Here is a 125,387-nt window from a genome sequence, read left to right on the forward strand (position 1 = left end):
AGATACTGAGATGGCCCGAGATTCACTCGATACCACTATCAGCACACTTCATTCCAGGTAAAAGGAATGTGCTCACCGACAACCTGAGCAGAGCATCTCAGATAGTGAATACCGAGTGGTCTTTGGATCATCTAGTAGCCAACAAAGTCGTGACTTTGTGGGGTTTTCCGACAGTGGATCTTTTTGCAACAGCCCTGAACTTCAGGCTTCCATTGTACTGCTGCCCAGTCCCAGACCCCAATGCTCTCTAGCAAGATGCATTCCAACAATGGTGAAACAACATTGAGGTTTACACCTTTCCCCCGTTCTGTCTGATGAGGAGGGTACTCAACAAGGCCAGAACATTGGTCAACCTTTCAATGACTCTCATAGCTTTGCTATGGCATCATGCGGAAGGGTTTCCAGACCTTCTGCAACTCCTGACGTAGTCTCCAAGCGAATTCCCTCCATGACAACCACATGCCAACATATTCCACAAAGCCATAGTTTCGCTATAACTTCCCGCCTGGAGACTATCCACCATCTCACTCAGAGAGGGATTTTGCAACAAGTTGCGAGCAGGATGTCTGAATACCTCCGGAAATCATCAGTAGCAGTCTACCAGGCAAAGTGGAAAGTCTTCTGTGGTTGGTGTCATGGAAGGGGTATCTCTCCTCTCGACGCCACTATCCAGCAACACAAGAGTTCCTTGTGTATTTGCTGGAATAAATGCACCTTTTAGTCTCGGCAGTAAAAGCCTATTACTCAGCCTTAAGCCTCGCCCTTAGGCTGAATGGAATGGACATTTCCTCATCGCTAGAACTTTCTTCACTCATACATAGTTGCTAACTTACCTGTCCTTAGTCTGAAATGAGACCTCCCCCGTGGAATGTGGTTCCAGTTCTCAGCTCTAAAGAGACCTCCCTATGAACCATTATGCCAGGCAACAGAACGCCACCTGACTTGGAAGACGGTGTTCCTACTAGCTTTGGCTTGGGCCAAGTGAGTCAGTGAACTTCATGGTCTCTTATATGACATCGCCCAGTCAAGGGAAGGGGGAGAGGTAACGTTCAGCTTCGTCCCTGAGTTTGTTGCCAAGACTCAGAATCCAGGAGTAGCAGATCCCCGATTGGACTCTTTCCGGATTTTGAGTCTCCTCTCCGTAACAGATGACTCTGATCATCTCTTACTCTGCCCATTGAGGAGTTTGAGGCTGTATCTCAAGAGAACAGCCGCAGCCCGTCCCCGTGTTCCTGCACGTTTCGTCAGCACAGGGAGGACCAAGAGGAGGGTCACTAAGAACACCATCTCTGCTTGGATTGGCAAGGTCATACACCATGCCCTGAATCCTAACCCTCCTCCTTCATGTTGCCCCAGAGCTCACAATGTCAGGGATGCAGCTACATCTTTGGCCTTCTAGAGAAATTTCTCAGTGACAGAGGTTCTACAGGCTGGGGTGTGGAAACATCAAGAGGTAGTAGGTTGGCCAGGGCACCAGCCACCCGTTGAGATACTACCGCTAGAGAGTTATGGGGTCTTTTGACTGGCCAGACAGTACTACATTGGATCCTTCTTTCTGGTATCGGTTCTCTTTCCCTTTGCCTACACTCACACTGAATAGTCTGGCCTATTCTTTACATATTCTCCTCTGTCCTACTACATGTGACATCACAGGTTACTAAACAATTTTTTTTTCACTCATGGGGTTACTGCACTGTAATTGTTCAGTGGCCACATTCCTCTTGGTAAGAGTAGAAGAGACTCTTTAGCTATGGTGAGCAGCTGTTCTAGGAGAAGGACACTCCTAAATCAAACCATTGTTTTCTAGTCTTCCACTGTCTTGGGTTAGAGTTCTCTTGCTTGAGGGTACACTCGAGCACACTCTTCTATCTTAATTCTCTTCCTCTTTTTTTAAAAGTTTTTTTTTTATAGTTTATGTAGGAGGTATTTATTTTAATGTTGTTACTCTTCCTAAAATATTTCATTTTCCTTTTTTTCCTTTCCTCACTGGGCTATTTTCCCTGTTGGAGCCCTTGGGCTTATAGCGTCCAGCTTTTCCAACTAGTGTTGTAGCTTAGCAAGTAATAACAATAATAATAATAATTCGTTCAGAGCCCATTACTTGCAAGATGTGACCCGCAGGAATCTTGATATACAGTATTCTCTATTGGCCCTGTGGTGGCTGCACAACAGCTGTTATAATACCTCAAGCTTCTTATTGGACAAGTAGCAGAAGGCAGAGGGCACTGTTACCTGGTTTTAGTCAGCGTGAATGAAAGGGTTTGACTGGCTCTTATGTTTTTCTTCATCCTTCCCTTTCTTGGGGAAAGCATCATTCTGGGTTCTCTGCACAAACTGACCTCAAACTACTGCAGGTAAACCATGCTTCCTTGTATACCTAGTATTAAGCTAATACTGTTGCATCCCCATACCCTGGAGAGCTGTTATGGGGAAAGTCTTGGGTACAACGGTTTCTCCTACAAAGATTGGAATAACTTTCACCTGGACAGTCCCATTACCAAATATCTCAACACAGTTTGCGTAGGCCACGGACCTTGCGTAGCAATGTTTAGTGAGGTGCCAGGACTCATTATTTTTGGTTCAAACTTATTGAAAATATGGAGCCCCCGGGTAGCCAAAAAGCCAGATTGGCAAGGATGTCCACCCTCCTAATGGGTGAGTCACCCCTAATAAATAGAGTAGGTTTGTATTCCAGTTACGGGAAAAATTACAGTATGACTTGTTGTGCTAGAAGGCTGAGTTGAAATGTGTACCATACATAATAATAGCTTAATCTGGAAAAGCAATTACTGTACTGTAATGTAGAGTACAATTCAAGAATTAAAAGAAAAATAGCCGAGATCCTATAAGTAGGCTAAGAGGATTGGATATTGACTTATGATTTGGTTTTCTGAACCTAACCATGTTGTAGATTATGACTAATTGTAATGGATTATAAAATGATTTTTTTTTAAATTATTTCCAAAGCCTTTGAATCAACTCTGTTTATTATAGGAAATTTGCAGTTTTATAAGTATCTTATATAAAAATTTGTATAAGTTAGTAAATTTATTTTCTACCATTCCTATTTTTCAGGTTCTTGCAGCTTACATTATGCTCATCGATTCTTTAGATGTTCGTCTGAAACTGGCAGTGAATTGTAAATCCTACCAAGCAGTTATTGATGTAAGCCAACTATCATTTGACCTATTGAACTATTTTCTGTGTTCTCACCCAAATACTAATTGTCTTATTAAACTGAAGATGAGTAGTATTAGTAATACTTATGAGTAAGATATCCTTATAGGAGTTCATCATTTATCATCATCCTAGTGATTATGGGCATTATAACTGAAATGCTCAGTTAGGAGAGGCATCCACTTAAACCTGGGAGATCATATTTCCTGTCTTGGTAAACATTGTTGTTGGGAGACATGGTGATCATAATTAAAAATATTCGTCTGGTATTTCATAATTTCCATATAAAGAAATTATTGATAAACTATTTTCAGGATGGTCTATTATGTAATCAGTGGCATTAGTACTGTACTTTGTCGTGATACAGTGTACGCTAGTATTTTGATGATGTTAGCCCTTTGAGACCCATTGGACATTTTCTACATCCCTATATTTCTTACCCCATCTATTATTTAAAAGTAAGAACATTTTACAAAATATGAAAATTATATATCAAGGGAAAGTAAATTTATTCAGTTATATGGTACTCAAGCACAACACTTCATATTTTACCTTTGATATTCTTCCTTAAAAAGTGGGTTATGAGACTAGGGTAAAATCATTTGAAGATGTGAGTCTTTTCTCTGGTATCCCTCATTAGAAAGTACTTGTAATATACTCCAACTCTCATGAGTTGAGTCACAATGTCACGTTTATTATAAGCTGTCTAAGTAAGGCGAAAGCTTTGTGATGAAAAAAAATAATTTGCTACTGTTACTAGTTAGGCGGCTTCATGCTACAAGCTCAAAGGTCCCAACAGGCAATAGTATTCAGTATTGAAAAAAATGAACAGAGCTGAATTATTTTTATGAATATCCCATGAGATTTGTATTCTTTTGCTCAAAGCTGTGTCAATGTCTGCCCCAAAATAAAATTGTTCCAACATCTAATACAAACCTTGCGCTCTTTATTGTGGATATATATTTTGGCAAAAGCTGTAAACTAGCCATAAAACCTTTTAGCAAGGTATAATTGCCCACCGCTGGTGGGTGGGGAGTAGACCAGCCACCGCTCACACATACTGATGAAATGTCGTGATTTTTATTTTGGCTTGGTAGAGAGCTGTCGTGCCATCACTCTATTTAACCCTCATTCCTTATGAATAAACCAGCTGTATTTCTATATTTTCTTTCTCTTTTCAAGTTTACCTGCGTATCGTGAGGTTTCCATATGATGTGGATTTGTCTCAGTGTTGAAGGGTGCCATTGCAGCACCTTCATGTCCCCCGGAGACAGATTCTTATGCCCTTCATCCATCATGCAGTGGTCATCTTTGTTTGCCGGAGTCTCCTTATGATGATTGTCAAAAGTGGCCATCCTTCCTGTGGGTGTGGTTCAGTAGGAAACGAAAAAAGAAATCTAAAAGGGTTTCTTCTCCTTCAGGGTCTTCCTCAAAGGTGAAGAAGTTCCAACTGCTTACTCCAGTGTCTCGTTTCCTCTCCATTGACTGCTTGATCAGTCTCCTCTGGAGGACAATCGAGTAAGAGTGGTGGCCGTTTGACCCCTGGACAACCCTTAGGTTTGGAGGACTTCGCCACTACTCCTAGCTAAGTGGCAGCACCCTTGGCTTTAGGGGAGTCTCTTGCTGCTGATGCTGTGCACCAGCTTTGGCCTTCCTTGCCGATCTTGGGTTCCATCTCTAAGAAATGGCTTTTGGACGCTCTACAGCAAGGGACATAGCGGGAGCACATACCTTCCTCCCCAGGAGTTGGCTACAGTCTTCTTCTTTAAGACATTATTTTTTTCAATAGGTGTTGGATTATATGCCCCACATACCCTTTCGGGTAGGAAAGGTGTGATACGTCAGAGCTGTAAAGTTGTATGGTATCAAGACTGATATGTTGAGAGAAAAAGTTCTTAATTGGTTTATGATTTTAGACTTTCAAAGGTTATATTTCCTGAAATGGCATTTTGTTTCTAGTTGAGGTTTCAGTAACAAGGTCACATAGCAAGTTAGAATCAAGTTAGAGGAAGGAATTAAAGGAACAACAGATTCATGAAAGGGTAGTTCAGCTACTTCTATTTGTATAGAAAATTTGGAAAGGGTTGTTGGCAGTGACTCAGTGGTTAGAATAATAGATTTTTGCAAGGCTTTATTTAAAAGAAATCTGTTTATATTAAAAATTTATGGGGCATTTAGTACATTGATAACTGTGAGAGATATAAAAATAACAATTTGCTGTTAATTTACATAGTAAGCATTATGAACAAATTCAATCATTCCTCAGCATAATTTAACAAACCAGAAGGTTATATATTGCTTCAGAATACACTCAGGCACTCTTTTCTTGGTTTTCTCTTTCTCTTGTTTTTTAAAAGCTTTGTTGTACATACTTAATAGAATGGCGGCTTATCAAGAAGTTGACTTATCCCTATCTGTTCCTATATCTTCCTCTTTGGTATTTATTTTGAAAACCCTCATTGCTGTCTTCCCTTCAGTTGAAGTGGTTATCCTGGAGGGTACTAAGCCTAGCATGATGAGTTGGTTCTGCCATACTGATCAATTTATCCAACATTTTTTGTATAGTCTTTGAGTTTAATGAGTTGTTTTTTATATAGTATACATATTCTTTTTGTTATCATTATTGTAAAGTCTGTTTCCAAGTGTGATAAGACCTTTTTAATTCTTTTAATTCTTACTCTGTCTAGAGATATTGAGCAAAATCCAAGACTAGTACATCCTAGATTTTGCCAGTGTCATCTTATCTATTACAATATTTGTGGACTGCATGGCAATATTAGACATTACAGTTGATCCTAGACTGTATGCTATTCTATTATGCTCAGCAACTTGGGTTTCTCAAATGAGGCACTCATCTAAGCTGCATATTTCAGATTTTAAGAAACCAATAATTTTGAAACTGGGTTTCATTCCTAGGGTAAGGAGAATGGCAGTGTATATTAGGACTGAGTACCCTTCTGCTCATGAGTCCTGCTAGGAGTGTGGATGTCATGAGATTCAGGTTATAAAAGTCTGTGGTAGGCATAACCACTTTTATTTGTGTTCCATCTATCAGAATCCAGATTTGTTCTATTTTTCCTACTAATCACCATGGCTAAAGCTTTAGTCTTTACCTCTGAATCATGCTGTGAGCTAATCATAAGTGAAGCTGCTCACAGGTTTGGTAACTGCTTGGACTTAGTATAAACTGACTACCCTGGTGTTATAGCTTGTATGGTTGGTTTTCTAGTCGGTACAGCCGATCATATCTTCGTTTCGTTATTAATTAAGACTGAGCAGCCTGTCCCTGATGTGTCATACTTATGGAAGATGTTTATAAAATCTCAAGCAAACTAGAATGGCATTTTGAGTGATGTTTTGCATTTGCAATTATATAAAAATTTTGAGCCCGTTGATCTTGTGAATGATAATCTGGTGAACATTATTGATGGGCGTATCTCTTCTCGTGAGTTGAAATACTGAGTGAAAGACAAACCTTGTTTCAGTGATGATTGTAGACATGCTTATTTGGAGAAACAGGTGTATAATCTTTGGAAGGTAACAAATCAGATTTAATGTGGAATAACTACTGAGCTAAGAGTTGTAGCTCAGAGAGTTGAGGCTTCAACTGAAAAGGAATTAAATTTAACCATAAAAGAAACCCTTTCTGGTACAGCTGAGGAACATTGATGGTGGGTTACCCTTAAATGGCTCTATCACTCACTGTCCAAAGGAAAAGGCAACTCTTTTGGGTGATGTGTTTGATAGTGAACTGAATAATGAAGAGCTCGATCTTCTTCATTCCTGTTTTCTGGAGGCTAAAATAACTAGTTTAGATATTTGGTCCTGTGATATTAACACTAATGATGGATCTTGAAGCTTATGGAGGTGTTGAACCAAATGGTATTTTCCCTTTGTTTTTTGTAAAGACCCCTAATTTCTTAGCTCCTTAGTTGCCTGCTATTATTAATTTTTCTTTTTGCACTTAGAGAATTGGTAATGTTACTTCATTAGGTAAATTTTTCTTTGGTAGCTCTAGCCCTGCTGATTACTGCCCAATTCCCATAGCTCCCGTATTATCTAAAGTTTGTGAACGTCTTTTGCCAAAACATCTAAATAAGTGTGCTGAAAATAATTATCTGTTCCCTAGATTGCAGTTTGGCTTACGTAAACGACGTTGAGCATATTATGCCCTTCTTACAATTTCCAATGCTGTACAAAAATCTTTTGACTGTGGTCAGGAAGTTCGTATGATTGGTCTTGATATTAATTCTTCCTTTGACTGCTAATCACGAGGCCCTTGTTTTCAAACTCAAACATTTAGGAGTAGGTGGGTATTTTCCTAATATCATTATTGAGTTTTTAAATTATACTGTAGATGGCAAAAAGTAGTTGTTGATGGGCACCATAATGACTATAGGAATGTATTATCTGGTTTCCCTCAGGGTAGTGTTTTCAGTCTATTATTTTTCATACTATATATGAATGATGTGTTGTTGGCCCTATAAAATAAGCTTTTTACATACGCAGATAATGCTACTCTCTTTGTATCAGTTCCATCTCCTGAATGTAGACCTAATGTTGCCGAATCCCTTATGGAAGATGTAAAATAATAGTGCATGGTGCTAGTTATGGTGCAGGAAGCTGAACCATAACAGAATTCAAAGTATGATTGTAAGTACTGTAGTTCTAATACAGTGGCTCCTCAACATCTAGATCTTTGAATTGATGATGTTTGTTTAACTATATACAATTAGAATTTTAGATGTGGTTCTTGATTGTAAATTTACTTTTGAGAAACACATTCAATTTGTTTATTCTTCAATTTTGCATAAAAAACAGGCTTATTAAGAATGTCTTTCAAGATTTTTGGGGATCAATCTATTCTGAAGAGATGTTTAATTCTTTCATTCTACCTTTTTTCAAGTATTTTTCTCATGTCTGTTCTTCTGCTGCTGACTCTCATCTTAATTTCTTGGATATAAACTTGCAGTCTTTTAAATTCCTTATTCCTGATCAGGATATTAATCTCTGGCACAGTCATTCAGATAATATGCATAAGATTTTTCATGATTGTGACCATCATTTGCATTGGGATCTTCCCAGATTGTAACATCCTTTATGTATTTCATACTTCTGACCATCCTGTGCATTCAGGTCTTCCCAGAAGGTACCATACTGTACATACAGTATTTCATAAATTCTGACCCTCCTTTGCTTTCGAATCTTCCCAGATTGTACCATCCTGTATGTATTTCATAATTTGAACCATCCTTTGCATTTGGATCTTCCCAGATTGTACCATCCTGTACCTAGTACTAGGTATGCAGTTAAATCCAACAGTCTTGCATTCTCGATTATAAGACTCAACACTACACAAAATTCTAGAAGTTTATTCCAGCTGTGACCAGATTGTGGAAATTATCTTAATCTTGCATTTGAATCAGTGGAACTTCAGAAGTTCAAACTTGTAGCAAATATTTTTATGTTAAACAGGATGACATATGTCTTATTCTATAGTTTATATATGAATTATCGATTTTAACATTGTCATTGAACTTAGAATATTTTATAGTTTTTATCCATTACTTATACTGTACTGCATATAGTTTATTTCCTATTCTCTTATTTCCTTTCCTGAATGGTCTATTTTCCCTGTTGGAGCCCTTGAACTTTTAGCATTCTGCTTTTCTGATCAGGTTGTATATTGGTTATTGATAATGATAATAGTTTGGACATACAGAAGCGCACTAAAAAAACCTCTCCTTCAGAAGTGATGTACCTCATAGCATAAGTGCACCCTCCAAAATCACAAGAGGGTTAAAAAAGTAGTTATAAAAGATGTAATGAATCTCAAAGTCAACACCTGTAGATCTGCATCTTAGGTAGGCAAGAAACTTAATAACTGCAGCATCAGAAGAGAGACCAGAGAAGACTGAAGACCTAAGTCGTCAATTGTTACTCTAATTCCATTATATCTATGAATCAACTCTGTTGTTCATAGCGCTATGTCACTGAAGCTGACTCAATATCAACATTGCCCCAAAACCTTAAAAATTCATGCTTTCTTCCTTTCAACCTTTTGCTCACCAAAGTTATATCTGGTGGTTAAAGTCAACCTAAATCAGTCTCGATGTCAAAACTAACATCCTCTCCGCTGACTAATGAGTTGGCATGTATATGAACATAAATATAAAGATTTTTATTATTGAAATTAAATTTATTTGTATAGACCTCCCCTGATGTTCATATTGTAGACTCACACAGACTAATAGAAGTGGCTCATTAAGGAAATTTGTAAAAGAAAACTCATTTATACACCAGACTTATCTCTTAGTGTAGTGTCTTGTTACTAAACTGTTAAGATTAAGTTTATTCTAAATACAGTACCTGTAAGACTGCTTAAATTCATTCATTAATAGAATAAAAGAAAATAAGATTTTATTAAAATATATTCCCAGTTGTTACTATGGTAACTAAAGCCTAGTAATCTTGATAAGCAAATTAGGGTTCTTTTAGGCAAGTTTAGCGAATACAAATTTAGTAAGCCCTGATCTGTAGCCAAAACTTTCTAAGACATATTCCTACAAAAAAGCAGCTATGTACCTACACTTGTAATATAATGCCCCTAAACTTACATATTTTCCTTCTAACTTGGTAGCAACTCCTTGTGAATGTTTGTAACCAGTCTTTTAACCATAAAAGATAAGTATTTGGACAAAGGGTGATTTGACAACCGAACCTGCAAAACAAATTAGTAGTAACGTGACTCTTAATGTCTGCAGTTTTGGCCAAATAATACTTTATCAACCCTCACTGGCAAATAGATCTATTGTGTGCTGTAGTCATAACTTCCTTATCCAACATTTTGTCTTCAAATTATTCTTAACTCTTATAGCAGGCAAAAGTAGTAAGATCTTATGTTATTTTGATGAAAGAAGTTTCTTTTTGCAGTTTCTTTGGGGGTAACGTCCATATTGCATCAGCTTTGAGAACAAAGTAATATGAACATCAGATGAGTAGAAAAATAAAAAATTTTGGTACTTAAATTAAAATCATTGCGTTACTTCGGGGACGAAGCAATATGAACATCAGATGAGCAAAGAAATTAAAATTTTGTTATTGAAATCAAATATTTTGCCATCACTGCTCCAGAACAAGCAGCATATTCCTGTACTAAAAATAGAATCTGAATTTATAGGTTATACTGTAGTAATACCTCTTTTCTAACTACAGTGGAACCTCTACATCCGAACGTATCTACATCCGAATTTTCCAACATCCGAAATAAAATTTGAGCAAATTTTTGACTCTACACCCGAATTTTATTTCGACACACGAAGTAAACATTACGCCATTGAGCGTCGAGTGCTCAGTTCTCTGTTCTTGTGTGTATCGTGTGGTTGTCCTCTGTTTGGTCTGTTATTAACAGTGCTTATTTTCTTCCTTTTCTCACATTTCCTTTTTGATTTTACCTATAATCATGGTGCCTAAGAAGCTAAGTTTCAGTACAGGAAGAAGGCAATTCTTTCATTAGAATTGAAGCAAGAAATTATAGAAAAACATGAGAGCAGTGTGCATGTGAGTGATACTGTATGGCTAAACAATATGGCCGGAATAGGCCTATGATCTCAAGGATCATCAAGCTGAAGGCAGCCATTAAAGCAAATAACCATCAAAGGGGATCACCATTATTACAAGACATCGTAGCAATACCCTGGAAGAGATAGAACGCCTTTTGTTGATAGGGATAAAGGACAAAGAGATTGTTGGCAACGATCATTTGTGAGAAGGGCCAGCGTGATGAACAGAAAGAAAGGAAAAAGTGAAGCAAAGAAAACCAAGATAGCATTAACAAGCTCTTTTAAATAAGACTTCTCTCTTTTTCTGTTTCTCTCTAAACATAGCATTAACATGTTCTTTAAATAAAATCTCTCTCTCTCTCTCTCTCTCTCTCTCTCTCTCTCTCTCTCTCTCTCTCTCTCTCTCTTTCTTCTTCGCTGTTATAGTGTTAGATACATCTACGTCTATTATTTTTTTTTCCGAGAGAGAGAGATTAAACAAAAATGTGTTTAGAGTACATATGATTTTTAACAGCGTCAACGAGTTGAAAAAAAATCAAATGAAACTAAGAAAGCAATAACAGCTAATCTGAATTCCTTTATTAACTAAAACAAATATTGATACAAACACACACGTGTGCGTATGCACAAACACACACACACAGGTGCAAGAATTGCTACGCAATAAGAGAGACGGTCGGAGGTAGAGATGGTGACTGCGATAACATACCATAACTCGTCACTGAAAGTGATGAAAATAAAAAAATAAAAAGAAAAAAAATGTAAAAAATATGAAATATAAAAATAAAAATAAAAATAGATAAGCTAAGTTAGATTAAAATTTCCGTAGTTACGGTATGTTATCACAGTGACCATCTCTACCTCCTCGCCGATCGTGTCTCCTCATGCGTGTGTGTGTTTGCGCATACGCACACGAGTGTGTTTGTATCAATATTTGTTTTAGTTAATAAAGAAATTCAGATTCGCTGATATTGTTTTTTTAGTTACATTTAACTGTCTTTCAACTCGTTAACGCTGTTAAAAATCATTTGTACACAACACATTTTTGTTTAATCTCTCATTTTTGTTTAATCTCTCTCTCTCTCTCTCTCTCTCTCTCAGAAAAAAAATAATAGACGTCTCTAACACTAACAGTGAAGAAGAACAAGAGAGAGAGAGAGAGAGAGTATTTATTTAAAGAACACGTTAACACCATGTCTACCTTCTCGCCGATCGTCCGTCTCCTGGCGTAGCAAATCCTACACCTGTCTCTAAGGTAAAGTGGCAATAAAACACATTTTTTATTCATTATTACTTTAAAATTATCTTTTTTACATGCTTCTTCCATATTATGCAGTTATGTTATTGTTATGTGTAATTATGTGTAGCCATTTATTAAGGATTTATTATGGGTTTTTAGGCTGAGGAATGAATTAAATGAATTACCATGTATTCTTATGGGAAAATTCGTTTCTACATCCGAACATTTTCTACATCCGAAGTAGGTTGTGGAACGAATTAAATTCGTATGTAGAGGTACCACTGTACTTATTTTGCAATTAAATTCTTAGGTAAATACTGCACAAACTAAGAACAAGAATTCTCAATATGCCTTTAGGGTATACTGTACAATATTTCCATTTTATAATACTCAGGCTTACATGACAGGACTATGAAGCTTGAAGTAGGAGATTATGAAAGGAGAAGTATTAATTTAAAAGTTCAAGATAGAGACGACTGGCGAAATCTAACCGAGGCCCTTTGTGTCAATAGGCGTAGGAGATGATGATGATGATAATAATAATAATAATAATAATAATAATAATAATAATAATGATAATAATAATAATAATACTCAACATTCATAGTGGCATGTATCATTTTCAACAGAAATTGCTATTTCGTTTTTGTTTCACATTCATTACCATTTTCAGGTATATATTGCTCAAAAAGATCCTGATTCTCTTGAAAAGTACATGAAGGAGATCCCTGCAGGTTCACCAGAATACATCAAAGCAGAAAATGCATTAAAGGTAAGTAGATATACTTTTATGTATGTGTAAGTATTACATATATGGACTGTTGAAAGAAAGTTAGATTGAAAGTCCTATTTAGTGCATAAAAAATACTTTGGTTAAAAATTAGGAGTAGACACTTATCATGTCACGTGTTCCACAATATTTTATTAGTTCGATGGTAATAACGCTTTTGAAAATATTGATTTATGTTTGAATTCAATAATCAAAAGAGCCTAGAGAGTGAGCATAAGTACTTGTGTACAGTGAACTCGAGGATATTTTTTTCTTGAGTTAATCTATTTTTTATTATTGTACAGTACTTCATACTATCAGTAACCTATTAAAAATGCTTCCTTCTTGTTTATTGTAAAACTTAATATAATAATTTGCATGTCAATTATAAGAAAATCTCTCTCTCTCTCTCTCTCTCTCTCTCTCTCTCTCTCTCTCTCTCTCTCTCTCTCTCTCTCTCTCTCTCTCTCTCTCTCTCTCTCTCTCTCTCTCTCTCTCTCTCTCTCTCATGGAAATATTGAAAATTTTGATTGTTCATAATCTATTATCATATGCTTGAATAATTTCCATTTAGATAAGTTAGAAAGTAAAGAAATAGTTTTTATAAGATTTCTGATTATATTTTTATTTACCAAAAAATTAGCATTTTTTTCTCAAAGAAACCTCTAAAATATCATAACATGATGATATGGCATAAATTCAACTCTACTCAAGAATCATTTTTCATGTTTTTAGTAAACACCATGATCCAAGAAATAGGAAATTTCCTCTTTCAATACCTACCCGGTTTTCTGACCAGTGTTCTGACCGTAATGTTATACCACAGATCAGAAAAAAAGGATGTCAAGTAGAATTAAACATATTTCATGTTATCGCATGATGATATATTCAAAGAGCTTCCTTTAGAAAAGTGCAAACTTTTTTTTAACAAATAAGAAAGTGACTGAAAATAATTTTTTTCTCAAACATCCAGTGTAACGCATAAAGTTCTGTTGGTGGGAGGAGTATGTTAGTATGCTGTGGTGATGAATGTTGTAGGGAGAACCAAGGATGGTTAAAATGATCAACAGTTGTAGGTGTACTAAGAGAACAAACAGATTTGGTTTTGGTAGGTTGCCCAGGGCACCAGCCACCTGTTGAGATACTACTGCTAAAGAGTTATTGGGTCCTTTGACTTGCCAGACATTACTGCATTGGATCCCTCTCTCTGGTTACGGTTTGTCTTTGCTTACGCATACACCGAATAGTCTGGTCTATTCTTTTTACATTCTTCTCTGTCCTCATACACCTGACAACACTGAGATTACCAAATATTTCTTCCTTGCTCAAAGGGTTAACTACTGCACTGTAATTGTTCAGTGGCTACTTTTCTCTTGGTAAGGGTAGAAGAGATTCTTTAGCTATAGTAAACAGCTCTTCTTGGAGGTCACTTCAAAATCATACCTTTGTTCTTTAGTCTTGGGTAATGCCATAGCCTCTGTACTATGGCCTTCCACTGTCTTGGATTAGATTTCTTTTGCTTAAGGGTGCACTCGGGCTTGCTGTTCTATCTTATTTCTCTTCTTCTTGGTTTTTGAAGTTTTTATAATTTATATATGAAAGATCTAATTGGATATTGTTACTGTTCTTAAATTATTTTATTTTGATTGTTTATTACTTCACATGTAGTTTATTTCCTTGTCCTTTCCTCACTGGGCTATTTTTCCCCGTTGGAGGCCTTGGGCATATAGCATCTTGTTTTCCAATTAGGGTTGTAGCTTAACAAGTAATAATAATAATCATAATCATAATGATGATGATGATGATGAATAATTTTTACCTGTACCTAGATATTTTCATGTGCATTGGTCGGCCAAAGGTGGAAAATTCCCTATTTATAAATATCAACCATCAGTGATTTTGATGATGAGTAACATGGCTAATATCTTCGAAGAGTAAGCTTCTCAACCTCATTATACAAAGCCCAGATTTTTCTCTCAACCCCTATATTCCTGCTCACTTGGGAACCAACTAGCTAGGTATCGTACACAATTTCATATCATCAGCTGGGGCTAGATTGAGTGTAACCTAACCCATAATTTGGGGATTCATTAGTATATTTATTGTTTGGAAATAAAAAAAAAAAAATTGTAACTAAATTGACCTAGTTTGTGCTGAAGCTGTAGATTCCTTCCACTACAGTGCTTGATTTTATCAACTTTCTTTGTGACTGTCAAGTTTATATCTGTAACTTCAGCTTAATTCTTTTTCACTCACAGTTAGCTTGAAAGGCCATGAAGATATATATTCTTTATGTACTACCTTTACTGTATTCAAAATACTGTAAAGTACACATTCATTTTTTCTCAAACCCATCAATCTTCCAGAGCCCTCATTCATCGTTTGCATATCCCCAGACATATATTCTTTTGTTTAGTATACCAGACAAGCTGTTTTACTCATCAGTGGAGTCAGTGTGACAGTCTATCAGGAAAGAGGACTTCCTGGCATCTCTGTACTTCCAGGATTCACACTTCGATGCACTGATACTTCCAGAATTTAGGAAGTACCTTCGCCATATATAGCAAAGGAATTATTTCAATTCTGTTCTCTGTGTTTGAGTTTGGTAATATCTCTACTAATTGATTTACACCAGCTGCCTATTAAACCATGAATTGGGTTTAAAGTATGTACAATAACCCATTAAGTTGTCAGAACCAGATGTCCAAAATATTTAAGAGAACTGTTACATATTGTGCTGCCAACAAATCATGATAACACCAAGAATAGGCTGTAGAGCCTTTAAATATGCAGCCCCGAGACTATACAAGAGGCTCCCACTAGACATCCGAAAGAGTGAAGATATTAAGATTTTAAAGAGGAAACTGAAGACTTTCTTTTTTTCTAAGTGCTTCAGTAGTGTAGATTTAACAATAAACAAGCAATATGCAGTGTGAAAGGCGGAATGTCTAGGAATGAACATGATGAAACGACTGAAATGACTGTGAAGTTCCTGTAGAGAGTAGGTTTCCCCTGCTGTAAATGATCAGAAAAGCAGCCTTTAAGGGGACCATCCACTATGTCATGCATATTTTTTTCCAATGATTTAAAATACATGATTTCTATATGTTTTAGACATATGTAATGCCTTCATCATATAAAAATTTCAAGTCATTTAATCAAAAACTTTGATTTATAAGCTAAAAACATGATTTAAAAAAAATTTTAGGTATATTTTTCTCCACTAGTATGACACCAATATTGAAAATCATACCATCAAAACTTCTTTATAAATCGAATAATTCTGTTTGAGAGATTTTTTATTTTCCCTTTTTTTTCCTTTCATGAATTTTTTCTTAATTTTCTTTGTCTAGATGTAAAATAATCATGAAAAAAAGAGAAAAAGGGAAATCAAAACTATGTTACACAAAGTTGTGGGATTTCTATTCCTCTTTTCAATGATATCTTTCCCTCTAAAATCGAACAATAAATAAGTGTGAAAAATGTACTTAAGTTTGAATAAGTATGTTTTTGAGTTATGAGCTCCCAAAGATTTGCTATGAATTTTTGCTTTTTTCTTTAAAAAATCAAGATAACATTATTATGATAACCTTACTTTGTACTTTTATGGTTTATTCCTACATGAAGGCTCCCAAAATGAGGTCTTTAAATCCTAAGTTTACTGATATACTTAGTGTAAGGGTGTCATGAGTTGCCACCGGCCTTGTTGCCAGAGTTTTAATTAGAATGTTCCAGCTTTGTACTCTTTTTCATGTTTCCCTCTCATTTTGGTTGTTTTTTGTTGCTCTCTGCTTACTTTTTGTTCTTTCTTTAGGTAACATTGACCTTGCCATAAAGTTCATGAGGACATTGTGAAAACACAATGTACATACGAACTGCAAGTAAACAAACACACGTGCAATGTAACTTCTATACATCTTTGGAAACTCTGGCTTTTCTTCTCATAGATTGTAGTTTGCACTCGCCTACCCTCTACTAATGCCTTCCATCTCTGCCAGAGTATGAGATTTCAAAATATAAGTGGAAAAAATCGCTATATAAATGCAAAATTAAACGTGCAAAGACGATTCTGTCAAGCTCAGTCAAGCAGACGACGCAGTAAAGATGACGTCATTATTTAAAGACCACTTTTATCTTCATTATTTGTAAAAATAATTGGCTGAAACTGCTAGAGAGCATGTACGATATGTTTCTGCATACAGTACATTGCAACAATAAAACAATTTTCGATTTTTTAATGTTATGTCAAACACCATTGCGGACAGTCCCCTTAAAGTAAAAGTAAGTTAAGTGTTCTCATGGATTTTGTATTTAGTAGCAGCCCAGGCAAACCAGAATGACAAAATGCTTGAAAAATACCTTGAGAAATAGTCGATTTCAGCCTAAACAACAACAGTCCTGTGAAAAAACCTAGATTGTCGTTGCTGTTTACATTGATAACTGCAACTGCACATCAACTGAAAGTCAGACCTAGTGCAATATACAAAGGCACAGTATCTGAAAGTAGAGGTCAGCACTTTAACTACTCTAATTCATTAGCAGACAGAATAAGAAGATTGCTATCAGTATTGCAAGAGTTCCAACACCAACCAAAACCTTTGGCTGAAAGGTGTCAAACTTGTATAGTACAGCTTTTATCCTTAGAGAACCTTGTTTCACACAACTGCTGTATGGCGAGGTCCATACAAATGTAGTTTTTAAAGTGTTGGTCAGCTGTTGCTTGTTTATCATAGCCTCACGTAAGGCTTTGTTGCACCAGTATTTGTGGCAAATCCCTGTAATCTTTCTTATTCCTCAGCTGAGGACAACAAACAATAGAAGCCTTGTTAGAGGCATTCATAAAGCTCCACATCAACTTTTTGCAGCAGAAAGCCATGCTCTTAGCTCCTCAAGACTTTGCAGCATCAACCCAAGTGTTTGCTGCATCAGTGGAAAATGAAATCAACGGGTTAATGACATACACATCTGGCAATCAAAATAGAATGAGATCTGAACCTCTGCACCACACTCTAGGCTGTAGATTTCTGTATGTTGGCAGAGGCCAACAGTATGAAAATCATCCAGAGGTTTGTATTAGAAATGCTAAACATGATTACAGTCAACTTTAGCTTAAGGAGTGAGGTGCTACCATTGGAATAGATTTTGTGTCCTGAACTCACCCTAACAAAAGTTGAGCATGCCTGTGATGAACCTTTTCACTCGCATAAGCTCCCAATTCTTTGCTAAAATATAACTAGACCCAACAGCCTAGAAACAAAATACCATGCTTCTAACTTGGATATTTTTTCCTTTCCTCTATTTTACCTATCAAGGAATTATTAGCCAAGGTTAGGGCCTCCAGACACATCAAAATGATGTTTACAACACCTAAGTTGCAATGGGACAGGTTAGCAAATCCTCTGCCATTAATGTTTGACCAACTGAGGCTTTTTTTCTTTTTCAAATGGCGAAATAGACAGGCCTGATAATGTAGAAAGGTCAAGGATGTGTAATGGTTTATAAAAAAATCCTTTTCCTTATCTTTTTATTTATCTCTTTTTTTTCAAAACTGTTGTTACTGGTCTTTCTTTAGTTGAAGTGGATAGTGTGGAGGCTTCTTTGCCTTGTATTGTGTGTCAGCTTTGCCGTGTTGACCAGTTTTATCTACCATTTTTACTTTTATTGTATGGTTTATCACTTATCTTTTGTCACTACTATAAATAATCATGATTATATTGATATTATTATTATTGTTGAGTTTTCTTCCAATTATTATGTAATATTTTATTGGTTTTAATATTTATGCAGTACTCTTTAGAGATATTAAGTGAAATCCATGACCAATACATCTAAGACTGTGCCAGTAATATATAATGTATTGTAACATTTGTGGACTTGCCATATGGCAATATTAGAGAACAAAGTAATACCATTCATAGGGCAAGAGCGATAGCAGTGAATATAAGGAGTGAGTATCTTACTATTAATTAGTGATGTGATGGATATGGATGTTATGAGATGCAAGACATCGAGATTTGTGGCAGGCATAACTACTATAATTTTTGTTCCATGTGTTGTGGTCCAGACATGGATGAGATTATTTTTTAATGTTTTCATACCATCATGGCTAAAATTAAAAAAGATAATAAAAAAGCCTCTCGTGTGTGCCAGAGATTTCAATGCTTATCATATCAGTGGATTGAGTTCTAGTTCTCATATTGATAATCATGGCTCAAGAACTTTGCTTTGGAATTTTGTTGTGAGCAAATCATGAATGAGACTACACACAAGTGTGGCAATTGTTTGGACTTAGCATGCAGTGATCCTACCAATGTTGATAAACAAGGTTGGTCTTCCAGTTGAGTTGTTTGACCTTGTTTTAATTTTGTCTATAATTAAGACAGCCGACTGTCCGTCTTGTAGAAAATTTGTATAAAACTTCAAGCACATTAGAATTGCATTTGGAGTGATATTTTGAATTTAAGATTGTCACAATTGTGTATAAAATATGAGCCTGTAGTTCTTTTTAAATGAAAATCTTGTCAATATTACTACAGTATTACAGTAGCCTCATTCCTTTGTGTTGAAATAACATATCATGGATAAATTTTGGTTCAGTGAACATTTTAGACTTTCTTGTTAGGAGAAACGGGAGACTTTATCACTTTTGGAAAAGGAATATGTCTGATTGTCTTGGACTGTTGCTGAGAATTTATGATTTAGTCAAACATTAATGCAACTTGATCAATCATAAAAGGAACCCTTTCTGGTACAACTCAAGAATATAAATGTTGGGATTCCCTAAAACTGGACTCTATGTAGATTTAGAAATTCTTTCTTTGCTTATACCAGATTGTTAACAATCACTGTCTAAAGGAAAAGGCAACCCTTTCACTTAATTCTTGATTTCTTGAAGCTAGAGTGATCAGTTTGGATTTTGTGTCCCAGAAAAGTAAGGTTCTTTTATTTAACATTTATACATATGGAAGTTTAGAGCCAGGTTATATATATACATTATATATATATATGTATATCTATATATATGTATATATATATATATATATATATATATATATATATATATATACATATATATATATATATATATATGATATATATAGATAGATAGATAAATATATAGATAGACAGATATACAGTATATATATATATATATATATATATATATATATATATATATATATATATATATATATATATATATATATATATATACAGTATATATCTGTCTATCTATCTATATATATATATATATATATATATATACATACACATACATACATACATACACACATACATACATATATATATATATATATATATATATATATATATATATATATACAGTATATATATATACATACATACATACATACACACACATACATATATATATATATATATATATATATATATATATATATATATATATATATATATATATATATATATATATTGTGTATAGATAGCAGATTTGTTTTCTCTTAAGTTTTCTTTTATTTTTCATAAGTTAACAAGAAGAGGTTTTTTTATTTGTTGCAGAAGGGAAATGTTACTCCATTAGGTAAATGGGGTTGTGGTAGCTTTACTCCTGCTGCATTTCTCTATCTCCCATGTTATACATTAAAAATAAATTGCATCTCTTGACAAAACCTCTAAATACATAAGGTGAAAGTTACAGTATCATATTTCCTTGTTTACAATATAGCATTTAAAGTGGCCTTGAATTTTGTGATACTCTTCTTTCAATTTTCAGTTTTGTACTGAAGTCTCTTTATTCTGATAATGAAGTTTGTACCATGGTCATTAGTTTATTGCTACTTTTGACCATATTAATCATGAGGGCTGTGTTTTCAAATTCAAATAGATGGGAGTTGGTGGAAATTTTCTAAGTTTGCATTCTCCCCAACTTAAATTTTGGGACATGGCTTGTGGTATACCGATCCCACCGTGGGGTACATGGCAGTGAGAAGGAATTATTTTATTTTATTTTATTCATAGGTAAATGCAGTATGGAAATAATAATTTTAGCTTAATAATCAATCATTCTTTATTGTACTTCTCTGTATCTGTTCTACATGAGAATGTTTTCCATGTTGGGGCTCTTAGGATTGCAGTAATTTTTTTTTTTTTAAACCAGGGTTGTAGCTTGTCTAAGAATACGTGAATATAATTAGTTAATTGAGGATACTTAGTATGTTTCAGACATACCTTTTTCTATTTACAGTAGGAAGAATTAAGTCCTAGCAATTGTTATATAGTTACGGTACTTTTTATCGTAAAGGATGTTCTCTTGCATTTGAGGCTTCTGAAGGACATTATATCTCTTAGCCATCATTTCTTCTAGTGGACAAGTTATTCCATATTTATCAGATTTCTTTGGGTTTAAATCAATTTTTGCATGCTTATAAATGAAAACCTAGTCAATTTCATCTTTTTTTATTCCCTTTTCTTCATTAAAAGGAGTAAGCTCATTTTTTTATTGTTTTAAAGAGTAATGCTCAAACAGGCTTCATTGGGTGTTTTTTTCATCCCAAAATTTATTGCCAAGATATCTTTTCAAGGTCAGTGTATTGATGTCCCAAATCCTTTTACTTGGCATGGATTAGATTAATACTGTAATGTTGCCTTTCTGTGACATAAAGGTTTAGAGGCTTCTCATGCATGGCAGAGGCAAGGGACAGTGACATTGCTCTATCAAGCAGGACAATGCCCTAGAGACTGACCATATATGCATATGATCAGCAGCCAAGCCCCCTCCCCACCCAAGCTAGGACCAAGGAGGGCCAGGCAATGGCTGCTGACAGCTCAGCAGATACACCTATTGGTTCCCCTAAAGCCCCCATCCGTAGCTCATAAGGATGGTGAGATTGCAGCAACCAAATAAACTAATGAGTTTGAGCGGGACTCGAACCCCAGTCTGGCATTCACCAGTCAGGGACGTTACCATATCGGCCACCACAAGCTCTCAGTTTGTACTAAAAGAAAAAAAAAAGGACATTGCTGTCCTCCTTGCTTATTTCCAACCTCTCTTGAGTCTTAAGAAGACTAATCTAAGCACACAATAGGTTTGAGAGGCTGTTCAAAAAGTTGACTCTTCAATAAACATTGAACATTGCACATTAACCTGACAATTATTAGTAATGTAACAGCTCAAGCAATATGGCACAGGTTACTTAAAGGCATTGTTTTAATGCTTGCAATTTTTCATAGAAGACTGGACTGAGCCACATATCATCCATCTTGCATGTCAAACTTAGATTTATAAGAAAATTCCCAATGCTTATTATGCTGCTTCATCAATAACATCTGTACTATCAAATGAGCTACTTTATCAACCACATGCAACTGGTATTTACTACCAAGACATTTAGGAAATATTAATATTACCATTTTATTATTTTTCTAAAAAAAATCTTATATTTCGTAGTATTTAATGCATTACTATACACTGGAAAGCCAATTTGTTTCATTGAACTTGTCTTTTCCCATTCAGCTAGTAATAAATTATGTAGTTTTCTTTATTTGCTCACTCAGGCAATTAAAACCACTAGCTAGAAGCAAATTGTAATTTTTTAGTTATCTAGGTTCATTTTCAATGTAAGATAAAAATTAATATGCATATAAATACTGCATGTGGTTTTTTTGTTATGAGAGACTATATTTTCTGTAAAGGTTTCAGAGCTTTACATTTTAGGAACAGTATTCACTTTGCAAATTTATTTGCTTTTATCACATTAAAGTATTATCTTTGCAATAGGTATACTGACAATATCTTTCTTCCTTTGGCAGAGTCTGCGAGGAAGAAGCTGAATCTCACTTCTGGCCTTGTACTATATATTGTTGATAATGTTGATATGTTTATATACTGTAACAAGTTTCTTTCATTCCTATGTAGAATTATTACTTTTGTATAAAGATGATGTAATATGGAGTCATAATTTTTTTTTACTTCATAATATGTGAATAAAAAATTATGAATGTTTAAAGAACCTAAAATTTTGCTTGACTGGAAAGCTTCAACCAAAGTTATTGATAAGTATTATAGTTACTTATAAGCACATTATATTCAGGGAACAAAGACAGTTTATGATTAAAAATAGAAGACATTGCTCTTACTCAAATTGTTGGATTAACTCAATAGTGTTCTCAAATTTTCTTTTGGGAAGCCTGTATTCATGTACGCATTTTTTTCAATATTTAACTTAGCCGGTGATTATAATAGCTGCAACTCTGTTGCTCGACAGAAAAACTCTACGGAAAAATTCGCCAGCGATCGCTACACAGGTAGGGGGTGTACTCAACAGCGCCATCTGTCGTTCAGATACCCAGTACTCATTGTAAACAAAGAACTCAATTTTCTCTCTGTCGAGCTATCGACAAGATGCTCTTATTCGCCGTTGCTAAACTGGAGTTTTTTCACAACTAATTGGTGAAGTACTTTATTCTAGTTTTGAGCTTTCGCTATGCAGGTGTTTTATCTTCATCTTAAATCTTGAACTCGTTTTGGATAGATTTAATTATGGTGACAAAGAGAGTATGGACTTTCTTTCACTTTTAAATGGCCGACCCTTCCCTTAGACGGAAGTGTGTTTAGGCCTTTAGTAATTCTTATCACGTTTTAGATTTTCCTCTATATATTTTATATCTCTCCGCCTTTATTAGGCCTCTTCGATTAACTTTCCATTTATTATAAACATATAAAAATAAATTTTAATGTTTTGTTTATATAGACCTTTCCTGAGAGTAGGCGGTCCTAACTTGGAAACCGAAGTTAATCAACGTTGAGCCCTTTATATCGTAATTAGCTTTTAAAGAGCTAAGGATTTAAAACTTTTTAAATGTAATATTTTATGAAAGAATTTCTTTGATAGTCTTCGTACTGTTTTCAAAGATGAACTAACGTTTAGTTTTTTTATGCTACGCAGTTGTTGACGTTCAGGACGTTCAACATGCGCTCTATCGTTACGATAGAGAGAGAGTGTATCACGGTTTCACTTTGCAGTAAGAGTAAATCGATTCTGACGTTTTGTTCATTCTTTCTTAGCTTAAATGTTTTAAATTCTAATTTAAAGGAACTTTTTATTGAAAAACCTTTCAGTTTTTTCCTTTAGTCAAATAACATGTTTTTTTTTGACGAAATATAATTGGGCTCTTCTCTTAGGTGCGAAATCAAGAGAGAAAGAGAGAGAGAGATAGAGACGGAGGGAGAGAGAGGAGAGAAAACGTTCCGTTCAAGCGGGTAACGTTGTTCTCGTGTTACTCGCGTCCCTAGTCGCTGTACGGGGAGGAAGGATAAAACGTTTTTAGGTTTTTATTCTCGTCCCCAGGCTATGTGTGGTGAGAGATTGAAAACGTAGTTATATGAACTAGTGTTTAGTCTCTTTCCCAACCACTGATTTTTTTATCTTAATATATGTTTTCTGTTTTTTGCTGGTATTAATGAGCTTGCATTATACGACTGATTTCGCAATTACTACCTTTTAATGTAGGGTAGAATTGCGTGTTTCAGGTAGAAATAAGTGCAAAACAGAAAATCGAAGTGATAAAGTGATATGCGCAAAGTGTTACAGTGTTGCGTCTGAGGCGCAAAGTGTTACAGTGTTGCGTCCGAGGGTTCGTCTGTTCGTGCCTGTCGTTCACCTAGTCCGGGACCTCTTACATGCTCCCAAGCCCAGGGGAGAAGTAATGTCAAACGACTTATGGGTTCGAGAGGCCTTGACCAACGAACAGACGTTTTCCCTCTATGGTATCGGGTGTATATTACCAAGATCTCCCCTACCATAAGACGAGAGAGACGTTGTTTCTCCTCGTCATCCGTAGGCTTTTCGCATAAGAAACCTGTCACAAGGTTTCGAAGCCCTTAAGCGAAAGTCAGTCCTTTCAGGACAGGTCCAGCGTCCTGGTTGCAACCATTAGGACAGCTCTGACCCTATGCAGTCATCGGATAACTGCTCGCCGCCTAACAAAAGCGTAACACAGACTCCGAGAGTCTTTTTTTGTAGGCAAAGTGTTGCGGTCACAGACGTTACCCTCGTCTCTTACCACAACCATTTCCGTTGATCCTTAATGGGTTGTATGGCAAGACATGCAGTATATGCTTGCCTCCCTTATAGAAGACTATTCTACCGATTAGTCCGTTGAGTCTAGCCGTTTATCTCATCGATATCCTGGCTTTCAGCCAACCTAACGTTCCTTTGTGCTTACTGTTGACGTTGGCGTAGCTTAGTCACGTCAGTCAGGTTGTTTAGAACCACACTCGATGCGGTCTCGTGTGGTTTTTCAGCCGCATTTGGACGTTAGGCCACTTGCTGATGCTCCTGTTGACGTTCAAGACGTTCACTAACAATCGGAGTTGACTTGTTTTGACGCTGTGCGTCAACCTCCGCATTCTAGAGTCGTTTTGACTGCTCAGTCTAGGCAGTCAAAGCAGTCTCGAGTGGACGCTGTGCGTCCTCACGCACCTGTTGTGGTTGACAGTTCAGTTGTTGACAGTTCACAGACTGTCAAGCAGTTACATGACGTTGCGTTCTGGTCCGCTACTAATGCACCAGTAAGAGACTCAGCTTTTATTGGACAAGGTTCCTGTAGATGAGGAAGTTGCTGTTCTCCCTCCTACTGATATTCCCTTGAGGACTCTGTCAAATGGAGAGGAGCCTAAAGCTGCTTAGCCTCCTATGGACTTTAATTAAATCATGATGATTTTTTTAAGGATCTTCGTCCGGATCTTTTTGTAACTGCTGCTCCTCGTTCGCCTAAACGTCAGAGCTTACACTAGGCCTAGCTACTTCGAAGCCGTTGTTTTTAAGCTAGTGCTCTCTCGCTCTCCTAGAGAGCGTTACGTTGGCTAGGCGACTGGTTTTTCACCAGGAGGAGTTTGGGGGATACAGCCTTTGCTTTCCCTTCTTTTAAACTGGTTTATAGAGCGAGAGAGTGATATGACACGAAAGAAGTTCTCGGCTTGGGAGTTCATGCCTCTGCCCAGATAGACTTCTCAATTCTGGTAGACTCTCCCTGGCGCCTAGCCAGGAGACGCTCCAAGTTGTTTACAGGTCAACTTCACAGCTGTTGTTGAGCCTTTGAAGTTTTGCTGTACTATTATGTCACGCATAACAAGGCTTTCAGGGATGGTAAACGGTTCCGCCTCAGTCGCTAACCCCGTCTGTTGCCACACCTGCTCCCGTAGACCCTAAATGGGCTTTGCTGCAAGACATGCAGTCCAAGCTTGCGTCCTTGATAGAGGACTTAAATGCGGAGAAGGTTTCTACCGAACCTTCTGGCCAACAAACTTCCAACCGGTCGGTTGTGCGCCCTGTTGACGCTGAGGTAACCTACTCGCGTCTGCCAGTTGAGGTGGTTCCTCCACCGATGCGACCCAGTGTGGGTTGCCAGCCGCACGTTGACGTTAAGCGACGCTCGGAGGTGGTTGTTGACGTTCAGGACGTTCAACAACCAGCGGAGGTGACTTGTTTTGACGCAGTGCGTCAACCTCAGCAACCCGGTAGGGTGTTGACTGCACAACCCAGACGGTCTAGACAGTCTCGGGTTGACGCTGCGCTTCCTCGCGCACCCATGGTTGTTGACAGTTCACAGACTGTGCAGCAGTTCCATGATATTGCGTCCGGCTCCGTCACGCATCCACCAGTGCGACCGGATTCAGCGAGCCAGACGTTGCCCACTCCGTTGCCGTTTCCTCATCAGTTTCGGATGAGGAACCCTCTGATGAAGACGTTGCTGAACAACAAGACGATCAGCCCCCAGCCCTGCTATCCATCCGGAAGATGCTGAAGAAGGAACGCTGCTCAGTCAGGCTGTGGATGAGTCTGGTAGGGACGCTGTCATCCGTGGAACAATTTGTGTCACTAGGAAGACTACACCTCCGTCCTCTTCAATACCATCTAGCTTTTCACTGGAAAAAGGACAAGACGCTAGAAGCGGTCTCGATCCCGGTTTCCGAAAAGATAAAGTCTTGTCTGACTTGGTGAAAGGACAATATCAACCTAAGAGAGGGTCTTCCCCTGGCTGTTCAGACTCCCAACCACGTTCTCTTCTCGGACGCATCGGACGTAGGCTGGGGTGCGACATTAGACGGTCGGGAATGCTCGGGAATATGGAACTCGAGTCAAAGGACAATGCATTTCAACTGCAAGGAGCTACTGGCAGTACGTCTGGCCTGGAAAAGCTTCAGGTCTCTCCTTCAAGGCAAAGTGGTGGAGGTGAACTCGGACAACACCACGGCTTTGGCGTACATCTCCAAGCAAGGAGGGACCTACTCTCTGACGTTGTACGAGATAGCAAGGGACCTCCTCACCTGGTCAAAAGGTCTAAACGTATCACTAGTAACGAGGTTCATCCAAGGCAACTTGAATGTCATGGCAGATTGTCTCAGTCGGAAGGGACAAATAATTCCAACAGAATGGACCCTCCACAAGGATGTATGCAAGAGACTTTGGGCCACCTGGGGCCAGCCAACCATAGATCTCTTCGCAACCTCGATGACCAAGAGGCTCCCAATATTTTGCTCACCAATCCCGGACCCAGCAGCAGTTCATTTAGATGCCTTTCTCCTAGATTGGTCACATCTAGATCTATATGCATTCCCTCCGTTCAAGATTGTCAACAAGGTACTGCAGAAGTTCGCCTCTCACGAAGGGACAAGGTTGACGCTAGTTGCTCCCCTCTGGCCCGCGAGAGAATGGTTCACCGAGGTACTTCGATGGCTAGTAGACGTTCCCAGAACACTTCCCCTAAGGGTGGACCTTCTACGTCAGCCACACGTAAAGAAGGTACACCAAGGCCTCCACGCTCTTCGTCTGACTGCCTTCAGACTATCGAAAGACTCTCGAGAGCTAGAAGCTTTTCGAAGGAGGCAGCCAGAGCGATTGCTAGAGCAAGGAGAACATCCACCCTTAGAGTCTACCAATCGAAGTGGGAAATCTTCCGAAACTGGTGCAAGTCAGTATCCGTATCCTCGACCAGTACCTCTGTAACTCAAATAGCTGACTTCCTCTTATATCTGAGGAAAGAACGATCTCTTTCAGCTCCCTCTATCAAGGGTTACAGAAGCATGTTGGCATCAGTCTTCCGTCACAGAGGCTTAGATCTTTCCAACAATAAAGATCTACAGGACCTCCTTAAGTCTTTTGAGACCACGAAGGAGCGTCGTTTGGTTACACCTGGTTGGAATTTAGACGTGGTACTAAGATTCCTTATGTCAGACAGGTTTGAGCCGCTACAATCAGCCTCCCTGAAAGATCTCACCTTAAAGACTCTTTTCCTGGTATGCTTAGCCACAGCTAAAAGAGTCAGTGAGATTCATGCCTTCAGCAAGAACATCGGATTCTCATCTGAAACGGCTACATGTTCTCTACAACTTGGTTTTCTAGCCAAAAACGAGCTGCCTTCTCGACCTTGGCCAAAATCGTTCGATATTCCAAACTTATCGTATGGTTGGAAATGAACTAGAAAGAGTCTTATGCCCTGTAAGAGCTCTTAAGTTCTATTTAAAACGAACTAAACCTTTACGAGGCCCGTCTGAAGCTTTATGGTGTTCAGTTAAGAAACCATCTTTGCCTTTGTCAAAGAATGCTTTATCAGACTGTTAATACAAGAAGCTCATTCCCATCTGAATGAGGAAGACCAAGCTTTGCTGAAGGTAAGGACACACGAAGTTAGAGCTGTCGCAACTTCCGTGTCCTTTAAACAAAATAGATCTCTGCGAAGTATAATCGACGCAACCTATTGGAGAAGCAAGTCAGTGTTCGCGTCTTTTTATCTTAAGGATGTCCAGTCTCTTTACGAGAACTGCTACACTCTGGGACCATTCGTAGCAGCGAGTGCAGTAGTGGGTGAGAGCTCAACCACTACAATTCCCTAATTCCATAACCTTTTTAATCTTTCTCTTGAAATGTTTTTATTGTTGTTTTTATGGGTTGTCCGGAAGGCTAAGAAGCCTTTCGCATCCTAGTTGATTTGGCGGGTGGTCAAAGTCATTTCTTGAGAAGCGCCTAGATTAGAGGTTTTGATGAGGTCCTGTTGTATGGGTTGCAACCCTTGATACTTCAGATCCTAGGGGTCGCTCAGCATCCTAAGAGGATCGCGAGGCTCCGTAAGGAAGACGTACTTAAAAAGGCAGAGTAATTGTTCAAGTCGACTTCCTTACCAGGTACCTATTTATTTTGTTTTAGTTATTTTGATAACTTCTAAAATGAAATAAAAATTCTTAGCTCATATGATGTAAACATATTTTGCTGGTCTCTACCCACCCCCCTGGGTGTGAATCAGCTATTATAATCACCGGCTAAGTTAAATATTGAAAAATGTTATTTTGATAATAAAATAAATTTTTGAATATACTTACCCGGTGATTATAAATTAAAGGACCCTCCCTTCCTCCCCAATAGAGACGCAGTGGACCGAGGAGAAAATTGAGTTCTTTGTTTACAATGAGTACTGGGTATCTGAACGACAGATGGCGCTGTTGAGTACACCCCCTACCTGTGTAGCGATCGCTGGCGAATTTTTCCGTAGAGTTTTTCTGTCGAGCAACAGAGTTGCAGCTATTATAATCACCGGGTAAGTATATTCAAAAATTTATTTTTATTATCAAAATAACATTTTTCCTATGAATATACAAATCTTTTTTTCCTTTAAGATGCGGATTTATTTTTAGCAGAGTTGGAATGGCCTTTGAAATCGGTATCAATGTAGTTAATGACAGGGATTGAGTTTTGGCAAGTAGCTCTGCCAACTTTTCTATCAAAGACTCTTCACTTGTGTGTTCAACCGCAGTGAATACTGTCATATAGTTATATCCTATCAAAGTTTTATTAAACTTTCTCTCTTACTTTCTAGTTGAGATACTACTGCTAGAGAGTTATGGGGTCCTTTGACTGGCCAGACAGTTCAACATTGGATCCTTCTCTCTGGTTACGGTTCACTCTCCTTTTGCCTACACATACACTGAATAGTCTGGCATATTCTTTACAGATTCTCCTCTGTCCTTATACACCTGACAACACTGAGATTACCAAACAATTCTCTTCACCCAAGGGGTTAACTACTGCACTGTAATTGTCCAGTGGCTATTTTCCTCTTGGTAAGAGTAGAAGAGAGACTTTAGCTATAGTAAGCAGCTCTTCTTGGGGAACACTCCAAAATCAAAACATTGTTCTCTAGTCTTGGGTAGTGCTATAGCCTCTGTAACAATGTCTTCCGCTGTCTTGGGTTAGAGTTCTCTTTTCTCTTGCTTGAGGGTACACTCGGGCACACTATTCTACCTGATTCCTCTTCCTCTTGTTTTGTTAAAGTTTTTATAGTTTATATAGGAAATATTCATTTTAATGTAGTTGCTGTTCTTAAAGTATCTTATTTTTCCTTGTTTCCTTTCCTCACTGGGCTATTTTCCCTGTTTGGTCCCCTGTGTTTATAATGAATTAAAGAAGAAAAGAAAGTGAAGGATGGACACTGCACTGGTTTATGGTTAAATTAGCAATAGATCTACCGACTCAGCATCTTATTGGCATGATTGTTCACAATTATCCCCATAAACTGAGGTGTATGTATTCTTTGACGACCGGGAGGGCTAAGTCTTTTCCAGTGTCATTCTTGGCAATGCCCATGACAATACTAGAGACACCTTAGTCCTTTGAGCTTCTCATCAAGTTCGCTGCTCACTTAAATTTATCAGTATGCACCCCTGGCTTGGCCTGAGGCATATGCTTCAGGAGCAGGGAGGTCTCTGATTTATATCAGAAGTGTTTTGCCAAGTTGTTGGAAGCTCTTCCTTGCAGACCACCAACTACGAGTGACCTGAGGAAGGCTTGGCTTACCTTAGGTTTTGCAGGTAGGCCCGCAATGTCATTTCGGGGAAGCTGGTGGCTAAGGCTACTTTGCCCCTGGTCTCACTAGTGCCAGTGGCCCTCGCTGTGACACCAGTGATATCGGCAGTGGTCCCAGTGTCACTGGCTTCAGTGGGGATCCCCTCAGTGAGCATTATGCCAAGAAAGAAGCTAAGGCGGCTTCCACCCTTGTGGAATGAGATGTGCCAAAGCTGGAAGGACGCAAAAAGACTCCAGGGCCGATAAACTTATGCTTATCGTCCCAATGCCTATCCCCTGTGATTAGCTTCAGTGCCATTCACTTTGGTGCATGTCACCCCTGAGGCCATGGTTCACACACACACATCCGGCAGTAGTACCCCTTGTCCTATGTGTGTTACAGGTGAGAGTACCCACTACTTCCCCTGTGATAATCATTTCAGTGTTGTGGTTCTTGTTGGAGCAACTCTTGTGGTTCTCCCATTTGGAGGATTTTGTCATCCATGTTTGCTCAGATGACTTCTCTGCTTGCAGAACCTGAGGGGAAAACTGGAAAGAGGTAGATGGGAGTTTGCATCTTCACCTCTTTCAGCTCCTCCTCTTCCTGACCCTGACCCTTCCAAGAAGATGAGGGAGAAGTTGAAAAAGTCCAAAAATGGCAGTCATAGTCACAAGAATAGGGCTTTTGGTGATGCCACCACCTCTTTGGAGACGTGGACAGTTCCGAGTGGTCCAGCCTGTGACCACGGCCCTCAAGGCTAGGTATGTGGTTGCTGGCTTGACTACACTTTTAGCCAGGCTGGCCAGAGATGCACGGCCGTTTTTCTGTTGCTATAACTCTCATGCTTCCAGCTCCGTGGGACTAGCATTACAGCCCTCAGGGTGGCCAGAGCCATGACCCTTTGCTCCTTGCCACATGGGGTCAGGGACCATGGCCCCATGTTCCTTGTCATGGGAGGGCACCGCAGGGCAATAACCCCATACACTGGATGCTAGGACCACAGAACCGTGGAGTTGAGGGCCGGATGGATACCTTGAGTGCCCCGGTAGCCAGGCTTGCCAGAGATGCATGGCCCTGTGCAACTGTCCATAAAAGATGGTACTTCTAGCTTGACATTGGCAAATCTTCACCACCTTTCCTTGTTGGAGAAGCTTGTTCCACAGGGAAGTCACAGAGAGGGAGGATGAATGGTTGGCCTTTACAGATCCCACGCTCTCTCGTATTCCAGTGGGACAGGAGTTACTGGCCAGTCTCTTCTGGTAGCTGGATGATGGAAACCTCACCATTAGAGTTTCTCAACTCCTCCGCCTCTGATACATTGAAGGAGGGGTGGGGGTTTAACTAGGGTGACCCGGTTACTTCAGGTGTGAAGTCAGCAGAAGAAAGGCATCTTCATCAATGATTTGGAAAGGCAAGCATTCAAAGATCTGTTTGCAACTTATGCTCAGGTCATGTACTTTCTCGTCAGTCTTTACCCAGAAGCGCCTCTTAGTAGAAGGCTATTGCCCAGCCTTGTGCCTTGTCTTCCAACTGAAAAGCATAACCTCTCCACATTATGGGAGTTATCTGTGTATAGTGAAGAGCTTCAAGCATACTTGCCCACCCAGGACTTCAGGCCCCTAGAGTGAAATGTGACCCATGTTCTCAAGTCTCTTATGCTTGGCCTTTTTGAGCCTTGGAGAAGGTCATGAGACAGAGTTCTAACTCTCAAGACTCTCTTTGCTAGCAGTAGCTTTGGCGAAGAGAGTTGCAAAGTTGCACAAACTTTCCTGTTTACTCTTTAAGCTTGTGAGAAGGTCTCTTAGTTTGATGCTCAAATTCATAACCAAACCCAGAGCCCATCAACACACGACCCAGGTTTGCAGACCTCCATTCTTGCGCTTCATGTAGCATCAGGGTGTAATCAAGAGATCATGTTTTGTTTCCAATTGCCCCACTGTGATACTATCTGAAGAGAAGTCAACATTTCAGACTTTATTGTCAACTCTTCTTTACCACTGGAGGAACCAACAAATGGGTGTCAAAGAACAGTCTCTTTCTGACTTCTTGAAATAGTCAAAGAGCTTATGCTTTTATGTTGAGCGGAACAAGGTACTGGCTCAAACTAGAGCTCACAAAGTCATGGCTATTAATCCCACTTTAGACTGAAGAATCTTGCATTTGGACAGATGATGAAAGAGTTTGGTAGTACCAAGCGACCATCACATCCTTTTACTTATGGGAGTATACTAACAAGCCTTTCAACGCTTTGATTTTTTCCATGTGGTGGTGGCTCTAGTAATTTTGTAGCTACCTCAGCTCCTCAGCAACCTTCACATCCTTTTACTTATGGGAGTATACAAATAAGTCCTTCAACACTTGTTTTTTTTCCCCTGTGGTGGTGGCTTTAGTAATTGTGTAGCTACCCCAGCTCCCATATGAGACAGAAAACATCTTGTCAGTGGTAACTAGTTTATTGTAAGTCTGAAGGAAAGGTAGAATGAATGGGTAGTCGTCATCTTCTTTCCTTCCCCTCACTTGGGGATAAAGCATTCATACTGTTACCAGCTGTATCTGTTATTGATGCTAGTAAGCTACGTTTCTGAATACTGTTCTTATTAAATTGGATTTGTAAGTAGCTCTTTCAAATTATCCCTTTACAATGGGGAGGATGATGGAATGAATACCTAACCATTGGCCATCTTGCATCAGGTATATCATTCCAGACTGCGTCTCCCTTTCAGGAGAGAAAGATTCCTTCATCAACTGAGTACCAAGTAAATAACCAAGTACCAACCAGGCCCTATCAATTCATTCATCCCCTTGATACACTAATAGGAGGTTGTCTGAGTCATCTTCCTTTCTCAGGTATGAGACCAGGGAGACACATTTTCATGGGAAGATAAAGAACCAACCATTTTGGTTCTAGGGGGAGTTCTTATCCAAAAGTAAGGGCGTCTTCCCATTTTAAAGGACAAAAGGTTTTCTTATACATAGGAACAGAACAAATTTCTTAAGTATTTTCTATTTCTCGCAGCTATCAAAACCTGAGTCCATTAATGTTAAACTTCCCACCTCAACCACCCCTCTCAGTCCTGAGCCAAAGGTCAAAGGAAAGGAGCCTTTGACTGGAGTGGGTGGGGCTACTTGCCCACACTCACCATCTGTCATTAATTAACTCATTAATGATTTCAATGGCATTCCAGCTCCGCTGAAGACAATTTCCCATTTAAAGGACTAAGGTTTGTATAGCTTGGAAAAATACAAATTACTTTTAAGATTTGTTAATTTTCTTATTTACTATGCATGATATTACATAGCAATTATAATGTTACAGTTTTATTTTCTGTTTCTCATGTAATGATGATTTGATGCTTAGACTATATTTATAATGAATTTATATAATATGATAACTGTCCCCAACTCACACATGACTTTTTTATACTTAAAATGAGCCACAAATTTTTTTTTAATTTAAAAATCACTGTGCCTTGGGAATAATTGAATAGATCATTCTAATTACCAGGGCCAAAATTTTAACCTATACCCTCTGAGTTTGATACTGAGATAACAAAGGACTTCCTTGGCTGATTGGATATGTTATTGTCATCTCTGTATCAAATCAGAAGGAAGAGGCTGGAATTCTGATCAAGGTAGATATTTAATTCCCTCCAGGCATCGGTTATCCCTACTTAAAATGAATTCTATATTAATTGGTATTTGTGAGCTAATATTTTAAACATATTGTTTATGTATATGCTTTATGTAGATTTAAGATCAATATTACTGATAGTTGTAGCTTTCGAATGACCTTTCACCGTATTTGGTTGCAGTGGCATTTTATAGCTGATTTGTTTAGGTGTTTAAATTCTACAACTAAAGTAGGGTTGCCAACAGTATTGTATTTCAAAACTTTAACCTAAATCAGTTATACATATACCAATTAGCAAGCTTAAGCATATAAAGAGAAATTACAGCCCTTCTACAAACCAGCCTTTATAGCAAAGGATATTTTGATAGGTACACATTTTGTGGAAGGAAGTTGAACAGAAAATATTGTACAATAGTATATTTAGGAAACTTATTGTTATATTTCTAAGAGTTTTTAGAAGTTTTTTATGGCCTTCAATTTATTAAAAAATATGACACTTCACAAAGTGAGAAAGTTGTTTTAGTAATGATGGTGAGGGACAATTTCTCCTTTATTCCTTAAAAAAATATGCAATTAGAATTTGACCACATCTCATATCCTAAATATTATATTTGGTATTAATGTGTTGTGTAGTCTCCAGGACTTTCTTGTAAAGGATATCACAGGGAATCCAGTATGACATAAATACATACATACATACATATATCAAGGCACTTCCCCCAATTTTGGGGGGTAGCCGACATCAACAAATGAAACAAAAACAAAAAAGGGGACCTCTACTCTCTACGTTCTTCCAGCCTAACAAGGGACTCAACCGAGTTCAACTGGTACTGCTAGGGTGCCACAGCCCAACCTCCCACATTATCCACCACAGATGAAGCTTCATAATGCTGCTACCTCCGCGGTCATCTAAGGCATCGGAGGAAGCAGCAGGGCCTACCGGAACTGCGTCACAATTGCTCGCCATTCATTCCTATTTCTAGCACGCTCTCTTGCCTCTCTCACATCTATCCTCCTATCACCCAGAGCTTCCTTCACTCCATCCATCCACCCAAACCTTGGCCTTCCTCTTGTACTTCTCCCATCAACTCTTGCATTCATCACCTTCTTTAACAGACAGCCATTTTCCATTCTCTCAACATGGCCAAACCACCTCAACACATTCTTATCCACTCTAGCTGCTAACTCATTTCTTACACCCGTTCTCACTCTCACCACTTCGTTCCTAACCCTATCTACTCGAGATACACCAGCCATACTCCTTAGACACTTCATCTCAAACACATTCAATTTCTGTCTCTCCGTCACTTTCATTCCCCACAACTCCGATCCATACATCACAGTTGGTACAATCACTTTCTCATATAGAACTCTCTTTACATTCATGCTCAACCCTCTATTTTTTACTACTCCCTTAACTCCCCCCAACACTTTGCAACCTTCATTCACTCTCTGACATACATCTGCTTCCACTCCACCATTTGCTGCAACAACAGACCCCAAGTACTTAAACTGATCCACCTCCTCAAGTAACTCTCCATTCAACATGACATTCAACCTTGCACCACCTTCCCTTCTCGTACATCTCATAACCTTACTCTTACCCACATTAACTGTCAACTTCCTTCTCTCACACACTCTTCCAAATTCTGTCACTAAACGGCCAAGCTTCTCAACCAAAGATATATTTTCTCCCCTGTTCTAGGTCCAGTGTATCAACATGCAAAGTATGGACTCGGTATGTATCAGAGAGACCTTAAAGTTCAGGCGTTATTGAACTTGACATAGCACCTCCTATGCTGAAGCTATCTGCTATGGGTGACACTCTATTACTACATCATCACCAAGAATTTTTTTAGGGACTACTGTGCTAATAGCTCCACTGTGGCCAAACAGCCTGTGGTATCCACTGCTATAGCATTTGAGACCAAGGTTACATCCAATTTGATATGCACAGGTGTATCAGAAAGTATAGAATTTTATTATCTTTGCATCCTCCTTTCTAACCCAGAACCTTCAAGTTTGGTTTGCTCCCGTATATATGAGAGGAATATATTAACTCACAACATGACTACTTTGATGAACTGCAAGAATTCTTCATCCACGAGACAATACCAATCATCGTGGAAACATAGATGAGCTTTCTGAGAAATAGGTCATCTTATCAAGTAACCTCGGACTTCTTAGTTTCTTTTTAGGCCCACCTCTTTGACGATAGAAAGCAGACAGCATTGACAAAATCTCTCAAGCTTGCTTTTGGCATGGATTTAGAATTAAACATATTTCATAAGATCACCCAAAATTTTGGTTTGCATAGATCATCTCCATTAATACCTGCAGTTTCTTGGTTTTTGGATAAAGTGCTTGAGGTTTTGGTAAAGTTAAATAATTCCTCCATCTCCCTTAAATAACATTTACAAAAAGCCATAATCTTTATAGCAGACTCAGGAGTTCATTACCATATTCTGGGTGATTTTTTATCTGAACCTAGACCTTATTTTTAGCCAAAAACAAAAAGCCTTTTAGAGATGGGATCTGCTTAATACTATATCCCTAAAGTCAGGACATAGTAACCTCTGCCCAGTGTCTACCCTGTAACTATAGAACCATACCCTCAAAAGGTAGCTTGTTTCAAATACCCAGACTAGCAAGTCCCTTTCAACAGGGGCTATCTGTATTTTAATGACCTCCCACATTAGAAAAAATCTGATCCTGTTTCCATTCCTAAAATACACAATGTGAGAAAAATAGCTGTTTCACTAGAGTTCTTCGCTAATAGGCAATTTCAGGACACCAGAACTTTACAGGTTGATCTTGGCATAGTGTTCATGAAACACTATTTGAAACAAATCCAAGCGCTACAATATTCTTATGTGATACTTGGCTTGTTTGTAACCCCTACAGGGGTAATCCTGAGAGAAGAATCAATTCAGTCAGGTCTTTCAGTGAAAGAGTGATGACAGGCATCCAGTGTTCTCTTGAGTCATACCTATGAGGTGAGAGTCAGACTTATGAGTTTTTCTTTTCATATAAACAAACAAGTGTAGATTGTTATAGGCTATTACTTGGTGGTAAACAGTTTTCATCGATAGTGCTACTCAATTAATACTCTGGTACTAATCCTTTGAGACAACACAGCACAATAACCAAAATAACAGGGTTTTGACAAAGGAAATAACAATTTTTGGGGAGGTGCTGTATGGTCTCCAGGACCCCCCCCCCCCTCCCCCCCTTCTCCCTAGCCTCATGCATGGGAGCAGAAAAATTGATTCTAGAGTTGTCTCTAATTGTTGCAGGGGTTCTCAGTGATGACATAGTAATGACGGGTCACCCATAGCAGATGGTTTCAGCATCGAAAGTGCTATGTCAAATTCAATTGTACTGGAACATGAAGATCTCTTATACACACAGAGTCTGTACTTTGCATGTTGATACACTGGCCCTAGACCAGGGGTGACGATATTTCTTTGGAATTCATGTTTTATTGAATTCCTTGATCTATTCTTTTGCAAGAAACTTCTTGGAGGCCACACAACACCTCATAAATAGGTTTTCCTTGTGTCAAAACTCCTTTCTTGGGGTTAACGTTTTTTATGCAAAACTCTATTTCTATTATTTAGAAAGTCAGGATTGACATACTGCTTTTATGAACTAATTAAGGAGATACTTTTCTATTGAAGAAACGTTAACATACCAGTAATGTACGGTATATTGAATTTTGATGTGATATTGTCACCTACTCTCAAGGATATGAAAATATGCATGCTTTCCTTTGATAGTGACTATTTGGGAACTGTAGTACATTACTGCGTTCAGAACTTTAGGCTTTTTGCTTTATAATATAACACCATTTTTATCCAAGTAACTTAATCATTCATTGATTCTGTTTCCGTTTTTAGGTCACAAAGTTTTGTGGTAAAACTTTAAACCTCATTGCCTTTGCTGGGCCTAAGATTGCCAGGCTTTACATGCAAGGACAAGTTATAATTTTATTATATAAATGCAATTTTTTTTTTACCATTGACATCCTTATCTAATACAGTTAACCCCCCGTTAACATAAGTTCAGTTAACACGATTTCGAAGTTACACGAATTCAAATTTATTGAGATATATTCTTTTAACACCAAATGTTCCTAGGGATACATTAGCTTTTTCACAAAGATTTATAACTCCTTTATATTGGTTTACTTTTTTTAATAAAATATTTGAATTCATTCTTGCTAACTTGAAATCCTTAGTCTCATATCCATTGATGTACAGTATTAATTTTTAAGTGTAATAGATCTTTATGCAATATTTGGAATTATTTTGAATATTGATGTTCATACATAAAGCAAGATTTCAAGACTTGTAAGATAAAAACAAGCACAAGAAAAATGAGGAATTAAGAGTAGCACAAAACCAAGCAAAAGTATTGATGAAAAATAAACACAAAATCAACTGAACCCAATGATAAAAAGTAAATCCATTGCAGAGAAAATCTTATTGAAAATTAAAGTAAACGAGTAAAGGTAGGTTTACACATACGCACTTTTGTGTTACGGCTAGGGTTCGCAAGAAACCGCCAGAAAGAGCACCAAAAGGTAATAGCGTCGCTGGCGATGTGTGTCGTGGTCTGACGAACTAAGACTAACGTCGTACGGAGCCGCAAAGATTTTAAACGAATCCAAAATCTTGCACGGCGTCTGCCGACCTGATGAAGTCACACGAAACCATCAGCGCTGCTAGGCGGTGTCTCAACAAAAGAGGTAGGAACATAAGAAAACACACAGGTTTGCTTGATGCCATGCTACACAGCACCACAACGCACCATGTGGTGCCTGGTGCGGGTTCTTACCTATCATGCGGAAGCGTTATGGTGTAATGTTACGGAGGCTTGTGTTGCTCGTGTGGTGCTCATATGGCGCCTTCATACACGATTGATAAATGGTACGCACATTTTGTAGGGCTTGTGGCGTGTTAAGGCATCTGCCGGGATTGTAGGGAAAGTTACCTTAATTAAGCTTTTAATTATCAGAGGTTGGCTGGCATTTCACCACAATCTCCTTGCTCTGATGACAACGGCTGTGATTGAGGAGTTATCCAAGGTTGTTAAAAGGCAGCTGCTATTATCGATCATGGCTGTGCTGTTTACACATGTTATATTGCTACGGTTTTGGGATATCAAGAATTGTTTTTGAGAGCAGAGACAATAGGTATAGGGAAAGCCAATGCCTTTTCTTGGCCAGGCTGGAAGAATATGTGAATATCGAAAATGAAGGATATATGCTACTATTTGAAATATAGACACAGGTAAGATTATGTAGACTTATAAATAGATCAACAGACAAGTTTGAAATTTATTTGAAGACAAAGGCTCTCTCTCTCTCTCTCTCTCTCTCTCTCTCTCTCTCTCTCTCTCTCTCTCTCTCTCTCTCTCTCTCTCTCTCTCTCTCTCTCTTTTTAAAAGAAAGGCTGGCTGCATTTCTCTCTCTAAAAAAGTCTCTCTCTCTCTCTCTCTCTCTCTCTCTCTCTCTCTCTCTCTCTCTCTCTCTCTCTCTCTCTCTCAATGTGTTTCTAATACTCCGAAATGCATTTATATAATTATTATTATTATTACTTGCTGAGCTACAACCCTAGTTGGAAAAGCAGGATGCTATAAGCCCAGGGGTTCCAACAGAGAAAATAGCTCAGTGAGGAAAGGAAAAAAAATATTTTAAGAAGAGTAACAACAATAAATATCTCCTATATAAACTATAAAAACTTTAACAAAACAAGAAGAAGAGAAATAAGATAGGAGAGTATGCTCGAGTGTACCCACAAGCAAGAGAACTCTAACCCAAGACAGTGGAAGACCATGGTACAAAGGTTGTGGCACTACCCAAGACTAGAGAACAATGGTTTGATTTTGGAGTGTCCTTCTCCTAGAAGAGCTGCTTACCATAGCTAAAGAGTCTCTTCTACCCTTAACAAGAGGAAAGTGACCACTGAAAAATTACAGTGCAGTAGCCCCTTGAGTGAAGAAGAATTGTTTGGTTGTGTTGTCAGGTGTATGAGGACAGAGGAGAATATGTAAAGAATAGGCCAGACTATTCAGTGTGTGTTTAGGTAAAGGGAAAATTAACCGTAACTAGAGAGAAGGATCCAATGTAGTACTGTCTTGCCAGTCAAAAGACCCCGTAACTCTCCAGAGGTAGTATCTCAATGGGTGGCTGGTGCCCTGGCCAAGCTACTACCTATAATAGCATAAACACGTAATATGTTTTGCTCTATCAGTTTAACTGTCAGCTTGTTTCTACCAAGAACTGATGGTAAATATATAAAATTACCTCTCATCAATGACGTCATCATGTTAAAGTAATGCTGTAACTGGTGATATACATTAATGCCATAACAAATCTGATTAAGCCAATTAATAAACTTATGAGTATGGAAAGATGTAAAGGCATTATTGCATTATATTTAGAAATAATCATTATTTTGGTATCAAATTATCCTTGTAATAAGAAGCTAGCAGTTTTCTTTTGGGGAAAACTGTTTTGCTAAGTTAGAGTTAATTCTTAAATAAATGTATTTGAATTACACACACGAGTAAATTTCCAAGTATGACATAAAAAGACTTAGTATCACTGAAGCAGTAACACTTGAACTACCTTACCTATCATGAGCCCCTTGTGTAAGACAATGAAAAATATGCCATTTCATATACCCATACAGGTTGACCAGCCAAGTATATATATATATATATATATATATATATATATATATATATATATATATATATATATATATATATATATATATATATATATATATATATATGAGGTCGGTAAGAGAATCCAGACATTAATGTATTAAAATATATGGCTTATTTGCAATATATATATATATATATATATATATATATATATATATATATATATATATATATATATATATATATATATATATATGTATATACATATATATTGGATGTCAAGGTAGGACAAGAGACACACGATGGTGGAGACATGTAGTTTAATGCGTCCTCAGATACAGACTGACTCGGTTGCTCTCTGCAACCGGCACCGTGCCACTCACTTGGCGCCTGCCCGCCATGGGAAAACATATCTTATTGCAGGTACTCCATCATCCCCCCCAAGATTAATACATGGGTATACATGGAGAGGCAATGATAAAAAATAATGCATGGATATACATGGATTAAATTGGGTGCATGTGCAAGAATAGGAAGACAGGTACATAGCTGTCAGGAATGCAAAACACAATGTGCGGGTGATACATGTTCATAGAATAATATGAAAAGCAAAGGCAATAAAAGAAAAAAAATATATGCAGGTGCCGCTGTAATGTACGACGATCACATGTAGTCATCCATCCACGCAGGCCTTCTAGTGCGCCGTGATGGGCGTGGCTTCCGTGCTGCATGTGGGCTGGGCGTGGGGTGACTGCCTGGTAGCTGCTCGGGCGTGGGCATGGCTAGATGCGTAGCAGGTGTGGCCTGCCCAGGCTGGGGCCCCGATGATGTGAGACGCAGGTGCTTCCTGTTACGGAGGGAGAGGCGCCCGCTGCCGTCTAGCTTGACTAGGTACTGTCGGTATGGGAGCGTTTCCGCCACGGTACCGGTGCGGTCCCACAGCTTAGTGGCCTGATTTTGCACTCGTACTTGGGATCCCGGGTTGATGGCTGGAAGCTTTCTGGACGGTCCAGTCCTGGTGAGGGCGGCACCACTGTCAGCCATCTGACGTTCTCTCTGTCGTAAGGTTGCCCCCCAGTGTTTGTCTACCGTGAGGTGCCAGCGAGCCGTAGGTACGCCATCTCGGAGCTGCCTGCCCGCTGCCATCTGGGCGGGTGACTTGTTTATTCCGCGGAGGGGGGTGTTGAGGTACTGCAGGATAGCCATAGAGGACTTGTCCGTGTCAAGGGTGCCGCTGCTGCCCGTGTTCGCCATTATTATCCGCTTCCCGATCTTGACTGCGGCCTCTGCCCTGCCATTGGACTGCGGGTACTGGGCGGATGATAGACGCACAGACACGCCCCATAACTTGAAAAATTCCCCCATTTCCTCACTTGCCAGATTGGTGCCACCGTCCGTGGAAATTTGCTCCGGGGCCCCCCATCTGGCGAAGTAGCGACGTAGCTGAGTCTTGATGTGGGAGGAGGAGGTTCCGTGGGGGAAGTGGGCCAGCTCCAGCCACCCTGTGAGCCTGTCTGCGTAGGCCATGTACGAGTGTCCGTCGTGCTGGAACATATCTGCAACCGTCATCTGGAAGGGATACTCTGGGGGCGGCGTGATAATGAGTTCCTCCGCGGCCTGAGATGGTGCGTGTACATCGCATTCTTCACACGAGGATTGGTGATACTGCTGGTCCCCCTCGAGTCCAGGCCAGTACACCGTCTGGCGCGCTCGTCGTTGCATCGAGTCCAGGCCTTGGTGCCCCGCGTGTAGGTTGGCAGCCACCTGCTGACGGAGAGGCTCCGGGATAACTAGGCGAACGTTGCCCTGTTCGAACGTATATGTCACCAAGTCTTGGATAACGGCCAGCCTCTCCCTGACACTGTAAAAGGGCCGAAGGCACGCAATTTCCTGGGACTTCCTATCGGCCCAGTCCCCGGCCAGGACCCTGGCCATGAGCAGCTGGTACACGGGGTTGATGACAGCGGCGTGCCTAACTCTCGCCTCGTCCACTACACAGCTGTCGTGCTCCACTGCTGCCACGACGGCAGCCGCCATGGTGTCGGTGAGGTCTTCGTCGAGGTCCATGTCGTAGGCGCTGGGATCGGCTTTTAAGGCGGGGTATCGGGACAGGAAGTCCGCCGCGCTGTTACGCTTCCCTGGCAGGTACTTGACCCTGAATCGGTACTGCAGAGTTCTCTCCTTCAGCCTGAAGAGGCGGGGGTTCGAGATTTCCGTAAGGGCACGATCCCCAGTAACTTGGTTAACGGGCGGTGGTCCGTCACAACGGTGAGGTTGGGGCACCCCAGCAAGAACAGCCTCGCCTTCTGGAGACACCAGGCTACCGCAAGGGCCTCCCCCTCCACGGCAGCGTAGCCAGCTTCAGCGGCGGTGAGATGGCGGCTGCCGCATAGTGCCAGGCGCCACCCACCCGTGCAGCAAAAGGGCGTATTGGCGGAGCTGCATGAGCAGTACTGTTGCAGGATTACAAACCCTATGCCTTCTTTACTCCAGTCGGTGATCGCTGCTGTGGGGCGGCTCCTGTCGTAGTAGGCCAGTCCGTCCTTCGCTAGTTGGCATATCATGTCTTGGGCGTGATGAAATTTGGTGCGGAGTGCCTCGTCCCAGTACACTGCCTTCCCAGTTGGTTTTTTGAGGAGCTCCCTGAACGGGTTCATGATAGGGGCTGTTGCGAGGAATGGCGCCAGCTGGTTGACAAATCCGTACCAAGCCCTTATGTCGGTGATAGAGGGCTGACGTGGCATCGGGAAGTTCTTGATGGCCGCCAAACGTTCCTCTGTTGGCTTGTAGGCCTCCCAGCCCAGGTTGAAGCCCACGAAGTCTACTTCCCTTCTGGCGAATTGGAATTTCTCCGGCTTAAGCGTGATACCCTTGGCTGCGCATGTTTCGAGAAAGTCGTAGGCATGCCAGAAGGCCCCTTCGATGTTGTCGTCGTAGAGTAAGGTGTCGTCCACGCACTTGTATTTCCTCTGGATGTCCTGGATGGCGTCGTCAAATCGTCTGGTATACGCATCGCCGGCAGAGCAGTGCACCATGGGTGTACGACGGTAACGAAACCTTCCCCAGGGGGTAATGAATGTGGTTAGATCGCGACTTTCTTCGTCTAACTCCACCTGGTGGTATCCCCAGTACGCGTCCGCCACAGTCTTGAACGTGTGCTTAGGAACCCCGGACACCATGTCGAATGGGGCGGGGGTGTGATGTGTCTCCCGTAGGCAAGATGCGTTGAGGCGCTGATAGTCGACTGTACGGCGTGGCTGTCCTGATTTCTTGGCGACGACCACCATACGGACGCACCATTCGGTTGGCTGCCCAGCGGGTACCGGTTCTATAACGCCACGGGCGACATCTTCTTCGAGCTGGGCCTTCACTTCCTCTTCCCAGTGTTTCGGCACTGATGCTGGGGTATGGCATGCGTAAGGCGTAGTTCCTGGGAGCAGGTGGATACGGTGCGGTTTCCCCTGCATCACTGGCAGTGGCTTCCTGGCTGTGTTGAATGTTGTCGTAGCGAAATGTTGCAGGAGCCAGGCTTCCAACCTGGCCGCATGTTCCTCCTGGGGCGGCATGGGCACCTCGGCAGGTCGGGGTGGTACCTGGGCGGCCCGCCTGGCTGTGCCATCGAACAGGCTCACGTGTGCCACCGCGGGGGAGGGATGGGGGAACTCCTTGGGTATCAGCGTTAAATCCTTGCAAGCGTCCAACGACAGGAAGAGGTGCTTTGCCGACTGCACGAAGTACACGTCCTGCTCCGTGGTGCGACCTTGCATGGTGACGTGGCACACGGCAGATCCAAGGCACTTCAGGGGAAGGTTTGCCACATCCCGCAAACCAGCCCGGGGTGTAAGAGCTGCTGGGCGGACTTGGAGGTGCGAAAGCAAGGAGGGCCCAGCCACACATACCTGTGCCCCAGTGTCCGCCACGGCGGTGACTGGCACTCGTACTCCTGTATCGTTGTGAACGACTGTCACCTCCACTACTGGGTGGCGGGCGAGGTTGGCGCCTGCAACAAGCACAGCGCTAGACGTAGCACTAGACACATCTGTCGGGGATCCTGCCGATTTTGCCTGTGACTTCCTGCAGCATCTGTAATAGTGGCCCTGCTTGTGGCACCCGTTGCATAAGACGGATTTAGCGGGGCATGAAGCTCTACCAGAGGCATGGCGCCCACCGCAGTTCCCGCAGGGAGGGGGTGGGGGACCCCTGCCTGTGCCAGCGACGGTTGCACTCGGATGATCTGCCTCGGGTGTTTCGCTGCCAGCTGCACAAGCAGATTCCCTCCAGTTGCATTGGCGCGCAGCGGCGTCGACGCGGGCCGCCTCGTAGGCACAGCACTTGGCCCTAAGGGCACTAACACTATTGATGTCATTGCTACACTGGTATACATGGCGATGCATAGCCTCATCGTTTAGGCCCACCATTAACTTGGGTAATAACATATATTCAGATTACACTGACACTGAGGGCACTGGAAATTGCAATCGGTGGCCTTCTGAGAACACTTTAAAAAGTAATCACTGACACTTTCTCCTGGGCCTTGTACCGCGTTAAAAATCTCCGACCATAACACAGCACGGTTTGTAGAACGCAACACAATATCGCGAATAAAGTCCATGGCTTCCGTAGCGGTGAGGTTGCTCCATTCCTGTGATGTGAATCTGGCGTCCAGCGCCCGTTGCAGAGGGGGTGTGCAGTATAGCCTGATGTGGTGGACGACCTCGTGGGGCGGTAGTCTGCACAGTTTGATCCAGCATTCCATCGACCTCCTCCAGGACCTGAATGCGGCGGGCTTCAGCTCAATTTCGCACTTCTCCGGGGCTGCAGACGCGGGGACACGAGGTGCAGGGGTAGCATGTGTCGTAAGCCGGTCATGGAGAACGTTGATCATATGTTGCTGTGCCGCCATGGCTTGCCTGGCTTCTTGCAGGGCAGGGACAAGTCCACGGGGGACGACGGGGCGTGCGGCCCTTGGGGTGGACTGCATTGAGCGGCGCTGGAAGGGCATGGGGAGGGTCACGTTGGTCCTTGATGGTCACTGCGCCATATTGGATGTCAAGGTAGGACAAGAGACACACGATGGTGGAGACATGTAGTTTAATGCATCCTCAGATACAGACTGACTCGGTTGCTCTCTGCAACCAGCACCGTGCCACTCACTTGGCGCCTGCCCGCCATGGGAAAACATATCTTATTGCAGGTACTCCATCAATATATATATATATATATATATATATATATATATATATGTGTGTGTGTGTGTGTGTGTGTGTGTGTGTGTGTGTGTGGGGCTGGCTCATTTGAAATATGAAAAAAAGTCTAAATATGCAAAATTTATCATTAATCGAATGCCAAGTTACAAACCTACCAATTAACTACGATGGCATTATTGTGTAGAGTAATCGGTAATATAACTATCTCAATACTCTACACCTCCGAGAAAATTTGAGACTATAAAATTCATATCCTATTTCCTATGATATAATATTGTTAAGCTACATTGTTGAGTGTGAAATTGTATTTTTTAAGTTATAGAAAAGCTAGTAGACCATAATTTACCTTACTCAAAACATAAAAAAAAAAATGCAATAAAGTATGTATATAACTTGCTAAAAGCATTTCATGGCATTTGAGTGGGACTTTCAAACTATTCCCTTAACCATAGAGCACCATTCATAAGAACTTCTTATTGTCTTTCCATGGGCTACGTCCTCATGTTCAGTTGATATTGGTGGTTCCTTTTGATACTCTGGATACTGAGGGAATTAGATAATTGCCACCTTGTGTTATATTCCAACCCTAAGGCGAATTTGACACTGGATTGCTGCCCTCGTCAATTATATTTATATCGAAATTTTCCGCCATAGCAAGGTGGATTATATGAATAAATCATTTCATATAAAACTGAATATGGTTGGTATTCCAAGACGTCTTTTTTTTTCTTTTTTTTTTTAATACAGTAAGTACAATTGGGGAGTGGTAATACATCCATATTCATTATTATTATTATTATTATTATTACTTGCTGAACTACAACCCTAGTTGGAAAAGCTGAATGCTATAGGCTCAAGGGCTCCAACAGGGAAAGTAGCCCAGTAAGGAAAGGAAACAAGGAAAACAAAAATATTTTAAGAACAGTAACAACGTTAAGATAAATATTTCCGACATAAACTATAAAAACTTTAACAAAACAAGAGGAAGAGAAATAAGATAGAATAGTGTGCCCGAGTGTACCCTCAAGCAATAGAACTCCAACCCTAGACAGTGGAAGACCATGGTACAGAGGCTATGGCACTACACAAGACTAGAGAGCAATGGTTTGATTTTGGGGTGTCCTTCTAGAAGAGCTGCATACCATAGCACGTATTAAATTGAATACATAGTGAATTTAAAATAAATCGTAATAATCAATTTTACTGTTAAACAGAAAAATAGAGTAGAAGAGATTTGATAGAATTTAAATTAATGTAATATCTTTCAAGGTTTAGCTGACTTAGATCTTACTACAAAATCAACATTGTAATTCACAATTTTCGAAGTTTATTACAATAATCCAATTTTACTTAAACCCTTCGACTATATTCTAAAAGTTAAGAACTAACACACCAATCATTGTTGGGGTGAACAGTATTGCAAACGACATGAATTTCGTAGCCAAATCCATTTGAATACTTTCAGGACGTTTTTATATTCATTTGAACAATTCTCAGTAGCTAGGCCAATTATTTATTCTGTAATTAGTTTATTATCGTTTTAGTTTTCTCATATATTCGTTTTCTGAATAAAATTTGTAATTTTAAAAAAAATATAATATAGGTATTTAGTTGCCATCTAGTGTTATTCATTCATAAAACGACTTTTCGTTCGTTAGATTGCCCAGCATATAGCTGCGTTGGCAGCCCGCCTAAACGACTTTCATGACGTAATCAAGATGTAAACACAACCAACCACCAGTCACTACAGAGAATAGTGTAGCTAATCTTCGGCTAAAGCTTTTTCCGCTATGCAAGGTCACTACATCTTGAAAGCCATAGCCAATGAAAGGACAAATTTCCCGCTAAGTACACGCTAAACCCCTGGTTTGAGCGGTAAAATCATGAAATTTCTATATCGATTTAAGGCCATTTTGAGTATAACTTTCAAACGATACTTTAAGCCGAAGGACATACTCCAGGTGAGAATACTTTTTTTATTGACTACATTATGTACAGCAGAGATTGGCAGTTCTGCATGTTACTGACGTCATGAAAGGTTGCCATCGGCCCATCACCAGTGGCATGTAGAAGTATAACCTTAAGACTTACAGTATTCAAAAGTGGGACGTTGTCTTTGTTTATAATCCTATCTCAGATTAAAGTTTTCTTACATAACCATAAAGTAGCTAACCAAGTACAAGGCGTTACAACAAGAATAAAAAATTCCACGTAAATCTGGGAAGGCTATATTCGTTGTTTCAAGACGTCCTTGTTTTTATTGTTAAATAGAACGGGAGTGTGGTAAAACACACATACATTTATATACATATTATACCATACAATTATACCATACAATTAATCAATATAATCTTTAAACGGAAGGAGTAAAAAGCAGACAATTAATCAAGTGTGGTTGACTGACTTCTGGTTACAATGTCGTGTGGCCGTGGGCTAAACATTTACAAGACAAAATACTTTTCATCATTTAGAAAAGTATTTTGATAATATATAAAGCAGATATAGAACAATCCCTTAGATTTGGGAGGAATATGTATATTATTAGTCTTGGTGTATAATGACAATGATTCCTCATAAGCAGCAGGCCTTTAGTAGTTACAATATCTAAGATAGTGAGGGAAAGACCGGAAATTTCACCGAAAAACTAGTGGCCGTTAGCTTTCAGATTAGCCTCATCTATTGACAACAGGTATAACTAAAATTCATTGGGACAACTTCGATTATACCGAAATGAGTATGGAATTAAGCCCTTGATAGTAAGTATTACACTACTGTAGGTATATATATATATATATATATATATATATAATTAATCATATATGTATTCATCATTATTCAGAAACAGTAACAAATGTAAATCATGTCAAGCGGTCTTTTTTTCTCGAGTCCAGATGTAAAGAAACGCCAAAACGGATTAGCGCCATCTGTTGCCAACGTCCACTGCTAACCAGATAGGGGCTCATGGGAATTCAAGCGACTTTATGGTCTCCCTTGATCTTCCTTGTTACGTATATACCAAACCCACCAATCATCGTTAAGGCAAACAGAGCTGCAAGCGACAGTTTACATCATAGCCAAAACCCTGCTAGATATTCTTTGAATGTTTCGTATGAATTCAAAGTTTTCATAGTACTAGATCCAATATAATTTTTTTCTTTTTAGATATAATTTCAGTTTTTACACACGCTGTTTATTAAAAAATTAAAAATTCTATTTCCCTGAAATATAATATAGATGTTGGATACTACCCAGTTGTATTCATTCATAAAAAATTATTTCATGACGTGAGCAAGTAGTAAACATTGACAACAACCAATCACTGCAGAGGATGACATAGCCAAATAAAAGGACAGACATTTCTCGTAAAGTACAAAAAAAACACTGGCAACGCTGTAGCCAATATCAGAAAACTTGTTACTGAAAGATGCCCAGATTGGATTACTGATCCGGAACTCATTCTCTTTGTCACTTTTGTGAACATTCTAGTGTTGGTGCTTTGATCCAATTACGTATTGATGTGCTTATTTTTAGTATATTATTTTTATACAATCGTTTGATAATTATTTTTATAAAAAACCTTTTGTTAAATGTTGATGTCAGTGGTTATTTTATCACGATATTCATAACAAAGCATATGGGAATATGAATAATTATTTTAAGATGGAAAGCCACGTACTAGAATTAGACCTACTCAAGTGTCATAATTGTTTTATCAGTTCCTTGTTTTACTGTAAGTTTTACAGACTGGTCTCCCTAAGTGTGGAAGAGTGAAATGAATTTAAAAAAAAATCTTAGTCTGTTGTAGAACTTTGGCTTCTCTCAAACTATCAAAGACACAAGGGTGTCTTGGTATCTTATTGTTTTGGGCTGCAAAAAATAGGCTATATATATATATATATATATATATATATATATATATATATATATATATATATATATATATATATATATATATATATGTGTGTGTGTGTGTGTGTGTGTGTGTGTGTGTGTGTGTGTGTGTGTGTGTGTGTGTGTGTATATGTATGTATGTGTGTCTGATTAACGTCGAAAACAACTGTTATACTTACTGTAGATTGCGCTTATATACGGAGGTTACTAGAAACCTATACTTAACATTTAGGTAAAAATAAAATTTAGCCAAAATGAAAATAACTCGTGAACCTCATTGTGTGAAGTTTTGGTCAAATATTCTCAGGAATTAAATTAGGAAAATTAAGGAGTAACGTAAAATAATGATGAGAGACCCCTCTTTATTAAGATGAAGAGCACAAATAATTTTGTCAATCAGCATCGGGGGAACATTGAAATTCTCTCCCTATATTTTGACAGATCAGATACATTTTCTTTACCGAAGTTCGAAACCCGTTTTCTATAAAGGAGTGAAAATGTTAGTTTAAATGGTTTTGCGGCATGATTTTATTATTCAAATAACATAAAAGCTAGTGCTGTTGATATACAAATAGAGATTTTAGCATTAACATATATAAATTCGTGCAGCCGTTTTAGCAAAAAATGGACCAGTGTTAAAATTACGTGATTTTTTTTAGTTAATTTCATGAGCTACTATAAATCTTTAGGTTATGGTTTAATGGATAATTATATATATATATATATATATATATATATATATATATATATATATATATATATATATATATATATATAAAATGTTTTTTTTGGTATTTTAGACTTATTGTATTCGTATCTGTCACCAGAACCAGCTGACGCCTGACGGCTTATTAAACATCACAACATAAAGGATATGTTGCTTGATTTATATTATGGAGAAGGTAGGACCCTAATAGATATTTATTTTGGTATCCTTCCATGTAAACTAAGCTTAGATTGAAATATTACTATTTAAATTTTTTGAATGAGCTGAACATGATTGGCCGTAAAATGGTAAATTTTAAGTTGAATTGGATGTTCATGTCTGGATTTTTTTTTTTTTTATAATATTATGCCGAGAATCATTAATAAAGGAATTACCAAAACAGGGGCTCTAACTTTGGTCCCTTTAGGAGGTTAGGGAAAAGTTATAAATCGGGTGATCAGTCTCCAAGTAACCTAGTCTTTAACTAGAGTACCTTTAACAAGTAGATCTACGAGTGAAGTAGTGTCCTTAAATCTACACAAAAAAAAAGGAAAACTTATGAGAAAATCCTGTGTCAAAGTAAGTAGGCCTACCAAGCAGTAAATTGTTGATGCTTGTACGGTTAAATGTACACAAGTATCAAGACTGAGAAAATGATTTCTTGTCATAAGGGTATGCACCATATTTTGGGATAATTTGTACCTTAAAAACCATACCCTCAATTTTTATTTTGTAAATATATTTATATACCTGTACATTGTATCCCCTGAACCCTTCATAGGTTATATGATTTACTGTATTATGAAGTAATGACAAACTGTCCTAGGTAAGGTTAGGGAGGGAATCGTGAAGGTAAGCTACTGGAAGGACTATTCACTAGTTCGTTTGTTTGTTCCAGACCGCCCGGAGCCTGTCTCCGGACGTTCTCTATTCATTAGTGTCGATCCACTGGTAACACTTTTCCAAGATAAGCTCAGTCTGAATGAGGTTTATAGTTAATACTCCAGTGCCCCTTTCTTGTTAGCAGGGTATGTTGTTAATTAATAATTTTTAGATGTTTCTGTGTTTTTGGCTGAGTTTAAACATGCGCATCACATATACTTCATTGGTACATTTATTTGGTAAATACTTTTTACCATAATTTCAAGCTTAATACATGAACCATATAATACTTTATAACTTTTCCTACTTGTCATGTGCTTTATCCATTTGTGACCATTATTATTTGGGCAAACCACCCATTTATATGCTTTCCTACCACACCCCCTTATATATAAACAGTTAGGCAATTGGGGAATCCAGTGGAAAACCCTGGTTTTCATGCAAGGAAAAGTAAAATTTCTGTAGAATCCCACCCAGCCATTCTTGCATAGAAAATAATATTTAGCATAAGTTTTCTTAATGTTTTACTGTATTGTGTTTTGATGTTGTTATCTTCCGCAAAAGTATCGTTTTCCATTTACCACCACTCAACAGTAATGGGGAACCCCAGGTAGGAATTGGAGTTTTGGGTGGGGTAAAGTTAAAAATAAGGAAATACAGAAGCTAATAACAATAGAAGCCAACAAAAAAATAAGAAAACTTAACAAAAAATTGTTTTTCATGTAAATGTAAGCCTGTGGAACATCACCTATGGGACTAACTTCTGCAGTTATCTATCGAGCATCATCGTCATAATTATTATTATTATTATTATCACCATCATCATCATCATCACAAGCTAAGCTACAACCGTAGTTGGAAAAGTTAGATTTTTCATATATAAACTTTAAAATCTTTAAGAAAATAAGGAGAGAAATAAGTTAGAATATTGTGCCTAAAAAAAATAAAAGAGAAATAAGTCAGAATATTGTGCCCAAGTGTACCCTCAAGCAAGAGAACTCTAACCCAAGACAGTGGAAGACCATGGTACAGAGGCCATGGCACTATCCAAGACTAGAGGACAATGTTTTGATTTTGGAGTGCCCTCCTAGAAGAGTTGCTTATCATAGCTAAAGAGTCTCATACACATTTACCAAGAGGAAAGTACCTGTAGCTTCTGAACAATTACAGCGCAGTAGTGAACCTGTTGACTGAAGAAGATTTTTTGGTAATCTCAGTGATGTCAGGTATATGAAGACAGAGGAGAATGTGGAAAGAATAGGCCAGACTATTCAGTGTATGTGTAGGCAAAGAAAAAATGAGCTGTTGCAAGAGAGAGAGAGAGAGAGAGAGAGAGACTTACCTTATTTTTTGTTTGGGTTCCCCCAGGTCCCTCAGTGTGAGGCACCTCGTATATCCACCAGAGAGTTGCTAATGCATCTTCCGGTGTATTTTGCATCTTCCAGTCTTGGATGGTCTGGGATGCATCTTAGGTATTTATCGAGCTTATTTTTAAACACATCTACGCTCACTCCTGATATGTTTCTTAGATGAGCTGGCAGCACATTAAATAGTCGCTGCATTATCGATGCTGGTGCGTAGTGGATTAATGTCCTGTGCGCCTTTCTTAGTTTACCTGGAATATTTTTTGGCACTATTAATCTACCTTGGCTTGCTCTTTCTGATATTTTAAGCTCCATGATGTTTTCAGTAATTCCTTCTATTTGCTTCCATGCTTGTATTATCATGTAGCGTTCTCTTCTCCTTTCTAGACTGTATAGTTTTAAAAATTGCAGTCTTTCCCAGTAGTCAAGGTCCTTAACTTCTTCTATTCTAGCAGTATAGGACCTTTGTACACTCTCTATTTGCGCAATATCCTTTTGGTAGTGTGGGTACCATATCACATTGCAGTACTTGAGTGTACTACGTACATAAGTTTTGTAAAGCATAATCATGTGTTCAGCTTTCCTTGTTTTAAAGTGTCTGAATAACATTTCCCTTTTTGCTTTACATTTAGCCAACAGTGTTGCTATTTGGTCGTTGCATAACATATTCCTATTTAACATTACATCAAGGTCTTTAATTGCTTCCTTGTTTGTGATTGTCTCATTATTAGGTCCCTTGTATGCATACATCATTCCTTCTCTGTTTCCATAATTTATTGATTCAAATTTATCGGAGTTAAATACCATCCTATTTATCTCCGCCCATTCATATATTTTGTTTAGATCTCTTTGTAGTGAGTTCCTATCCTCATCACAAGTAATTTCTCTACTTATTCTTGTGTCATCGGCGAAACTTCTCACTATGGAGTTTTCAACATCACAGTCTATGTCTGAGATCATAATAACAAACAGCAGTGCAGCTAATACCATACCTTGTGGCACACCCGATATTACCTGGGCTTCATCTGATTTCTCGTCATTTGCAACCACTATGTTTTCTGTTTTGCAGGAATTCTTTTACCCATTTTCCTATCTTTCCCACAATATTATGCTTTCTCATTTTTTTCTCCAATATGTTATGGTCTACCTTGTCAAAGGCATTTGCAAAATCTAGATAGATCACATCTGTGTCTTTTTCATTTATCATATTTTTGTATATGTTTTCATAGTGTGCTATCAGTTGGGTCTGTGTACTTTTTCCAGGCACGAAACCGTGTTGACCCATATTAAACAAATTATTTTTGACCAAATGGTTCATTATTTTCTTTTTTATTACCCTCTCATACACTTTCATAATATGTGATGTTAGACTAACAGGTCTATAATTGCTTGCCTCTAGTCTTGATCCACTTTTGAAGATAGGGGTTATATAAGCTAATTTATGTTTAACATATATCTCGCTCATATCTACACTTTGTCTTAGCAGTATTGCAAGCGGCTTCGCGATAGTGTTTGCAGTTTTTCTTAACAAAATCGCTGGAACTCCATCTGGTCCGGCTGCCGATCCATTTTTAATTTCGTTTATAGCCTTGACAATATCTGCTTCATTAATATCTATATCCGTTAGATATTCAACATTTTCTTCTCTCATTTCTGTTTCATTATTTTCATTCGCGATTCTTGGCGTGAACTCACTCTTATATTTTTCTGCTAATATGTTGCACATTTCCTTTTTTGCATTCGTTAGCCGTCCTTCAATTTTTAGAGGGCCTATTTCTATTTTCCCTTTATTCATCTTTTTTGCATAGGAGTAAAGTACTTTGGGGTTTCTTTTTATATTTTGAAGTGTCCTTTCTTCTAAGTCCCTTTTTTCATTTTCTTTCGACTGTATAATCTTTTGTTCTGCATTTTCTATCTTACATTTTATTTCCCTCATTTTCCACACATTTTTTTCTTTTGCAAGATTTTTCTTCCACTTTCTAATTTTCTGAAATAAGATCCTTCTGTCTCTTGGTATGCACGTCTTTTGTTTATTGTTTTTTTTTCGGTACATATTTTTCAACAATTTTCTCCAGTATTTTGTACCGTATGTCCGTATTTACCTGTATATTATCACTTACAAATACATTTTTCCATTCTTCATTTATTTCTGACCATTTTATATTCTTACTGTAAAAATTATAATTTCCATATCCTTCCCAAAGTTTTGTGCTTTTATTAATTCTGCGATCACTTGCTTTGGAATGAACTATCAATTCTATGACATTGTGGTCTGAAATTCCCGTGTTATACACTATTATTTCTTTAACATAATTCACCTCATTCACAAATACTAGATCTAGGACATATTCCTTTCTTGTTGGAATGTGGTTTATTTGTTGCATATTATGTTCTAATAGCATATCTTGAAGCTTTTCAAATTGCCTCTTATCTTCTGCGCTACTTTTTCAATATTAAACTTACCCGATAATCATGTAGCTGTCAACTCCGTTGCCCGACAGAATTCTACGGAAGGGATACGCCAGCGATCGCTATACAAGAGGGGGGTGTACTCACAAGCGCCACCTGTGGCCAGGTACTGCAGTACTTCTTGTTGACACCACTTCAATTTTTCCTCTGTCGTGCTTCCGGCAAGACGTTCATGGATACGCTTATAATTTTGGAGTCTTGTTCACGGTTTTTGGTGAAGTATTGCTCTAAGATTTCAGCTTTCGCTATTCAGGAAGTTTTATTATTAGCTTAGCTAGCTTTTGGAATTAATTTGATTAATTATGGTGACGAAGAGAGTATGAACTCTCTTTCACCTTTAAATGGCCGACCCTTCCCTTAGACGGAAGTGTTGGTGTCTAAGAGAGTATAGACTCTCTTTCTTATTTTTGCTTAACAAAAGTTATAGATTTATTTTATATCTCTCCGCCTTTTATAGGCCTCTTCGATTAACTTCCTTTTTTATAAAATTATTAAAATTAATTTTTATATTTGTTTATATTCGACCTTTCCTAATAGTAGGCGGTCTTTTCTTGTACCGAAGTTAATTAACATTGAGCCCGTCATTTCGGTTTTACCTGTTAACATATTATGCTATTTTAATGTTTTTGAAAGAATTTCTTTGATAGTCTCGTACTGTTTCAAAGTTGAACTAACGTTTTGTTTTGTCTCTGCAGTTGTTGACGTTCAGAACGTTCAACTTGCGCTCTATCGTTACGATAGAGAGAGAATTTTCACGGTGTCACGTTGCAGTAAGAGTAAACCGTTTATAATGTTTTGTTCATTCTTTCTTAGCTTAATGGTTTTAATTCTAATAAAGGAACTTTTTATTTGGGAAATCTTTCAGTTTTTTTCCTTTAACAATAATATGTTTTAACGAGTATATATGATTGGGCTCTTCTCTCAGGTTCTAAGTCTAGAGAGAGAGAGAGAGAGAGAGAGATAGAGACGGAGGGAGAGAGAGCTGGATAAACGTTTCGTTCAAGCGAGTAACGTTGTTATCGTTTTTGCTCGTCTCCCTAGTCTCTTTAGGGGAAGAAGGTAAACGTTTCCAGGTCAGACGACTGACTTTTAAGAGCTCCCACAAGTCGTCGCTGTCTAGAGATTCTCAGATGGACTATGGATCTGACCAAGGAACTGGGCCTCCTGGTCAATTTTGAGGAGTCTCAGCTCGTCCCATCCCAGACCATTGTCTCCCTGGGTATGGATCTTCAGAGTCGAGCTTTTCGGGCTTTTCCGTCGGCCCCAAGGATCTTCCAAGCCCTAGAATGCATCCAGAGCATGCTGAGAAGGAACCGATGCTCAGTCAGGTAGTGGATGAGTCTAACAGGGACACTTTCATCGCTGGCCCTGTTCATCGTATTAGGGAGACTCCACCTCCCCCCCTTCAGTATCATCTAGCTGCTCACTGGATAAAGGACATGACGCTAGAGACGGTCTCAGTTCCTGTTTCCGAAGAGGGGAGGTCTTCTCTCGCGTGGTGTAAGAACAGCTTTCTTCTCAAGGAAGTCTACCTTTGGCTGTTCAGAAACCCGACCGCCTTCTCCTCTCGGACGCATCAGACACGGGCTGGGGTGCGACTTTGGACGGACAGGAATGCTCGGGAACATGGAATCAGGAACAAAGGACACTTCACATCAATTGCAAGGAGTTGTTGGCGGTTCTTCTGGCCTTGATAAACTTCAAGTCCCTCCAGCTTAACAAAGTGGTGGAGATGGACTCTGACAACACCACAGCCCTGGCTCTCATCTTCAAGCAGGGAGGGACTCTTTCGTGAAGTTGTTCTAGATCGCAAGGGACCTCCTCATCTGGTCTAAAGATCGAAAGCTCCCGCTGGTAACGAGGTTCATTCAGGGCGGTATGAATGTCATGGCAGATCACCTCAGCCGGAAGGGTCAGGTCATCCCCACAGAGTGGACCCTTCACAAGAATGTTTGCAGCAGACTTTGGGCCCTGTGGGGTCAGCCAACCATAGATCTGTTCGCTACCTCGATAACCTAGAGACTCCTGTTGTATTGTTCTCCGATTCCAGACCCAGCAGCAGTTCACGTGGATGCTTTTCTGCTGGATTGGTTCCATCTCGACCTGTATGCATTCCTGCCGTTCAAGATTGTCAACAGGGTACTTCAGAAGTTCTCCTCTCGCAAAGGGACACGGCTGACGTTGGTTGGCTCCGCTCTGGCCCGCGAGAGAATGGTTCTTAGAGGTACTGCAATGGCTGGTCGACATTCCCAGGGCTCTTCCTCTAGGAGTGAACCTTCTACGTCTACCTCACGTAAAGAAGGTACACCCAAACCTCCACGCTCTTCGTCTGACTGCCTTCAGACTTTCGAAAGACTCTCAAGAGCTAGGGGCTTTTCGAAGGAGGCAGCCAGAGCGATTGCCAAAGCAAGGAGAACATCCACTCTCAGAATCTATCAGTCTCAAGGGGAAGTCTTCCGTAGCTGGTACAAGACCAATGCAGTTTCCTCAACCAGTACCACTGTAACCCAGATTGCTGACTTCCTGTTATATCTAAGGAAAGTAAGATCCCTTTCAGCTCCTACGATCAAGGGTTACAGAAGTATGTTGGCAGCGGTTTTCCGCCACAGAGGCTTGGATCTTTCCACCAACAAAGATCTACAGGACCTCCCTAGGTCTTTTGAGACCTCAAAGGAACGTCGGTTGTCCACTCCAGGCTGGAATCTAGACGTGGTCCTAAGGTTCCTTATGTCATCAAGATTTGAACCTCTCCAATCAGCCTCTTTTTAGGACCTCACATTAAAAACTCTTTTCCTCGTGTGCTTGACAACAGCTAAAAGAGTAAGTGAGATCCACACCTTCAGCAGGATCATTGTTTTCACATCTGAAACGGCTACATGTTCCTTGCAGCTCGGTTTTTGCTAAACGAGCTTCCTTCACGTCCTTGGCCTAAGTCGTTCGAGATCCCAAGCCTGTCCAACTTGGTGGGGAATGAACTGGAGAGAGTACTTTGCCCAGTTAGAGCTCTTAGGTACTATCTAAAAAGGTCTTAACCTTTACGAGGACAATCAGAAGCCTTATGGTGTGCTATCAAGAAACCTTCTTTTCCAAGTTCTAAGAACTCAGTTTCTTACTATTCAGGCTTCTGATTAGAGAAGCACATTCTCATCTGAAGGAAGAAGACCTTGCTTTGCTGAAGGTAAGGACACATGAAGTGGGAGCTGTGGCTACTTCAGTGGCCTTCAAACAGAGCCATTCTCTGCAGAGTGTTATGGATGCAACCTATTGGAGAAGCAAGTCAGTGTTCGCATCATTCTATCTCAAAGATGTCCAGTCTCTTTACGAGTACTGCTACACCCTGGGACCATTCGTAGCAACGAATGCAGTAGTAGGCGAGGGCTCAGCCACTACATTCCCATAATCCCATAACCTTTTAACCTTTCTCTTGAATACTTTTTATGGGTTGTACGGTCGGCTAAGAAGCCTTCCACATCCTTGTTGATTTGGCGGGTGGTCAATTCTTTCTTGAGAAGCGCCGAGGTTAAAGGTTGTGATGAGGTCCTTTAGTATGGGTTGCAGCCCTTGATACTTCAGCACCTTAGAGTTGTTCAGCCTCCTAAGAGGAACGCTGCGCTCAGTAAGGAAGACGAACTTATTTAAGGCAGAGTAATGGCTCAAGTCGACTTCCTTACCAGGTACTTGTAATTTCATTGTTATTTTGAATAACTGATAATATGAAATACGGGATACTTAGCTTCTTGATATACATGTACACTGGTTTTCACCCACCTCCCTGGGTGTGAATCAGCTACATGATTATCGGGTAAGTTTAATATTGAAAAATGTTATTTTCATTAGTAAAATAAATTTTTGAATATACTTACCCGATAATCATGATTTAATTGACCCACCCTTCCTCCCCATAGAACCAGTGGACCGAGGAAAAATTGAAGTGGTGTCAACAAGAAGTACTGCAGTACCTGGCCACAGGTGGCGCTTGTGAGTACACCCCCCTCTTGTATAGCGATCGCTGGCGTATCCCTTCCGTAGAATTCTGTCGGGCAACGGAGTTGACAGCTACATGATTATCGGGTAAGTATATTCAAAAATTTATTTTACTAATGAAAATAACATATTACTCTCTTTTTTATATGTATACATACAACCACTTTCTTCTATCCGTTCTTTCCAATCCACGAAAGGAAAGTTAAAATCTCCGGATAGGAGTATATTCCAGTCTTTATGGTTTCTACATAAATAATCAATTTTTTCTATTATGTCAAACTCCTTAGTATTTGGGGGTCTGTAAACTACAATATTCACTAGTTTTTCAAATAGAGAGAGAGAGAGAGAGAGAGAGAGAGAGAGAGAGAGAGAGAGAGAGAGAGAGAGAGAGAGAGAGAGAGAGAGAGATCTCCTATGTAGTGCTGCCTGGCCAGTCAAAAAACCCAATAACTCTATAGCGGTAGTTTGCCAACAAAGAGTTGTATTTTCTTCTGACGTCCGTTTTCTATTGAAAGCACAATTCTCTATTTTATCATGGTCCTATTTTAAAAGGGAAACAAACTAGAGCACCAGCAAAAATAACCCTCTGTACCTAACCTAGAAGCCATATTCTCGCCTACCAGGGGGAAGCCCCCTTTTGACCCCCCCTTAGATAGTCGTATCATTAGTTTATGTTGAGAATTTGTCTGTATTCACTTACCTTGATAGTCAGAGTAATCCAAATTGGGAGTAAAAAACAGTGGATAGTTTGAGATGCCCCACTGGATCTTGGTTGTTGGGTATGATCACTGGATCCTGTTTGATGGGTATGGTGACTGGGTCATGGTTGGGTGTTATTGCCACTGGGTCTTACTTAGGTTGTATATCCAAAGGGTTGATATAATTTGGCAGCAGCAAGGAAGAACTGGTGCAGCAACTCCCTGTAATTGGGCGCAGTTTATAAAAATATATCGCAGATATACAGTACTGCGTATAATAGTGGAACCTCTACATCCGATCGTATCTACATCCGAATTTTCCAACATCCGAAGTAAAATTTGAGCAAATTTTTGACTCTACACCCGAATTTTATTTCGACACACGAAGTAGCAATTTTCGTCGTACCGGTTGTATCCGAATTTTTCGACACGCGAAGTACAATTCGAACACGTTCCGACTCTACACCCGAATTTTTTTTTCGACACCCGAAGTAAACAATACTCGTACGCGTAGTCGGTGCTCATAGCGCCTGAAGTGTTTTTTATTTCCGCCGATAGAAGGCAGCACATCGACCTCGGAGGGACGCTCAATTAGCGCGGCTTGGGTCAGTCTTCTGTTCTCGTCGGCTTCTTGCGGTTGTGCTCTTTGCGTTGTGATATTAACTGTGAATTAATCGTGATTTTTTACGTGCATCCATTAACGATAATTTACGTAAATCATGGGTCCAAAAAGGCTTAGTTTTGCCAGTGGTCGTGGTAGTGGTGAGAAAAGGAAGAAGGAAATGCTTTCTATAGAAATTAAGCAGGAAATTATTGAAAAACATGAGCGTGGCATCCGCGTGAGTGAACTTGCTAAACAGTATGGCCGTAATATGTCGACGATCTCGACAATCCTTAAACAGAAGGAAGCTATTAAAGCAGTGAAACCTTCTAAGGGGATCACTATAATTTCCAAACGCCGTACCCCTATCCTAGAAGAGATGGAACGACTTCTACTAGTGTGGATTAAGGATAGAGAGATCGTTGGCGACACCATCACCGAAACCGTTATCTGCGAGAAGGCGCACGCCATCTTTACGGACTTGAAGGAGGAGAGCTCTGTGGGTGATGCTGGGGAGAGTTCAACCGAGCCTTCCTCAGATGATTTCAAGGCATCTCGTGGCTGGTTCGAGAAATTTAAGAAACGGTCCGGGATTCATTCAGTTGTTCGCCACGGAGAGGCTGCTAGTGCGGACACAAAGGCTGCAACTGACTTTGTTAAGAAATTCGAAAATATCGTAAAGGAAGAAGGCTACGTAGAGCAGCAGGTGTTCAATTGTGATGAAACCGGGCTGTTTTGGAAGAAGATGCCGAGTCGAACCTACATCACTGCTGAAGAGAAGAAATTGCCTGGGCATAAGCCAATGAAGGATCGGTTGACTCTTGCTCTATGTGCCAACGCTAGCGGGGACTTTAAAGTCAAGCCCTTGCTTGTTTACTATTCGGAGAACCCTAGGGCCTTTAAAGCACACAACGTCGATAAGGATCAGCTTCATGTTTTCTGGCGATCCAACTCGAAGGCCTGGGTCACTAGGCAATTCTTTGTGCAATGGGTAAACCAAGTTTTCGGTCCTTCTGTGAAGAAGTATCTTCATGAGCAGAAATTGCCTTTAAAGTGCCTGCTATGCCTTGACAATGCAGCCGCTCACCCCCCCCCCCCCGGACTTGAAGATGATATCTTCGATGAATTCAAGTTCATAAAGGTGCTGTATCTTCCACCAAATACCACCTCTATCCTCCAGCCCATGGACCAGCAAGTCATCTCTAATTTTAAGAAGCTGTACACCAAGCACTTATTCAAGCAGTGCTTTAATGTCACGCAAAGCACCAACTTAACTTTGCGTGAATTTTGGAGGGGCCACTTCAATATTGTGCACTGCTTAAAGATCATTGATCAGGCTTGGGTGGGATTAACTCGACGGACCCTCAATTCTGCATGGAAGAAGCTGTGGCCTGATGCAGTTTCTCCCCGAGATTTCGAGGGTTTTGACCCCGAACCTGATCCCGTGGTCGGTGCAGCGGAAGCCGTAGAGGAAATAGTCTCCCTTGGCAAGTCCATGGGTCTGGAGGTCAACGCAGATGACGTTACGGAACTCGTCGCCGAACATCACGACGAACTGACGACGGATGAGCTCAAGGAACTCCATGCTATGTCGGAGCACATGAGTGATGACGAGGAAGAGAGCGAGGAGGTAGAACATGTGTTAGGTTCAGCGCAAATAAAAGAGGTGTTAGGAAAATATCAAGACGTGGTCGACTTCATCGACAAATACCATCCAAAGAAATTGCAGGTTTGTCGTGTAGTTTCTCAATTCGATGAGGTTTGCCTAACGCACTTTCGAAACATTCTGAAAAGCCGTACGAAGCAATTATCTATCGATGCTTTCTTTAAAAAAACTGCGAAGCGAACTCGCGATGAAGAGGATGTAAGTGAACCGAAGAAAACGGCAAAGAGTGAAGAGGAAGAAAGTGAAACACAGAAAACGGAAAAGAGTGAAGCAAAAGAAATTCAGTCAATTTTAAATGTAAGTGATAGTGATTAAAATTACGTAATCATCAAAAAGAAAAAAAGAAAATGTAAAAAAAAAATATAAAATATAAAAATTAAAAAAAAAATAAGCTAAGTTATGTTAAAGTTCACTTAGTGTAAGTTAGAATAAGTTACGGTAGTGTTACGTTTATCGTAGTTAACCTCTCTACCTCCTCGCCGTCCGTCCGTCTCCTCTCTCCTCTCTGCGTAGCGAAGACGAACAACACCTGCGCTGGAGTTTCTAAGGTAAAGTGACGCTAAAAACCCGTTTCTTATTTATCATTTTTTGCTAATTCTTCTTATTTACATGTCTATTCTTCTTATTTACATGTCTATTATCTAATTTAGTGTTCATTATTCTCATGGGAAAGTTATGTGTAGTAGTTTATTAAGAAGTTATCATAGGTTTTTGGGCTCAACCACGGATTAATCCTATTTCAATGTATTCTTATGGGAAAATTCGTTTCGACATCCGATCAATTTCTACATCTGAAGTTGGTTCTGGAACGGATTAAATTCGTATGTAGAGGTTCCACTGTACTCTTTCTGAGTGCTGTACATGTACCAAACGTAAGAAAATAGGATGTTATGCCCTCTATAATTGCTTGATGTTCTGAGTATAGATTTCAGGATTTTGCTCTGATTTATTGTCAAGTGCCCGTATCCGTAATTCTTTGGTATGCTGCTCACTTGTCACTGACTGTAGTACTACTGTACCTGTTGTAATATACTTTTGAATAAGTCAGATTAAGGTAGCAGCACCTCTGGATTTTCAATAAGTGGCCTGCAAAAAATCTCAGAGACAATCTGTTCCACCAAAAACCCACACACCATGAATTTCTCTACCACATCCATATTTATACTTGCCAAACTTAGTCTTGTCTGTTTCTATAAAAACATCAGTTACCTCAAAGCAAAAACTCCTTTTCTTTAACTATAAGTTACCATAAATGATTACTGTAACTTCCACGGTTTAAATTGGCACCTATCCAAAATACTATCTTTGTAATCACTTGCAGAGAAGGTACTGTACACTGGACAATCTTCTTACTTTTCAGTTTTCTTACTTTACCGTGACACTACCATTAATGATGGTCAGATTGTAGTGTAAAAGGCTAGAAACACTGGACAAGTTATATCCAGAAGAAGTACACCGTGATTACATAAAAATTTTAAAGTTTCTTCGTCATTTGTTGAAAATGCTGGGTAAACTCATAACTTGCAAAGCTTAGCTATGACTAAATTGAAGCAGCAAAGCCAAGCCAAGCTTTTTGATTGGAAAATGCATAGGTGACAACTAATTTGCATTGACTAACAAATTCCATCCATAACCAATCAAATGTGGTGATTTTAATGTCTGTAGATTCTGATTCACCAACTTGAAGTAAAGATTGGCCAAAACAGGAGAGAAAATCATTATTGTTTTAATCGCAAGTGCAAAATCGGTCAAAGATAACTGCATCATCAGATGAAAAGCCTGCAAAAATCAATTTTAAATATTAAACTTAGCCGGTGAATATATAATAGCTGACGTCTCGGACGGCTCGACAGATTCCAAAAACTCGCGAGCGATCGCCGTGAAGGTTGCGGGTGTGACCACCAGCGCCGACTATCGGCCAGATACCGCATATACTTGTCAATTTCTCCAGTTCTTCTCTGTCGGTCTTGTCGACAAGTTGGTTCCGCTCGCTTATGACCTTGAGTTTTCGACCGATTTGGTGAAGTACTTTATTTTGGTTGTTTATTGGCTTTCGCTGTGTCGGGTGTTTTCTTCAATTAAACTCTTGAAACCCTGTTTTTGGCTGGTGTTTATTGTTGATGAATTTGGTTTTGACTTGGATTTTCTCTGATTGTTCAAAATGGCTGACCCCCCTTCTGTATATCGCAAGTGTGCGAGGGATTGCAACAAACGTCTTCCCAAGGCCTCTATCGACCCTCATACTGTTTGTTCTAATTGCCGGGGTAAATCCTGCCAATTAGGAGATCGGTGTGAGGAGTGCGTGGTCTTGTCGGAATTCGACTGGCTTGAGTATGACAAATATACTCGTAAGCTTGAGAGAGATAGGGTGAGGAGAAGCTCCTCTAGATCTTTGGAATTTTCCTCCTCCCATGCCCCTGAACCTAATCCTTCCCCTATAGTAGTTGTTCCTGAACCCCCTACTAGCACTCATGAACCGTCCATGCGGGATATGTTTCTAGCGATTCAAGCTTTAGGCGAAAAAGTTGAGTCCTTAGCATCGGACCGTAACCAACTCATGTCAGATGTTAAGTTGTTGAAGTGTCAGAGTGGTAAAACAGAAAATCGTAGTGATAAAGTGATAAGTGCGCAAAGTGTGTTTAGTGTTGCGACCGAGGGTTCGTCTGTTCGTGCTTGTCGCTTCCCTAGTCCGAGACCTCTTTCAGGCTCCCCTGCACCAGGGAGAAGTACTTAAGGGGGCGAGAGACGTTCCCTCTTTGGTATCGGACGTTTCTCGTCAAGATCGCCCTTACCATAAGACGGGTGAGACTATGTTCTCCTCGTCCTCCGAAGACTTATCGCACAAGAAACCTTGGCGCAAGGTTTCTAGACCCTTGAAGCGAAAGTCAGTCCCTTCAGGACAGGTCCAGCGTCCTGGCTGTAGCCATTGGGGCAGCTCTGACCTTTTGCAGTCGTCGGATGACTGTTCGCCTGTTAAGCGCAAGCGTAACACGGGGTCCGAGGGTCGCGGTAGAGGCAATGTTTTGCCAACGCAGACGTTACCGACGTCACGGCCCGTTCCGACTCCCGTTGATCCGAAGTGGGTTGTCCTGCGGGACATGCAGTCTAAGCTTGCCTCCCTTATGGAAGAGTATGACTTTGAGCAGGTTCGCGATGATCCTTTGCTTACGAGTCGCCAGTGCGCTGAACGTGACTCTGGCCTTCAGCCGCCCAAACGAGTATTCACTCGTCCGTTTGACGTTAGTGCTGACGTTTCTAGTGCTTTGAAACGCGATGCAAGTCGTGTGCCTAGTCTTTCACGTCAGTCACGTGACATGGATCCTCCTTTGCTGCAGTCTCGAACTGACGTTCAGCTGCTGCCGCCGCAGCCCCGCACTGACGTTCGCCGACCGGCTCCGTTGCCTCGACGTGACGTTGAGCGTCAGTCACCGCAGTCGGAGGTTGTTTTGCCTGCTCAGACTCTGCAGTCAATGCAGGTCCGACGTGACGTCGAGCGTCAATCAACTTCAGCTGTTGTTGTTGGTCAGTCACAGGACTTTCAGTCCTTTCAGCAGCGTCGTGACGTCGCTTCCTCTTCTGCTACTGCTGCTCCGTTGCTTGTTGACATTGCCTGTCAAGCGTTGCCTCCTCGGCATGGCTCTCCGTATCATGAGACTCGGCAGTTGTCGGACGAGGTTCCGTCGGATGAGGAAGTCGCTGATCCCCTTCCAACTGATATTCCTTTGGGGACTTTGTCAGACGGAGAGGAGCCTAAAGCTGCTCAGCCCTCTCTTGATTTTAAAAAGATCATGCTGATTTTTAAGGATCTGTTTCCTGACCATTTTGTAACTGCTGCTCCTCGTTCGCCTCCGTCAGAGTTTACGCTAGGCCTAGCTACTTGGACGCCGTCGTTTACTAAGCTAGTGCTCTCTCGCTCTTCTAAGAGAGCTTTGCGTTTACTAGGCGATTGGTTGATCACCAGGAGGAGTTTGGGGAAGACAGCCTTTGCTTTCCCCCCTTTTAAACTGGCTTCTAGAGCGAGCGTCTGGTATGACACGGGAGAAGTTCTCGGCTTGGGAGTTCCTGCCTCTGCCCAGGGAGACTTCTCAAGCCTCGTAGACTCTCCCCGTCGCCTGGCCATGAGACGCTCTAAAGTTTGCTGGTCCTCTTCGGACCTTGATCATCTCCTCAAAGGGGTTTACAGGGCCTTCGAAGTTTTTAACTTCTTGGATTGGTCGCTGGGAGCCTTGAGCAGGAAGATCTCTTCGGCCGACCGTGATGTATCCGTGCTAATTATGTCCTGCATGGACAAAGCTATCCGTGATGGCTCTAATGAGCTCGCTGCTACCTTTACGGCAGGAGTCCTTAAGAAGAGGGAGACTCTTTGCTCGTTCCTTTCGGCAGGAGTAACTCCCTGCCAAAGGTCAGAGCTTCTCTTTGCCCCGTTGTCATCTGCCTTGTTTCCTCAGCAGTTGGTTAAGGATATTGCAGCTTCTCTGGTGCAGAAGGATACCCACAACCTGATGGCTACGTCGGCGCGCAAGGCTGCTCCTTCATCATCTTATGTTGTAAGACCTAAGCTCGATACTCCAGCAACGAGGTTTATCCCGCCCTTTCGTGGCAGAGCCCCCAGTAAGGGAGGCGCTCGTGCCGATAGTAAAAGAGGCAAGAGGAGAGGATCCAAGTCCTCCCGTGGCAGAGTCTGACTGCCCACGTCCTCAGACAGCGGTAGGGGCCAGACTGAACAACTTCTGGCAGGCCTGGGAGAAGAGGGGTGCAGACCGAGAGTCTGTGTTGTTGCTAAAGGAGGGGTACAAAATACCTTTTGTACGGAGACCTCCTCTGGTAAAAGTCCCTATAGACCTCTCTCCCAGGTATCGAGAGGAGTCAAGGAGACAGGCACTACAACTGCAGGTGTCTCAGTTGCTAGAGAAGGGAGCGGTGGTGAAAGTCTCGGACCTTCAATCACCGGGATTTTACAACCGTCTCTTCCTAGTCCCAAAGCATACAGGAGGTTGGAGGCCGGTGCTGGATGTCAGTGCACTCAACGTTTTTGTTGTCAAAACAAAATTTACGATGGAGACCACGAAGTCCGTCCTAGCAGCGGTCAGAGAGGGAGACTGGATGGTCTCTCTCGACCTGCAGGATGCGTACTTCCACATTCCTATACACCCGGATTCTCAACCGTATCTGAGGTTTGTATACGGGAATGTGGTGTACCAATTCCGAGCACTGTGCTTCGGCCTCAGCCCTGCTCCTCTTGTTTTTACGAGGCTCATGAGAAATGTGGCAAAATTTCTTCATTTATCGGGGATTCGAGCCTCCCTGTACCTGGACGACTGGCTGCTCAGAGCGTCGTCCCGTCATCGCTGTCTGCATGACCTTCAATGGACGTTGGATCTTGCAAAGGAGTTGGGACTGTTGGTGAACTTAGAGAAGTCTCAGCTGACTCCCTCCCAAACGATTCTCTATTTGGGGATGGAGATTCGCAGTCTAGCTTTTCGGGCTTTTCCGTCTGCCACCAGGATAGATCAAGCCTTGCTCAAAGTCCGCCTCATGCTGAGAAAAGACCGTTGCTCTGTGAGAAGTTGGATGAGCCTCCTAGGGACGCTGTCATCCCTGGAACAATTTATCTCTCTAGGGAGACTTCACCTTTGCCCTCTCCAGTTCCATCTAGACTCCCATTGGGACAAGAACAAGACTTTGGAGGCTGTCTCAATCCCGATCTCCGAACCAGTAAAGACGTGCCTGAACTGGTGGGACAGCAATATAGGTCTTCGAGAGGGTCTGTCCCTGGCGGTCAAGAACCCAAACCACGTGTTATTTTCAGACGCGTCGGATTTGGGTTGGGGAGCGACTCTGGACGGTCTGGAATGTTCGGGTCTTTGGACGTCGGATCAGAGGAGCCTTCACATCAACTGCAAGGAGCTGTTGGCTGTTCACTTGGCCTTGACGAGTTTCGAGAGTCTTCTCCGAAACAAAGTGGTAGAAGTGAATGCGGACAACACCACAGCCTTGGCGTACATCTCCAAGCAAGGAGGCACTCACTCCCACACACTGTTCGTCATCGCAAGGGACCTCCTCATCTGGTCAAAAGATCGAGGCATCTCACTGTTGACGAGGTTCGTCCAGGGAAAATTGAACGTCTTGGCGGACTGTCTCAGTCGGAGAGGTCAGGTGATCCCTACAGAATGGACCCTCCACAAGGACGTGTGCAAGAGTCTTTGGATGACTTGGGGTCAGCCCACCATAGACCTCTTTGCGACCTCATTGACCAAAAGGCTCCCGACCTATTGCTCTCCAGTCCCAGATCCAGAGGCGGCCCACATAGATGCCTTTCTGTTGGACTGGTCTCACATGGACGCTTATGCATTTCCACCTTTCAAGATCATCAACAAGGTTCTGCAGAAGTTCGCCTCTCACGAAGGGACAAGGTTGACGTTGGTTGCTCCCCTCTGGCCCGCGAGAGAGTGGTTCACAGAGGTACTTCAATGGCTATTAGACGTTCCAAGGAGTCTACCTTTAAGGATGGATCTCTTACGGCAGCCCCACGTAAGGAGTCTTCATCAAAGCCTCCCCGCGCTTCGTCTGACTGCCTTCAGACTATCGAAAGACTCTCAAGAGCTCGGGGATTTTCGAAGGAGGCAGCCAGAGCGATCGCGAGGGCTAGGAGATCATCTACTATCAAGGTCTACCAGTCGAAGTGGGAGGTCTTTAGAGAGTGGTGCAAGTCATCCTCTATATCCTCTTCCAGTACCTCTGTAGCCCAAATTGTAGACTTTCTCCTGCATCTGAGAAATGTTCGCTCCCTCTCTGCTCCCACTATTAAGGGCTACAGGAGCATGTTGGCGTCTGTGTTCAGACATAGAGGCTTGGATCTGTCAAATAATAAAGATCTCCAAGATCTCCTTAAGTCCTTCGAGACCTCTAAGGAGCGTCGTATGTCAACTCCTGCTTGGAACTTAGACGTGGTCCTAAGGTTCCTAATGTCCGACAGGTTTGAGCCATTGCATTCAGCCTCCCTGAAGGATCTCACCCTCAAGACGCTTTTTTTTGGTGTGCTTGGCTTCGGCTAAAAGGGTCAGTGAGATCCATGCCTTTAGTAAGAACATCGGCTTCTCTACAAATAAAGCCACATGTTCGCTTCAACTTGGTTTTTTGGCCAAGAATGAATGGCCTTCTCGTCCTTGGCCTACATCTTTTGATATACCTTGTCTGTCAGAAATCGTAGGCAACGAGGTTGAAAGAGTACTGTGCCCAGTTAGAGCTCTTAAGTTTTATTTGGCTCGTACTAAACCATTACGAGGTGGCTCTGAGGCCTTATGGTGCTCCGTTAAGAAGCCCTCATTGCCCATGTCTAAAAATGCTTTATCGTACTTTATTAGATTTTTAATCCGGGAGGCACATTCTCATTGAAATGAGAAAGATCGTTGTTTGCTTAAGGTCAAGACGCACGAAGTGAGAGCGATAGCAACTTCGGTGGCCTTTAAGCAAAACAGGTCTCTACGAAGTATTATGGATGCGACCTTTTGGAGGAGCAAGTCGGTGTTCGCTTCATTTTACTTAAAAGACGTCCAGACTCTTTATGAGGACTGCTACACCCTGGGTCCATTCGTTGCAGCGAGTGCAGTAGTGGGTGAGGGTTCTACCACTACATTCCCTTAATCCCAATATCCTTTTAATCTTCTCTTGAAATGTTTTTTAATCTTGTTTTGGGTTGTACGGAAGGCTAAGAAGTCTTTCGCATCCTGATTGATTTGGCGGGTGGTCAAATGTCGTTTCTTGAGAGCGCCCAGATTAAGGGTATTGATGAGGTCCTGTTATAAGGGTGTTCGCCCTGGATATAACAGCTCCTGGGAGTCTTTCAGCATCCTGAGAGGATGGCTGGGCTTCGTGAGGAAAGCGGACTAATAAGGCAGAGTAATCGTCAGAGTCAGCTTCCTTACCAGGTACCTATATTTAAGTGGGTTTTTTATGATATAATTGTCAAAAACTCATGAGCATATACGCCTTTATTGTATTAATACTGGTCTCTACCCACCACCATGGGTGTGAATCAGCTATTATATATTCACCGGCTAAGTTTAATATTTAAAAATTATATTTTGATTATAAAATAAATTTTTGAATATACTTACCCGGTGAATATGTAAATTAAAGGCCCTCCCTTCCTCCCCGATAGAGACCCAGCGGACTGAGAAGAACTGGAGAAATTGACAAGTATATGCGGTATCTGGCCGATAGTCGGCGCTGGTGGTCACACCCGCAACCTTCACGGCGATCGCTCGCGAGTTTTTGGAATCTGTCGAGCCGTCCGAGACGTCAGCTATTATATATTCACCGGGTAAGTATATTCAAAAATTTATTTTATAATCAAAATATCATATTTGTTCCGTAACTGGAATACAAACATTCGTTATTTATTTAGGGGTATTACTTTCAGCGAAGATGAAATGATGAGCCATTAAAATTTAGCGATGGGTAACTACCCATACTGCTAGTTAGCGGGGGTAGGAGGGGTAGGGTGCTACAGCTCCCACTCACACACCGGTGATTTAGCTCACTTTGCGTTTGGCTCGGATGGCGTACGGTTGTTGCCATTCCTTATCCTTCGCCGTTATTATTGGACTGCCGTTATTTCTTTTGTGCTTTTTCTTTGTGTAAGTGTGTTTTGTGTTGACTTCTACGACCATGCGCACCTGCCCTGGACTCGATGGCTGGCCCTGCATAACCTATATGTCGGCCGCGGAGACCGATTGCCGCACACTTTGTCCCACCTGCAGAGGTCAACGGTGTGATTGTAACAACCAGTGTAGTGAGTGTCGGGAGTGGTCTGCCTCCCAGTGGGAGACGTTTGGGCGACAATGGAAGAAGAAGTCTAAGTGGGATATTTCTCTTTCGAAGGTTCCTTTAAAGGGGGAAAACCGAAGGCCTCTTCCTCCGTCTCCCGACCTTCCTCCAAACCTCCTACTCGTTTGGCTTCTTCCGAGAGATCGTCGAGTAGTAGCGTAGACCCTTTTTATTGCAGCCAACCCCGGTCCTCGAGAGATAGTGTTTCTTCCCCCTAGCGAAGCCGCCCCACCTCTCCCCCTTGGGTGAGACCTTGTATATGTCTTCTGTTATCAGGTATGGTCATCCATGGTGCTTCCGGGTCCACCCTCCAAAGACTCCTTGCTGCAGCTCATCTTCTGGGGTGCAAGTGTGCAGCTGTCGTTGTCAACTTCGGAGGTAGATCCTCTTGCGGTCATCGACGTCGTGGTGTCAGAGGTATCTTTTGTGGTTTCTGCCGATGCTCCTGCCCCTCCAGACTGTCCAGCTGTTGCTATCGACTTTGTTTTCCCCGTTCCTGATCATCCTTTGAGAGGGAAACTTAGTCCTACTTCTTTCTCTCCTGCGAGTGTTTCTTTCCCTCGGGGAGTTCTCATAGAGACTCCTCTTCGGAGGACTGCTGCTGCTCATGGTCAGCTTGTTGATCCCCTGGCCCCTAGAGGGCGTCTCCGTTGCAGAGCTCGTGCGCCGCTTCACCTTAGAGGTCGTCCTTCACCATCGGTGAAAAGGCGCCTCTTCGGCATTTCAACCTCGTCATCGTAGCCGTCCCTCGCAGAGGAGTCTCCGCTTCAGTCGTCTCCTGGCCCTTGACCTTTGCCCATTTCTGGACCTTCTCCCGACGACGCTGCTGTTAGTCCTCGGACTTCGGTCCTGGACTCTCCTGTAGATAGTTCACGGTTTCCATCAGTGGATGTTTGTCCTTCCAAAGGGCACATCCATGTTCCTGTGCTTCCTACCAGCTGACCTGCCAACCTACCATCACCGTTCTTGTCTTAAGCACAGCCTCCTGAGGCCCTACCTAAGTGTACAGCTGCGTGCCAACGCTCTCCAGCTCGCCAGCGCCCTGCAGTGCACCAGCGCTCACTAACATCTCGTCAGCGCCAGCCTGCTCCATCACGCTTTACAGAGCGCCCATGCTCTCCAGCTCGTCAGCACTCTACAATGCTTCTGCGAGCATTAGACAAACAGCCTACACCTGCTCGTCCTCAGCGCTTTCCAGTGCAACCTCGCCATAGAGAGCAACGTTTGCCAGCTCGCCATCGCTCACCTGCCAATCTACGATCGGCGGAGCAACAGCACTCGCTGAAACCTCAGTGCGCGCGCAACTTCGGTCTCCGGCTCGCTAACGCTCTCCTATACGATAGCTAAAGCGCTCTCCTGTGCGCCAGCGTTCTCCTGCGCACCAGCACTCTCCTGCGCGCCAGCGCTCTCCTGTGCACCAGCGCTCCCTTGCTCGCCCGCGCATCACCGCTCTCCAGTGGTAAAGCTTCCAGCTGCTCTCCAGCAACCTCCTGCGCAGCGTCATATTGCTCACCCACACACTCCTATGCATGGTCTTACTGCACGCCCCCGTTCTCCAGTGCATTCTGAAGAAGCTGCACAGCACCTTACTGCGTGCCAGCGCTCTCCTGCGCACTTGTGCTCGCCAATGCATTCGGCATGGAAACATCAGACACGGTCAAACTAGCGGTAAGACAACAGGACTTCATGTGCACACTGGACCTAAAGAACGCGTACATCCAGATCCCAGTCCATCCGTCTTCAAGGAAGTACTTAAGATTCAGCCTAGACAACAAGAAATACCAGTTGAAGGTGCTGTGCTTCGGTCTTTCCACAGCACCTCAAGTTTTCACCAGTGTATGCCCTAGTGTCATCTTGGGCACACAGGATTGGCATCTGACTCCTTTGTTATCTGGACGACTGGCTAATCTTAGCAGACATGTTGTCAACCCTTCTTCAACATCGAGACAAACTTCTGAGGCTTTGCCAAGATCTGGGATCATGGTATGGGTAGTTAACCCTTGCTAAATTTTAATGGCTCGTCATTTCAGCTTTGCCGAAAGTAATACCCCTAAATAAATAGCAACGGTTTGTATCGATAGGAAAAATACAAATTATCTACGAATTTGTCATATTAAGAGAAGCTACAATGTTTCCTTTAAAGCACCAAGCTAAGTGGGTGTTGCTACGGTGAATTTGGGCGAAAATTGTCACAGAGTGCAATGAGGAATTGTTGAATAAAATATGAATAAACATATTAACTAACAGGATCTATGATTTGTGCTAGTATGAGGATATACACATAACTTAGAAAATTTCACTAACCGTAGATTATTGCATTTGCATTGATAATGTATTGAGAAGATTTTCGTTTTTCAATTTTTTTCACGAGAAAAATGCAAATTACAACAAGGGGGGAGTGTAACGGAGTTTAACGTTGGGGAAACACCGATATAAATATATGGTTCATTTAAGTGACATGAAATGTAAGTATCATGATTATCTGTGAATTATATTCTGTTCCTCAAATGGCTTTTGCTCAGCTGTATCTTGCTTTTCTCGCAATTAAACATTATCTTATTACATCTCTGTTCTGGCTAGCGGTACCTGAATGTGCTGCACGCGCCATCCTCATGGGTCATGATTAAAGTATCACAATTGCCTATAATTTTTATGACATACCTCAAATGGTCTTTGCTCTGCCATGGCTTTCTTTGCTTGCAAATAAACATTATCTCATTGTTCTTTTCTGGCAACTTGTATGTTAGCTGGATGTGATGTGCACATTAATCATGTGGGTAATTTTCTTCCTACAAAAAATAAAAACCATCATCTTTCAATAGGGAGAAGTTTTCAGCACAAGCTGGATTGGTCATCAAAATCGTTTAACGGGGTTTACGCGATCAGTGAAGGGAGTGGGAGAAACCCCTCCACACCAGGCAAACCAGCCTAACTTTACTTATGGCTGCTAGCAAGGACTTATGAGAAGCAGGGTACTTTGTCTTAATTCCCCTTCCTCAAGGAATTGCATCCCATTTTAAAATTATTGGTTTCTTAAAACTATGAATACAGAGCTCAGGTGAGTGCTTCATTTGAGAAACCAAAGTTTCTGAGCCTAATAGAACACATATCGTGTTGTCCGGAGGCCAATTGCAGGGTCTCAATAATTGCCATGCAGTCCACAAATATTGCAATACATTAGACAACATTGTCAAAGTCTAGATGCATTGGTCCCGGATTTTGCTCCATACCTCCAGACATAATGATAATTAAAAACAATGAAAAGTTTCATCATACTGTACTTGAAAACAAACAAGAATAATGATAAAAACAATACTGGTATGTACTCTGATTAATGATTAACAACACACAGATTAAAGACAAAATGTCAGATAAATCAGTCAATATGCAGAGCCAACACACCATGTCAAGCCAGATACCTTCCAGATTAGTCGCTTCAACTGAAGGGAGGGTAGTAATGATGGTTTTGGAAATGAGTACCAAAAAGGAAGGTAGAGAAATAGATAAGGGAAAGGCAATCTTTTGGTAAATCACCTGGCAGCTATGGCCATTTTGTTAACCCTGCCCAACACCATTTAAAAAGAAAAAGAGAGAGAAAACGAATAAAATAGTGTGCCTAAGTGTACCCTCAAATAAGAGAATTCTAAACCAAGAGAGTGTAAAACCATGGTAGAGAGGCTATGATACTACCCAAGACTAGAGAACAATGGTTTGATTTTTGAGTGTCTTAAAAGAGTTGATAACCATAACTATAGTGTCTTCTATCCTTACCAAGGGGAAAGTAGCTACTGAATAATTACAGTTAAGAAGTAAACCCCATCGTGAAGAATTGTTTGGTTAGCTTAGTGTGGTCAGGTGCATGAAAAAGGGGAGTATCTGTAGAGAATAGGCCAGACTACTTGGTGTAATTATAGACAAAGAAAAGTAAGTTGTAACTAGAGAGGGATTCAATGTAGTACTATCTGGCCTGCCATAGGACCCAGTACCTCTCTAGCAGCAGTATCTCGATGAGTGTCTGATGCCTTGGCCAACCTACTACTATTTCCTGTCTTAGCCTTACACAGGAAGGTCCATGGAGATCACACAGCACCTCTCCCAAAATAAATTTTTCCCTCATCAAACCCCATTTTCCTAACTATACAAACCCTTCCCACCTCAACCTTCCTCCAGCAAGGCCTAGGTCTAGGTGGCTTCTCATGGTACTTGGGTGGAGGGGAGCAGGGCTTCCTCGCCCCATGGCAGGAACTACCAACACCTTATAAATTTTAATAGTTGAAGTTCCAGCCAAGCTGAAAGCATACAGTACTTCTATTAAAGGACTCAGGTTTTTTTTTATCTTTAGGAAAAATACAAATTACTTTTACAGTTTCTGATATCAACATTGGTAAAGGAAGGCCGCATCACTTAAGAAACTGAGGACTATAACATTACCTTGTACTTTATTAGGAATTGGCTTAACCTTCATTTGTTCCGTAACCGAAATACAAACCACGCTGTTTACATAGAGTATTGCTTTCGGCGTAGCTGAAATGGCGAGCCATTAGATTTTAAACGAGGGTTAACTACCCCTGCGCTAGTTAGCAGGGGTAGGGGAGGGGTAGCTAGCTACCCCTTCCCCCTCACACACTGGTGAACTGATCCACTTCGCTTATGGCTCGGACGATGAACGGATGTCTCTTTTCCTGTCCTCGCATGGCAGCCATTTTTTGTTTTGTCTTTACTTAATTACTTACTTTCTTTACTCATGTATATACAGTGAACCCTCGCTACTTCGCGGTTCGACAATCGCGGATTCACCACTTCGCGGGGTTTTCCCATAACCCATATATATATACATATCGCGGATTTTCCGGAAAATTCGAAAATACCGCGAAATCTGAAGATAACCAAATACGATATTTTGTTACCTGTAATTCCCTTAATACTGTAATTAGTAATATCTGCTCTTACTGATTGTTCATTGCATTACATATGATATATAATTCAGCACAGAAAGAAATAAAACACGAAAAGAGAATGTGATCATACGATAATTCAGTACGTAGTAAAATTAAATCGAACATGAAACGCAAATCAGATGCAGTCATACCATATTAGAATGGTGTGTACTGTAATGGATGTGCTTCTTTTCCATGAATCTTTTGTATGTATACGTACGTAGTACAGTACTGCATCCAATAATATTCTTTGTTGCAAAAATCACATTTCGAATACTGTAAGCGTACGAGAGAGAGAGAGAGAGAGAGAGAGGCGTAAAATAGCGTACGTAAATTTTTATTATTATTGTTATTATTATTATTATTGTTGTTGTTGTTAATAAAATTATTATTGTTATTATTATTAATCATTATTATTATTATTATTACTGTACAGTATTATTATCATTATTTATTATTATTACGGTATTGTACTTAATCTACGTACGTTCAGTATGCGCGGGGGCATCTTCTATGAGTAACCAACGAGCCATAGTACTAAGACGGGTTGTGATTGGTTCAAGCGCTGATAGATGACGAATCAAAACTCAAGTTTTGTTATCTAGCCTGTGATTGGTGTTTTGCCCGCATCTTCTACCCGCAGCATCAAAGTTCTCGCGGGGCTGCATCGTTCACTTTCTCTTTCCGCGTATTGCTGAGTAGACGTTCTTAACTTTGTGAAGTTTAATCTGTGCTGTGTGCGACTGTTTTAAGTTGAACTTTTTGTTGAACTTTCTGTTACAATGCCTCCCAAGCGTTCTGCTTCTAGTAAGGCTGGTAGTGAGCCTAAACGCCACCGAAGGATGATGACGATAGCTGAGAAGGTTACGCTTCTCGACATGTTAAAAGATGGTAGAAGTTACGCGGCCGCCGGCCGCCATTTTGGCATCAACGAATCCACCGTTCGCTACATCAAGAAGGACGAGGCGAACATTAGAAAGACTGCTGCAATCACCTTTAGCAGATCAGCGAAGCGAGTCGTTACAACGCGTAATAAAACGATCGTACGCATGGAAGGTGCTTTAGCTGTGTGGATTGCCGACTGCCGGAAGAAGAACATAGCGTTGGATACGAACACCATCCAAACAAAGGCTTTGAGCTTATATGAGAATTTTGCTGCAAAGGAACCTAAAGAGGACGACGGCAACCATGCTGAAGATGATGATGATGCAGATGATCCTCAACCAGGGACATCCACTGATTCCCAGCCTCAGAAACGTTTTTCCGCAAGCAAAGGATGGTTCGCGAAGTTTCAGAAACGCTTCGCCCTGAAAAGCGTTTCCCTGCATGGGGAGTCTGCTTCCGCTGACACTGCCGCTGCTGAAACTTACGTGAACCAGACTTTCAAGAACATTATCGCTGAAGGTGGATACAAGCCGGAACAAGTCTTTAATATGGATGAAACCGGCTTGTTTTGGAAGAGAATGCCGTCGCGAACTTTCCTGTTCAAAGAGGAAGCCAAAGCCTCTGGCTTTAAGGCATTCAAGGATCGCGTTACCCTCGTGATGTGTGGCAATGCTGCTGGATTTTTGTTAAAGCCGGGGCTTATTTATAAGTCGAAAAATCCTCGCGCTTTGAAAAATAAAAATAAGAATCTCCTTCCCGTGTACTGGATGCATAATCAAAAAGCATGGATTACGAAGATGCTGACCTCCAACTGGTTCCACCAGTGTTTCATCCCGCAAGTCCATGAATATCTCTTAGAGAAGGGCTTGCCATTCAAGATCCTTCTCCTTATGGATAACGCTGGTGGACACGCAACTGACCTGTCGCGTGAGGGCGTTCAGGTTGAGTTCCTGCCACCCAACACCACGTCATTAATTCAACCAATGGACCAGGGGGTTATCAGGGCGTTCAAGGCCCTCTACACGAAGAATACCTTGGCGGACCTCGTTGCGTGTGTGGATGCTGCCCAAGATGACGAGGATGAAGACTTCAACTTGAAGGCGTACTGGCGGCAGTACACCATAGCCACGTACCTGCAGAATATTCAAAAGGCACTTCAAGAGATGAAACCTGCAACCGTAAATGCGAGCTGGAAGAAGCTGTGGCCCGATATTGTTTACGACGACAAGGGATTTACTCCGTCGGAAATCCAACACTCTGCAATACGGAAATCTGTGCAGTTGGCTGCCATAATTGGGGGTGACGGGTTTGGCGACATGACGACTGAAGACGTCGACGAGTTGTTGGACTGCCATTCCCAGCCCCTAACTGACGCAGACCTCGAAGACCTGACGAAATCGGCAAGTGAGGAAGAGAGTGAGGGTACCCAGGAAGAGACCCAAGAAAATGTCGAAGAAACGGGCTTAACATTAGAACGGCTTGCCAAGTTCTGCAACCATATGAAGGAGGCGAAAGAAATGTTACAAGAGTGGGACGAGGATATGGTTCGCTCGATGCAATTCTGCAACAAGGTTGATGACATCACGACTCCCTACAGGATGCTCTTGGATCGAAAAAAGAAGCAGCGGCAACAACTTCCGATCACAATGTTTTTTCAGCCTCGCAAAAAAGAGCCAGTTCCTCCTGCTAGTACGCCTTCGGAAGAAATTGAAGAAGTTGAAGAGGTGTCCCAGGAAAAGACACCTCCGTCTGAAGAGACGTAAAATACTATCATTGACTGCACAGTAGAACACATCATCAGCTTCATCATCATCATTTCTACTGTGCAGCAAATTCATCGCCATCGTCATTCAAGTTTTTCTTGAACTTCTTTCGTGGTGAGTACAGTAACAATCTTTATTTTTTACTTTAACCTGTTTTATAGTTTAGTAATGTACGTACTGTATGCATTAAGTTAAAGGGAAGGTTTTAAAAGTCTACATGTTGTAACCTATCATATTTTTTTTGTTTAAAATTTACATTTACGTACGTAAAACAATCTCTCTCTCTCTCTCTCTCTCTCTCTCTCTCTCTCTCTCTCTCTCTCTCTCTCTCTCTCTCTCTCTCTCTCTCTCTCTCTCAAATTGTTTTCCTGCTTTGCTACGTACAAGTACTGTATAATTTATATTTGTAAGGTAACATATTTTGTAAATGCTTTTACTGTAAATACTGTATGTACTGTATCATTATTTATCACTATCATCATGCGCGTTAAATGCCTTGTTTGTTCTGAGCGTGGTTGTTTACTGAGCGTACACGCAGTCGTTTCAGGCGGCGTCATAAAGAAAAAGATTTCATTTGGAAGTCCTAAGAAAAATACGTAAACTAAAACATTGGTAATAAAAAAATCAACATACAGTACTGTATAATCAATATAATCGATGCAAAAACTAACCTATACGTACATATATGTGTACACTAAATGAGTTTGTTTCTTCATTATGATCAGAGATGAACGTAAACAAAACATTGGTTGCCATTTTTTATCGTGCTTTTTAGGTGTTTAGGAAACACATGATATAAAATCGCCTTTAATATTTGTGCCTGTTTTAGTTTAGGGTGCTGTAGTACATGCATTAAGTGTTCTGTACATTAAAGGGTGGTTTGTTAACAGTACTACGTACAAGGGAAGGTTTTAAAAGTCCGAATATACATGTTAAATAAATAGGTAAATATGCTGTCACTACTTCGCGGATTTTCACCTATCGCGCCCGCGTCTGGAACCTATCTACCGCGATAAACGAGGGTTCACTGTATGTAAACATATTTTTATGTTTATATATATATTTGAGTATAGAAATCAGTAAGTTTCCTTTTCAGTGTTCGTGCTGTGTGTGTGTGTGTGTATGATATCACCGTGTGGCCGCCGGCAGTCAGGCCACTACGATGTATTTTCATGGGCCGCGATCTCTTCCTTGGTCCTTCGGTCGCCTCCTTCCACGGGCGCCGTGGGGAGTTGTCATCGCTGGACTTATTCTGTTCTCCTCTTTTCCTACGGGGAAGGTGGGGTTCAGCGTAGGATTGCGAGAGTGTTGTTTGACTACGGTCTCTCTCTCTCTCTCTCTCTCTGGAGGTCGTTCACCTTTTACTACGTTTCTACGATAGCTCCTCCTTTCGGGTGGAGTTGCTACACAGTACTTGTTATCTCAATTATTTTTTTATCATTAAAGCTAATTGTATTTGTTAACTTTTCAGCTCTTTAGAACGTTTCCCTTCGGGGTGTTTCGTTCTTACTTTTAGTGAACATTCTTTAATGAATTGCATAATTATAACTGTTATTATTCTGTTTTTGTTACAGTTCTCGCCCTTCCCCCTTCCTGTGAGTGTAGGTGGGGTTGAGGGCTCTTGCCAATTCTTGTGTTCTTTTCCCTCGGGTTTCCTCTTCGGAGTCTTCCTGGGGGAATGAATGTTAACTAATTTCTTTTTATTTTCACAGTTAACGATCTGTTTTCCGTTTGCCTAATGTGACAACGAAGCAGAGCTGTCTTGTTGGGACTCGGGGAGTCGGCCGGTACTGCCTCCTCTATAGGACTTTGTCAGGGGTGTGTCTCCTTCTCCTGGTAGTTCTCCCGAGGCACCCAACCGCTCTTCAGTTCATGTTAGAACTCTCAGGAGGTTCGCCTCCTTGGGTGGGTAACTTCCCTTCCGAGGGAGGTTACCTGCCCAGGTTTTGAGTTTCTTTCCCTTTCGGGGGAAACTTCTCTTACCTTTAATAATTATATGTTCCTGGTCCTCCGGCGGTTTTGCTCTTGGTGCTGAGCGACCGCTTTTGTAAACTTGCTCAAGGGGCTGAGCGGTTACTTCTCGGACCATGGTTTTTGTGCGACTATGCTCTTGGTGCTGAGCGGTCTCACCTGCAGCTACGCTCAAGGGGCTGAGCAGCTGCAGGAGCGCCTCTTCGGAGGTTGGCTCCTAGGTCACTGGCTGACCCTTCGGCCCTTGGGCTCCATCTTCAGTCTCTTCTACGAAATTTTCCTCTCTCGTTCGCGAGAGAGGACACTCATAGAGACTCCTCTTTGGAGGACTCCTTCTGCTGTTGTTGCTGAAGGCTCAGTCCCCTTCGGGGGACAGCTGAGCCCTACGGTCTCTCCTGCGAGTGTTTCTTCCCCGGGGGGGAAGTTCACCACAGAGACTCCTCTTCGGAGATCTCCTTCTGTCGTTGTTGCTGTTGTTGCTGAGGGCTCAGTCCCCTTCGGGGGCAGCTGATGCCACGGTCTCTCCTGCGAGTGCTTCTCCCCCTTGGGGGAGTTCACTACAGAGACTCCTCTTCGGAGGTCTGATGATGGTGCTCCTGCCTGTGATCGTCTTCATCATCACCCTCCCCGCAGAGGATCCTCCTGCCAGACCTTCCCCTGGATGCAGATGCGCTGTTGGCGCCTACGTACCTCGTTTCCTACGAGCACCGGTCCCTTCGGGGCTTAAGGGCTTACTCCACATTGTGGGTAAGTCCCTTAAGTGCCAGGTTTTACCTGCGCACCCACGTTTTACTGCGCGCTCGCGCGCAGTGGCGCTCTTGCGCTCTCCTGCTGTGTTCCAGACTTCTCTCCTGCGATCTCCTGTAGCTGAGTCTCGCCGTAGATCTCCTGATTGCCAGCGCTCACCTGCGCGCCAGCACTCACCTGCGCGCCGGCGCTCACCTGCGCCTCGGAGTCCTTCTGTGCGCCAGCCCTCTTCAGCTCGCCAGCGCACTTCTGGGCGCCCTTTCCTGCTACCCGCCTTGGGCGCCAACGGTCTCCTGTACGCCCACGATCACCTGCGCGCCAGCACACATCTGCGCTCCCTTTTCTAATGTGCGCAATGTGCGCCAACGTTCGCCCTCGCGCCCACGATCTTTGGATCTAAGCACAGGCAAGGAGATTGTTCCTTCTTTTACACCCTCGTTCGCCTGCTCGCCAGCGCACATCTGCTCGCCCTTTTCCTGATGTGCGCAAGGCGCACCAGCGTTCTCCACGAGCTTCCAGATGTGGGTGGAGGCGGAAGGATTGATTCCTTCACCTCCTCGCCGACGATCTTCTGTGCTCTAGATTTGACCGAATCTCTCAGCACCCGCACGCCCACGAGAAGTCTTCTGTTCTCGCCCACGAACGTTCGCTATTATGCGCAACCTCACCATCTGGTTCTTCCCCTCGCTGATATCCTCTGGCCGCGCAACCGCGCTTCATCGATCTCCTACGCGCCGGCGATCTCCTAGCGATCGCGCGCGATTCTTCGCCTGCCCGCTAGCGTTTTCAACGCGCCCACGCTTCAGATTGGCGTACGCGGCCACGCGTTGGCTCTCCTGTACGCGATCGGTTGCTACGCACCTTCGCTCGCCAATGCGCCATCGCTCGCCAATGCGCCATCGCTCGCCAACGCGCTATCGCTCGCCGACGCGCCATCTCCCGCAATGAACCATCGCTCGCCAATCGCACCAACGTGCCATCGCTCACCTACCCATTTTTCGGTCTTCCGACCGCGCCCGCGTGCCTACGTGCTCACGCGCCTACGCACCCACGTGCCTGCGCGCCCACGCGTCCTCATGCGCATGCGCACACATGTTCGCCCGCGCGCGAACCAACGATTGTACAATCGCGCGAGCGCCAAGGGCGATTTCGACCGCGATTCCCGTCGTGTTTTCGCAACACGGGCAACCTGGCGAGTGTTTCTGGAGTCTGTACTTTCAGATTATCATAGTCACGATCTTCACCTCGTAAGCGCAGAGCATGACATGTATAAACCATGAAGAATCTTCAGAAGAGTCTGGGTAACATTCTTCTCCCTCTTCAGGCAGCCCCCATCATCCCTCTCCTCAGGATCGCCCTATTCCCTTCCCTCCAACGGTGGCTGCTGACACTGCCTCTGTCAGTCGTCAACAGCGGGAATACTTCAAGATCATGGGGTAGCCTGATTTAGCTCTTCCTCTCCACCATTCCGTGCAACGGACCTTTCGGGGTTTTTCCCTCGAGAAACTCTCCGCCGGGCAGGTGACATTTTCATCTTCGGGAATCTGGAACCAGGAGGAAGCCGCGAAGGGTGCCAGGCAGGCCACCTCGTGGCTGATCGTCGAGCTTGAGTCTCTGGCCATCCGGTCGCGACCCGAGGTTTTATACAAGGTAGCTCTGGGAAGGTTATGGAACTTTCCTCCTCTCGGACACATGTACCTTTCGTTTCCCGACACCAAGTGTCGAACTTGGGGACAAACTCGATGTTGAAGCATTGAGATGCAGTGACAGAGAGGCTTTCTCTCGTTGGTCCCTACCGTGGATTTCGGCAACCCAGACTCTCCCTTCCATCCTTGGAAGGGGCTTGTTTCAGTCCAAGGACAAGGAACGAGCAACTGAGAGGTGGGGAGAATCGTATCACGATTCGCTCCTCCAAGGCGCTTATTTCCAGTCCCTACAAGCCTCCAGCGCCTCAACTTCTACCGCCTCGTTCAGCCTAGGACATCAGAACTGGCACGGGCAGCTAGACAAGGTGTCTATGCAGCTTCCCCCCTCCCGTCAGGGACGAAGGGCGAGGAGCCCTTCTGGGAGGGCAATAATCTTAGAGGGGGCGGCCTAGGCCCCAAATGCTAGGATTGGCAACCCCTACCTGCATCCCCCAGTCGGGGGGATGCCTGGATTTGCGCCTTCAAGTGGCAGCAACTCTGGGCCGATACCTGAACGATCTCCATGATCAGCCAGGGGTTTCGTGTCCCGTTTCGTAGCATCTCTTCCTCCCCTGTCAGCGAATCCGGTGTCGCTGAGCCCCTATGCCATGGGATCGGCAAAGGGGCTAGCCCCTCGGGCAGAGGGCGAGACCATGCTCTAGAAGGATGCTCTCCAAGGTTCTTGGCGTCTCCTCCCAAGGTTCTTCAAAAGACTCTTCTTGAAGAAGCGCCTGAAGGCTGGCGACCCGCCATCGTCCTCTTAGCCCTGAACAAGTTTGTCGTACAAACTTCGGTCAGTATGTTACAACAGTTTCGTTCAGACTTGTAGGGAAACCACAAGACTTCACGTGCATACTGGATCCGAGAGACAGGTACTTCCAGATCCCAGTCCATCCATCTTTACAGGAAGTACTTGGAATTCAGCCTAGGCAACAGATATACCAGTTCAAAGTGCGGTGCTTCGATCTTTCCTCAGCTCCGCAGGAATTCACCAGGAAGTTCATCCCGAACCCTCATGTCCACACAGGAGCGGCATCCGCCTCCTTCGCTTTCTGGATGACTGGTTACCCGGGCGATTTCGGTATCGACCTTTCTTCGACGCCGAAACAACCCTCTGGGACTTTGCCAAGATCTAGGGATCATGGTAATCTCGAGAAGTTTTCTCTGTTTCCATCGCAAGAACTGGTATTTTTAAATATTTAACTTAGCCGGTGAATATATAATAGCTGAGCCTCCGGCGGCTCGACAGAAAAACACACAAAAACTCGCGAGCGATCGCTATGAAGGTTGCGGGTGTGCCCACTAGCGCCAACTATCGGCCAGATACCGCATATACATGTAAACAGACCCAATTTTTCTCTGTCGGTCTGATCGACAAGACGTACCATTACTCGCTGTTAACCTGGAGTTTTTTCAACAGTCTTGGTGAAGTACTTCCTTTTGGTTTGAGCTTTCGCAGTGCAGGTGTTTTATCTTCAACTTAAATCTTGAACTCGTTTTTGGATAGATTTCATTGTTGATGACTTTGGATTGTTTTTTGGACTTTCTTTGACTTTTAAATGGCCGACCCTTCCCTTAGTACAGAAGTGTTTTTTAGGCTTTTAGCAATTATCTTATCACGTTATAAATTGTTGTTGTTAATTATAGATTTTCCTCTATATATTTTATATCTCAACCGCCTTTATTAGGCCTCTTCGATTAGCTTTCCATTTATAATAAACATCAAGATAAATTTTAATGATTTGTTTATATGCGACCTTACCTATTCCTCCCCTAATCCGAGAGTAGGCGGTCCTAACTTGGAAACCGAAGTTAAACAACGTTGAGCCCTTTCAATCGTAAATAACTTTTACAGAGCAAATGATTTAAAACTTATTAAATGAATATTTTTTAGTAGATATTTTATGAAAGATTTTCTTTGAATAGTCTTCGTACTGTTTCAAAGATGAACTAACGTTTAGTTTATTTATACTACGCAGTTTGCGCTCTATCGTTACGATAGAGAGAGAGAGAATCACGGTTTCACTTTGCAGAAAGAGTAAATCGATTCTGACGTTTTGTTCATTCTTCTTTCAAACTTAAATGTTTTAAATACTAATTTAAAGGAACTTGTTAATTTTCAATTTCTTAGTCCCTTCAGTTTTTTCCTTTGGTCAAATAACCTGTTTATTGACGAAAGGTAAGTGGGCTTTTCTCTTCGGTGCGAAATCAGAGAGAGAGAGAGAGAGAGAGAGAGAGAGAGAGAGAGAGAGAGAGAGAGAGAGAGAGACGGAGAGAGAGAGAGGAAGAGAGAACGTTCCGATCTTTATTCTCGTCCCAAGCGAGTAACGTTGTTCTAGAGTCAGTTTTTTACTCTCGTCCCTAGTCTCTGTACGGGGAGAAAGGATAAAACGTTTTTGTAAGATGAGGCTGCTTGCAGCGCCTAAGCTCCGCCCACATAAGTGACGTCATTGTCTACGTCACGGGCTATCTGTATTTCCTTCCGCTGTGCATGATGCAGCAGCGTCAGTTGCAATGAAGATAAGAAACAACGCTGACTGTCATTTCTTGATCCTGCCTAGTTAAGATCCAACATGGCGCAGTGAGTAGGATATTAAGAGGACCTACTGTAATAACCGTGGCACAGCATGGCACCACCATCGAGACGACCCTCTTTTGCATCCCCTAGGGGCAGGATTGCAAGAACAGGAACCTTTGGAACTGGCGTCAGGATGTCGCCGGCTTCCGTGTTGCAGGCTCACCAAGTGCTGCAAACCCAGCAACAAGCCATCCAGAATCTTCAGGCCGAGATAACAGCGTTGTCACTCCTGGGTACCAACGTCCCCCAACCAAGGATCCCTTCGTCTGCAGCTCCGGAAAAGTGCGAGGCTGAGGTGTCCCCTGCAGCCTTCAGGTCTTGGAAACGGTCAATGGAGTGTTGGTTGCAACTGTGTAAGTTGAAGCCTATCGAGGCAGTTCACCATATAAGGCTTCATTGTGTTCCGATATTGCAACGTGCCCTCGATTCTAGGTATACTGACGCCCAGTGGAGTGCCCTGTCTACTGAAGGGGCATTTAATGCGGTTAAGCAAATGGTAGTGAAAGCTTCTAACCAAGCGGTGCAGTGGCTCGAGTTTTTTGATTTGGCCCAAGAGCCTAGTGAGTCCTTTAATGATTATTTTATCAAGTGTACGCAAAAGGCTACTGATTGTGCATTCACATGCCCTAATTGTAATCATGATTTATCCGAATATATGCTTTTGCGCAAGCTCATGGTAGGCCTAAGTGATAAAGTGCTCAAAAGGCAAGTGTTTCAATCATGCAATAGTATCCGTGATATCGATTCCCTTAGAGTCATGTGCAGTGCATTCGAGGGCGCCCGTGACGATGCCCTTCGTAATAGGGCATGGCTTAGCAGCTCCCCTAGAGCGGCTGCTCTCGGTGGGTTCGAGGAGGAACACGAGGTGGAGGTGGCAGCTGCCCTTGCTAAGTGTGACAGGAGTACCTCTGTAAAAGTACAATTGCGTCTTTGTGGTAATTGTGGTACTCGTCATAGCCCTGGGTATTCTTCATGTCCCGCCAGAAGAACGACATGTTACGGGTGCGGTAAAACCGGTCACCTGAAGAAGTGTTGCAGAGGGCGGAGTGTCAGGAATAACGTTAGTGGTCTGGCCGAGGAGTCGGACATAGCGGGTGCAGTGATTGCAGTAGTCGTGGCGGCAGAGGCAAGGTTGCGGAATGGGCCCTCCCCACAACCCACTATTCGTGTTGATGTGTGCTTGGCCAACTTGGGAGAGTGGTCCTGCGTCCGAGCGGTGCCGGACACTGGTGCCCAGGTTTGTGTTGCAGGACCCGCTATTCTTGCGATGTTGAACATAAAACCAGCTAAGCTGAGGTTAAAGGGAGGATTGCGAGACTTCGCCAACCTGCATCTGAAGTGTTTAGGTTCAACCTCTTGCACCATAGAATACAAGGGGAGGCATACAACTCAGGAAGTATACTTCGTAAAGTCCTCCATTGATTTTTATTTATCCCTGGATGCTTGCAAGAAACTTGGTCTTGTGCCAGAAACGTTTCCTAACCACGCTCCCTTCACGGACTCTGCCCCCGCAGCAGCTAGTACAACCCTTACATTAGCGGAAGCAACTGATCAACCCGTGAGACCGTCGGCCATTCCGTTTCCCCCTAGTGAGGAGAATATTGCCAGATTAGAAAACTGGTTATTAGCCCATTTTTCAAGTACGACTTTCAACACCGAGAGAGAACCCCTCCCGGTAATGGATGGGGAACCCCACCGTATTCACTTATTACCTGACGCAGTTCCTTACGCATGCCACACACCTGCGTCGGTACCTAAGCACTGGGAAAAGGAGGTGAAAGCCCAGTTGGAGGAGGACGTCAAGAGAGGGGTCCTACAAAGAGCTCCCCCTGGAGAGCCCACGGAATGGTGTTCACGTATGGTGGTCGTGGCAAAGAAAACGGGGCAACCCAGACCTACGGTCGACTACCAAAAACTTAATGCAAGTTGTAAAAGGGAGACGCACCATACCCCTACGCCCTTCGATATGGTATCCAGCATTCCCCTTTGCTCATACAAGACTGTGGCCGACGCCTATTGGGGATTTCACCAGGTAGAACTGGACAAGGAGAGCATACCCCTAACCACGTTCATTACACCTTGGGGTAGGTACCAATACCGAAGGACACCAATGGGACATTGTTCTGCCTCCGACGCATATACACGCCGTTTCGATGATGCCATTGAAGAAGTACCCAGGAAGTTTAAGTGTGTGGACGATACACTTCTGTACGATTCGAGCGTAGAAAGCGCCTTTTGGCATGTGTACGACTTTCTTACTGTCTGTGCATACAAGGGCATCACTTTGAAACCAGAAAAATTCAAGTTTTGCAAGAATGAAGTGGAATTTGTCGGATTCGACGTCGGTTGGGACTCCTACAAGCCTTCAGAAGATTATTTATCTGCCATAAAACGTTTTTCTATCCCCCAAAAGCCCACAATATCCGACATATGGTCATGGTATGGTTTTGTCAATCAGCTGGCCCCCTTCCTGACAACGGCGCCCATCATGACCCACTTTAGAGACCTGCTGAAGAAGCCCTCGGGCAAACAGGTTTATTGGGATGAGTACCTTCAGGAAAAGTTTCGTCAAGTGCAAGACATCGTCTGCAAGTTGGCCAAGGACGGCCTCACCTACTACGATAAGCTGCGGCCGACTGTTGCAGTCACTGACTGGAGTAAGGAGGGGGTGGGCTTCGTCATCCTCCAACAATATTGCAGTTGTACCTCCGTCGAAACCCCCTTCTGTTGTAGAGATGGTTGGAGAATAGCACTTTGCGGCAGTCGGTTCCTCACGCCCGCCGAGTCTGGGTATGCAGCTGTGGAGGGGGAAGCCCTTGCAGTGGCTTGGTGCTTAAAAAAGGCAAGGTTGTTCTTATTGGGCTGCCCGAACTTAACCATTGTCACGGACCACCGCCCCTTAGTCAAGTTACTAGGCAATAGGAGTCTCGGCGACATTACCAACCCCAGACTGTTTAGATTAAAGGAGAAAACATTATTGTATAATTTCAACGTTAAATATCTACCAGGCAAGAGAAATCATGCTGCTGACTTTCTCTCTCGTTTTCCTACCCTGAGGACGACGCCAGATGGACAGGATGCGAGCTTCAACGAAGAATTAACGATTGCCATGGTGTCAGCAATCGCAGAAAACCTATAGGAGCAGTGCACTATAGACGAGAAAACTGTTGAAGAGGCAGCCCTGGACGACCCAGCATATCAGCTGCTAGTCGCTCGAGTGAATGCAGGGGATTGGAACCCGAAGAAATCTCAAGAAATTGCATGTTTGAGGCCCTTCTACGGCATCAGAGAACGTCTCTCTATATCTGGTAACCTGGTCACATACTGTTTCAACGACAACTGCATCCGCCTTGTCATTCCCGAAGGGCTCCGTCACCAGATAACCGCCAACCTCCATGCGGGACATCAAGGCCTAGATACAATGTTGAGGAGAGCGAGACATTCGGTCTATTGGCCAGGCATCGAGGGTGACCTCCAGCATCATCGTTCACGATGTACATCGTGCGACGCCCACGCACCATCACTTCCTGCCGAAGTCATGAAAATGACCCCTGCCCCAGAGTATCCGTTCCAACAGACTGTCATGGACCTGTTTCAGCTCGAAGGATGCATGTATATGGCATATTGTGACAGGCTTACAGGCTGGCTAGAAATAGCCCACTTCCCCAATGGCACCTCGTCTGCAAAGGTCATGACAAAACTTAGGCATTACTTCACTCGATGGGGAGCACCCGAACAATTGTCTACCGACGGCGGCACCAACCTGGTGAGTGAAGAGATGATGACCTTCTACAGGAGATGGAGAGTTGACATACGCTTATCATCGGCCCACTATCCGCAGTCAAATGGGAGAGCCGAGGCCGCGGTTAAGTCCGCGAAAAGGATAATTAGAACAAGTATCAGTGGGACTGGAAGCCTCGATAATGACAAGGTATCATTGGCCATGCTACAATACCTGAACACACCTTTAAGAGGTATAAATAAATCTCCGGCGCAACTGGCAACCGGGAGACAGTTACGGGATGGTGTACCGACTGCAAAACTCAACTATATGATAGACCAACATTGGAGAAAATCCATTAGAAAAAGAGAACTTCAAGTAGCAGAGAAAAATGAGAAGATAATCGAAAGCGGCAGCGACAGGAGGCTAACGCCCTTACAGCCAGGCACTCACGTTAGGATTCAGAACCAGATGACCAAGGCCTGGGACAGGCTGGGAATCATAGTCAAGCAACGACCTCATAGACAGTACATCGTGAGACTAGATGGTAGTGGGCGTCCGTCCATAAGGAACAGAAGACACCTCAAGGTCACTGAACTGCCCGTCAACGAGACAAGAGGAGCCACTCCTACTGACGACGAAGTGGGTCATGAGCCTAAGTTTCCCCCATCAGCGCCAGAGGTACGGCCTCCAAGGAAGAGAGAGGCCCCTGCCTGGATGAACGATTGTTTAATTATCTCTGCTTTGACCTTGCATTTATAAAATGAAAAATTCTGTTTTATTTTACTGCACTTAGACGTGCATTGATTTCATTTACAAAATTATATGTTGAAGGAAATTTTAAGTTAGGTTGGTGTTGCATTCACGACTCAATTTTAGTGCACATCTTACAATGCTGATGTAATTATTGTTTCATTGAGGTTACGTTAATGCTGTCGATGTTGTTATCTCTCTCTCTCTCTCTCTCTCTCTCTCTCTCTCTCTCTCTCTCTCTCTCTCTCTCTCTCTCTCTCTCTCTCTCTCTCTCTCTCTCTCTCTCCCCCATCTGAACGTTGCCATTAATTATTACGATTATGATTTACCTTATATGTCTGATGTTTTACATTAAGAGAGTATAGAATTTTGTTTATCATATCTGTTTTTGATATTGTCATTTATAAGTTTTGAAAATATTACCCTCGTAATATTTTGGGAGGGAGATGTAAGATGAGGCTGCTTGCAGCGCCTAAGCTCCGCCCACATAAGTGACGTCATTGTCTACGTCACAGGCTATCTGTATTTCCTTCCGCTGTGCATGATGCAGCAGCGTCAGTTGCAATGAAGATAAGAAACAACGCTGACTGTCATTTCTTGATCCTGCCTAGTTAAGATCCAACAGTTTTTAGTTTTTATTCTCGTCCCAAGGCACTGTACGGTGAGAGATTGAAAACGTAGTTTTGAATGAACTAGTGTTTAGTCTCCTCCCCAACCACTGATCTTTTTATCTTAATATATGTTTTTCTGTTTTTTGCTTGTATTAATGTGCTTACATTATACGACTTATTTCGCAATTATAACCTTTTGATGAGGGTAGAATTGCGTGCTTCAGGTAGAAATCAGTTTTATTCATGCCTAATGTGAATTGTTGAAAAATTCGATTTCAGTGAAGTAAGTGCAAAACAGAAAATCGTAGTGATAAAGTGATAATTGCGCAAAGTGTTATCAGTGTTGCGACCGAGGGTTCGTCTGTTCGTGCCTGTCGTTCGCCTAGTCCGAGACCTCTTGCAAGCTCCCAAGCCCAGGGGAGAAGTAATGTCGTACGACTTATGGGTTCGAGAGGCCTTGATCAGCGAACAGACGTTCCCTCTATGGTTTCAGGCGTGTCTCATCAAGACCGCCCCTACCATAAGACGAGCGAGACGATTTTCTCCTCGTCATCCGAAGGCTTTTCGCGTAAGAAACCGTGGAGCAAGGTTTCGAGGCCCTTAAAGCGAAAGTCAGTCCTTTCAGGACAGGTCCAGCGTCCTGGTTGTAGCCATTGGGACAGCTCTGACCCTATGCAGTCATCGGAAGACTGCTCGCCGCCTAAACAAAAGCGTAACACAGGCTCCGAGAGTCTTATTGTAGGCAAGGTTTTGTAGTCACAGACGTTACCCTCGTCTCTTACCGCACCCTTTCCCGTTGATCCTAAATGGGTTGTACGGCAAGACATGCAGAATAAGCTTGCCTCTCTTATGGAGGACTATTCTGCTGAGCAGGTTCACGATGATCCTCGCCGCTTAGCTGATCGAGATCCTGGCCGTCAGCCGCCCAAACGAGCCTTTGCTCGTCCTGTTGACATTGACGTTACAAAGTCACGTCAATCGTGTTTTGTAGAGCCTCACTCGATGCAGTCCCGTGTTGACTCTCAGCCGCTTGTGGACGTTCAGCCACTGCCGCTTGCTCTTGTTGACGTTCTGGACGTTCGCCAACCAGCATAGTTGACTTGTTTTGACGTTGAGCGTCAAGCACCGCAGTCAAGAGTTGTTTTGACTGCTCAGTCTAGGCAGTCAAGGCAGTCTCGAGTTGACGTCGAGCGTCCTCCCGCACCTGTTGTTGTTGCTGGTCAGTCCTTTAAGCAGTTACATGACATAGCGTCCTTGACTGCTACTGTTGCTCCTTTGCGTGTGGACTCTGCTTGTCAAGCATTGCCACCACGGCAGGTCTCTCCCTTGCTTGAGACTCGGCAATTGTCGGACAAGGTTCCTTCAGATGAGGAAGTTGCTGATCCCCCTCCTACTGATATTCCCTTGAGGACTCTGTCAGACGGAGAGGAGCCTAAAGCAGCTCAGCCCTCTATGGACTTTAAATAAATCATGCTGATTTTTAAGGATCTTTGTCCGGATCTTTTTGTAACTGCTGCTCCTCGTTCGCCTAAACGTCAGAGTTTACACTAGGCCTAGCTACTTCGAAGCCGTTGTTTTCTAAGCTAGTGCTCTCTCGCTCTTATAAGAGAGCTTTACGTTTGCTAGGCGACTGGTTAATCACCAGGAGGAGTTTGGGGGAGACAGCCTTTGCTTTCCCTACTTTTAAGCTGGCTTATAGAGCGAGAGTCTGATATGACACGGGAGAAGTTTTCGGCTTGGGAGTTCCTGCCTCTGCCCAGATAGACTTCTAAAACCTCATAGACTCTCCCTGGCGCCTGGCCATGAGACGCTCCAAGATTTTATGGTCGGCTTCAGAGCTAGACCATCTCCTGTTAGGAGCTTTTTCGAGCGTTTGAAGTTTTGCTGTACAATTATGTCATGCATAAACAAGGCTATCAGGGATGGCTCCAATAATCTGACAGCCACGTTCTCTGCAGGAACAAGTCTACAGGGATGGCTCCAATGATCTGGCAGCCATGTTCACGGCAGGAGTACGTAAGAGGCAAGTGCGCTCAATGTGTTCATTGTCAAGACAAACTTCACGATGAAGTCTACCAGGCTGTCTTGACAGCATTAATGGAAGGCGACTGGATGGTCTCTCTCGACCTTCAGGAGGCATACTTCCACATTCCTATACACCCGGATTCCCAACCGTTTCTGAGGTTTGTTTACAGGAATGTGGGGTACCAGTTTCGAGCCCTGTGCTTTGGCCTCAGTCCTGCTCCTCTCGTGTTTACGAGGCTCATGAGGAATGTGGCAAAATTCCTCCATCTATCGGGAATCCGAGCCTCCCTGTACTTGGACGACTGGCTTCTCAGAGCATCGTCCAGTCTTCGCTGTCTGCAGGATCTACTTTGGACGTTGAGTCTGGCCAGGGAGTTGGGACTTTTGGTCAACCTAGAAAAGTCCCAACTGATCCCATCCCAGATTATTCTATATTTGGGGATGGAGATTCGCAGTCCAGTTTTTTTCGGGCTTTTCCGTCTGCCACCCGAATAGAACAAGCCCTGCTCGAAGTCCAACTAATGCTGAAAAGAGAACGTTTGTTCAGTCAGGAGTTGGAACAGTCTCGTAGGGACTCTCTCATCCCTGGAGCAGTTTGTCTCGCTAGGGAGACTACACCTTCGGCCTCTCCAGTTCCTTCTAGCCTCTCACTGGAACAAGGACAAGACGTTAGAGACGGTATCATCCCAGTCTCCGAACCAGTAAAGGGATGCCTGAAATGGGGGGACAGCAATATCAGTCTGAGAGAGGGACTATCCCTAGCAGTCAAGAACCCAAACCACGTGTTGTTCTCAGACGCGTCGGATTTGGGTTGGGGTGCGACCCTGGACGGTCGGGAATGCTCGGGTCTGTGGACCTCAAGTCAGAAGAGCATGCACATCAACGGCAAGGAGCTATTAGCAGTCCACTTGGCCTTGATGAAATTCGAAAGCTTTCCTCGAAACTAAGTGGTAGAGGTCAACTCAGACAACACCACAGCTTTGGCTTACATCTCCAAGCAAGGAGGCACACACTCCTTCACGCTGCTCGAGATCGCAAGGGACCTTCTCATATGGTCAAGAAATCGAGGCATCTCCCTGTTGACGAGATTCATCCTGGGGGACTTGAACGTCTTGGCAGACTGTCTCAGTCGGAGGGGTCAGGTGATACCCACGGAATGGACCCTCCACAAGGACGTGGGCAAGAGTCTTTGGGCTACTTGGGGTCAACCCACCATAGACCTCTTTGCCTCCTCGTTGACCAAAAGGTTACCAATCTATTGCTCTCCAGTCCTAGATACAGAAGCAATCCACATAGACGCGTTTCTACTGGATTGGTCTCATCTGGACTTATATGCATTCCCACCATTCAAGATAGTCAACAAGGTACTGCAGAAGTTCGCCTCTCACGAAGGGACAGGGTTGACGTTGGTTGCTACCCTCTGGCCCGCGAGAGAGTGGTTCACCGAGGTACTTCAATGGCTGGTAGACATTCCAAGAAGTCTTCCTCTAAGGGTAGATCTCTTACGTCAGCCCCACGTAAAGAATGTTCATCAAAGCCTCCCCGCGCTTCGTCTGACTGCCTTCAGACTATCGAGAGACTCTCAAGAGCTCGAGGCTTTTCGAAGGAGGCAGCCAGTGCGTTTGCGAGAGCTAGGAGAGCTTCTACCTTCAGAGTATACCAGTCGAAGTGGGAAGTCTTTCGAGATTGGTGCAAGCCAGCATCTATGTCCTCTTCCAGTACCTCTGTAGCCCAATCGGAGATTTTCTTTTACATCTGAGAAATGTTCGCTCCCTCTCAGCTCCCACGATTTAGGGCTACAGGAACATGTTGGCTTCGGTCTTTCGTCATAGAGGCTTAGATCTTTCCAACAATTAAGATCTCCAAGATCTCCTTAAGTCTTTCGAGACCTCTAAGGAACGTCGTTTGGCAACTCCTGGATGGAACTTAGACGTGGTCCTAAGGTTCCTCATGTCAGACAGGTTTGAGCCATTACATTCAGCCTCCCTGAAGGATCTCACCCTCAAGACGCTTTTCCTAGTGTGCTTGGCTTCGGCTAAAAGGGTCAGTGAAATTCATGCCTTCAGTAAGAACATCGGCTTTTCTACAGAAAAAGCCACATGTTCACTTCAACTTGGTTTCCTGGCCAAAAATGAACTGCCTTCTCGTCCTTGGCCTAAGTCTTTTGATATACCTTGCCTGTCAGAGATCGTAGGCAACGAACTTGAAAGAGTGCTGTGTCCAGTTAGAGCTCTTAAGTTCTACTTAGCTCGTACTAAGTCCTTACGAGGTGGATCTGAGGCATTATGGTGCTCAGTTAAGAAACCATCATTGCCTATGTCAAAGAATGCTTTGTCATATTTTATCAGACTTTTAATACGAGAGGCTCATTCTCACTTGAATGAAAAAGACCGATGCTTGCTTAAGGTTAAGACGCACGAAATAAGAGCTATAGCAACTTCCGTGGCCTTTAAGCAAAATAAATCTCTGCAAAGTATTATGGACGCGACCTTTTGGAGAAACAAATCGGTATTCGCGTCATTTTACTTAAAAGATGTCCAGACTCTTTACGAGGACTGCTATACACTGGGTCCATTCGTTACAGCGAATGCAGTAGTGGGTTAGGGTTCTACCACTACATTCCCTTAATTCCAATATCCTTTTAATCTGCTCTTGAAATGTTTTTTAATTGGGTTGTACGGAAGGCTAAGAAGCCTTTCGCAGCCTTTTTTGATTTGGCGGGTGGTCAAATGTCATTTCTTGAGAGCGCCCAGATTAGGGGTTTGATGAGGTCCTGTTGTATGGGTTGCAGCCCTTAATACTTCAGCTCCTGGGAGTCTTTCAGCATCCTAAGAGGATCGCTGGGCTTCGTGAGGAAGACAGACTAATAAGGCAGAGTAATCGTCTAAGTCAACTTCCTTACCAGGTACCCTTATATATTTTGGTTTTGTTATGATATAACTGTCAAAAACTCTAAGCATATACGATGTAAACTTAATTAACTCTGGTCTCTACCCACCACCATGGGTGTGAATCAGCTATTATATATTCACCGGCTAAGTTAAATATTTAAAAATGATATTTTAATTATAAAATAAATTTTTGAATATACTTACCCGGTGAATATATAAATTAAAAGCCAACCCCTTCCTCCCCGATAGAGACCCAGCGGGATGAGAAAAATTGGGTCTGTTTACATGTATATGCGGTATCTGGCCGATAGTTGGCGCTAGTGGGCACACCCGCAACCTTCATAGCGATCGCTCGCGATTTTTTGTGTGTTTTTCTGTCGAGCCGCCGGAGGCTCAGCTATTATATATTCACCGGGTAAGTATATTCAAAAATTTATTTTATAATTAAAATATCATATCTAGGCTTAATTTTGGTCTCCAATCTCCGTTAAGCCTTCCCTTCAGATGACAGGATAGCAAGGCGGAGGAGAGTAGGAGAACCTTTCCTCAGGCGAGGAGAGTCTCCAGCCCTTTTCTTTTCTGGTTACGCCTCCTAGGTCACCTTCCTCCCTGACCCCTCTAGTCCCTAACACTCGCCTCGGAATGAGTCTCCTGCTGTGGCGACTCAAGTCCCGGTGGAATCAAGACCACGATTCCCCAGACATTCTGGTCCTATGGGACCTGCCGAACGAGGGATCCTGCAGTGGTGGTTGACCTACGAAGCTTTTGCTAAAGAGTGGATCTTCTCGTCCCTCCTCCGTATTTGATGCTGTCCTTGGACGCGTCAAAAAGGAGGGGGTGGGGGGGGGGCACGTTCTGAACCAAAGGATCTCAAGCCTATGGCCAGAGCTAGAAGGGTACCTCCACATCAATTGGCTAGGGATGAAGGCCATATTCTGGCCGTCAACAGTCCCAACAGGCCCCGGTGAGTCACTCCGTGAGCAACAACACCACGGTAGTTGCCTTTCATCAAGCGGGGAGGTACTTTTTCATAACAGTCTCCCATCCTACAGTAGAGATACTGAGATGAGCCGAAATCCGCTCAATACTTCTATCGGCTCGCTTCATTCCGGACAAGGAATGTGCTCTCCGACAGTCGGAACAGGGCATCGCAGGTAGAGAGTACCAAGTGGTCTATGGAACCCCCAGTAGCCAGCAAGCTCGGACCTTGTGGTCCTGTTCGCGACGACCTTGAATTTCAAGCGGTCGCTGTACTTCTCCTCAGCTCCGGACCCCAAGGCACCCTGCCGAGATGTCTTCCCACATCGGTGGGACAACATCAACGTCTACGCCTTGCCACCGTTGGGTCTGTGGGGAAAGGGGGCTCTACAAGACCAGACTTTCGGTCAACCTGTCGGTGACTCTGATAGCTCCGCTACGGCATCAGGCAGAGTGGTTTTCGAACCTTCTGCATCCCTTGATGGAACTCCCGAGAGAGTTTTCCCCATGACAAGAGCTATAGCAACCAACCCACTACATCTACCACAAGCCGTAGCTCCGCTTCGGCTCCATGCCTGGAGTCCATCCAGCATCTCCTCACTGAGAGAGGCGTTCCGCGACAGGTCGCGGAGCGGATGTCTTGACACCTGCGAAGTCATCCGCAGGGGTCCACCAGGCGAGGTGTAGAGTCCTCTGTGGTTGGTGTCGTGGGAGAGGTATCTCTCCCCTCGATGCCACTATTTCAGCGTTAGCGGAGTTATTGTCCATCTGCGGGAGGAATTGCGCCTTTTGCTCTCGGCGGTAAAGCCTATCGCTCAGCCTCAAGCCTGGCCTTCAGGCTCTAAGGTTAGACAATTCCTCCTCGCTGGATCTTTCTTCGCTCATACGAAGCTACGAACTTACCTGCACCCAGTCGGAAGTGAGACCTCCTCCATGGTACATGGCTCGGGTTCTTAGGGATCTTAAGGCTTCTCCCTGTGAACCAGTACACTAGTCATTGGACAGGCACCTGACTTAGAAGACGGTGCTCCGGCTTGCTCCTGTTTCGGCCAAGCGTATCAGCGTACTTCATGGTCTCTCGTACGACTTCGCCCATTCAAGAGGATAGGGAGAGGTAACGTTCGGGTTCGTCCCTGAGTCGGTTTCTAGACTCAAGATCTTGGAGTCCCAAACCTTCGGTTCGTCTCCTTCAGGATTTCGAGTCTCCGTTCTGTAACAGATGACCCAGGCCTTCTCCTGCTATGCCCAGCAAGGAGTCGGAGGTGTTATCTTAAGGAACAGCTGCAGTTCGTCCTCACGTGCAGCCCTGTTGGGGAGCACAGGAAGGACGAAGAGGAGGGTCACCAGGAATACCTTTGCAGCCTGGATTCTAGGACCATCCATCTCGCCCTGAATCCAGACCCTCCTCCGTCATGTAGCCTTAGAGCACTCGATGTCAGAGGCATCGCAACGTCTCTAAGAAGACTACTCTGTGACGCAGGTGCTACAAACTGGAGTCTGGAAGTGTCGGACGACCTTCACAGCTCACTACCTGCAGGACGTGACCCACAGGAGCCTCGATACGTTTTTCTATCGGCCTGTGGTGGCTACACAACAGCTGGTCTAACCTCAGGCTCCTTAATGGACAGGTAGCAGAAGGTTGGGGGCATTGTTACCCGTTGTCAGACTGCATGATTGAAAGAGGTATGTCTGGCCCTTACTTCTCTCTTCATCCTCCCCTCTCTTGGGGAAATCAGCATCCTAGGTTCTCTGCATAGCTGACCTCAAACCTCTGCAGGTAAACCATGCTTCCTTGTGTTCCTAGTATTAAAATGATACTGTCGCGTCCCCCATACCCTGACGAGGTGGTATTGGGAAAGTCCTAGTCCAGAATTCCATCTAAAGGTCTTCAGGTCGACTGCCTAGGACAAGTCACGCTTCTTCCCTCCACACACAAGCTTATGTAGGCCGCACACTCCTTGCAGAGCAAGGAACTTGCGAGGTGCAGGGACTCTTTTTCTCGAAGTGCTGCTCACTCGGATTCTGAGTCCCCTGGTAAAGCCAAAGCCAGTATGGCTGGGGACTTTCCACCCTTCCTAAGGGGTAAGTCACCCTATGTAAATAGCGTGGTTTGTATTTCAGTTACGGAACAAATGACAAATTCGGAGATAATTTGTATTTTTCCTAACCATACAAACCTTAGCTATTTACACATATTTGCCCACCAGCCCTGTCCCCCAAGTCAAGTCCTACCTCTAAGCGAAGTGAATCAGTTCACCAGTGTGTGAGGGGGGAGGGGTAGCTAGCTACCCCTCCCCTACCCCTGCTAACTAGCGCAGGGGTAGTTAACCCTCGTTTAAAATCCAATGGCTCGCCATTTCAGCTACGCCGAAAGCAATACCCTATGTAAATAGCTAAGGTTTGTATGGTTAGGAAAAATACAAATTATCTCCGAATTTGTCATATTTTGGTCAGTTATTTAACATATGTATTTTTAAATATAAAACTTACCCGCTGGTTATATAAAAGAGCTGAAGTCCCTGACGCCAGGGCAGAAAATTCAAATCTCGCGCTATCGAAGATACGCCAGGTGTACCAACCGCACCCTAGCGGTAGAACAGGTGGAACTACACACCAACTCCAGTTCTTCTCTCTGCCGTCATAGCTGACTGACATACAGAAGTTCGCTCTCGTGTTTTTACTCTCTTGGGAAGTTGTTTGGTGATGTACAACGTTCTTTTTTGAGTTTAAGCTATCGTTGATTAATTTTCCTTGGTTCTTATCTTGAAATCTTTTTGTTTGAGATTTTCTTTATTGTTTTTTCCCTTACTTTTTGCTTGTCGGTCTCTCACGTTAACTTTAAAATGGCCGACTCCTCCCCTGCTCAGCGTAGGTGTGTTAGTGAGGGTTGTCGTACACGACTTCCTAATGGATCTATTGATCCTCATTCTATTTGTGTAAAATGTAGGGGTAAATTTTGTTCATTAGATGATAGGTGTAATGAGTGTCTTTCCTTAACTAATGATGATTTTGGTACTTACGATCGTTATGTTAGGAGATTAGAGAGAGATAGACTTAGGCGTAGTTCTTCCCGATCTGTGGATAGAACCTTACCTAATTTACCTGTTCCTAATCCTGTTCCTTCCCCTGTGGTGGTAGATCAGGAACCTACTATGAAGGACATGTTTACTGCTATTTTGTCTCTTGGTGAGAAAGTTGAGTCCTTAGCAGCCGATAGAAATACTATCTTTTCAGAGTTAAAGGTATTGAAAAACCGTGATCCTATCGGAACTGTGGAAAGTGTTTCAGTGTCTGATGTGGTACCGAAGAATCGTGACTCTCTCGGTGTTGTGACAAGTGTTGATAATGTGGTTAGTGTTGCGGAAGGTGCGTCGACTCGAGTGTCTGATGTGGTACCGAAGAATCGTGACTCTCTCGGTGTTGTGACAAGTGTTGATAATGTGTTTAGTGTTGCGGAGGGTGCGTCGGCACGATCTTGTCGTTCACCTAGCCTTAGACCTCTTTCGAGCTCTCGAACCCATGGGAGAAGTAATGTCGAACGGCTTAAGGGAACGAGAAGCATCATCAATCGTGCAGACGTCCCCTCGAACGTTCCTGTTGCCGTGGCTCAGGTCGTTCACCCTCATCGTAGGAAAGGGGAGGTTCATACGTTATCCCCGTCTTCCGATGAAGGGTCGGGGAGTGAGATCTGGCGGCGAGCGTCGAGACCGCTTAAACGCTCCCATGTTGATTCACAGCGTCGGGAATCGCCTGTGCGGCCAGGATGTAGTTCGTGGGGTTCACCGGAACGTTTCCGTTCTCCCAGCGCTTGCACTCCGGCCAAACGTTCGGATCACCGTGTTCGTGCGGATATGATTCCTTCCGATTCGGACCTTGTAACTATTCATGCACCTCCTCTTCCATCGGATTGGCTTTCTTCCCCTGAAATGCGTGGTGACATTAGTGCGAATCTTCCTTCTAGGAGTTCTGTTGATCCGAAATGGACTGCGCTTTTGTCTATGAAGGAACAACTCTCGTCGTTGATGGATTCTTATCAACCAGGTGTTGGCGTTGTGTCTGGGCGTTCGATGTCAGACCAGTTATCGCACAAACGTTCGATGGTATATGGCCTTGACGAGTTATCACTTAGGCGGTCTCCCATTCACAGTGTTCAACGCCAGGTTGATTTTGATGAGTCGCGTCAGAGAGTTTTGGTTGACCAGTTTGCGTTTTCTGGTCGCGGGGAAGAGCGTCGGCGTCGACAAGTGGACGAGACGCGGCAACAATTTGAAGTAGTGGATCGCCCGCGGCAACAACTTTTGGACGCGGCGCGTCAAAACATTGGTTTACAGCGGCGACATCCTGACTCCTTTGATCGCTCGCAGCAACAGTCCTCGGACTTTACGCGACCTCGCGGCGATCTTCAACAGTTACCTTCTGATTTCAAGCGTTCTTCTGTTCAACAACAGTTGAATTCTAAGCGGTCTAAGCAGTTGTTGGTTGAGGATGATCGTCTACATGTCCGTGTTTCGCATCAATCTACTTCTACTTCTCCCCACCAAATTGACTCAGATGTTGGCCTTGACAGGCAGTCCCATCCAGACGTTGTTCCTTCGGTTCAGGCTGCAGCTGTTGCTGCACTGCCAGAAGACGAACCAGAGGAAAAGTCGGATGAGGATAATCCTATTGAGGAAGTCTCTGAGAATGAGGAGGAGAAGCATTATCAGCATGCTGTGGACCTTCGCAAGTTTATGCTTATTTTGACTGGAATTTTCCCGGATTCTTTTACCCCTGTGGCCCCTCGTTCTCCGCCTTCTGAATTCATCTTAGGTAAAGCTACTAAGGTTCCAGTTTACACCAAGATGGTTCTTTCTCGATCTTCTAAGCGGGCCTTGAAGTTAATGGGTTCTTGGTTGGACTCCAAGAAAGCTTTTGGCAAGACGGCCTTTGCCTTTCCTCCCGCTAGGTTAGCCTCTAAATCTAGTGTGTGGTATGAGACTGGTGAAGTGTTGGGCTTGAGTTTTCCTTCTTCTGCACAAGGGGATTTTTCAAGTTTGGTAGATGCTTCTCGTCGTCTTGCCTTAAGGAAGACGAAGATTTGGTGGTCCATTCCAGAGTTCGACCATTTGCTTAAAGGTCTTTTCAGGGCCTTCGAAGTTTTTAATTTTTTGGACTGGGCTTTGGGGGCTTTGAGTAAGAGGGTCTCTGATATGACGGAAACGGACACTAGTGGTTTGGTTCATTTGATGTCCTGCTTGGACAAAGGTGTGAGAGATGGCTCCAACGAACTTGCTGCCTTGTTTACAGCTGGAATTCTCAAGAAAAGGGCCACGATGTGCTCCTTCCTCTCCGCAGGAGTGTCTCCCTATCAGAAGACAGGCCTTCTTTTCGCACCTTTGTCTAATTCTTTATTTCCTCAGGAATTAGTGGGCGAGGTAGCTACTGCTCTCACTCAGAAGGCCACACATGACTTAGTTACTCATTCGACTAGGAAAGTTTTGCCTCCGTCATTCTCCTCTCGAAAACCTAAGGAATCTTCTTCTGGGTTTCGTCCTCAGTCCTTTCGTGGGAAGCCCTCTGGGAGAGGCTCTTTTAAACCAGAAGGAAGGAAACCTAGAGGCAGAGGGGGCAAGTCCGGCCGAGGTAAAGTCTGACTGCCCTCTCCTTCAGACAGCAGTGGGGGCCAGGTTGACTCACTTTTGGGAGGCTTGGGAGAGGAATGGAGCGGACCCCTGGTCCGTCCAGGTGTTAAAGGAAGGCTACAAGATCCCCTTCCTGACCAATCCTCCTTTAGTCACAGATCCAGTGGATCTTTCGCCCAAATACAGAGAGGGTCCCAAGAAACAAGCCATGCTTCTACAGATGTCTCTTTTATTAGAGAAACGAGCAATAGAGGAAGTGCAAGATGTTACGTCTCCAGGGTTTTACAACCGCCTTTTTCTAGTACCCAAGAGTTCCGGGGGGTGGAGACCGGTTCTGGACGTAAGTGTGCTCAATGGTTACGTCCAAAACTCGACGTTCACCATGGAGACTCAGAAAACAGTTCTGGCAGCTGTGAGGAAGGACGATTGGATGGTCTCTTTAGATCTTCAGGATGCCTATTTCCACCTTCCGATTCATCCCAGCTGCAGACGTTATCTGAGGTTCATGGACGGAAACAAGGTCTTCCAGTTCAGGGCTCTTTGTTTCGGACTTTGCACGGCTCCTCTATTGTTCACCAAGATCATGCTGAACGTGGCAAGCATGCTGCATTCGAGGGGAATCAGGGCCTCTCTGTATCTGGACGATTGGCTGATAAGAGCCTCCTCAGCCGATTGTTGTTTGAAGGACCTCAAGATGACTTTGGATCTCTCCAGAGAACTGGGTCTCCTGGTGAGCTCGAAAAAATCACAACTCATTCCATCCCAGGAGATTATTTATTTGGGGATGGAGATTCACAGTCGGAGTTTTCGGGCTTTTCCGTCGTCGGTGAGAATCCAAGCAGCCCTCCTAAAAGTACAAACGTTCCTGAAGAGAGATCTTTGCTCCGTCAGAGATTGGATGAGCCTTCTGGGGACTCTCTCGTCGTTAGAGAAGTTCGTGACCCTGGGGAAGTTGTTCTTGCGTCCTTTTCAGTTTCATCTCAACCGCCATTGGAAGAAAGGGGACAGCCTCGACAGGGATTGCATTCCCATCTCGACTTCCATCAAGTCTCATCTTCAATGGTGGAACAACGAGCCCAGACTGAAAGAAGGCTTGTCTTTACTTCAGAGGAACCCAAACCTCGTGTTGTGTTGCGACGCCTCCAACTCGGGATGGGGAGCCACTCTAGAGAAGCAGGAACTTTCGGGGACTTGGACGGTGAAGCAAACCTCTCTCCACATCAATCAAAAAGAGCTTTTAGCTATTCATCTGGCTCTCATCGGCTTCGAAAAGCAGATCAGGGGCAAGGTAGTCCAAGTCAATTCGGACAGCACGACAGCTCTGGCCTATATTGCGAAACAAGGCGGGACCCACTCTTGGCCTCTGTTCGAGATTGCAAGACTGCTCCTCATCTGGGCGGAGGAAAGGAAGGTGACTCTTTTGACGCGGTTCATCCAGGGAGTCAACAATGTGAGCGCAGACAGACTCAGCAGGAAAGGTCAGGTTCTCTCCACAGAATGGATTCTGCACCCGGACATCTGCAAGTCTGTGGCGGTTATGGGGTCGACCTCTCGTGGATCTCTTTGCCACCGCGAAGACCAAACGACTAGAGTGTTACTGCTCTCCGGTTCCAGATCCCGAAGCTTTTCACATAGACGCTTTTCTGATGAACTGGTCACACATGGAGGTTTATGCCTTTCCTCCGTTCAAGATCCTTTACAAAGTGATTCAGAAGTTCGTTTCACACGAGGAGACCAGAATGACACTGATAGCTCCGTTCTGGCCGTCAAGGAGCTGGTTTCCAGAGGTACTGGAATGGATGGTGGATGTCCCGAGAAGCCTTCCCATGAGACCCGATCTTCTCAGACAACCTCACTTGGCCCGAAATCATCAAAACCTCCGAGCTCTACGTCTGACTGCCTTCAGACTATCGAAAAACTCGCTAGAGCTAGAGGATTTTCGAAGAAGGCAGCCAAGGCAATTGCAAGGGCAAGAAGGTCTTCAACCATCAAGGTGTATCAGTCCAAGTGGGAGTTGTTCAGGGAATGGTGTAGAACTAACGCGATTTCCTCTTCCAGTACATCGCTTTCCCAAATAGCAGATTTTTTCTTGGACCTTAAAACTAAGCATAACTTCTCGTCATCAACTATTAAAGGTTACAGGAGTATGTTGGCGACGGTTTTTCGACACAGGAACCTAGACCTTTCTGATAATAAGGATCTACGAGATTTACTTAGGTCTTTTGATACGACCGAGATGATTCAAACGGCTCCCATCGCCTGGAATTTGGATGTTGTCCTTAAATTTCTCATGAGTGACAGATTTGAGCCTTTACACTCGGCTTCATTTAAGGACTTAACCTTGAAAACCCTTTTTCTAGTTACCCTCGCCACTGCGAAAAGAGTTAGTGAAGTTCACGCTTTAAGCAAGAACATTGGTTTTCGGAATGGGAAAGCCATTTGTTCTTTGCAACTGGGGTTTCTGGCCAAGAACGAAAACCCTTCTCGACCATGGCCCAAATCCTTCGAGATTTCTAACCTTTCGGATTTGGCTGGCGATGAATTGGAAAGGGTTCTCTGTCCAGTTAGAGCTCTACGGTGTTATGTGGACAGAACTAAGAATCTGAGAGGTAACTCAGACGCTCTGTGGTGTGCAGTTCGGAAACCCTCGATGCCCATGTCCAAGAATGCCTTGTCTTTTTTCGTTAGATTGTTGATTCGAGAAGCTCATGCTCAGTGTGATGAGTCGGATCAGAGGCTCCTCAAAGTCAAGACACATGAAGTCAGAGCGGTAGCGACTTCAGTGGCCTTTAAACAGAACCGTTCTCTGCTAAGTCTGATGGATACAACATTTTGGAGAAGTAAGTCTGTTTTTGCATCCCATTATTTGAAGAATGTTCAGACTCGCTATGAGGACCTTTTTACGTTGGGTCCTTTTATAGCTGCTAATGCGATAGTAGGTGAATGATCTACCACTACGTTCCCTTTTTTCCTAATACCCTTTTCTATCTCTTGGAACTCGTTTTTTATGGTTGTTTGTGGAGATTGGGCGTCAGTCTTCCGCAATCTTTGATTTGGCTAGGTGGTCAATTTGTTCCTTGAGTGCACCCGGAACAAGGGTATTGGTTGAGGTCCTGTCATGTTATAGGTGTTTGTACCGTTTGACAGCTCCTAGAGATTTTCAGCCCGAGTGGATTACTGGATCTCTTAAGGATAGCGGACGAAATGAGGCAGAGTATCATTGCTGTCAGCTTCCTTATCAGGTGAGAACTGCTTAAGTTTATTGTATGTAACCCTTAAGTGAATTTTCTGTATGTAGCTGTCTCTGACCCGCCACCAAGGGGTGTCAATCAGCTCTTTTATATAACCAGCGGGTAAGTTTTATATTTAAAAATGATATTTTCATAATAAAATAAATTTTTGAATATACTTACCCGCTGGTTATATAAATTTAACACCCTCCCTCCTCCCCTCTAGAGACTACCTATGGTATGGCTATGAGGCATGGAAGAACTGGAGTTGGTGTGTAGTTCCACCTGTTCTACCGCTAGGGTGCGGTTGGTACACCTGGCGTATCTTCGATAGCGCGAGATTTGAATTTTCTGCCCTGGCGTCAGGGACTTCAGCTCTTTTATATAACCAGCGGGTAAGTATATTCAAAAATTTATTTTATTATGAAAATATCATATTGCACTCTATTCTCTTTTGAACTTTTATAATAGTAACTCTTTAATTTAATTTCAGATTGAACATGGTTGACTGCTCAAAATAATTCAGATCTGATGCACAAAGAAAAGGAATTTTATATTTCTGAATCTTACTGGGTAGGAGGGGTATGTATTGTTTCAATGCGAGGCTGTGAGTATATTTTTGTTGGTTGATTCATCAGTGCAGACAGTTCAGAGTAAGGTATTCACTGTTGCTTTCATAGGAGCAGATCCTTTCACTTGTTCAATGATGTGCTCTTTATCCTTACGAATGGTAGCCATAGTCGAACGACTAAGGCCAAGCGACCGGCCAATGTTCGTTGGCGTTTCACTGTTTTTAGATCGCTTAATAATGTCTAATTTCACTTCCATAGTGATGGCCTTTCTTTATTTGTTCCGACACAGATACGAATTTTCGCTATTTATAATAGGGTATTACTTTCGGTGCAGCTGAAAGACAAGCCATGATAATTTTAGTGAGGGATAACTACCCCATCCGCTAGTTAGCGGGTGGGGGGTGGGGTAGACTGGCTACCCCGCTCACTCACACCTCTCGGCTGAGTAACCACTTTACTTTTTGGCTCGGTAGAGGACGGACATGCTGCCCTTTTCTCCCGCAAAGACTGGCCTTGATGTTTTTCGTTTTTTTTATTTTTGGTTTTCTTGTGTTTTCATTCATCTTACATATATATGAGAGTATATATGTATAAATGAAATTATACGTTGTTAGATACGTGTAACTTTAGTGCTGTTGACATCGTATCCAACTGCCTCCGTCATAAGGTTGTTGTCCTTCGGCAGGTTCTCAACGCTGCCGTGTGTTTGTTTCATTACAGAATTAAAGTTTTAACAGTTCAGCCCCCTTTCGAGGAATTATCTTACAAGGAAGGTGATTTATTCCCTGAATACTGTATATTGTGCAACGGAGCATGAATTGTAATTGATAACAACTTTCTTTTTTTTCACAGGTAACAGCGACGTAGTACACATGTTGTAGCTCGTGAGCTGCCCTCATTACGAGGTAGCATTCGCTGTCAACCTTCAACTTGTTCTTCCTTCGAGGGGAACTTCCCTCTCTCTCTCTCGCGAGAGTGAGAGAGAGAGAGAGAATGATTTTTTTTACGCCTATGCTTTTTTCCCATAGAGCTGGGAGAAAGCTTTACTTGGGCTATTTCCTCTTGCTGGAGGACTTCTCTCTCGTTCGCGAGAGATTTTTTACGCCTACGCTTTTTTCCCATAAAGCTGTGAGAAAGCTTGCCTTAGGCGATGTCCTCCTTCGGGAGGATTTCTCTCTCGTTCGCGGGAGAGAGTTTCTTACGCCTACGCTTTTTTCCCATAGAGCTGTGAGAAAGCTTGTTTTAGGCGATGTCCTTCTTCGGGAGGACTTCACTCCGTTCGCGAGAGAGAGATTATTAAGACTACACTTTTTTCCCATAGAGCTGGGAGAAAGCTTGTCTTTGGCGATGTCCTCCTTCGGGAGGACTTCTCCCTCGTTCGTGAGAGAGATATTTTACGCCTACGCTTTATTCCCATAGAGCTGGGAGAAGCTTGTCTTAGGCGATCTCCTTCGGGAGAACTTCCCTCTCGTTTGCGAGAAATAACTTGTAGGAGCTTGCTGATCTACCAGTGGCGGTGGCAGAGCTTTCTCCGAAGCAGGTTATCCCTACGCTTATGGTTCTCCTTCAGGGGCGGAGCGAGAGCCTTCTCTTAAGCGACTTTCTCCTTCGGGAGAACAAACCTCTTGTGCGGAGGTGTTATCTTAAACCTGCTGGTTCTCCTTGATCCTTCGGGGTCTCGTTCGATCACCCTTTTGGGCTGGCGTGATCGTTTGAGCCTTCGGGCTCTCGTCATGTTGATCCTGATGGTTCTCATGACAGTAGGAGTCCTTCGGGACTCCGCTCGAAACCTTCGGGTTTCAGTTACGCTGAACCTTCGGGCTCTCGTAACGATGTACATTGAGCCTTCGGGAACGTGTGCCATCAATCACGCCGACCTTTCAGGGTCTCGTGACAGAGGAACCTTGATTCCTCGTTACGCTGATCCTTCGGGGTCCCGTAACATTAGTTATGCAGAACAGTTGGGCTCTCGTAACTTTAGTCACTCTGACACTTCGGCGTTTTGTGACAGGGAAACTTTGGTTTCTCGTTGCGCTGACCCTTCGGGGTCTCGTAACATTAGTTACGCTGAACCCTTGGGCTCTCGTAACTTAGTCACTCTGACACTTCGGTGTTTTGTGACAGGGAAACTTCGGTTTCTCGTTGCGCTGACCCTTCAGGGTCTCGTAACATTAGTTACGCTGAACCCTTGGGCTCTCGTAACTTTAGTCACTTAACACTCCGGTGTGTTGTGACAGGGAAACTGCGGTTTTTCGTTACGCTGACCCTTCGGGGTCTCGTAACTTTAGTTACGTTGAACCCTTGGGCTCTCGTAACTTTAGTCACTGACACTTCGGTGGTTTGGGACAGGGAAACTTCAGTTTCTCGTTACGCTGACCCTCCGGGGTCTCGTAACATTAGTTACGCAGAACCCTTGGGCTCTCGTAACTTTAGTCACTCCAACACTTCAGTGGTTAGTGTCAGGGAAGCTTCAGTTTCTCATTTGCGCTGACCCTCTGGGGTCTCACAACGCAGTTCACGCTGAACCTTTGGGTTCTCGTGACCATAGCCATACTTATATGACAGAGTTTGCGGGCTCTTGTTGTGTTGACCGTTCACACTTACACAACACAGGCTATCGTGAACCTTTGGGTGAACGTAGTAGTGAGTACTCTCGCCACACTGAGAGCTCTTGCGCGCACGACCAGTTTGGCGTGCATGACCAAATTGGCGCGCACGACCAACCTTTTCCGCGCACGGACGATCGGGCGCGCACGACCGGTTTGGGATGCATGACCAAATTGGCGTGCACGACCAATGTGTCGCGCGGGACCAAATTGGTGCTCACGAACGATGTGGCGCACACGATCAGATTAGAGCGCACGACCATAATGGCGCGCACATACTACCAACTTGGCGCGCACGCAATCAGTTGAAGTGCGCGAACAACTCTTATGACAGAGTTTTTCGGACTCGTTGCACGAAGTGTTCATGAGTGCACAAGAGGTTTTCTCTCATGACAGAGTTTTCGAACTCTCGTCCCGCGCGTGCCCATCATCATCAAGAGTTTTTTTCTGATAACAGAGGGATGCCTGCTGCCTAAGGGTTTACGAATCTCTACAGGTAACTATGACACAGTTCCTTGGGTCCTAGTCACTTAACACAATTCCTGGAAATTCCATCAGGAATCAACGACAGAGTTCCCGTGGGTTCTCGGCACAACATCCCTTAAGATCGTGAGAAAGGAATTCACAAATAGATTCTGAACCCCTAGGTTCTCATCCGAATCTCTCTCTTTCCGCGCTCCAGAGTTTTCTGAAAACTCTATGGTCGACCCCCCCCCCCCTCTACGGGATGGGTCTTCCAAAGGTGTGACTTGATACGCCACTCTACACTCCCAGCTGATTACTATATCAGCTAGCCTGTTTTCGCCAGCACCGATCCTTTCGTTGTCGAACGAACCACCGTCATCTTTCCTTCACCTTCCCACTTCGAGTGGTTGGGTTAGCAGATGGAAATGAGCGGGGAATGAAAATGCTTTACATTGCAGTTCATTTCCCCTGGCAGGCCTAGCCTGAATTAGACGGTAGTTTTCTCATTATCGAGGAAGCGTTCTATGGCAACCTCTTTAGGTAAGCGGTCGATGGCAATTATGTCTGGCCTTCTTGAAGCAAACCCCCACATACGAGACTTCACCCTTTTTCAGGAGACTCGTTCCTGAGAAGTTTTTAAAAAACTTCAATGGATGTTAAAACTTCATGAAGGCCGTAAGCCTTCCCGGAGCATGCACTCTAGCCAAGACAAAACCGCAAGGTTATGGTCTTAAACTCGGTTCTACTGTTTGATGGAGGCAGCCTCCCCCGTCATTGTACCTTGGGTATAACGACTTGCCTTTTTACACGATAGTCTTCCAAGACTTTCTTTTTCCTCACAGGGTTATTGTTTCAAACAATTAGTCCCGAAGGAACATTGTTAGCTGACGTTAAAAGAACGATATGTTACAAACGTTTCAAACCCCACCCACGGGTAAACAGACATCCGTTTCTGTGTAATGAACACTGGCTAGCCCGTCATATAAAGAGGAGGGGTAAACCAAAGGGGAAATGATCGCCTCTATAACTGTATATTTTTGTTTGAGAACATGTTCGCTCTCATTCAAGAAAATATTACAGTTAGTCAACGATCAAAATTCTTTCGGCAATAATGTTGCGATTCGTCGCACATACAGTACATTATTCCCACAACCGGATTCGTTGCAAACGTTTTCCTGGATGCAGAGAATACGCATGCGCTAGCGCAAATGGACAAGTACATGTACACTATATGCATGCAAGCGATCTTTCTGCCAATAAGGGCTATGTACATCTTCCAATTAGAACTCCGTTCCATGAAGTTGTATATTTATATCCCTTACTGAAACCAGGTTATTCAGTATTTACTTCGCTACTTTTCTGTAGCCAGACAAACGGCATTTACGTTCTGTCTCCTTATAGGCATTTTTTCCTTTCTCCCGATCGGAAGTCTTCGTCTCCTACAAAGGCTTTGGCTGAAAACTTCTCAGAAGAATTTCTGTTCCCTAGTAGGGACATTTAATATAAATGCTAGTTTACCGATCGCAGACGGAGAAGTACGAACGTTTCTGTCCTAAGAAGGAGAAACCTCCGTTACGAACGTTTCCAACGTTCTCCAACTGAGTTCCGGACACGACTTTTAAATCGAACTACGCATGTATACTTGTCATGCGCACAGTTCGGTGTTACTACTCAGTAGTACACTTATGCTCTTTACCCACCCAACAATAGATTGAAGATATGTCTCAATCCCCTCTTGGGTTTGGTTGGATGCGTTCGGTGATTACCGTACAGTCTCTTGTCCGGAAAGCGATCTCTATGGAGATTCACTATTATATCATAAGCTGTACTGATTAACTGGTTTACCGTTTGGTATCGGTCTTATTCAGCCAACCACACTGGATTAGTGGCAGTTGGAGGGAGAACAGGCTGTTCCCCTTCGTTGCAAGAACATGCAATTGGTTACACGTCTCGACATCATCTCGAGGTGTGTTTATTGTTATGCCCTCCCCCCCCTCACCGCTGGACAATCCGCGGATGATGGGTGGCAGACGAGAGCTTCTGCAAAGAGGCCTGTGTTCTCGTCTTCCCTCTGGTCCTGATGCTCTCTATAATGCATCAAAAGAGAGAGGGGAAGTGTATGCCATACCATTCCATCCTCGTCGGTTGGTCCAATTCAGAAAGGTACTAGCATTCACCTCTCTTAGAGAACCATCTAGCAGTACGAAGCCTTAGATGGACAGAGGACAACTAGTTGCCCCCATCTGCTCGATACCAGGAATGTGCTTGCAAAACCACCCAGATAGTGGGCTAGTGTCTTGGAATCATCTTGTATCCAACAAAGTCTTAACTTTGTGGGGTCCCCGACTGTGGTTATGCTCGCAGCGGCCCTGATCTTCAGGCTCCCACTCGACCGTTCCTCAGGACCTCAAACAAGATGTATTCCAAGATTGGTGGGGTGGCCTAGAGGTGTGCCTTGGTTTTTCCCCCCATTGGGACTGGTGAAAAAGTCCTCAGCCAAGTCAGGATAAGCAGGATCTTATCAATGACTCCAATAGCTTCGCTATGGCATCCTGCAGAATGGTTCCCAGACCTTCTGCAGTCCCTGACGGAGCTCCAATAGCTTTGCTGTGGCAACCCGCAGAATGGTTCCCGGACCTCCTACATCTCCTGACGGAGTTCCGAGGGATCTTCCTCCACGACACGATCTTCCAAGCAGCCACATGCGAACACTTTCCTAAGCCGTAGCTTTGCTTCGACTTCTCACCTGGGACGATCCTAAACCACCCCTCTCATAGAGGCCTTTCTCAACAGGTTACGGAAAAGATGTCTAGGCACCTCAGACACTTTTCAGCGTTGGTCTTCCAGGCGAGAAGTGTTCGATCCGGTCTTCCAGGCGAGAAGTGTTCGGTCCTTTGTGACTGATGTCGTGGAAAGGGATTCTCTTGTCCCTCGTCGGATCTCAACCTCCTCCTAGGAACGCGGTTCGGGTCCTTCAGTCTCTGAAGGCCCCTCTCTACGAACCGCAGGCCCAGCAGCAGATCGCTTCCTTACACGGTAGACGCCCTTTCTCCTCACTTGGGCTTTTGACCGAGAGAGTTAGTGTGTTGTACGATCCAACCTCTGATGTCTCCTACCCTAGGAGACAGGGAGAAGTAATCCTCAGCGGCATCCCTGAGTGGATTGCCAAGACTCAAGTCCGAGTGTGCTGTACCCTAGGTGCAGCCCATTTCGAATAAAGAGTCTTCGTTCGGTAACCGGAAACCCATCAACTGGGGTTTTACCCAGTGAGGAGTCTTTGGGGTTACCTTAAAAGAACGATACCAGCTCGCCCCCGTGTGTCATTGTTGACCAGCACGGGGAAGGTCAAGAGGAGGACCTCAAGGATTTCCTTCCCCTCTGGGATCAGAAGGCAATTGAGGTTACTCTTAATCTAGACTCTCCTCCATCCTAAGACCCAGAGCTCATAACGTCACTGGCGTTGCTACGTCCCTGGCGTTCAAGAAACTACTCTGTGGTGCAGATACTTTAAGTGGGCATGTGGAAGCGTCAATCGACCTTTACGGCCCACTGCCTGCAAAGACGTAACCCACAAGAACATGGAGACCTTTTCCATTGGTCCTGTGGTGATCGCACAACAAATGGTCTAAACACCTTAGGCTCATTGATGGACAAGTAGCAGAGGGCTGAGGGCTGAGGCTACCCGGATTAGTCTGGGGTGAATGAGTAAGAATGTCTGGCTCCTTTCTTCCTTTCACCTTCTCCCCTCTGGGGAAAACAGCCCCGCAAGCCTCAGCATAGCTGACCTCACTTCGCTGCAGGTAAGACCCATTTCCCTTGTGCCTCCTAAGTATAGAAGAATACTTTTTTACGTCCCCAATACCTTTTAGAGGGAGGGTATTGGGTAAGTCTTTAAGAACAATAGGTTCTGTACTCGAGTTCCTATGTTAAAGACAAGCCATACTGTTAGTTCCACTCCCACACAACCTTCTGCAGGCCGCTATCAGTGCATTACCTCATTGGCACTGATTTTAGCGAGGGTAGGGTCCCTTCTATTATTGATCACAGATCGAAATAGAGAGGACCCTGGGTCATAACCAAGGCCAGTTGGTGAGGACTTCCTCCCTCCTAAGAGTAAGTCACCTTATTATAAATAGCGAAGGTTTGTATCTGTGTCGGTACAAATAACAAATTTGGAAATAATTTGTATTTTTCCTAACATACAAACCTGAAGCTATTTATACAAATTGGCCCGCCACCCTGTCCTCCGAGAAGTCCTGCCATAAAGCAAAGTGGTTACTCAGCCGAGAGGTGTGAGTGAGCGGGGTAGCCAGTCTACCCCACCCCCCACCCGCTAACTAGTGGATGGGGTAGTTATCCCTCACTAAAATTATCATGGCTCGTCTTTCAGCTGCGCCGAAAGTAATACCCTATTATTAATAAAATAGCTTCATGTTTGTATGTTAGGAAAAATACAAATTATTTCCAAATTTGTTATTTTGATGCACTACCATCAGAAGAATCTGCTTTATGTTTTGGAGCACTAACGAAGGGCAAAAAGTTAAAAAAAAACGATCAAACGCGTGAGAGAGAGAGAACAGGCATACACAACCAAAATGGTGTATCACTGAAACTGAGTGACGGGACTGACGCCGTCTTCCTCGCCTACAACCACAACAAAGCTTAGTCATCCGCTGCACGCTAGAAACTAGTTCGTAATTGTTTACATCGCTTACGACGTTAACGATGTAAGACGGAACGACACTTAATATTGTTTTTTACATTTTTATGGGGCGCGTTCGTAACCTCGAAACAGCGTAAGTCGGGACCGTCGTAACCCGAGGACTCCTTGTATATACATATATGGAAACATACTGTAATGTTTTCTCATACAGTTTGCACTTCTACAATATCACAGCATCGCAAGTGCAAACATCGCAGTACCTCCTCCTCCTCCTCCTCCTCCTCCTCCTCCTCCTCCTCCTCCTCCTCCTCCTCCTCCTCCTCCTCGGAGGCTAGGAGGGAGAGAGAAAAGAGGAAAAGGAGAGCTGGCTTTCCTTCGCCTAGACGTTCTCGCCAGAGAGACAGGCGATATAGGAAGAGACATTATCGTTCTCGTTCTTCCTCGCCTTCTGTCACTTCACGAGACGTCTCACCTCGAGACTATAAGCGCTCTCGGCACAAACCTAAGAAGGTTGCTGCCTCTTGTCATCGTTCTGCCTCGCTGTTGTCTTCTTCTCATGATGGATCATGTAAGCTCTCGAAGGGCAAAGCGCGTCCTAATCTCGAACCTTCTCCTTCATATATTAGTTTGAGGGTCTCCGATTGCTCTAGGCAAGTCAGAAAGAGCGCTTTTCCTCGCTTTCGCTCCTTATCATCGGAGAAAAATCGCTCTCGCCCTTCAACTTCTCAATCTCGCACGTCTCCAGTCATACACTCGCGTGGTCAATCTCCTCGCCCTCGTGTTTCAGACAGGACAATCTCGCACCCGGTTCCCTTGCTTCCTAATGAGTTAGGGATTACGAGCCTTCCGAAAACCTCAGAAGAAGACGCAGGGGTTCAACCCTTCTTCTCTTCAGTTGAGAGCAGAGGGAAAAGGCCAGATCGCCAATCAATTCGGCCTCTTCCACCTCGTCCTTCAGACCTTTCCCAAGAGAGGAATCTCTACAAATTCTACTAGGTCAGTTCCGATAATTCGGTCGCCTTCTCCTAGACCGTCTACATCCACGCAAGGTCAGGCGCTCGCGGCGCTATTATTCAGCGCTCAGCCTTCCCCTGCAACAACAGTAACATGGTCTCCTACTTCGCCATCACCTCCAGACACTCCGTCTTCTATCACTCTTCCCCTTTCGAATAAGAAAGATGCAAGGGGTAAGGCAAAATGTTTGTCTGCTACTCGCGTCTCCACTTCACCTGTAATAACACGCGAGGAACTAGCACAGCCTGAGGATTCCTCGGAAGAGCCGCTGTCGAAGGACTTGGAGTCCTCCTATTTAAGGGCTCTAAGAACTGTGTGTTATTAATATCTCAGGCCTCGGCAATTTGCATCTGTCTCCTCCACCTCTTGACGCTCCAGCCTTAGATAGGCTATGTCGTCCTCCACTGAACCCTAAGGACAGAATTGAACTTCCCTGGTCTGTTCACACTGCAGGCCTTCTGAGAAAGGTCTCGCAGACGGTCTCGGGAGAAACGGGTTCCCTGAACTCTCAGGGATCCCATAAACTTATGCAATTTCCATTTTTGAGGCAAAAGCGCTTTTACAAGGTCAGAGACGCCAACCCTTCTCCTCTGACCTTGGATCCCCTCACGGCGAGGCTCACACCTGGCTGCTCCTCGGAGAGACTCTCTACTCTTCCAGTCTCTTTCTCAGCCACAGAAGCCTCGGCAATGGAAGCGGCTTCAGTGTCCCTTATGGAGGCAATATCTTGGTTTGACACTTGGTCTGGTACCGTCGGCTACATCGCGAGCTACGAGGACCTGTCAAACCAAGACTCCATGAAGTCCCTATAGGAAGTCCTGGCTGCTGGGGCCAAGACAATGGACTTCCTAACTGCTACAACAGCCACCATGTGGGGCAATTGGGTTCTCAAAAGGATGGAATCAATACTTTCCAGACTTCATTGGAGCATCGGTAAGGCCGAGAGATCAGATTGAGAAACTCAGACCTTCTACAACCTCTTCTCTTTTCTAAGCAAGCAGTTTCCTCTACTTTAGATACTTGGAGGGAAGAGACACAGGACACCGCGATGCAAAAGGCTACTTCCTTTCGCACAATGCAGCAGCAGCCAACTCCACAACCTAAGGCCACAATCGCGGCTCCACTTCCAGCTAAGAGCTTCAGCCGCCCCTCCTATGTAGCCAAACCTATGGGCAGAGGAAAGTCGGGTACGCCACTTCCAGTGTGTAGGGGTTGCCTGCGGAGGAGTTGGAGGAGGTGGAAAGCTATGGGGGCCATGCAATGGACCATCAAGGTGCTTCGTTGTGGGTACCACATCCCCTTCATAGGCTCTCCTCCTCCTCCTAATTCCTCCTCCGATCTCATCCTCCCAGGTCTCTCGGGATCGAGGAAAACAGCAGGCCCTAGCTTAGGAAATCCAGAGCATGCCTCTGAAGGGCGCCATCCAACAGGTCCCCAACACCTCCCTGGGGTTTTTCAGTAGCCTCTTTCTGGTAGAGAAAGCCTCAGTAGGTTGGAGACCAGTAAATGATCTCAACCTTTAATCAGTTTGTAAAGCAGACTCCATTCAAAATGGAGACAGCAGCCTCCGTGATCCAAGCTGTGCGTCCAGGAGACTTTATGGCATCTGTGGACTTGAAAGACGCGTATTTTCAAGTACCAATCTATCGCTCGGTTCGGAAATTCCTGCGCTTTGTGGTTCAGGGTCGAAGCTTCGAATTCAAAGTACTATGCTTCAGTCTCTCGACCGCCCCACAGGTGTTTACAAGGGTTTTCGAACTCGTATCCTCCTGGGCACACAAGCACGGGATACGCCTGCTAAGGTATCTGGACGATTGGCTACTCCTGGCCTCGTCCAGGGAACAAGCTCTGGATCATCTGAGGAGGCTTCTCGAACTTTGCAAGGATCTGGGGATTCTTGTAAACATAGAGAAGTCTTGCTTGATTCCGACTCAAGTCAGAAACTATCTGGGGATGTCCATCAACACCCAGATAGGGAGAGTGTTCCCTTCGGAAGACAGACTTCTGAGACTGGAACAATCTATCGTCCAACTGTTGTCTCCGCTGCCGCCTCCAGCCATTTTGTGGCAGTCTTCTGGGCCATCTTTCCTCCTGGAAAAAATAGTTTCAGGTGGAAGATCAAGAATGCGAAGTCTCCATTGGCATCTAAAGACCTATTGATCTCAAAAGAACGATTCCCCATTCTTGCCAGTGGAGGTTCCAACTCTTGTGATACAAGATTTTCAGTGGTGGTCAGCCAGAGAGAATACCCAGAAGGGCATTCCTCTCCAAAGCCCCAATCCGAAGTTAAAACACTTTTTGGGCGCGTCCCTACGAGGCTGGTGTTCCCACCTAGGCCCGAAGTTAGCATCAGGAGTCTGATCTCCGATAGAGCAAACTCTCCATATAAATCACCTGGAATTGTTAGCAGCCTGGAAAGGCCTAAAATACTTTGTAGAAGATCTACAAGGACGAGGGGTGGTGCTGATGAGCGACAACTCCATGACCGTCTCATATATCAACAAGCAAGGGGGTACTCTGGCAAGAGACCTCCGTCTTCTAGCAGTACAGATTTGCCAGTGGGTGGAAGGTCACGACATTTCTCTCACACCCAGGTGTATTCCGGGTCGGAGAAACGTGGCAGATCAACTAAGCAGGCATCACCAAGTGTTCAGTGGCGAATGGTCTTTGGATCTTCGAGTAGCGAAGGCAGTAATAGCTTTGTGGGGTTTCCCCACAATAGACCTGTTCGCCACTTCTCTGAATGCGAAGCTTCTGTACTACGGTTCTCCAGTTCCAGATCATCAGGTAGCGTTCCAGAACGCCCTTCAACATTCTTGGGACAACCTGGACGCATATGCCTTTCCACCCTTTTGCCTGCTAAGAACGGTGATCAACAAACCCAGGACCTCCCGCAACTGCAATCTAACCCTAATAGCTCCGGCATGGCCAAGCAGAGAATGGTACACAGACCTTCTTTCCCTTCTAGTTCAGGTTCCAAAGTTTCTTCCTCTAGAACCCCTTCTGCTGATGCAGCCACACATTGGTGTCCCCCACAGGAGAATTCCCTTACTGAAGCTTCACGCCTGGAGGCTGTCCAGTCACTCTTCAGACGCAGAGGCTTTTCAGAGAGAGTGGCTAAGCATATGTCCAGGCACCTGCGCCAGTCTTCCACAAAACTCTACCAAGCAAGATGTAGAGGTTTTGCAGCTTAGTGTAGAGGGCGAGGCGTGTGTCCACTCGATCCCTCTCTTCCTTTAGTGGCGGACTTCCTTTTGTACCTCAGGGAGGAAAACCTCCTCTCAGTCTCAGCGATTAAGGGCTATCGCTCAGCTTTGAGGTGGAGGGACTCCTTATTTTTTGTACAAACCTATTCAAAATAAGGAGTCCCCGGGTAAAGCCAAAAGCCAGGTTGGTAGGGACGTCCACCCTCCTAATGGGAAAATCACCCCTAATAAATAGCATAAGTTTGTACTCCAGTTATAGAACAAATGACAAATCCGGAGATAAATTGTATTTTTCCTAACGATACAAACCTTTAGCTATTTATACAAACTTACTTGCCAGTCCTATCTCTAAGCAAAGTGACCTAAATCACCGGTGTGTGAGCAGGAGCAGTAGCAAGCTACCCCCCCCCCCCACCCCCACTAACTATTGGAATGGGTAGTTAACCCTCGCTAAAATTTTAATGGCTCGTCCTTTCAGCTTCGCTAAAAGTAATAACCCTTAATAAATAGCCAAACGTTTGTTCGTTAGGAAAAATACAAATTATCTCCGAATTTGTCATATTTAGAGGTTTCTTTCCAGTTAATTTGCTCCCAAGACTGTCTCACCTTATATTAGTCAATAATCGTTATTTGTCCACCATTTTTAACACATCCTCTTGCTATCTTGTATTTTCAAACACTTCTTGAATATAAATTTCAACACTCAGTATCCATCTCTGACTCTGCCCTCACATTATTACTTGTGCTGATCTTTAATCTGCCATCCATCACGACCATTCTGTATAGTCTGCTTTTACTTTTCCAAGTCAGAGCTTTACTGTTATTAATCTCTTTCAGGTGGACTTCCCTACAAAGCAACAAATATATCTGGTATTCAATGATCCCACTCCTGTACTGTATGTTACAAATTGGTCTGCCCTTTTCACAAAGCTATATCAAAAGCTAATTATGCTCTCCAAATATCCAACTCTCTTTCTAAGCTCCTAGTCTATTTCTTCTATAGATGTATAATATTCTCCTCATCTACTCAGTCAGTTTGGGGCCATATATTTACTTGAGTGCAATAAACAACATACTATCAGTATCATGAGTCTGGTCACAATAACAACATTAAGAATTGTCTTGAATAGAATAAGAAATAAGACTCTCCCAGAGATTGACAATGAACGATATGGTGTTATAAGAAGTAAAGGACAAGAAATGCAATTTTTATTTTGAGAATGTTGAAGAAGAGAACAATACAAGTGAAAAGGGATCTCTGTTTGTTTTGTTAAATGTGTAAAAGTATTTAATCTGGTTAGACATATAGACTTTATGAGGATACTGGAACAGAAATATCAATGGGAAAGATCTGAGATTGATAAGGAATTTATTTTGGAATAGAGAGACATCAGTGAAAGTAGAAAATTATAATTCTGAAACTCGCACATCTAGAGACATGTAAGATAGGACTGTGTTATCACATGATGTCTTCAATTTATATACAGTAATGAAATGATAATGAGAGATCTAAGATATATGGAAGAAATTAAGGTTGGAAGAGTCATTATTGATGATATCAGATATGCTGACAATACAGCGCTTGTTGCAGACTACAAGGATAAACTTCAAGCTTTAATCAGCACTTTAAGCCAAGCAAGCAGAGAAAGAGGTTTGTCAGTAAACATAAAGAAAACAAAAGTCTTTGTTATCACCAAAGCTGAAATCCTGCAAGAATAGATATAAGAATCAATTGAAACAGTAAAAAAAAACGATAGCTTTAATTATTTAGGATGCACTGTCACAAGTGATAGAAAATTCAAGAGATCAAGAAGAGAATATCATTGGCAAAAGATTCATTTGGCAAAATCAAGAAATTAGTCACCAACTCTAAAATATCTATGAATCTAAAGGAGGTTTGTGAAATGTTCTGTTTAGTTTGTACTGTTATATGGCTGTAAAACTAGGACCTTGAGGAAAACCGACAAGGAGAGATTACAGGCTACAGAAATGTTATTTTGGATAAGAATGCTGAAAATATAAATGACTGAGAGGTAAACTAATGAGGAGGTATTGGAGAGAGGGTGAGTTAGAAGCGAGTTTTTAGCTTCAGTGAGAGATAGGCAAATGCAGTTTGTGGGTTACCTTGCGGGAAGACAAATTAGAACATATCTGTCTTACTGATAAAATCGATTGAAAGGGGTCGAGAGAAAGACCTAGACAAAATATATGGATGGATTGGTGAGAGTGAGTGGAGAAAGAATATGTGCAGATCGGTTGCTGCGTAGACCCGGAAAGAGAGAGGAATGGTGAGCCATAATTGCCAACATCCTTGAGGATATGGTACTTGGAGGATGATGTTTACTTCTATTCAAACCCACTATGGTATCTATTAGATCCTTTAATTGTATTATTCATGGAAATTTAACAATAAGAAAATTATCCAGGGAGATTTCTTTGGTGTTAGGATTTGATATTTAAGCAATATTATTTTTTAATGTCTGGAAAAAGTGTTCAGAATTTCTCAAGTGCATTACAGTATGTTGGTTATTACATGTATTTTGACAGGTATACCATAAATGAATATCTGCTAATTCACATATCTCCTCAATTATTGAAAAAGTAACTTATTAATGTAATTTCAGATTAGACTTTGTTGGTGGCTGGAATGGAATAATTTTTATTCTTCAATTAAGATGAAGTTGGACTCAAAGGACTTCACCATCTGCAAGCAAGAGAACTGTATATTCACCATGAGTTGAACAGGATATCTGAGGGACAGGGATATCTGAGGGACAGGGAATGAATTTTGTGTGGAGACATGGTGCTACAATTAGAAAACAGCTATATATAGTCATTTCACAAAGAGTCTATCACAAAGTCCATCAGGGTTACTATTCAAAACATTTAGAAATATTCATTGATTAGTCTGAAGTATACCCTTATATTTCACAAATAGTTGTATTCACTTTCATTTTTAACAGTGCCTTTTCCATTTCAGTCTTTTTTTTTTTTTTTTTTTACTTGGCACTTAGAATCTCTCATTTAGTCTTGCTCTTTTATTCAGAGAAATACTTATACAAGGTATATAGCTTTTGGAAATGGCAGTTGTTCCTACATGTATACAAACTCTCATCCTTTAATAAGAGTATGATTTCAGCAAAGTGGGAAACTTGGCTTTTAATATTTACAACAAAGTGTCGGTAATAACTGGCGTGTAGAGGTAGAAGCCCGGCCCCCTGCTGGCTCACAGAGTAACCACTTTGACTTCACCTGCTAAGTCATACAGACTGATGCTTGATGTTTTAAACTTGGCTTGTTTAATTTTTTATTCCTACTTTCAAAGAGTTAGGTTGCAGTATGCGGTCTTTCCCAAGAATTTCCAGCCAGCGGTACGGAACCTTCTGAGCAAGTTGGCTATGAATCCATATTCTTTGTGTACTTCTTACATGTATTATATATGAGGAATGTAAGAATTGGTCTGCCTCCTGGTGGCAGGAGAAAAAAGCACAAGCTTGATTCTTGGCCTTTGTGGTCGTCCTCAAAGTCTAAGACATCCGCTGAACCACTTCTTTCTACTCCTTGTACTCTGACTTAAGATTTTCGCTGTCGTCCTCCTCCAAGGGTAAGGCAACGAACGAATGATGATGATATTGTTTACACCTTAGGGTAACCCCAGAGAGAGTACAGGTTTTTCTTCTCGCCATGAACCCTGGTAAATATTTTTTTCAGGTAACAATGCAGACAATGACGAAGCACTGAAGACTGATAGCCATCCTTAGGTCTGGAGGGTATTCCGGGGAAGGATAGACTCTTGCAAGTCCTTGAAATAACCCCCTCCATCCTGCACAGCTCCCAGGAGGCATAGTTGATCCCAATCTTTGCCTTCAGGGGCGACATCACCTTTGGACTGGATGTCTATGGCCTTATTTGCCTCCCAGTCCATTCTCAGTGATATCATCATTGGCAATGGCTTCACCCAGTTCTGCTCATCTTTTGGAGATGAAAATGATTCCCATCAGCGCAGTTCAACTTAGAAGGATGACAAGGATGCTGTTTGCTCTCCCAGGTATCCACTCTCTCCAGCTGTTAAGAGTCGTAGTACACCTATTACATCCTCAAAAGACAAAATATGACAAGAATTTCAAGAGACACTGCACACGATCTACAGCTTATGCGTATCCTTCAAACTTCAAACACTCCTTTACACGCACGGGCTCATCAATTGGTGTCCATGCTGCTCATGTTAAACATTCATTTTTTTGTGCATGCTCTCCACTGAGCGAGTATTCGTTGGACTCAGAGGATTCACTTTGTGCACAATCATGTAACCTTGAGCATTCACATGCTCTTGCACAACTTTGCCTGTTGATGCAATCTACTGATAACAAGTACTACTCTACTTGCACGCACTTATGGGATCTTGATGTTACAATTGTTTATGTATACACACATTTACTAGCTGGTCTGGGCTTCCTGTTTAATGCTATTTCTTCTAAACTGGAATATTATGGCAACACATGGCCCTTTATACAGTAAACACTTGTATTTATGACAATTTTCTTTGTGTACAGACAGTATAGTACATACAGTACAATAAACAGTGTACAGTATAAGGAGTTGAACATTATTAAAAGTTATTTAATCCTAAAAGTTTTAATTTTACATCTCTCTCTCTCTCTCTCTCTCTCTCTCTCTCTCTCTCTCTCTCTCTCTCTCTCTCTCTCTCTCTCTCTCTCTCTCAAAATTTGAAAAACTAGTGAATATTGTAGTTTACAGACCCCCAAATACTAAGGAGTTTGACATAATAATAGAAAAAATTGATTATATATGTAGAAACCATAAAGACTGGAATATACTCCTATCCGGAGATTTTAACTTTCCTTTCGTGGATTGGAAAGAACGGATAGAAGAAAGTGGTTGTATGTATACATATAAAAAAGAGAGTAATAGTAGCACAGAAGATAAGAGGCAATTTGAAAAGCTTCAAGATATGCTATTAGAACATAATATGCAACAAATAAACCACATTCCAACAAGAAAGGAATATGTCCTAGATCTAGTATTTGTGAATGAGGTGAATTATGTTAAAGAAATAATAGTGTATAACACGGGAATTTCAGACCACAATGTCATAGAATTGATAGTTCATTCCAAAGCAAGTGATCGCAGAATTAATAAAAGCACAAAACTTTGGGAAGGATATGGAAATTATAATTTTTACAGTAAGAATATAAAATGGTCAGAAATAAATGAAGAATGGAAAAATGTATTTGTAAGTGATAATATACAGGTAAATACGGACATACTGTACAAAATACTGGAGAAAATTGTTGAAAAATATGTACCGAAAAAAAAACAATAAACAAAAGACGTGCATACCAAGAGACAGAAGGATCTTATTTCAGAAAATTAGAAAGTGGAAGAAAAATCTTGCAAAAGAAAAAAAATGTGTGGAAAATGAGGGAAATAAAATGTAAGATAGAAAATGCAGAACAAAAGATTATACAGTCGAAAGAAAATGAAAAAAGGGACTTAGAAGAAAGGACACTTCAAAATATAAAAAGAAACCCCAAAGTACTTTACTCCTATGCAAAAAAGATGAATAAAGGGAGAATAGAAATAGGCCCTCTAAGAATTGAAGGACGGCTAACGAATGCAAAAAAGGAAATGTGCAACATATTAGCAGAAAAATATAAGAGTGAGTTCACGCCAAGAATCGCGAATGAAAATAATGAAACAGAAATGAGAGAAGAAAATGTTGAATATCTAACGGATATAGATATTAATGAAGCAGATATTGTCAAGGCTATAAACGAAATTAAAAATGGATCGGCAGCCGGACCAGATGGAGTTCCAGCGATTTTGTTAAGAAAAACTGCAAACACTATCGCGAAGCCGCTTGCAATACTGCTAAGACAAAGTGTAGATATGAGCGAGATATATGTTAAACATAAATTAGCTTATATAACCCCTATCTTCAAAAAGTGGATCAAGACTAGAGGCAAGCAATTATAGACCTGTTAGTCTAACATCACATATTATGAAAGTGTATGAGAGGGTAATAAAAAAGAAAATAATGAACCATTTGGTCAAAAATAATTTGTTTAATATGGGTCAACACGGTTTCGTGCCTGGAAAAAGTACACAGACCCAACTGATAGCACACTATGAAAACATATACAAAAATATGATAAATGAAAAAGACACATGTGATCTATCTAGATTTTGCAAAAGCCTTTGACAAGGTAGACCATAACATATTGGAGAAAAAAATGAGAAAGCATAATATTGTGGGAAAGATAGGAAAATGGGTAAAAGAATTCCTGCAAAACAGAAAACATAGTGGTTGCAAATGACGAGAAATCAGATGAAGCCCAGGTAATATCGGGTGTGCCACAAGGTATGGTATTAGCTGCACTGCTGTTTGTTATTATGATCTCAGACATAGACTGTGATGTTGAAAACTCCATAGTGAGAAGTTTCGCCGATGACACAAGAATAAGTAGAGAAATTACTTGTGATGAGGATAGGAACTCACTACAAAGAGATCTAAACAAAATATATGAATGGGCGGAGATAAATAGGATGGTATTTAACTCCGATAATTTGAATCAATAAATTATGGAAACAGAGAAGGAATGATGTATGCATACAAGGGACCTAATAATGAGACAATCACAAACAAGGAAGCAATTAAAGACCTTGATGTAATGTTAAATAGGAATATGTTATGCAACGACCAAATAGCAACACTGTTGGCTAAATGTAAAGCAAAAATGGAAATGTTATTCAGGACACTTTAAAACAAGAAAAGCTGAACACATGATTATGCTTTACAAAACTTATGTACGTAGTACACTCAAGTACTGCAATGTGATATGGTACCCACGCTACCAAAGGATATTGCGCAAATAGAGAGTGTACAAAGGTCCTATACTGCTAGAATAGAAGAAGTTAAGGACCTTGACTACTGGGAAAGACTGCAATTTTAAAACTATACAGTCTAGAAAGGAGAAGAGAACGCTACATGATAATACAAGCATGGAAGCAAATAGAAGGAATTACTGAAAACATCATGGAGCTTAAAATATCAGAAAGAGCAAGCCAAGGTAGATTAATAGTGCCAAAAAATATTCCAGGTAAACTAAGAAAGGCGCACAGGACATTAAGCCCACTACGCACCAGCATCGATAATGCAGCGACTATTTAATGTGCTGCCAGCTTATCTAAGAAACATATCAGGAGTGAGCGTAGATGTGTTTAAGAATAAGCTCGATAAATACCTAAGATGCATCCCAGACCATCCAAGACT

The 125,387-nt window shown here is 42.9% G+C and overlaps 1 protein-coding gene and 1 long non-coding RNA gene across 3 annotated transcripts in view; both read left to right on the forward strand.

Annotated features, from left to right (window-relative positions):
* Positions 1-22,870, forward strand: part of LOC137629488 (spermatogenesis-defective protein 39 homolog) — a 194,352-nt gene extending 171,482 nt beyond the window's left edge. For both annotated transcript variants that reach the window (XM_068360822.1, XM_068360821.1), the window contains exons 12-14: positions 3,076-3,165; positions 12,653-12,751; positions 22,538-22,870. In XM_068360822.1, coding sequence (XP_068216923.1) covers positions 3,076-3,165; positions 12,653-12,751; positions 22,538-22,558 — 210 coding nt within the window. In that variant the 3' untranslated portion in view covers positions 22,559-22,870. The remainder of the gene's footprint in view (positions 1-3,075; positions 3,166-12,652; positions 12,752-22,537) is intronic.
* A 27,946-nt stretch (positions 22,871-50,816) lies between these two features.
* Positions 50,817-120,451, forward strand: LOC137629006 (uncharacterized). Its single transcript, XR_011041425.1, has 3 exons — positions 50,817-50,874; positions 106,061-106,149; positions 118,931-120,451. It is a non-coding gene; the product is annotated as an uncharacterized lncRNA (long non-coding RNA).
* Positions 120,452-125,387: the final 4,936 nt, after the last annotated feature.

The sequence above is a fragment of the Palaemon carinicauda genome, chromosome 37 (genome assembly GCF_036898095.1).
Source record: "Palaemon carinicauda isolate YSFRI2023 chromosome 37, ASM3689809v2, whole genome shotgun sequence".
Classification (NCBI taxonomy): domain Eukaryota; kingdom Metazoa; phylum Arthropoda; class Malacostraca; order Decapoda; family Palaemonidae; genus Palaemon; species Palaemon carinicauda.